The sequence below is a fragment of the Gigantopelta aegis genome, chromosome 8, assembly GCF_016097555.1.
Source record: "Gigantopelta aegis isolate Gae_Host chromosome 8, Gae_host_genome, whole genome shotgun sequence".
Taxonomy (NCBI): domain Eukaryota; kingdom Metazoa; phylum Mollusca; class Gastropoda; order Neomphalida; family Peltospiridae; genus Gigantopelta; species Gigantopelta aegis.
Genome location: NC_054706.1, coordinates 41,341,966 through 41,447,601, shown reverse-complemented (window position 1 = coordinate 41,447,601; position 105,636 = coordinate 41,341,966). Strand labels below are relative to the sequence as shown.

The following is a 105,636-nucleotide window of genomic DNA, read 5'->3' as shown; positions in this document are numbered from 1 at the left end:
CTACTACACTACACCGTACCAGACACACCACCACTACGACACTACACTATATCACACAAACCTCTACTACTACACTACACCGTACCAGACACACCACCACTACGACACTACACTATATCACACAAACCTCTACTACTACACTACACCGTACCAGACACACCACCACTATCACACTACACTATATCACACAAACCTCTACTACTACACTACACCGTGCCAGACACACCACCACTACGACACTACACTACACCGTACCACACACAACACCGCTACTACACTACACTATATCACACAAACCTCTACTACTACATTACACCCTACCAGACACACCACCACTACGACACTACACTATATCACACAAACCTCTACTACTACACTACACCTCTACCGCGTACCCAGTTTTTGATCTTGAACAGTCTGCTGTCCACACCCCATACCCAATCAGCTGTCTTGAACTGACCCTGTGTGCTGTCCACACACCAACTCTGTACCCAGTCAGAGCATTTGAATTGGCCCTGCACGCTGTCCACACGTGAACCCCGTACCCAATTGTCGCTTTTGAACTGGCAATGGCAGCTGTCTACACCCCAAACAAGTACCCACCGAGTGCGCTTGAACTGGCCCTGCCTGGGGTTCACACCCGAACCCCGCACCAATTGTCGCTCTTGAACCGGACCTGGCACCTGTCCACACAACAACCCTGTACCCAGTTTTCGCTATTGAACCAGCCTTGGCAGCTGTCACACACCCCAACCCCAGACCCAGTTAGTGGACTGGAACTGGCCCTGCCTGCTGTCCACACCCAATCACCATTCACAGTTTTCGCAGAAGAACTGGCTCTGCCTGCTGTCCATTCCACAACCCCGTATCCTGTTTTCGCTATTGAACCAGCCCTATAATCTGTAACACACCCCAACCGCATACCCAGTTAGAGGACTGTAACTGGCCCAGCCTGCTGTCCACACCACAACCCGGTACTCAGTTGGCACACTTGAACTGGCCCTGCCTGCTGTCCACGCCCCAACCCCGTACCCCGTTTTTGCTCTTGAACCGGCCCTGTCTGCTGTCCACACCCCAACCCCATACCCAATCAGCTGGCTTGAACTGGCCCAGTGTGCTGTCCACACACCAACACTGTACCCAGTCAGAGCATTTGAATTGACCCTGCACGCTGTCCACACACGAACCCCATACCCAATTGTCGCTTTTGAACTGGCAATGGCAGCTGTCCACTCCCCAACCCCGTCCGTACCCAGTTTTCGCTCTTGAACCAACCCTGGCAGCTATCATACACCCCAACCCCATACCCAGTTAAAGGACTGGAACTGGCCCTGCCTGCTGTCCACACCCAATCACCATTCACAGTTTTTGCAGAAGAACTGGCTCTGCCTGCTGTCCATTCCCCAACCCCGTATCCTGTTTTCGCTATTGAACCGGCCCTATAATCTGTAACACACCCCAACCCCATACCCAGTTAGAGGACTGTAACTGGTCCAGCCTGCTGTCCACACCACAACACGGTACCCAGTTGGCACGCTTTAACTGGCCCTGCCTGCTGTCCACGCCCCAACCCCGTACCCAGTTTTTGCTCTTGAACCAGCCCTGCCAGCTATCATATACGCCAACCCCATACCCAGTTAGAGGACTGGAACTGGCTCTGGCAGGTGTCCACAACCCAACCTCGTACCCAGTTAGCACATTGGAACAGTCCCTGCCTAATGTCAACACCACAAACCCGTACTCTATTGTCGCTCCTGAACATCCTAAGGCCATACCCAATTGTCACTCTTGAACTGGCCCTGGCAGCAGTCCGCACCCCAACCCTATACCCAGTGAGGGCACTTGACCTAGCCATGCCTGTTGTTCACACCCCAACCCCGTATTCAGTTTTTGCACTTGAACTGGCCCTGCCTGCTGTCCACTCTCCAACCCCGTACCCAGTGAGTAAGCATGAACTGGCCCTGACTGCTGTACAGGGATCACACCACTATTTCAGGCAATGAGCGACCTGTAGGCGACTAATTTAGTTCCATGAAAAAAAAAAAAGTACCTCTTTTCTTTATTTTATTATGTTGGTTTCTGAACACACTTGACAGTATGATTATGGAAATTTGGAAGGGCAACGTTGTCTCTTGATCTTGACATAACAAACTGACAGATGCATATCTGCTTAGCTACAGGCAAGACCATTCTTTAGGTTGGACTATACCAATTCAAATCCCATAGGCGACCATGTTAACGTTTGTGTTTAAAAACACTATATGCAATATATCAACCAAACTGTGACCCATAAATATCAGTACTACAACCCCTACCTCAAAGTATTAACTGCAGAAAATGGTACCTTTCATGGCTCATTTTCGGTATAACCAGATGTTTCTGCAACACCCCTAGTTTCGCACAAAATTTTAGTACTTTTTTTTACAGGTACCCCATACATGTTCCAAGCACAAGGCTACTTGACACGGTGGCACTACATCAAATAAAATTGCATACATTTTTAGCCCAGATGAAACTAATTTTTTTTACAACCAACACACTCACATTTATAACCAATCACAGGACTTGTGGTGTTAACTTCTCTATCAAAAGTTCGGTACACCTCGAACTTCGACCCAGCCGGAAATTAATTGGTATAGTGCAACCTTTACAGTGCCTGTGTTACATATTTTTAATGAGAGTTACCTCCCCTCCATTACTCACTGCCTCAAGGAGTCTAGATAATTGAAGTTGCAGATGGCGAAGTATCAATTTTATTTGCTTAAATCCTGTCACAGAGGCTGTTCTCTTGGTATAATATCCGCCCGGTCCCCTCCATTATTTTTAGTTAGGGTTGAGGGTTAGGGTTAGGGTTAGGGTTGGGGTTGGGGTTGGGGTTGGGGTTATGGCTGGGGTTATGGCTGGGGTTGGGGTTATGGCTGGGGTTAGGGCTAGGGTTGGGGTTAGGGTTGGAGTTAAGGTTAGGGTTAGGGTTAGGGAAGGGGGGACCGGGCGGATATTTTTCCGTTCTCTTCATATCAGGTACTACATAGCACCTACTGTTAATAATTTAGTCAGTGCTTGGCTTTATGTTTGTATTGTCACCAATGTATAATCAATAGTGGTGAGTAAAGTAAAGTTTGTTTTATTTAACGACGCCACTAGAGCACATTGATTTTTTATCTTATCATCGGCTATTGGACGTCAAACATATGATTTTTAGAGGAAACCCGCTGTCGCCACATAGGCTACTCTTTCACAACAGGCAGCAAGGGATCTTTTATTTGCGCTTCCCACAGGCAGGATAGCACAAACCATGGCCTTTGTTGAACCAGTTATGGATCACTGGTCGGTGCAAGTGGTTTACACCTACCCATTGAACCTTGCGGAGCACTCACTCAGGGTTTGGAGTCGGTATCTGGATTAAAAGTCCCATGCCTCGTCTGGGATCCGAACCCAGTACCTACCAGCCTGTAGACCGATGGCCTAACCATGACGCCACTGAGGCCGGTCAATAGTGGTGAGATACCTTCACACCCCAACCCTGTACACAGTTGTCACTTTTGAACTGGCCCTGCCAGCTGTCCACACCACAACCCCATTTCCAGTTTTTGCTCTTGAGCAGTCCCTGTCTGCTGTCCACACCCCAACCCCATACCCAATCAGCTGGCTCGAACTGGCCCTGCCTGCTGTCCACACCCCAAACCTGTACCCAGTGAGAGTATTTGAACCGGCCCTGCCTGCTATCCATACCCCATCACTGTATTCAGTTTATGCTCTTGAACTGACCCTGCATGCTGTCCACACTCTTGCTCTTGAACCGGGCCTGGCAGCTATCATACACCCCATCCCCATACCCAGTTAAAGGACTGGAACTGGCCCTGCCAGCTGTCCACACCACAACCCCGTACCCAGTTGTGGCTATTGAACCAGCCCTGGCAGCTGTCCACACACCCCAATATCATACCAAGTTAAAGCACTCAAACACCACCCCATTAAAAGAGCACGTATATTATAGCGATGGATCAGTTTTAACAGTAATATTGCATACATTTGCTAATTAAAATTACAACTTTTAAATAAAATAAAATCTCCACCCAGCCCTTACCATGACCCCCTTATTTCGACTAAGCTCAGCACAGATTATTTTCAATAAATTTCCCCTTAAGTATTACCATATAGTTTTACTATTAATGAATAATCGCTTTTGTTGGTCATGCTATAGATGCATAATTTAAATAGTCTGCTTCAGTGATTTAATCTTTGAAAAGTGAACAGTGATGTGCAACGTTGCCCGTTTTACCCAAGAAGTGTGTAATCACTGATAGTTTTCAACAGAAATGAATATATATATACATACATACATACTCTTGTGCTGTTTCTAAACCTACCAAACTTATTATATGCCACCGTCTCTTTAATTCAAGCCACTTCGTTTTGCATTTGGCTGGTTGTGGGGGTTTTTATTATTTCAGAATTTGTTTTCAGCCATTTTTGTTTATTTCATTTGTAACATTAGTGCTGTCTTTCGATAGTAGTAGCAGCCCCGTAGGAACAGGACACATGGGGTGTAGGAGCCGGAGGGTGGGGGCTGAGCTTCTAAACTGGAGTCCAGAACATTAACTTTTTTCTCCGAATATATTAACCCAAAATAAAATATGATGTGCTATCTCTCAACAATAGTGTGTAACCCCCCCCCCCCCCCCACACACACACACAGAATTCACATATCGTTACTACATGCCTGAGTAAAGTAATATTTTCAGCAAACATACAAACTATTGTGCATAAGGCCTATAAAAAAGGGCAGACTCTAAAACAAAGCCTAACTGACCATTCATTAAAGTTACAAGTATATCCTCTCTTCTTTTTTTTTTTATTCAATGAACTGTATTTGTGTTTTGTTTTTCGTTTGTTCGTTGGTTGGTAGTTGTTTTGGTGTGGTTTTTGTGTTTTTTTATGTGTTTTGTTTTTGTTTTTTTGGGAGGGGGGGGGGGGGGGGGTGAATACCACCACTAGGGCTCAATGGTTAATTAAAGGAACTGTGCTGAGTTTGCAGTCATTGCAATATGTTTCCGACTAACACAGTCATTTTGGCGACTAAAATTACATATTAAAGGGACATTCCTGAGTTTACTGCATGTTTCCGACTAATAAAAATACTTCTACAATTAAAGTTACATATTAAATACATTTTCTTGTTTAGAATATCAGTGTCTGTATATTCAATGTGTTTCTGGTTATCTCAATATTTGTAAGAAGCCCAAACTGGATTTTGTCTTCAAATAATTTCATACGTACGAAAAAATAATGTTTAGGAAATAAAATGAAATTTAACCTAGTATAAACATTAGAACGATCAGAAACACGTTTAATATACAGCCACTAATATTTTATGCAGAAAAATATATTTGATATGTAATTACAATCGTTAAAAATGTCTCTGTTAGTCGATAACATCTTTAAAATTGCAGCAAACTCAGGAATGTCCCTTTAAATACATTTTCTTGTTTAGAAAATACCAGAGTAATATCAGAGTAATCGGCTGCAAGCACACAGGCTTTCAAGTGTCCCTATTTCCCCCTACTTTTTCATTTGGCTCCTACTTTTCCCTACTTCTTTATCAAACTGCCCTACTATCCCTACTTTTTTTTAATTTGAGACATGCAAAAAAATAATAATAGATAAATAGATAATTATTGAAAATTGTTCAAGTATATTGTGATTTTGTAAAATTATGATGGATCTAGGCTGGACTGCTCTTGAATAGACTTGAGATTGAAATGTCATGGTGTTGTCTGTCTGCTTTGCTGCCTGCTGCTATCATTTTAGGTGGATGGCACCAGGGTGTGCACTTGGCACCAGAAACTTTAGGCTCAGCAACCTCAAATATTCTCTTTAAACATTCTAATTACAACAGAAGCTCATTTGGACATCCAGTTATTATTTACATCCTATAAATAAAGTTGTATTGCAGGATTCGCTGTGTAATTACACACTTTATAACTCTACCCCTATTTCCTCAACAGTTACATTTTTACAGAATTGCTAAAGGGTGACCATATTAAAAGCATTGTAAAATATTTGTCAGGGCATTTAGGAAAACAAAATTTGGGAGATAATGGATTGGAGAATTCAGATATATTACCAATATCGAAATCCTTTGAGGATTAGGGTCTCATATAACACTGTTTCTGTAATGTTACAATTCAGTTTTATTTTTCAGTAGACATTTAAACATAAAGTTTAGGCTCAGCACCTCAAATATTCTCTTTAAATGTTCTAATTAAAAGAGAAGCTCATTTGGACATCCAGTTATTATTTACATCCTATAAATAAAGTTTTATTGCAGGATTTGCTGTGTAATTACAAATTTTATAGCCCTACCCCTATTTCCTCAACAGTGATATTTTAATGGAATTGTTAAAAGTGACTAAATAAAACACATTATAAAATATTCATTAGGATGGGCAAGGCAAAATAAGAGAAGAGCACGTTAGTGGAATATGAAATTCAGAAATAAAAGCAATCGTGTCATCCCTAGAGACCCTAAGTCTCAAGTAACACGTTTATTTTTACATTACGTAGTGCAATTTCCACCATTTCTGAACAGTAATTTCACTTGAAATTTAGTTTGACATCCACAAATGTTCTGTTTCAGGGATTTTATTGCATACAAATCTATATTAGGCTGCTAAATAGTACTTAGGTCCTGCATGTAAAGTGAATTTGACGTTATATGTTGGTGAGATGCCATTAAAATGATCTCTCAGACTAAAACCGATTAAAAGTCTACGTTATTGATTGAAACCCCATATTGATAATGTATTTATTGTTATCTTTGTAATATAACCCTGACTACAAAGGTATTATTGTTTAAAATTGTATCTTTGTACAGAGTCCATGGAAGATACTAACATATCATAACATGGCCACACACAAATAGGACTACTGTTGAATCCACAACTTAAAAGATCAAAACAACACATTTTTGTTATAATCAAGTTTACCTATTTATTAATTGCATTAATACAGTTGTACACATTTCCTAAAATTTAACTGAATAAAAATGCATTACTACCTCCATAATTATGTTGAACTAATCCAGACATTGAAAATAACATGACAGGGTGTGTAATACTCCTTGCTGAAGACAAATGATACAGCTTTATGTCTCCTGAAACTAGAGGCTACCACAAGTTAGCACTTCAATATTGTTCAACCACCATTTAGCTTAATACAGACGAATCTATCTTGGGACAACATTGATTGACTGGAGGTGGCTCTCACTGGTGGAACAAATGTTTGAAATTTTATGTTTCAGTCACAGGTAATGGATCGTACCAATGATAAAACAAAACCCCAAACATTTAGCTAAAGTTGCTTGAAAACAAATAACCTCATTTGGAGGCTAGCAAGGCAGACAAACATAGATAAATGGAAAATCCAAAGTTCGGAATGAGTACCAGAGATTTCAATATGAACCATCTCAAAGATACCTGCCTACTATCAATACATTTTGTTCCAAGCCGATGATTGTATTTCAAATTGTGAACCAAAACCAGATTATTTCACAATAAAACTACCTTTACAAACCATTGCTGTACTGATGAATCAAACAGTTTGCAAAGACATAACGATGGCTATGTCATTATTATCTTAAGAATGGAATCATTCTTAATGCTATAGGCATCATATGATGGTGATTTCAAGGCTTGTACATAGGTATAGGGGTATATGATTGCTGTAGACGTAGTTAGTTGAGTCCTTGAAGTAAAGATGTACAACCATGTACAGGAATATCATGGAGCTCTAAAAGTATTATGAGACTAGCTTGGTCAGTTTACTATTTGGGCAAAACGCCAACCAAAGAAAAAACCCCAGCATGGTTAAAGACTTGTAGCAAATAAAATATGACAGCCTAGCAGTTTGCTCTAGAAAGATTTATTCAAATGTCTGTCCCACAGAAATGAAGAGTTTTCAGCATTTTTGATGCCCAACAGTTATATAGCTGCATTGCTTAGCCTTCTACGAGCATCTCATGTGGGAATTGCACTTTAGGGCTATTAAGTTAGTGAATCCATGGTGCTCTGCTTTGACAAGCTGTATTATGGCACATACACACAGACTTGTTAATCACAAAACCTATCTTCCACTTAAGCACCCTGATATGTTTGAAGCCTTTCAGATTGGCAGAATTTTTTTATCAGATGTATGACAACAATATTTGTGGATGCATTGCTAAAAACCACTAAGTTTAAGTGAACAAAGATGCCCGGACTCTTAGAGGTCAGAACAGGTTTAAGGCTAAATTCTGCTGCTAAAAAAATACAGCAGAGCATCAGTGTGTTACCATAAAGAGTTTCCAAAGCCAAACGTTTAAAGGGATTATGACTATATTCCATAGTACTGGTAGTAGGCCTCATTCAATGTTGATTAAATGCATTTTCTGAGAACATATGTACTGCTCAGGCAGTTTCAGTGAATACTGCCTTTGACATGATGAAGAACAATGTTATGTAGCCTTCAAGGGTGAACTACTATATATAACAATAAATCTTATGACAAAATCTGAACACGAAAAGCTGAAACGTTAGCCATTTGTAACAAAAAATTAATTGAAGACCAATCACTGTTTGCATGCATCATCGAGCTGGCACAAGGCATAATTTCCAGATATCCTTTAACTTTCATAATGGGTCTCGTTGCAGATGAATTTGACATGAGCAAATAGTCTAACAGAATTCTTTTTAACTATTGTTGATGGGACTGACTTTGTCCAGAAAGTAAACAGTGAATATGTTACGTTTTTAGAGGTGGTAAATCGATGTTGCATAAAGCATTATGAGGTGGAAGCCACACAAAACATGTTAATATTGTGGTTGGTATATATCATGGGACTTACTAAGAGCAACATTTTTTGCAAAACAAAGAACCTTTCGGAATCAGGTTACCAATATCACAAATTTAAATACATTCCTAGTCAAAGAACAAAGGAAGGCAGTATACACAAATACACTCCAAGGGAGTGTTTTGATAACAAATATTAAAACAATATCCAAAGTTGTATGCCATCCGGTGTTTTCAAGTTGACTGATGCTTGCTATTGCATGCAGCTCATGCTGTAATTGAGGGATACAATTAAGTTGTCTTTAGCTCAGAAGACAGAAACTATATTTTGTGCTTAGCATTCCAAGAGATCCCTGGAGTTCCATTGCTCTCACAAATGTGGTCCTGAAATTTGTGCAAGTATGGTTGAATCTGTATTGGCTATCAAAATGTTTGTAGAGTTGTATACACTGGGTGTTACACTGTCGGTGTACCTAGAAATCAGAACTGTGTGTCTAATTTGAAGCCTTTCCGAAACATTACAAAATGTACCAATAAATGTTCACTTCGCCTATTTGTATCACATTTCTTGAAAGGGAGAAATTCACTTCTACTTTTCCAATTCTAGATTAGAGCCTGCCAGGATATGTTTCTGTTCTGTGCAAAGAAGGGCAGAATCGAAAGTGTAACTATGCAGGGATTGTTTGATAAAACATACACAACATGCAATCAACCTCGAAATACATCAAGCGTAACTATGTCGGGATTGTTTGATAAAACATAGTATTTAAACAACATTCAATCAACCAGATTGTAATGTAGATTATGACCCAGTGACACCAAGTGCCATTGATACAGGCTGAAAACTAGGAACAGAAGAAGACTACTATAGTATAACAGCATCTATATAGACTGGTATAATGTTCATAATTAAAGATTTTGACAACCAGGTTGAAGACAGTGTAGCACAGAAATTTGGTATCTGCAAAATATGCATCTATCTTTATCATGGTACTTTTAATCTATCAAGGCAATGTATGCATTTCCAACTGATTTATTGTTTCGACTTAAGTCTTGTACAGCAATATGATTTTAAACAATAATATTTATTATCAACTGCATGTAACAATAAATATATGATCAAAGTACATTTTAAGTTGACAGGAACCTTTAATGGGTTTATATTAGGAACCTTTAATGGGGTTTTTTAAAAAGCCATGCTCATGTTAATAAATTTATCAGCAAATAGCTGAACAAATGATTTATACAGGAAGATCTAAATAATTTGTGGGAGTCCAACAAACATTCAGGTGCATTAAAGTCCTAAAAAAGTGTAAACCTAAACTTCAACTGGAATTAGTTGTAAAATGGCGAAAATTGCATTACCTAATAATCAAACAAAAAGTGTTATGTGAGGCCCTAACCTTCAAATGATGTAACTATTGCTTCTATTTCTCAGATTTATATCCTATCAACTTTGTCTACATTTAGGTTTGCCATGTATATCTTAATAAATATTGTCTGATGTTTTTATTTAGTTATCCTGTTAGCAATTCCTTTGAAATACTGCTTTTGAAGAAAGGGAGTAGGGTTATCAAAAGGATTGTTACACAAAAACACTTGCAAAAAAACTTTATATATAGGATGTAAATATTAACTAGATGTCAAAACAAGCTTCTGCTGCAATAAGATCCCCCCCCCCCCCCCCCCAAAAAAAAATATATATTTGAGGTGCTGAGCCTAAACTTTATGTTAAATTTCTACTAAAAAATAAAACTGTGAATTATATTTATCAGAAAAAGTGTTATATGAGACCCTAATCCTCAAAGGATTTCAATATTGGTAACATATCTGAATTCACCAATCCATTACCTCTCAATCCTCCAAGTGTTGCATTCCTAAAAGCCCTGACAAATATTTTACAATGCTAAAACAATAATAAAACCTGTTGTCACGTTTTTACAATTTTTTATTTTTTTTTAAATGAGATTATTGTCATACAAATAATTACATCACGTGTTCAAACAATGTAAACATCTGGACACAATGGGTACGCTACTTGGGCAATTCAGAATAGGTTTAATTGGAATGCCAAAAGAGCGACGCCTTCAGCTCGGACTGGATTCCAACACTGGAGGTGGCGGAATCAAAGATGGCAGATATTTGTTTATTATCCATATAGTAGTTATAATAATAATCATTCTCCGATTCAGGTTGCGTGCGCATCCCAACAAACCGCTTGGTGGCAGGCCACAGTTACTATGGGACCGGGTGAAAACAAACCGTTCATGGCAGCATTAGAGGAATATCGTTAATTACGGGACTTCTGTCCGCGCAAATCGAAAATGCCGAAAACCTGAGCAGCCTTTGACAGTACAAATAATATTATGATGACAGACAGCAAGTTAAACGTTTTCATATTTCCCGTAAACGAGGTTAAAGAACGTCTGTGGGCAAATGCTTGCAGAACGACAGGCGGAAAAGCATGGGCGCCACGATCCAAATTTACCTACCTCTGTAGTCAACAGAAAGAAAGAAATGCTTTATTTAACGACGCACCCAACACATTTTATTTACGGTTATATGGCTTCAGACATATGGTTAAGGACCACACAGATTGAGAGAGGAAACCCGCTGTCGCCACTTCATGGGCTACTCTTTTCGATTAGCAGCAAGGAATCTTTTATATGCACCATCCCAGACAGGGTAGTACATACCACGGCCTTTGATATACCAGTCGTGGTGCATTGGCTGGAACGAGAAATAGCCCAATGGGCCCACCGACGGGGATAGATCCCAGATCGACCGCTTGGTACATATCAAAGTGATATGTCCAATTAGAACATCAAGTGGGATGTAACACCTCAACATCACATGATTGGCTCATGCTATGACCTTGCTGGAACTATTTTTGCTTCACCTTTCATTCATCAGCTGTTTTCATTGACAGTTTTATATAACTGGGTCACAATACATTATGTACAAAATGACATCATATTTATTCCAGAGCACAGTACTCGATATATTTTTTTTAATAAACAGACCGGCCTCAGTGGCATTGTGGTTAGGCCATCGGTCTACAGGCTGGTAGGTACTGGGTTTGGATCCCAGTCGAGGCATGGGATTTTTAATCCAGATACCAACTCCAAACCCTGAGTGAATGCTCCGCAAGGCTCAATGGGTAGGTGTAAACCACTTGTACCGACCAGTGATCCATAACTGGTTCAACAAAGGCCATGGTTTGTGCTATCCTGCCTGTGGGAAGCACAAATAAAAGATCCCTTGCTGCTAATCGGAAAGAGTAGCCCATGTAGTGGCGATAGCGGGTTTCCTCTCAAAATCTGTGTGGTCCTTAACCATATGTCTGACGCCATATAACCATAAATAAAATGTGTCGAGTGCGTCGTTAAATAAAACATTTCTTTCAATAATAAACATGTAAGTTGTATCATGCAACCATTATAAATTGTTCTAGAGGTATTAGTTTATAATATATATAAATCAAATTAAATACAAAACTATCGTCCGCTAGATTTCGTTTGACAAGAAAACGGAAACAATGGCCACTTCTGTACTACAAACTTCGATAAAAATAAATTATTTGGTGAAGATAGATGGGATCTTACTTGACGTGTCATCAACATAATCAGACCACTAAATACGTACCACATATATGTGGTAAACACGGAAATTGATAAATTGTAAGTACCAAGGTTTAGGCTCAGAGTAATACCCGGTACCAGAAACTGTGACAAGTGTTCCCACTCCGCATACACATTCAGCTATCAACTTGCCAGACAAGGTTATTGATGATTTACTTGCAGATGACATGCTATTTGATAACATTCCGGAAAACGATAACGACAATGCAAGTAAAAATTGGATTGACAATATTGAACAGTTCATTTCTGTTAATGAAAACAAAAATACATCCCTAAAAACAAAATATGACAAGAAAATTCTGAACAATTTAATTTATTTGACAAAATCACTACAGGAAACCCGAAAAATAGAAAATATCCAACCAGAAGAACTAGACTGGATTTTATGTAATTTAATATGCATGTCCAAAAACCCAATGATGTTGAATATGAGCCAAGCAGTTTACATGTATGGTGTATTCGATCCAGCATTGATAGACATTTAAAACGGTGCAACTACACCCCATCAATAACGGCTGATACCCGTTTCTCGAAATCACACAAAGTACTCACTTGTAAACAAAGTATTTGAAACGTGAATGCAAAGACAACAAGCCATGTGAGGCTGAATCAGAATCTCCAAGTTGACAAACTGTGGGAATCCGGTCATCTTGGTGGGAATACCCCAAATACAATACTGCACACACTATGGTGGAACAATACACTATATTTTGGATTACAGTCTGTACTCCCACAGAGGCAGATGACAGGGGTCTAAAAACTGACACTGACAACAAAGTTCTGGAGTATAACGAACGTCACACCAAAACAAAACATGTACAGGTGCAAATCCCAGAGATGTCAGAAAAATACCCCGTCGTGTTTAGGCGATTCCATCTGAGCCAGACCGCTGTCAGATAGTACTGTATAAAAAGTACCATCAATGTTTAAGACAACCCAATTTTTCAGGTCGATAACACCCCTTTTATTACCCATATGGTTCAACATAACCGAGTTAATAATAATCATACGAAGCACACGTGTAATAACAAGTGTAATGACGTAATTTTGGGAAGCGACGTCATAAAATGACATTGCTTCTCAAGTCCTAGCTCAGACTGTGCATTCGAAATATGACGTCCTTTCTTAGTCTCCTTCTAGTTGTGGCTGAAACATTTTGATTGGGTCTTGTTATTCATAAAGAAAACAACAATAACATGGATAATAAAGAAATTATTACACTCGCGTGTGTGTCATACTAATTTTACGAAACTTGTGTCAGGATTTATGTATTACCCTCGCTCGTTTCATAAAATCAGTACAACACTACGACACACAAGCTCGTATAATAATCTCTATTTATTTAGCCAGCAACACCAGATTGTTTCCAAAAGAGGGTGAATTATGGTTCAAACGTCAGCCAGTGGGCACAAACAGAGTAATTTCATGAAAAAAATGGCACAAGCTGCTAACTTAACTGGGCACAAACAATTCACAAACCACAGTACACGAAAAACAATGCTGCAGACTTTAAATGTTAATAACCATGCTTCCACACATATCATGCAGCTTGTTAGGGCACAAAAATGTTGCATCGGTCAACGCATGTGCCAGAATATCAGATGAACAACACAAGGAAATCAGCAAAATACTTGTTTGCAAATCAAAATCTTCGACACGCCCACCCGTTTCCACACCTGAGCAAAATACAGTCGCTTCAACATTGCACAATTTCAAATGTTTGGTTCCACTAAATCATCCAGCTGTGATATATTGGGTACATTATTTGCAGAACCAAAATATGATGGCATTTTTAACATCAGTGTCCACACCGGACGTCAGTCGAATGAGCCCCACCATACACCATGTTCAAAACGTCATCACATCATAATATCAAGCGAATTGGAAACTTCTGATGAAAATTCACTTTATTGTGTTTTTTAAATTCATGTTAAAAGTTCTGATGTAATTTCTTGACACATCATTTCAAATGTTCACATAATTTCCCTTACAAAAAAGTTCAAATTCTAAGGACACACAAACGAGGCTTCGTTGACATTGTGAAAGACTGTCATTTGTTTACAAAGTTTTATAATTCTTTAATTTTGTTAAAATGTACATGTACCATGTTTAATGACAAAAAAACAACCACCGCAAAGTGGTCATAAAATGTTAAAACTGTTTCTCCATAATGTTTCTTTTCATTCAAAATGCATGATATTTTGTATTGAACGAATTGGGTGTTATACGTCTAAGCACTGATTATCTGTATTATTTTGCATAGTCTGTTTCCCCAAAAGGTAAATGTTAAGTGAAAATTATTTCACTTGGTACATAAACATGATACGAAATGGAAGCTTGTTTAATATCCTATAAAATCCAATACAGGGCTTCAAATATAAATGGTTTCAGATGCACAGTTCACTCTGGTACTATTTAAGATACAGGCAATGATCAATTATTTACAGTATAGATAAACTGATCTAGTTACATAAAATGTCTTCTTTGTTAACAAGTCAGTGATCTAATATATATTTTGTTAACAGGTCACTGAAATGGTGTTTACAAAAATTTAAAAAATCACAAATAGATCACATACATAATCTTCACTTTTTTATGTATCTACTACTACTGACACCCAACACCATTTAATCACTGTTATACTGGTGTTGGGCATGTGGGTAAAGGTTATCAGACAGGAAACCTACTTCGATTAGCAGCAAGGGATCTTTTATATGAACCATCACACAGACAGCTTAGTCCATACCACAGACTTTGTTAAGCCATTGTGGTGCACTGGTTGGAATAAGAAATGACAGGGATCAATCCTAGATTGATCATACATCAGCATATGCGTCGGAAGTTAGAAGGACCAGTGAGACTCTGATTAAGGTTATTTTTGTAAAATTATGGTAAATATTTTTTATTTTAAAATCACCAATATTTTTTGCTCTAGAGTATATTGTCTGGACCACAATGTTCAACTTTGTAGGAAATAAAACGAGCAAACAGACAAATACCTTCTTCCACTTGATAATAGTAATTTGGGGGGGGGGGGGGGGGAATACCTATTATTTTCATTGACAATTATTCAATATCTCAACCACTTTGTAGTTTGAATTGTACCTATGTACTCTACATGTAACTGACATCAACTATCCTCCATTTCAACCACTGGTATTTCTGAATCCTGTGACACTGGTTTCTCATAAGCAGGGTTAGGGATGTCCCTTCTGACTTCAAAGATCTGCAATAAACAGAAAAAAGTTCAAACTTGAGATGGATATATAACTGTTAAATGCTATAAGTACACAACCTGGTGTAGGCAGACCCACTAAACTTACACCTTAAGGCACCTGCATTCTCAACACTGTGACAAACAAATACATGTTTCTTACAATAGTTATTACACGAATACATTAGTTGCTGTTTGATTCTCTTTTTAAAATAAATTGATGTTAGGTTTGACCAAGGTCTCAAAGGAAATTAATTGTGTTTTAGGGAAGGTGCCACATTTTTTAAAGGTAGGTTTTGGGTTTTTGGGTTTTTTTCTTACTACATTCAACCCAATGGGTCCAGATAAAATGTTTTGTATGCACTCTCATTTTCATTACTTACCTTTGTTTGACACCCAATAGTTAATATGTTTGTTTTTGTCGGTTCTTTTTTTATTTATTTAGCTGGGGTTGTTGTTTTTTTGTGGCGGACTGTGTTGTCCCTAAACATCCATTCATACACTCTTGCACTCGTTTCAACTGACATAATACATTTTGATAAAAAATATACATATATACATATTAGTATACATAAATACTACAAACCTACATATCACAAGCAAGATGTTAAAAATTTGAAACTCTACTTTTCATATTTTACCATTACAGTTTACAAGTATTATTCTAACAAGCCAATAACAGCTAAATATATCGTACCATCATACAATTTCGATCGACATATGTTTTCAATACTTTGTTTATAAATGCATGTATTGGAAGATTATGCGATATATTATGTTTCTATCAGCCTGAACAGAAATAACAAAGTGTCTTTTTTCTCTCATTACTGAAAATGCTTCTAGTCAAGCTACCAACTTTATGTATTAATTATAATACCATAAATAATGTGCTTGTTATCAATTTTTGCCAATACAATATTTTGGTACTTAGGATCTTTTTGAAATGTCTCGCATAGCGAATTTCAGTTATCAGAAATACCTGGAAAGTTATCGTCTACTATGCAGACTTGCCAAAATTGGATGATATACCATGTGATCCTTACACTAGCAACAAAAGTATGGATGACTAGTTGGGTTACCTCTTATGTCATTCACAGCAGTTCTTTCAGTAATTTCTGGTGGGGGCTTGTTTACATGTACACTTATATTTAGTACAAATCAAGATAATTTGGTGGAGTTAAGATTTTTATGAAAATATATAATTCTGTACCTCTGTCAGAGTACTTAAGGTGGCAGTCTGAATTTCGGTTCCCTTGATACAAAGTACAAGAGGATTAGATGTTAATCTATGACAAGAACATAGTGTTAATATGTTTTCAGTTAAAACTGTTTATTATTCTGAAAATTATTGGATACTTTTTACAAGTTACAAACATTTTATTATTTTATTTTCAAAAGTAGAATTCTATTTAAATTATTGCATGGAGTATAGACCCTACAATGCCATAATAGATGGCCAATGAAACTTATTGTAAACATATGACGTTTGTCAAAATATAATGGAAACACCTGTATGTCTTATAGGTTGTTTTCTGGATGAAAACTTGGTGTTTATGGGACATTATCAATGGTTTTCACAATAAACTAATGTGACTTGAGAAAGGTAAAGTATTACTGTATGTATGAAGTATTGTTTTTATTATATTTAAATTTTTTCTTATCGTATCGAAAACATACAATGCCAGGATATAGCATTAGCAAGAAAAATGTACACCTCATATTTTAAACTTAATGCTGCTGAAAAGATTCATGAAATGAAACAATTTGAATGTTTAACTGTTAGAAATCATATATCTGTCGGCCAGGCTCCACCTGCACATAAAAAAGGTTGGAGGGACAAGGAAAGTTAGGATTGAGGGTGTGTGAAAAAGAAACCCAGCTTCAGTCATTTTTTAATAAATCAAAGTACCTACTGGTTATGAATACCATGACAGCTCACAAACAAGAATTAAAAATTAAGTTAAAATGCTAAGCATTGACACTGCCTTCATTCCAGTAGTCTAACTAAAATCCCAAAGCCACATGATCCGATTCTGAATCGAGTATTAAAGTTAAAGTGTTTGTACAATGAGAAAGTTAGATTTGTAAACTGCATAATAAAAGCGTGAGACAAAGTAGATAGCAAGATCATCTCAAAAGCTTTCCATGACTGATGTGCAAATTCCCGTTTCCATGTTTGTTGTCTTCAAACTGCTCGATTCAATTTTGACATACAACACTTTTATATTTGTTTTGTCTGAATGTTATTTACTTAAATTATGTGTAAAAATACGGTAACATTACTGAACTTTTCCTTTTATCGTATAGCCCATAGCTACAGATAAATTGCAGGGGGTAAATTTCACAGGCAATACACTAGAAATTATGGTAGATAATTAGCAAACAGTTGATTGAAACATATTTTATTGGTTTTTAAGAAAACACCCAGATGGATTATATAGGCACAAGTTATACAACTTACTAGGCCTTTTCCATTATGGAGAAGCAAACAGTTAATGTTTAGTAATTAGTATTAAAGTTAATGTTCTGATAAGAATCTCATATTGGTACACTGCTATAAGTCAAGTTTATATAACATTCTTGTTGTGAACTTAAAATAGTTGCTACCTTCCATTTTTAGTTCTTGATATATACATACAATTTTATTTATTTTCAATCAGTTTTGATGAAAAACTGTGATGTCCTAATCCCAAAAAACAAAGTAATTTAAAAAGAAAAATGATACCTGAATGTAACTTTCTGACAATGTAATCATCTGTGGTAGAATATCAGAAACATGCAGATCTTGCAATTCATACCATTTACCAGTGGCCTGAAAAACAGAAGTAAACACTGGTACAAATTTAAAATAACAGTTACTGTAAAACATAAAGTAAGAGATTTTTTTTATATTTGTAAGCTATACAATGCACAACCTTTAAAACCAAAATGGTAGCAAGAACCCATACTTACTGTAAATGAACACTTTACATCCACTTTCATATCCACACAAAAAATATCTTAATTAAAGCCATCCCAAATACAAATGAGTATTATTATATTACTTAACAATTGCCTGTTATTTCTTTTATGTTCATCGGGGTACGAAAAAACCCCAAAAATCATCCATCGGGGTACGAAAAAAACCCAAAAATCATCCACCAACTGTGTGAATTGGAGAACCTGAAATTTAAAACTTACGCACTAATAATAATGGTAAAAGTTCATATTTTATTGTGAATTATTTTTTGTTTCTAAAACATTAATGCTCAATGAGACAAAATACCAATATAAAGTGACGTCATCAAATGTGATGTACTTGAAAATGTAATTGTTACATCCACCGAGATATGAACAAACTTGCATTGCTACGGCTGGACTAATGAGATATATCAATTAAAAATTAACCGCAATTATTTTTTGGTTCATGCAAGTATGAACATAAAAATAATTGCGGTCAAATCTTACAATTAAATTTATATGCATAATTTAACAGTAAATGTCTCAATTTGTTGTTTTTTAGTTTTAAATATGCCTAAAGTATTGTTTGTGTAAAGTTCATTGATACTTATGTTGCAAAGGTTCATTCACTATCATTTGAATCAGATGATGGCCAAATGACGTCATTTGCTAAATGACATCATGTTTATAAGCGACACCATTTCCACTAGTTTTCGATGTTTGCATTTTGACGGCTGGTTTAGTTATGTTGGAAGGATTTATCCGATTTGTATTTAATTAATATTTCACGAATGTGAATGTGTCAAACATTTACACTGTTGGAGGAAACCATTTAATTTTCATCAACGTAGAACAACGCTTGAGTGTAAGCATCTCTCGACCAATCAGATTGCCATAAAGTATATAGGTGCAAAGAAAATTTTATTATTATAAAAAATATTTTAAGCAGATTATTTCAAATTTAAAACAGCACCACAGGCCGAGATGATAAGCAACATTATCAAGGCATATGACAGAAAAGAATAACTCTCATATCCATCTTTGCGGCAATTAGCATGGCTCATCATGTATTGCAAAAGGTAGTTTTAAAAGTACCGTCGCTTTTGACAATCAACAAAGTTCAAACAAAACAGATGACATGCAAAGAAATGTAGAGTAAACTGGCGAATCCAGTTTTGTATATTTTTAACCTGAAAGATTAACACATGGCTGATTATTGCATTGTCATTGCTGAGAAGCTGACACACGTTCTATTTATGCATTTTTGTGTTTATTGTTGAAACTAAATTGCATTAAAATTTGTGTAGTCTCGTAAAAATGTTATAAATGAGAAAAATTCATTATGGCTGACTTATGAAATGAAAATGGTTAACTTCTTCAAATGTGTACAACGAACTACTTCTATAACAAACTAATTATCATGGTCCCTTCCAGTTCGTTAAAAGAGTACTTTACTCAAATTATACTATGAAGTGTGTCAGCAAAACAAATCTTTAACATCAGTATTTATGTCAATTGCAAGAGCTGAGTGTAACATTTTAAAAATAGTGCTCTCAGTAAACTGTTAACTGTTAAAAACATACCTTGTGGAGAATATGTCCCCTGAACGTTCCTTTTCCGCAACCTGGTTCTCCATCATGGATGATGTTGGCCACAAGATCATATGTCGTGAACCGGTGTTTAGACCGTATCTCTGGAGACAGCATGTCGCCAAAGTCAATGTTTCTAAAACAAACACACTTAGGAAATTAGGTAACAACTATTATTATCCACATATATAGATATACAGGAAAAATAAATTTATGTTTCTTTAGTGTGGTCAAATTATTCATTAGAATGTTCTACAATATGTGTATATGACACCCAGATGTACTGCAAAATACATCTAAAAGCAACTTAATTTTGAAAAGTTTTTCTCGGTGGAGCATGCCCCAGAACCCCCCTAGCATTTTCACCCTCTATGGGGACTCAAGTCACATCACACCATTTTGCCAACCCTCTGAACTCAGATCCTGGGGGAAACACTGAAAATATAACCAGTATGACACACGTGTGTCATGTTTTCGCATGCACAACATATGACATAATTTTGGGAAGCAATGTCTTAAAGGTAGACTAAACTCCAATAAGAGCCTTATGTGTTGGAAAGATGCATACCCGGACCACCAACACATACTGACACCAGGGGTGGGGAAAAATAAAATTGTCAATCGGTCCCACTTGATGTCATCACTACCTGGAGGGGGGGGGGGGGGGGAGAGAGAGAGAGAGATAGGAGGAATTAAAAAAAAAACACATTTAAAAAACGATATTTGCCAAATAGTTTTTTTTTTAAATCAGTGATATTTGTATAGTTTTATCTTGAATCGTGAACGCGAAACGATAAACATGAAAACATTAAAAAATTAAAAATTAATCACATATGATCAGTGAAAAAACCCACAAATTGTATATATTTTACATAATAGAATAAATAATATAAAAAAGGAATATAAGTTATGAATTTTAATTCCCATATATGTATAAAAAGTACGAGTATTCAGTACTGTATCTTGAAAATTAATAAAAGATGACACCGTTGAAGCGTTTGACAGCCTGAGCTAGCACATGTTTAGACAAAGAGTAATAACGTCATCACTGATTGGATGAAATTTGACCTCTACTGGCTCTTGAGATAACAGTACATGTAGCTGTTCTGCTCACTCCCACTTGTTAAAAAAAAGTGGAAACCTTTTGTTAATTTTAAAATCCTTTATAATTATTGGATACACTACATTGAACAGTCAACAATAAATACATTTATAGAAAATGGTGAAAATGCCCCAAAAGTGTTTGGTCTACAAATTTCTAGGGAAATCACTAATGTGTGTGTGTGTGTGTATATATATATATGTGTGTGTGTGTGTGTGTGTGTGTGTGTATGTATGTATGTGTATATATATATATATATTGTATGTATGTATATGTATATGTATACGTCTATTCAGTTCGTCCCATAGATGTTCAATGGGGTTGAGATCTGGCTATCTTGATGGCCATGGCAGCACATTAATGTTCTCATTCTGTAGGAAATCCATTGTATGCGGCCTGGCATTGTCCTGCTGAAAGAGTTCTCTCTGTCAATCCAAAATGGGAAGCATGTGACAGCGAAGAATTTCATCCCGGTAGCGTACAGCTATCAGGTTGCCTTATACGAACACATGTTCACTTCTGCCGGTGTATGAGATGGTTCCCCACATCATGACACTCCCTCCACCGAATCTGTCAACTTGGGCGACGCAGTTGTTGGCAAAACATTCACTGCGGCGTCTGTAAACACGTTGTCGTCCATCACGTTGCTGTAGAAGGAAACGTGACTCGTCGCTGAACCATACTCGCCGCCAGTTTTCCAAGTTCCACCTCTGTACATTCGTGCACCAGCGAACACGTAAAGGTCGATGTTGACGTCGCAGGACGGGGCCAACATATGGTCTCCTAGCCCGTAAACCAGCTTCTCAAAGTCGGTTCCGAATGGTTTGTGCAGACACCCTTCTCAAACCAGGTATGCGTCCAGCAGTGTTCGTTGTTGTGGCAGTTGGAAGACGCAAGTGCAGTACCTGGATGTAGCGATCTTGTGCTGCAGTTGTTATGCGACGTCTTCCACTTCTGGGCCGGTCTTCAGCTGATTGAAACTGCTGGTACATGTCCCAGAGACGTAAAATGGTGATCTGATGGACGTTCATGTGGCGTGCGACTGCTGACTGCGATTCACCTAACTGGAGGCGGCCTATTGCAATGTTTCGATTCGGCAGGCTTAGTCTTGGCATCTTGTAACTCGTCTACGTCGAAATGGAAATGAGGCATCATTGCGAGCATTGCAGCTTTAAATACCCATCATACCCATCTTTTCCCCGAGTTTCACGTGCATCCGCCAAAATCTGACCATTTCACGCCGATTTCCTGCAATTGTTGCACAACGTGCATTAAATTTGTTTTAGGGTGCATTTGGGCATGCTGTCCCATTCCAGGAACATTAACAAACATGGTCATTCAGCAACATTGTACAAAAAAACTATATTTTGTAAAATCACACACTTTTTTTCTTTCCCTATCACCTATGCGTTTCTTTTTTGACAGAGTATATATATACACACACATACATATACATATATATATATATACACACACACATTAGTGATTTCCCTAGAAATTTGGCATATATATATATATATACTGAAACAAAGGCACACACACATTATTTACCCTATGCACCAAAGTAAATACTAAACACACGGAGAGAGGGGGGGGGGGGGGAACGACCTATATTTTCTTACTGCAGGCCTGCTACAGACACATTTGCAACACACAAAAAAAGTTTAAACAAGAATTTAGGCCTATATTATAATTATTATGTGTGTGTAATTTAGCAGTATAAACTTATTTTAAAATTAAAAAATAAATAAGATGTAGTAGCAAAATAAATACAAGTATAGATAATATCCAAGCAACTAAGATTAAACGAAAAATAAAGACCACACAAATTTAATGATAAAGGAATAATATCTTTATTCAATAACTGGATGCATCGTTTTGTTGGGGTTTTCATGGAAGACGGTGGAATTGTGTATTTTATTTACAGTATAATGTGGGATTTTTATTACTGCACATGCTTTAACCATTTTGTTTGCTAAATTAATCTCTGCTGGTGTCAACGAGCAACAACATTAAAGTCAACGTAGTCACATTCTGTGAGGGAAGCCATGGAATTCCATCAGGTTTGTCGTTTTAATGACCCTACCCACAAGCGGCGCCTAGTCTCTTCTTTTGGAAATTTGTAAAACGATATTTTTTTTAACATCATGTTATGGTTTATGCAGCCAACTGCACAACATGTGTTAGGCATTGTGACCGTTAACTGTTGTAAATGATCGACCAAAGTTGCCTCATTTCACTATCAAACCATACGTAACTAAGGAGAAGATTCAACACGTCACGTGATAAAAGGGCTTTTCGCCACCCCTGACTGACACTTTAACAAATGAAAAATGCATAATTTTAGATTTAATAAAAAAAAAATTATTATTCCTGCTAACTGAGGGCAGCCATTTTGTTTAGTTTTTGTGACGTCCGGTGGTATAGCTTGGGGCAAAGTGACGTCAGCTCCGTCTAACTTCTCTATTATGCACAGTGTAAACAAACGCTCTAATTTACGACAAAGTGCTTCGCTTTCATCAACCGGACTTGTAAAACAACACAAATGACTTGATAGTATAATAAACTATTTAACTAAATATATTTCAATTTGCATCAATATAACGAAATAGAGTTATAGTATTTTTTTCTTTGAAAAAATCCAAAGAAAAAATGCATATTATTAGGCCTATTGGTAGGATATGTTCTAGCAAAAACGACCACTCACGATACCCAAGTGATAATTTTCTTCGTAATTGGTCAAGTTTGTGATTTTAGATGGGAACGTCTACTTAATCAAGGGTTTTACAGAATTACTTACAGTAATAAAGCAGCAGGACGGCTGGTAAGGTCCATTATGATTTGAGGTTATCACACAATACCCTGTGATCTTAATAAAAAGAGGCATGTATTTTTAGTGTGTTTAGACACAGTGTCTGGGGACCGTCTAAATATACACCTGCCAATCAAGAGGTACAGGCCACGGAAAGAAAAGACCAATTAACCAAGAAAACACTCCGACTATTATTTCAGTATGTGTGTTAATTTATATACAAAACATAATGCAGTTATTTCAACACTTTGACAATGGTGGTTTATTTTGTATTGAAAAATAAACCACATATACACGATGCTATGTTACTGGGATGGATATTATTACAGAACATTGCGATGCATCCGTAAAAATCAGGTATGTTTTGTTTCTTCAGTTCGAAGACTAATTTCTGATGTGACATAACCACCAGCTCACCAGACGGCGTATTCACTGGGATGGTACAAAATTATATATAATAGCCGTCACATTTAACCATTTTATTAATTAACTATACGATTATACTTGTTGATATTAAGCAATAATGTGCATTATGTATCGTTGAATATGCATACCAGTCCAAAAGCCTTGCTTTAGCATTCCTTTAACATAATGTGGCTTTCCAGTGTTTCTGCCAGAAAGAAACTTTTGGGTATGGAGCTATGAAATTGAATACAACAAGTCAACAGGGGGTATGGGGGACCTCCACCAGAAAGAAATGGGTTAAGCAGTCCTTGTCTTTTAATAAATCATGACAAGTGAAAAATCACACACCTCAAAACACTTAGGCCAGTGAAAAATTGCATTCGTCAAAATGTTAAAGCGAATGAAAACCAAGCATTATTAATTTATGAAGTAATTGGTACATTGGTACAATGTAGAGACATATGTTGCCAAATTGAACCAATAAACCAATAATATTTTCTTTTAATTTTATGTTTTTTGGTTCATTAGTGTAGTCTGATTTCTTTTCCCTATCAGGAATGGAGTTATTACAAAATTTCAGGAGCAGTGCTATAGAAATATAATTATGACATACATTGATGGAGACAATTTGATTTTTTAATTACAATATGCACTTTTCAGATAATTTGATGCACACAATTATAGATACCTTTTCAGAGTTAGATGGTTTGATGTGTAGGAATCAACTTGTCTTGAATTTCATTCTTATGTGCAACGAACATGAATAGGATAGTTGGGATAGGAAAATCCACTGTTTCTGAGAAGTGGTTCAATTAGAACTATGACCCAAGCATCTTAGGTGTGCAGTAAAGATAATCTGACTCCGATAGCTCTGATTGGTCAAAATGCCACAGAATACTGCGCATCAAATCATGTTCCAGTCACATGGTTTGCGACTTCCTAACATACGTAATGAAACAAACAAAAATTAAATAGTCATCTATGATTACTGTTACTATAGTTTGTACATATATATACATATATAAATGACAGATGTACATTCATTAACCTCTGACTGAAATACAAATATTTAAATGAAGTTTTATTTGATTTTTTTTTTAAAAGATAAAGAAAGAAAAATATCAGACGAAAAAAAGAAAGGGTTTTTTTTTTTGTAAACAAGACCTACATGTGTAAGTCTATTTCTACATACCTATTATCATTTCTTTTCCTTCTTTTTATTATTCTGTCTACTTTTGAATTGTCTTTGTCTAAATTTCATTTTTTTTTTTTTTTAAAGTAGAAGTTACATGCTTGCCATTTTCAGAACCTCACACAAGCTTTACAGGCTAACAGTTATGAACTAATCGAGACAATTATACCGACTTCGCTGATTTCCTTAACGAGTTCATTTGTGTATGCTACAGAAGCCACTATTTAATTCAGTATAAAGAAGTTAGCCTTATCAGACGTTGATCTATTACCTTACAAAAGTGGATTGTTCCTAATTAATACTAAGTTAAATAAGCAAAGAAGTTCTGACTGGATTGGTACGTCTTCGAAGATGTCTATTAATAGGGACAGCGGACACTTTTTAAATATGACAAGAATGATATTGATTGTTTGTTATACTGAAGAAATACCTTTAAAAGAATTTTTTTAAATAATAATTTAAAAAAATTCAATTAGCCCTGACCCCCAAAATTAATTTTTTTTAATCAGGTTAGGTAACTCCGTTTTGAAAAAAAAAAAAAAAAAAAAAAAAAAAGTTTGGCACACTCAAAATTTTAGGAATGTATTCATTATTTTCAAATAAAATACCTTCAATACCATTAATATAATCAGTATAATCGACTAATTGGTCATTATAATACCCATCCACCCCCAAAAAGGGTTCAACATAATTAAACGGCCATTTTTATTGCAGAAGCATATATCATACAACATTTGGAATGTAATAAAACTCATGTGTGCATTACAAATGAACATTACCATCATCATCATGTGCTACATGTAGTAATCAGTAACTCCTCATTCATTACCCGCATTATCACAACATTCAATTGTACAGAGTAAAGAGCATCAATCGGCCATGGAAAAAGTGATATACAGGTCAATGGTCAATATGTAAGAGGAATAAATGTGTACCATTAATGTATCTGTCAAAATGTCAACTTGTGTGTGTTATATGAGATAGAGATAAATGATACAGAGACAGAGAGACAGTGACAGAGGAGGGAGAGAGGGAAAGAAGGACAGAGCAAGAGATAACAGATGTTAGGTTTTGGGAAATTGAGTTTCTTTATAATTACAAAAATTGAAATAATTAGAGAATGCTTGATTGTTGGTTGTATGGCTTATTAGCTAGCCTGTTTTGGTTTTTTAAAAATAAGTTAGTGGCATTAAAAAACAAAATTACATCACCCATGCTGTGTTATTGAGACAATTATATACACATTTAGTGCTGTCATTGTCAAAGGTGTGCAAACAGTCGTTTAATTGGTGAAACAAAAAGTTGTAGAATACATGTAGATAGGATTTTTTTGATTTTTTTTTACACATTAAGTATATAGTCAAAGTTGACATTTTTACCTGGGTACCATTTTAATAGATTATAGCCAATGCTCTACAACTGATGTAACAAAGGCTGTGGTGTGCACTATCCTGTCTGTGGGATGGTGCATATAAAAGATCCCTTGCTGCTAATCGAAAAGAGTAGCCCATGAAGTGGCAACAGCGGGTTTCCTCTCACAATATCTGTGTGGTTCTTAACCATATGTCTGATGCCATATAACCGTAAATAAAATGTGTCGAGTGCGTCGTTAAATAAAACATTTCCTTCCTTCCTTCCACTTTAATAGTTAATATTTTGACTTGACATTTTTTCCAGTGACATTTTGTCCTACATCCGTTAATTATAAAGATGTGGTTATAGGGATTAATTTTATGTGATTCCCTAACAACAAATGTGTCAGGGTCACAATAAATGTATTCATAACAAATTGAAAATGTAAACAAATATCCGCCATCTTGGATTGTAGTAAACACACAAACAGGAAGATGTTGTTAACGGGCGATCACAGTTATACAATAAATCAAAACATCTAAATTTTGTCATGTACTGCAAGAGTAATAAATTAAATATAATTACCTCACAAAAATAAATACTTGCAATAACGACAACACTATTTTTCAATAATTTAATGCAGTATCACTACTTTTTCACTTTGCTACTGCATAAAACGTAAAGTGGCAAGTAACGTGAGTTCTATATTTGTTATAAAGTTTTATCAATGTATTTTATACCTGTTACAAGTACTGGTATTCTTCTAATATTACACAATAAATGTTTTATAGACGTTAACTAACATGTGCTTTTCAAACCTTGCATTCGGCAATGGTGTAACAGATATGAGTGCGGTCTCTACTATTAAACCAGTGTTTTCAGATTTGTATAGCAAAGAAATACCAGTCATATATTAAAACCTTGCATGGACACTACCATTCTTGTCACATTTTTTATTTTCTGGTATTATTAAATGAGGCTTTCTATCAGGTATATAAGGTAAATAGTGGCAATATACAAACTTATTTTACATGTGCGGTTTCTTCAGTGTAACATGCGTAATTTTTCACTCTCGCCAAATTGAAATTACGTGCACTGTACGAGCGCAATCGCATTCGCACACCTTAAAAGACAAGGTCTGGTTACATTTAGGGTTACAATTAAGAAAATCATACAGTAATGATAAGAGTAATTAATTTTGTCAAAAAGTAAAAAAAAAAGAGAAGAAATCTGCCAAAACATTTGGGTATGGCGCCATACCTGTTTTACCTTCTGGCAGAAACCCTGCTTCCTCAGTCTTAGCTCTATATAATCCAGGGGTGCAAAAAGTGCTCACCCACTCGCCAAATGAGAGTACAAATTCTGACGGACTAATTAAAAAATGCAACTACCAGTCCGGTGAGCGATCTGCGTTTTTTTTCTGACAGAATTTTATTTATTAATTTGTTATTTTATTGTTTTTGCATTGAATCCGCGACTACCGGCCTCGGTGGCTTTGTGGTTAGGCCATCGGTCTACAGGCTGGTAGGTACTGGGTTTGGATCCCAGTCGAGGCATGGGATTTTTAATCCAGATACCGACTCCAAACCCTTAGTGAGTGCTCCGCAAGGCTCAATGGGTAGGTGTAAACCACTTGCACCGACCAGTGATCCATAACTGGTTCAACAAAGGCCATAATTTGTACTATCCTGCCTGTGGGAAGCGCAAATAAAAGATCCCTTGCTGCCTGTCATAAAAGAGTAGCCTATGTGGCAACAGCAGGTTTCCTCTAAAAAACAAATGTCAGAATGACCATATGTTTGATGTCCAATAGCCGATGATAAGATAAAAAATAAATTTGCTCTAGTGGCGTCGTTAAATAAAAAAAACTTTACTCTTTTTTTGAATCCGCGACTCCACGTCAGCCATGCCAGAATTCCAAACCATTAAAAAACACAGTTATGATACATGTACTGTATTACCAATAAACTACTTCGGAAATCCGAACTGCACATGCGCGATATTCCGGAAACTGGTTATAGAGAAAATGGAACCGTGCCAAAACGGCCCCAAACTAAAACAGAACCAAATTGGACAAAATGAAACCTAGCGTTGGTTCAAATGGCACTAATAAAATATATATGGCTATATGACTTAAAGGAAGAGACAATTAAGGCATTTGACCTGGTATGCATATTCAACGATATATATAATGCACATTATTGCTTAATATCACCAAGTATAATCGTATAGTTAATTAATAAAACGGTTAAATGTGACGGCTATTATATATAACAGGCGCAGCCATTTTGTACCATCCCAGTGAATATGCCCTCTGGTGAGCTGGTGGTTATGTAATACCTAACGTGTCACGTCAGGAATTAGTCTTCGCACTAAGAAACAAAACATACCTGATTTTTGTGGATGCATCGCAATATACTGTAATAATAGTCATCCCAGTAAGCCAGCAACAAGTATATATTATTTTTAATACAAAATAAACCACCAAAGTGTTTAAATAACTATTATGTTTTGAACATAAATTAACCCACGTACTGAAATAATAATCGGAGTGTTTTCTTAGTTAATTTGTCTTTTCTTTCTGTGGCCTGTACCTGTGGTTCCTGATTGGTAGGTGTATATTTAGACGGTCCCCAGACACTGTGTCTAGACAAGACGTGTCTCTTTTATTAAGATCACAGGGTATTGTGTGTTAACCACATAGATACCCATCTAATTGTCCTGCTTTACTACTGTAAGTAATTCTGTACAACCCTTGATTAAGTAGACTTTCCCATCTAAAATCACAAAACTGACCAATTACGTAGTCCCAAAGAAAACAAAATTATCACTTGGGTATCGTGAGTGGTCGTTTTTGCTCGAACGTAGCATATCAATAGGCCTAATAATATGCGCTTTTTTTCTTTGGCTTTTTTTTAAAAAGAAAAATACTATAACTCCATTTTGTTCTATTGATGCAAATTGAAATATATTTAGTTAAATAGTTTATTATACTATCAAGTCATTTATGTTGTTTTACAAGTCAGGTTGATGAAAGCGAAGCATCTTGTCGTAAATTAGAGCGTTTGATTACACTGTGCATAGAGGAAATGGACGGAGCTGACGTCACTTTTCCCCAAGCTATACCACCGGATGTCACAAAAAACGAAACAAAATGGCTGCCCCCAGTTAGCAGGAATAATCATGTTTTTTTATTAACTCTAAAATTATGCGTTTTTCATTTGTTAAAGTGTCAGTATGTGTTGGTGGTCCGGGTATGCATCTTACCAACACATAAGGCTCTTGTCTGAGTTGACCCTACCTTTAAACAAAAGCTCAAAATTAAATGTATGGCTAAAATGGCCTTATAAACATGCGTTGTTTTACATTATGCAACATTTAATAATGGATGTTCGTACCAAACATTTTCAGGTATTAACGCCCCAACACCATTTTCGCCAACTGATACACTGAAATGCCGTTACAGCTAAAAGCCACAACAAAAACTCTGACAAACCCCCCCCCCCCCCCCCCAAAAAAAGAGACAAAAATGGTTCCATTTTGATAATTTCGATTTAGCCTCATTCCTCGGAAACGGAGCCGGTCAAAGGTCAGTAGTTCCTTCAAATGATTTGCTTACGTTGAAAATATGTTACCGACGTGTTTTGAATAGATTCTTCTGTTAAATGCTTGTGGGATGTCACTTGAATTTTGTAAATCTACATGTATATGTATACGAAAGAAATGTGAAAAGCCTAGTCTTAACTAATAGCTTTCGTGTTTGATTTCGTTCGTTTGCCACGTGATCTTGATCATTTACTAAGTGTCCTTAATAATGTTTTGGTTATTAATACGTGTCTTTTTGTTCAGACGGTTGGTAAAATAATTGGGAGGTAAACTGAGCCCCCGAAGTTGGCAGAAATGCTAGGTGTAGGGGTGGATGTGAGGGTGGGTGTTGGGGGTTCAGGTGCATGCTATTATAAAGATATTGTTAAAAAAAATTTTTATTAATATATTGTTCTATAGGCTGGGACTAGTAGAAATTCTGGCAGGCTAGTAAATTTTAGTTGGTTCTGGTTCGGCGGGCTAGTGAAATATTTTCCATTTCTGTACCCCTGTAATCATTTCTAAAAATGACGTTTTGACATGGTCCTAGCTAGTTATTCATGAAAATAATATCATGGATAATATTACACTCGCATGTGAATCATACTGATTTTATGAAGCTCGTGTCAGGATTCTAGCAATACAATAATCCTCACACTTGTTTCATAAAATCAGTACGACACACAAGCTTGTATAATAATTTCTTTATAACACAAGTCTGTGAACATCTACTTTTTTATTTTTTATACCGAATAGAAGATCAGTAATATAACACTATGAAAACATTATTAATTTTATTAATTTTGTTTATAAACCAAATAGCACTAGAAACAATACTTTTATCAAATACTGCTTTACAGTAATCTTTCAAAACAACATATCTAAATTTGAACAAACCTGTTCAAACAAAGACATCTGTCAAAGAGCCACCTGACATAAGGGACTAATATGTGTGTAATGTTTTACTATTACTCCAAATCACACAAATTAACCTTTATTAATTACGAAGCAAACTGTCCCAAGAGGTCACATTTTGATACTGTCACAAGTAACAATAAACTACAAGATATCTAAAAATATCTTTTTTTCAGGTTTAACGTTTTCTCACAATCCTTGATCAGCGATTTTAACTGTTCTACTTTACCAGTCTGTTATTACAAATCTGAAATGGATTATGATGTTAGCATAGCATATCTAAAATATTACATTTGGCTAAGTCATAGTGACTTGACTAGTAGATTTCAATATTTACAGAATGGCATGTCTTAACTCCAACACTTTCCAGATTAACTAACTGAAAGTGCAACAAACAGCTTACTTGATAGGGAAGTTTACAATTGTTGGGTTCTTCTCATGAACAAAGTAGTTCTTGTTAAACCGCTGTAAAGAAAAAGAGACAAAACAAAACGATATTACAGCTGCTGAAGAAAACCAATTCAATATACCAGCCCTGGCAATTTGCTTCTGCATTCAGAAATGCTCATGTAAACGCTGAAGTAAAATTCATTCATATTAGATTTAACTTTTTTGTTGACACAATGTTTCAATCAAAACCTGGATATGGTCAAACAATTTGTAATAAAGCTTGTGTATCATTTTTAATAACAATAGACTATCACAGTAATGACATAGAGAGCAGTGCAATATGGTTGTATTGAGATAAAGCAAAAAAAAAAAAGAAGCTTTCAAAGCAAAGTGTATTTTAGCAGTAGCAAACTTTCGCCTCGGGATTTCTTTTTGCAGATGACACTAATGCACAACTCCGTTAATGGACAGTCAAGAAAGCCAATAGACATTGGTGTCCGATGTGGCGGTGCGGAAGCACTCTGAAGATAATATATTGCTTCTACTGAAAATCAAATGAATATATAACTGACTCCACCAGTTGCGGTCATCTTTGAGTTTGAATATATAACTTTTGAAACACTAAAGACAGTTTTAGAAATTATTTCCATTCATAAAACTATAAGTTAGGTGATAAAAATTGAAAACATTGGTTACTTTATGACAAACTGTTGTAAGAAGTTTTTCTTTTACCTTGATGTATATGATGATGTACGGAGGTAACCGCGTCAGTTCAAATTTCTTGTAGGTACTGTCTTTGTGTGTCTTATACTCCTTTTCAGTGATGCCATTGAATTTTGACAACAATGTCGCAAATGGCACCTGTGGGATGATGTTCTCGCGTAACTCATCAGGGTACAAAGGAGGTCGTGGAAGGTCACAGGTCAAATACAGCCATGGTATTTCTTCCAAAATCTCTGCAATAAAATGTAGTTAACCTGGTCATGTGATTAAATCTCCATGCAAACATGTATACTAAGACATAAAAATTGAATAATTTCTTATAGAAACAAATGAAATATTGGTGAGAACTGTCACTGATATTGTTTAAATCAGAAAAAAAGGAATAAAATGCATTTGAAGCAAAATACACAACAGTTACTTGGTGTTTATTACATATGAAAATCTTTTTGCATTTGTGTTGCCTACACTTGTCTCTGAATAAAAGCAACTGGTTTTTTTGTTTAGTTTTTTCTGTCTTTCTTCACTATGACAAGATAAATAATGCTGAAAAAAATGCTGTTGTTATTGCAGTTGACACCAATTTTGTTTTGTTTCAAATGCATTTTATTACATATGAGGAGTTCAGGCGCAAAACCTTGTAAACGCCACATCCATGAAAATTGAGATAACCGTTGGAGACAAACCTTCTCAGTCCCTAGTACCCGATGAGCAAATACATTTTGCTTCAAAAGCCCGTTAGTCCCATTCTAAATCCAAGCTAGAATACGATTTCTTTGCAGAACCTCGTAAACGCCATCTGAGTTTGTCTACAGAACCACGTAGTTTGTAGACCGCCAATCACATGTGCGCATCAGATCACATGACAAGCATTTTTGCACGCTGAATTCGTATAATTCCTTCAGATTTTGGCCAATTTATCCACGCTAGTTATGGAAACTTATGATGTAGTTGACGAACCTGTGATGTTATCACCAACAGGAAAGCGTAAACGATGTCGGCCACGAAGTTCGGCCCGTTCTATAGCCAAAACAGCTTGCTACAGTGGTGAAGGTTTGATTCCTCGTGTAAGATGCGCACATGTGACCAGGAATTATGTGGTGTGCCAGTTTGTTCAATACTGTGAAAAATTACTTTAACACTCACTAGCCCAATTTCAATAAATCAATGGATGTGTGTTTAAATTGGGGAGGGGGCGAGATGACTGATTGAACTTTCGTGTAATCTTTTGATGACTTCCAATGGGGAATGGAGTATGTTGTGCCACCAACTGGCATTATTTTCCAGTCATCTTTCCATAATTATAATTCTAGAGTGAGTATGTTACTGTCATTGTTATTACACTGGGATGGCACAATCGTTTTAAATAAGTGTCAGTTTTTAACGCTTTGTGAAGGCTAGGAACAATAGGCCAGCAACTGCCAAACTTTGGTATATCCATGGACAAGTAAAGTTCTTCTTTTGTAAATGTTTAATTCAACCTTCACTTTTAAGATGTTTCTAATTGTCTGTTGTTTGATTCTGCAACATTTCCATAAGACTAATCTCCAGAAATGGACTTGGAAATGGATTTTTAATAAAGGTTCATTTTTTACATTAATATTTTTTTGTTCATTGCTCCATAACCATTTCATGACACAAAAAGTGGAATTAGTGAGAATTAAAATTACCATCAGGTAAAAATCTACATTTTAAAATAAACGAAGTCAGATGGTCTTACTGGGTTTTACGCCTGAACTCCTCATATTTCCCCAATCTGAACAATATCTTTCAGTTACATTTGTTACTAATTATGTCATTTGTTCACAAGCTTAATATATATGATAAGACAAGCTGAGGTGGAAAAAAAAGAACACAACTCTATCAATACATACACTGTAACACAAACAATAACATCACAGTGAACTTAAAGGCATGCATATTTCACTAAAACTGGATTATCCACGTTGGATAGAAATCCATGTCAACCCTCCCTGTAATTTTTGCTTTTGAATCTTGGAACTTTACTAAGCTGAATATAGCAGACCATTCCAGCACAGAGGAGTGAGAATTTTCCTACAGGAATTTTTAACCTTACCCCCTCAGATTTGTCTGGAATTTTGTTTCTAGGGTGGTTTTGGCTGAAAAAGCTTAATTTTCAAAGATGAGCTCAATCGGACCAGTGATTTGGGTGCTACAGCCCAACCATTTTGGCATAAATTGCCAAAATTGGGCGGTGGGGCCCTATATTTGAATGTCCATAAATAAGTAACCACTGGTCCAATTTTGATGGGAATGACATCTCTTGAATGGAAATTGCCCAATGATTCCAAATTTGACCTTGTTGCCCTCGTGACCTTGAAATGAAAATTGGTCAGAATTATAGCCCAGCATGTTTTCTATAAAATATAACAGAACTAGAGGTGTACTATTTCTTTATAGTCCACAAAAGCAAATCAAAAACCATCTCCATGCAATTTAACTTCAATTTAGTTAGTACCCCGTTGAGGATAATCCCCACTGACTATGAGTAGACATTGAATGTTCTTGAAATTTGGCGCACACATACTACTGACCTTATGGAACAATAATTAATGAAAATTAAAACAGTTGACTGTCTCAGATGTTTGTAGAAGCCATGCCCATATTGACGATTTATGTCAAATTTGTCAATATTGCAAATATTGGAATGTTCTAAGTATATACCCCAAACATCAACTACATATATAGATGATATATCCATAATTATGAAATGTAGGCCCCTAACTGACCAGTTTCCATGTGTTATAATGAATTCATTCATTCTATGGAAACCTAGCCCATAGATACTATTCTGTGCTTTAGTACATATAAACATTAATTTAACATCAGGTGTGAACCCCTAACAAGCACATGTTCATCAAGTTAAAACAATGGGGAAAGTTCTGGGGTGTTTTTATTTCAAATTCACAACTTTCCGAGGCTGCTTCCAAAAATGTAAGTGTACATATATTATTCTAAAACACTTCTGATACTTTAGATTGTAACTTATACAATAAATCAAGCATTGATGTACTGTAATTAATTAAAACATTTTCAAGTTTGTTTGTGTCCTGTCATATTATTTATAAAAAACATTTTTGAAGGAGGATGGGACGGACTATAAACATTATACACCCATGGGTCAAAATGTGCCATTAATATGTAAAACAAAATATAATAATAAAAAAACACCCAAGAGAACCGGTGAGGTACATGATATGCCCATCAGGAGTTTGATGGAAAACCATGAATATGCTACGTGTATGATTCAATTCTAATTATGTGAATATAGACAAATTATTTGATTTATTTGTATCACAGTGACCTAGTAATTGTATGTGGCACATCACCATACCAAGTTGATCCTACATGTGAGGTTTGATGGTCCTGTATGCATCTGTATGCAAGATATGATCCGGACAAGGATTTAATGTTATGTGCAGCAGACTGAAAAGTAGGTCACAGTGACCAAGTAACAGTACCAGTAGACTGTGAAAAGTAGGTCACAGTGACCTAGTAATAGTATGCGAAACACCGCCATCCCAAGTAGTTTATACATGTGAGGTTTGATGGTCTTGTATCAAAGCCCCCTGAGTGTTTTCTGTCTAGTACACCAAAGAACTGTTAGCCCAATAGAGACAACATATGACGATATGCAGTGAAGGGTAAATGTTATCTAGACAAAAGTTCTGGCACCAGTGCATGAACCGTGCAAAAGAATGAAAGTCTAAGCAGTCCTCATCTGTTGATTCGATGGACATCTCGGTGTGCAGCCTAGAATCCAACAGGACGGCTAGTGTTCACCAAAGTCTGCGCAGCCACCACCAGACCCAGATGATGAAAGCCCTCAACATCTACTGTAGATACGTCCCTCGGGTAATAATTAGCAAAGATTCATGCAGATTGGAAGCTGAAGGTGCAGGCAAACCTTCCTTCTGGTATACAGGATCGTAGACCGGATCCAAGTAGCCACAGTATTCTTGGTGATATCTTCCAAGTGACTTTGGTGACAGGAAAGGAACAATCTCAAATGATGTTGGAGAAATTAGCGAGTTCTCTCGAAGTAGTGATGCAAAGCTTTCACCGGGCACAAAGATTAAGTCTTCCACATCGGCCGGACCCACAATAGATGATAAAGCTTGAACCACATATGCTCGAGGCACTTGATCAGGTAGTCGATTCTTGGCCACAAAGTTCATAAGGAGCCCCAGGGTAACAGAACTGCGCTCACGGTGAAACCGAATCAGGTCCACATCTAAGGCATGAATCTCTGAAACATGAGCTGCTGTAGCGAAACCCAGCAAGAAGACAGTTGTCCGTGTCAAAGCTTCTAAGGAGGACTCTTCTAGAGGCTCATATGGTGCCGAAGTCAAGCACCACAAGACCAGATTCAAATTCCATTTCGGTGGACGAAAACGATGGAATTGATCTTCCAGCTTAAAACCCTTGATCATTTTGTGTATCTCAGGGATGGTAGACAGCTTCGTACCAGTGGCTGGATCACAAACCGTAGCAATCACCGAAACGTAACCCGCAACAGTCGACCCCTTGAGCTTCAGAGATGTACGTAGATGCAACAGGAAGTCAGCAAGAAAAGGCACCGGAATAATCTGAGGTTTAATCTTCTGCCGGATGCACCATCGGTCGAAACACAGCCATCGAACATTATACGCCGCAGTGGTGGACGATCGATGAGCCTTCAGGATGGCCTCAGAAGTCTTGGAAGAAAAACCCTTCTTCTTCAAGCCTTTGGTGATAATGTTCATGCGTGTAGCTGGAACAAGCGGGGCTGCGGATGATGTAACCTTGATGTGGGAAGCCACAGCAGATGACCCAATCTAACAGAGGCAGTGGATGGGGATCAGCGAGCCTGATCAGGTCTGCAAACCACACTCTCATTGGCCACATTGGTGTGATCAACAGAAGATGACAATGGAATTGCTGGAACCTCTGCAGCATCCCGGGAAGCAGTATTGGAGGCGGAAATGTATAAGCGTCGATCTGGTCCCAAATGATTGCCAAGGCATCGAGATGTATGGCGTCTGGATCTGGTACTGGCGACACATAAACTCGAAGTTGATGGTTGAACCGTGTTGCAAACAAATCGATATTTGGTGTCCACAGACAGTTGCAAACCCATCGAAAGGCCTCCGGATGCAGCATCCATTCAGTGGACTGCGGAGCCGATGGACAAGAGAGACTGTCTGCGAGGACATTGGAGACCCCTGAAATATGTCGAGCACGTATTTGCAGAGGAATGCTGTCCACCAAGTCATACAGGTGAAACGTCGGTTGTAGAAGACTGCTGGAGTGAGGACCGCCCTGGCGATTGATATACGCCGCCACAGTAACACTGTCAGTGGCCACCATCAGAGACCCTCCAATCAACCTCGGACACCAGTGGAAGATTGTGTTGTAAACAGCCAAAATCTCCAGCAAATTGATGTGAAGATCGGCTTCTTCTGGAGACCACAGCCCTGGCATCGTCTGGTTGCTGAGATGGGCTCCCCAACCTTCTAGAGATACATCGGCGAAGAGATGGTGAGTCGCTTGGAAGAGCTTGGAAGTGTTGCCACCATCGAAGACTGGGCTGCAGGTTGTCTGGTAAACTGAGCTTCACGTGTGGGTTGTTGTACCGGATTTAAGGATTCAGAAACAACTGGATTCGATGAAGCTGGAGTCGACCTCTGAGCGTCAAGTCTTGCGCCAACGTCAAGAGACCCAAAAGACTCGGCCACTCTTGGAAGGACATCTGAGACGACAACACCCTGGTGATCATCAATTGAATCTTCATCCATCAGTCGAGAGGAACCAGAACAAGGCCCAAATCCCAACCGAGATGCTGGAGAAACTGCACAATGAAGGCATCTTGCAATGGCACTACAGGAAACAGTAGTGCAGTGCAGCAGGAACCGAGACATCAGAACAGTCATCCTGTTAGACAGTCAAGAACCACCGACGGCGTAGCGACCCGCTATGCTATATTCCCGATATACGTGGATGTGAAGCAACGCAAATATCAAAAGGCTAGTATCCACGACCAGCAGCAAAGACAATCTTCTCAGCATCAGACAAATTCTGGTGAAAACAACAATGAATGTCAGTGAGGTGATAAACCGCAATGGACCATAGTAAAACAGTCACGGTAAAAAAAAAAAACCTGCGTGATGGCGACTGGATAACTTCCAGAGTTAGCAGAAGTAGCAACTGACTGGCACAACTGGCTGCGTGGCGAAAACCGTGTAGCGAGGTGTACTGCAACTCATTGAGTTCATAATAAAGGTAACATCTGTCCACCCCAACAGCAACAGCGGCAAACTGACGATCGACAGTGTATCTGGAAAAACAGTTTGTCATCAGGCGGAATATCCTTAGCGAATATCAGAATGGGACATTTCGTCGAAGGTGTCAGAGAATGAGGAAACGATGGTAACATCTCATAACAGCAGCAAGGCAATCACTCATCGTCATATAAACTTCGGACTCCGTATCTTCAAGCACAGATGGGGCTGGAACATCATGTGGAAATTCTTCATAATGCAAGCACAAGCAAGATCATCGGAAGGAATGGCAGTCACTGGAGACCGAGACCGTGGACAGTTCCGTCGGGATCCATCAGAAACCTTGACGCTAACATCAGCCAAAGATCGGTGACAACAGTCCTTGGAACCTGAATAGAGACCGACTGTGTGCACGGCTCCGATGGTCACGAGAGGAGTATGAAGAATGCTAAAGCGGTGAATCCGCTGAAGTCCTTTCCACAGTAGCCGCAGGCGATGTAAATGGCAAAAGCAAAGCCGCAGGATGAACCGCATCCGGAATCATCAAGGCAGGCGAAGTCTGGATAGGGCTGGAAACAGGTGTCACTGGAACCTTCACTGGACCCTCCCTGAAACTGCAGGAACCATGGCGGCAACCATGGAAGCAATCGTCTTCTGCAACATGGTCGGTAGCACCGACTTGCAAAATACCGGCTGCCAGGGAACATCTGTAGCAATCATCGGTATCGGGCCCTTCTTAGAAGGCATTGGCAGATATGGAAGTGAAGGAAACATGTTGTAGACCACAGCCAGGAAATCCCTTATCGTCATGTGGTTCGCGGAATCCGTATCATCTATGACCGAAGCAGCCGGAGCCTCATCTGCGAAATCCCTCATAACTCGTGTACAGGCAAGGCGATCAGCAGCAGTGGAAGCCGCAGGTGAACAGGACCGTGGACGGTCCCGTCTGGAACCCTCAGAAACTTTGGAAGCTGCTTAAGCCGAAGATCGGCGACGATAGTCTGTGGTGCCCGTGGGAGGCCGGGAAAATCGTGGAGATCAGCTACGGCCACAGCTCCGAAGGGGCCGACACATCGTCCGGAAAGTCCCTCAGTACCCTGGCACAGGCAAGATGGTGCGATGTGCTTGCCGCAGTTGGAGACACGGACCATGGGCGGTCCCGTCAAGAGCCGATGGAAATCTTGGACCCCGCATCCACTGAGGACTGGTGTTAACGGTCTGCTGACTTCTTTCTTCTTTCTTGGAAGCGGTCTTCGCGGGCTGTTTACTGGAAACCGAACCACCAGACAGGTGTTTGGAGCAAGCCACAGGATGTGCTACCTGCACCACCAAAGATGTAGACTGCCCTGGACCGGAACCCGCCGTAACTGGATCCGCCCCTGAACCGGAACCCGCAAAAGACATGACAACCGCCATCGAAGCCATAGTCTCCTTCAACATCGCCGGTAACAGAGTATTCAAGCATCAGTGACAGAGTCCGCAATCGATGATGGAGCAGTGGAAACTGGAGCTGGTAACGACTCAGTCTTCCTAGCTCTCGTTGCGACAATCTTCAAATAGGCAGAGAACGCTTCCACTGACAGCCTAGAACACCTGTCACATCGGGTCCCCTCTTGACACGGAACATGACAGCCTGGGCATAACTTGTGTGGTTCATCCACCGACATGAACTTTCGACAGCGGGTACACGACATGTTGAATTAATGTCCAACATAATAAGTATTTTTCAATCTGTGAAAAAGAAAGAAAAACAACCATGAACTGCATAAAGCCGGTAAACAAAAACGCAAATAGCGACCGCACATTGTTACCCGGCACAACACAAGTAAATTTGGAATAAATAACACTTAAAACAAATGTAACACGAAAAAACACGAAAAGACGTCTGAACCCGACAGCAAAGAGAAAAAGAAGAAAGTTATAGTCACATGACTGGAACTACAGGGAGCATACAGTAGAAGAATTTTAGGCCATCCCATTGGCTGTTGAAAAGAAAATTATCTTCCCTAATTGCCAACATCCCTATCACAAGCAAGCGAGGTATTAAAATAGAAGACAATAGATAAATAATTTAGGTACTTAGTCCCCAGTATTGAAATCAGTTAAGAAGCCAACATGATTAACTATCTGTGGAGGACGGTATGGCATGCTACCTATCTGGACTTAAAACTAATAATTATTAGACAAAATATTTTAATTTATTACCTTGGTATTCCGGTGTTCGCATTAATGCCTCTTTCTCTTCTTCTTTCTATGGTAAAAGAAATGTCATTTTAAAATCATTTATTATAAAAATACTGCCTTCACCAATTATCTCCCCTAAAACTTGACTTTATTCATTAAAAAAAAAAAAAAAATTCAATATTGCTACAGCCTCTTAAAGTTTGTTCAAATGATTTTCTATTTCAATACTTACAACTTAGCCAAAGGTGCAGAAAGTACTCGCCGCTCATCAAATGAGACTAAAAATTCTGAAGGACAAGTGAAAAAATGCAACTACTAGTTCAACCGGCGATCAATCTTTCTGATTCACCATAATGTTTTATTTGTTTTCATCGAATTCGCGACTCCACATCAGACATGCCAGAATTCCTAAATATTCAAACAAAACATTCAGAAACGAAATACAAAACAATATATGTTCTGCACTGACAATAGAAGACTTCGGTGTTCTAAACTGTGCAAGCGCGACATTCCAAAAACAAAGATGGTCAAAGGTCAATACTTTTTACACTCGCCTGATGTGTGGTTGGTCTAGGATTGATCCCCGTCAGTGGGCCCATTGGGCTATTTCTTGTTCCAGCCAGTGCACCACATATATCAAAGGCCATGGTATGTGCTATCCTGTCTGTGAGATGGTGCATATCAAATATCCCTTGCTACTAATGGAAAAATGTAGCGGGTTTCCTCTCTTTGACTGTCAAAATTACCATATGTTTGACATCCAATAGCAGATGATTAATAAATCAATGTGCTCTAGTGGTGTCGTTAAACAAAACAAACTAACTTTTTTTACTTTTTAACATTGCCAGTGTATTTTTAATTCGACTAGATCGTTGTTAAATACTTGTATGATGTCACTTGAATTTTGTAAATCTATATTATTAAATTTTCTTTGCGTCTATACACTTTACAGCAATATGATTGGTCCAGAGGTGCTTACTTTGTTTCGTTCATACCTCGATGAACTGAAAAAATTTAAGCCACGCATAACCCCCCCCCCCCCCCCCACTAACTCGCACTACTTTTGTGCAACAAGCCAGATTATTCAGGCAACCATACTTAGATATTTTGAAGAAAATACATGTAAAAGCTACAACAGCAATTTTAAAAAATGTATACGATAAATTGATGGAAAATGTTATAGCAGAGTAGACATGTAGATCTATACGCATTGATTTAAAAAACAAAACAAAAAACAACTCTCTTTGCTAATCATGACATGATGATGATGATAACTAGTTTAACGTGCCCATATACCACTAGGGTTTTGAACACGCCCATCCTGAGTCTGACCTCCGATAAGATCGGTGGCCTGACTCGGGATGGAGGGGTGTGTGTGTGTGTGTGTGTGTTGTGTGTGAAAATGGGCAGAATTTTGAAAATAGCAATTAGTAAAAAAAGTTAATAGAATAAATAAAAAAAATAAAAAGGTTACAAGCCAAAAATAAAAAAAATTGACTGCTCGGCCGAATATTTATATAATTTGGAGCATTTTAGAAGGACAGTCTAAAATTAAATAAGAGAAAGAAGAGAGGATTGGACTATTTAATAATATTTAAAAAAAGAAGTAATTTTAAAGTCCAATCGATATGTCCACGCGAGTGGCCTCGTTAAGGCCGTTTGGGTGCACAGCTTAAAGGGACGAGATGGGTTGCATCCCGTCAAGAAAACCCCTAGATTGACAGTCGATAGACGTTGAAGGTGTAGTGCTGTGCTGAAATACAGATCTTGAGAAGCCGGATCCGTCTGAATGAGAGAGAGTATCAGACTAGGGTATAGTCCAGTCGTCATGGTTTGGTATAATGGTGCGGACGGGCCCGACTCCGGAGGATACGAGATGGTATCACTATAAAGCAAGGTAAAGTCTAAAAAAATAGTAGTAGGGGCCGACCCCGCTTCCTATTTCTTCCAGTGCTGCTAGGACAGGCTCGGACATGTAGAGACTAAACGCGAACAACCGTGGCGTCCTGCAGAATGGCCGTCATATGAGTCACGAAAAAACCCAAGTCGACAGTCAGACAGAGAAATGACGTGGAGGCAAGGAATCTCGCTAAAAAAGAATCCAACCTGGTGGTGCAGGCTGTCGAAACGAGAAGCGTTCCAGCGTTCAATCAGTTCCAATGGCCGCATACATCCCAATACAAAACTTCATTTCGCTGACAAAAACAACGAAATGAAGGACCCCCAAGTCGAGCACACAAAAGCATGTGCAGTGTGCACACGCGAAACCAACACGTCTTACCGCGTGGAGCTCCAGACTGGGAATGTGTCATAACATGAGACTCGGTTGGTGGCCAAAGTAATCATGTAGGAAACTTCACGTCTGTAACTTACTTGTAAGTATGTTCTACAGCTGTTGGCGAAAATTAAACGGTTCGATCGACTGCATAAATGTTAGACACGTTCCCTTCATTCACTTTCATAAAATATAAACTTAACACAAATAGGACAATTCCTTCTAATATAATGAAATGATCTGTAAAAATGCACAGCAGCTAGATAAAATGGCGTCACTTATCAAAATTGCATCATTTACAAAAATCACCTGATTCAAATAATAGTGAATGAACGTTTTCATTCTTACGCGACATACAATGTAAGTATTAATGAAGTTTACACAAACAATACTACAGGCGTATTTAAAGCTAAACAAAATAAATTCAGTTATGTATTGTTAAAGTATGCATATAAATTTAATTATAAGATTCGACCGCTATTATTTTTTGGTTCATGCAAGTATGAACCAAAAAAACAATGTGTACACTTTTGTATGTCCCACTACGCAAAGTCATACAGTGTGCACATTGTTTTTTATGTTCATACTTGCATGAACCAAAAAACAATTGCGGTCAATTCTTAAATGAATAAAATGTAAAAAAAACCATTGTCTTTTCCAGAATATTAATTTTTTTATTGTTTTGTCAATGAAGGTCTGCCATTTGCCATGTGATGTTGATCACTTAGCCTACCAAGTGTCCTGAATAATGTTTTTTGTCAAATATATATTTATCATTTGAAATGAAGACAGTATATATTTAATTTTAATATTGTTAAATAATAATATATTATTGGCAGACTAGTAGAAATTCTTGCAGGCTAGTAACTTTTAGTTGGTTCTGATCCGGCGGGCTAGTGAAATATTTTTCATTTCTGCACCCCTGTTAGCCCATCCTTTTAGCCCCAATGGCTTAGATTTGACTGGAGCAAAGACAAAAGACATCTGAACCAAAACAGTGAAAGAGAAAGAAAAAAGCTTTAGTCACGTGACCGAAACAGAAAGCAAAGGACTCATTGGAAGATTTTAACCATCCCATTGGCTGTTGAAATGTTCGGACCAGACTACTATCCTAAGGGAATATGCCATTGTTTGAGGTCAGCTTATGTAAAAAATAAAATACAGGGCTCGAAAAGGCCTATGGCCAGGTTGCTTAATGCGACCAAAGTCTCGTTTGGGAGACTTAAATATTAAAAAATAAGGGTGTTAATCGCCCAAATAATATTTCGGCAATCTTTTTTGTACAACATATGAGCCACTATTAATAACTGTATTGCATATATTTATTCCACATTAAAATCTTGCTCGTGGTTTGCAAAACTGAACGTATCGGCTTACTTTAACTTGCAAACATTCATTTATATCATAAACATTGATGTTACAGACCGGATGTAGTTAGGTATAGTCTTGACAAAACAAAGACTTCCTGATCCAGTTCATAGCCATGCATTTGGAACATGTTAGCCAAATACACGATTAAATCCAAACATTCACGAATGCCATCTTAGTTATTGTCATCTGCTTCGTTGTGTTCCAATATATGGGTTTTTTAATCTCGTTTTAATTGGGGATTTTCATTGGCCAGTTAATGTGGTGCCTATTGAATTGACTAATGAAATTACTTGTTACCATTTTCAAAGTAAAATCACGATCATGATGTCTTCTGCTGGGTGGAATTTTTATTAAACGCACACAACAATCAAATGAAAAAGCAAACATTCCGAGGAAGTTCATTTTGTTTTTCAATTCTGTCTAGTGCAAATGAAGTTAGGTTCTTTTAGAATAAGGAGTACCTTGCCCCCAGTTGGTTGTACATTACCATGCAATTTTGTGTTGATGTAAACAAAAAATTATTACTTTTACACAATTTGTAAAAAAAATAAGTAAATAATTTGCTTTAGCTTCAGTGTGCGATTTTGAGGAGAGTCCGGGAGCCCTGAGGCTCGCGAAAATCATACAGGACTCTAGCTTGGCTAGCATATGAGCCCGCATGGCTCGTAAACATTATTTGTACAAATTATATTCATTCTTCAAAATGACACAGTCAACATATATGGGCAAAATCAAGCAGTAACGGACAGACATTTTAACTACTTTTATACATAAATTTGTTCATACTGAATTAAGTTTCTGATATAACAACTTACTTTTGGATTGGTTTTATACGTGATAGGTTTCTTTACACTGCGGCATAAAAATATTTAATGATCAAACATTTCTATTTTAGTTCGCTGATATTATGTTCCTAACCTTAAATTACCTGCTCATTTTAATCAATAAATCATTTTCTTGGTAGCGGAAATGTACTTCAGTAATGTCCATACAAACATTGAACCAATGCCAGGGTTGAAAATTAGCAGTCGCCCGGTCGCCCAAGGCAACCTTTATTGGTTAAGGGCGACTAAGAATTTTACAAAGGTAGTCCGTTGGGCGACCATCGATTTTAGAGTCTAGCGAGTATGGTACTATCAGTTAAAAAATAAACGCACTGAAACTGAATCGAATGACCAATGTGACAAAACACACTGCGTCTCTGCTGGCGAGAACAACAAATCTGACAGGAGACAATATTGTAGAACATGTTCTATATTTTGACAGTGCCAAACTGACCAGACTCAGTCTCTATGATTTTGGTCTGGGGCTGAAAACACATATACATTGTAGCTCAAAACGTATTGCAGACACTTGAATTGTTTTGTTTGTTTGTTTGTTTTTTTAAAGTCGTTGGCTTATTGTAATGGACTGAATATGCCATGATTATCTAGTAGACCTACTTTTTGACATTATTAAATGTTATGGTACAAATTAATCCTACCGGTATTTAATTAGCTTACTATTATGTTATTCTGGGACAAAATCAAAATATATCTTGTAGTTTTAACTCACACTAACAATGAAATTGTTCATTACTAGAGGGATTATTCCAAAATTCAATTAATTGGCATGTAAATATAAAATTCATATAAAAAAAACATATTTTATTAAATTGTAATGTTAAACCCATACCATCTGAAATAGCTTTTTTTAGTGTAAATAATAATAAAAAATATTTATAAAACTGCGTAGGTTAAATCTTTTCTGATACAGGTTTTAAGGCAATTAATGGAACACCCAAGGTAATCTGTTCAACAAAACCATAATACAAGATCAGGGCCATATCTCGGCACAATGCAGAGTCGAATGAGTATTTGGCGAAATAGTGGATGATTCCATCAATCTTTATCTAGTGCCTTGTCTATAAGAGGACAGCCACTCCCGAGGAAATCCTTTACTGGAGAGTGCATCCCTCTTGCATCACCATAAAGAGGACTTCCACTCTGAGACTCCAACAACCGCAGTTCTACCTTTAAGGCTTTAGTATCTTTGTACTGCAATATCAATTACTTCAGAGACAACACAAGTGAACCTGCATAAATTGGTTGTTCTAACATTTTTCGTGACATTTGTATTAAAAACTATATTTAATCTGTATCATTTAAAGGGACGTTCCTGAGTTTGTTGCAATTTTTAAGATGTTATCAACTAGCATAGACTTCTTAACGATTGTAATTACATATCAAATATATTTTCCTACATAAAATATTAGTGGCTGTATATTAAATGTGTATTAGGATAAATTTCATTTTATTTAATAAAATATGTATTTTAGTACGTACCAAATTATTTGAAGACACAATCCAGTTTTGACTACTTACAAATATTAAGACAACCAGAAACACATTGAATATACAGACACTGTTATTCTAAACAAGAAAATATATTTAATATGTAAGTTGAATCGTAGAAATATTTTATTAGTCGGAAACATCTTACAATGCAAGAAACTCAGGAATGTCCCTTTAATGGTAATTTGTAAAGAAACATTTTTTACGGTATATATAATGGATTTATTTTTTTCAAAAATGTTATTTGGGTTGGTATGGGTTTAAAACTTAATAATATGTTTTAGATGAATTTTAACTTTATTCATTATGCAGGTGCATGCCAATTCATCGTTTTCCTTTTGACGTAAACGGACTATATACATGGTTATTATTATACATGGTTGTTATTCAACAAAGAAAATCCTAGTTTTGATTTTCGCTGTGCAGTTAAATTGGAGGGCTAGTTGAATTTGAGAAAGGCCAGTAAGATGTTTCTTCAACTGGCCCTGCTGGCAAGCATGGTTTTCATGTTAATTTTCAACCCTGCAATGTGCAAAATACATAGGCAAAAGTATCCCATGCACTGTTTACAAATAAGCAATCTTCGAAAAGTAACCTGGGCTGCATTCAGCCAAACCGGGCGGAAAAACGTCCGCGTGAGTGGTTTATGCACTTCACAGTAAACCAAATGGCCACATTGGGAACCAATCAAAATAGTTCGCGAATGTTAGCCAAACGTTTGCTGGCTGAACTTGGGGTTGGTGAAGACACCTAAAAAACAAAAAACTGACTAAAGAAAAAAATGGAACCAACAACTAAAAAACCTGTTAGTAAAAAAACCTTTTTTTTGCTTTAAAATTGGATACACTGTTACTGACAAATTGGTTATTCTTTCCAGTAAATAGTAAGGGTCGTTTTATATACACTAATCCATATAGAGTTAGTAGCATATGACACAGAATTCTATGTTGATAAAGTTCTTTGATGAAAATGTTCAGAATCAGAGGATGTAGCCCTGAATTGCAAAACAGACATTCCCTTTTCAGTTTCTGAATTCCTTTGAATAGATACCATATTTTTCCATGTATTATGTGCACTTTTCCCCCCCAAAATACAGGTTAAAAATGGGGGTGTGCATTATACATAACAATAGAATTTTTTTTATTTTAAAAATGTCCAGCGATCACTCATAAAAAATCGTTGATCGGTAGTTTAAGGTACTTTACAGGTTATTGACAGTGTTCATTACAATGAAACGCAAAAAAGACTCTTTAAAATCGCTTTTCACTTGTGATGGTTGTACTAAATGTAAAATAAATGTACAAAAGCATCCATACCTAGCCAAAAAGTACACAAAAATAGACCGTAAATATTTTTAATTTCCGTGAGATTTAATTCGGCCATTTCCGTCAAACCGGAAATATACAACACTACTATAAAATCACAAGCCAACAAGACCTGTGTACCTGAGCGTAACGTTTTCAAAGGTTTAGTTAAAATGTGTGACGTCAAACTAATTTGTGCTAATCATGATGACGTCATATTACCGATGGCGGTGACTTTATACTGTTTTCCTAAAAATTTCATTAAAATGTTATTTTAGAGAAGTGTTATAGGATAAATAGAATTCGCTACTCAAGTTTTTTAATATGTAAAATATCAACCTCGTCTAGTTAATTGGTATTTGTCTTGGCAGAGCGTCGACAAATACCAATTAACATAGACTCGGTTGATATTTAGCATACTGAAAAATACTTGTGATGAATCCTCTCTATATATATTTTTAACATTATGTTGCAGATTGGAAACTTTAAAGATATAAACATAAATTTGAAGAATTAATAATTAAAACACTCTAAATACCATATCAAGTGGAGGAACCTTTCTGGAGTAGACTTTCATTCGGCCACGGAACGTCTTGTTAATAACACTGCTGTTCAGTTTCTTTGTTCCATTCAGAGCAGAGTGCAGAGCATTCAACAACCAGGACAGAAAGTCTATTGGGTCACCTGCAAAAAGTTCACCAAATAACAGTTTTAAAGTTCTAGTGACAGAGCAGAAACCCACAACTGCTACATGGGAAAGGGTAACATAAACAAAAAAGCATTCCGAGAGTACTGCTAAAACGATACATGTCCCCTACCGAGCCCAACAAAGTTTCTTATCTCCTAAGTTCAAGGGCCACAACTCTTTGGAAAATTGGTAAATTGTCATAAAAGTCAAACTTGATCTATAACAGAACATGATAAAGCTATACAATACATGTCAACTCAATAACTTGTAGCATTGCAAAAAAAAGTCTGGAAAACTAATTGTTATTCAAGGGCCATAACTCTGTGAACCCTGTAAATTGCCATGAAAGTTAAACTTCATCTGTAACAGTACATGATAAAGCTATACACACAATTTCAAGGCATTGTTAGAAAAACACCTGGAAAACTATATGTAGGACAGACAGATGGATGGACAGACAGATGGAGATGAAACCTATAGTCCCCTTCAGTTGAACTGGTAAGGGGCTAATATTTATCTGGTATTTTTAACCCCCTCACTAATGTATAGTTTTTGTATATATTGCAACGCTTGCATTGTTATTCCACATCATGACCAGCCTAAATTGCTACAAGTTCCCTCATTTCTTTTTACTAGTATCAGTGAGATGTTAAGAAGCTGCTTTTTTTGACATGCAGATATAGATCAATAACTGGCTTTAGTTAAAATGTTAATAACTATAACAATATATTATGTAAAAATTAACCTAAATAATATGGCCAAAATGAATGTAATGTTGACATATTATGAAGATTATCTGATATACTTTATATAACATAATATTCTCACTTTCTTCCGCGCTAATTTAGTGAACAAGAACATTTTAAAGCATTTGATCTTTGTTGAGGGTATTCGTTTCTTATATAGAATATTAAACAATGAGCTGATATATAACCTGGTTAGTTACATGTAGTTTTCTTTTCAAGAATAAAGAGATTAACATTTGATTAATTTTATATTTATCTACATTAAATAGTTTAAAGTATTCTTCTGTAGGCCTAAATCTGTCAGCGTTATTATTCATGGTAATTGGAATAGCTAAAGAGAATATAGTTGATTTTATAGGATAAAAGACGATAGTAATAATTATGATATGTTAATTAATCTTATGTTTTTTTGTCTTTAGTAGGGTTTTTTTGTCATTAGTATTGAGATTTAGACGACACAAGTATGCTAATGAAAATCTGGCATTTACCTCCAGGTTTTAGTTTATGCTTTGCTTTTACGCCAAGATAGTTGATAAACTACATCAAAGTGCAGCTGACATTACTGCCTATATTTAGTTATAGTTATGTTTTAGCTAATCTCTGCCAGGGTTAGTTGTTGGCATGTACTGCCAGGGTCATGTTTTAGCTAGTCTCTGTCAGGGTTAGTTGTTGGTGTGTACTGCCAAGGTTAGTTGTTGGTGTATACTGCCAGGGTTAGTTGTTGGTGTGTACGGCCAGGGTTAGTTGTTGGTGTGTGCTGCCAGGGTTAGTTGTTGGTGTGTACTGCCAGGGTTAGTTGTTGGCATGTACTGCCAGGGTTAGTTGTTGGTGTGTACTGCCAGGGTTAGTTGTTGGTGTGTGCTGCCAGGGTTAGTTGTTGGTGTGTGCTGCCAGGGTTAGTTGTTGGTGTGTACTGCCAGGGTTAGTTGTTGGCATGTACTGCCAGGGTTAGTTGTTGGTGTGTACTGCCAGGGTTATACTTTAGCTAGTCTCTGTCAGGGTTAGTTGTTGGTGTGTACTGCCAGGGTTAGTTGTTGGCATGTACTGCCAGGGTTAGTTGTTGGTGTGTACTGCCAGGGTTATACTTTAGCTAGTCTCTGTCAGGGTTAGTTGTTGGTGTATACTGCCAGGGTTAGTTGGCATGTACTGCCAGGGTTAGTTGTTGGTGTGTACTGCCAGGGTTAGTTGTTGGTGTGTACTGCCAGGGTTATACTTTAGCTAGTCTCTGTCAGGGTTAGTTGTTGGTGTGTACTGCCAGGGTTAGTTGTTGGCATGTACTGCCTGGGTTAGTTGTTGGTGTGTACTGCCAGGGTTAGTTGTTGGTGTGTACTGCCAGGGTTAGTTGTTGGTGTGTACTGCCAGGGTTAGTTGTTGGCATGTACTGCCTGGGTTAGTTGTTGGTGTGTACTGCCAGGGTCATGTTTTAGCTAGTCTCTTCCAGGGTTAGTTGTTGAAGTGTACTGCCAGGGTTGTTTTAGCTAGTCTCTGCCAGGGTTAGTTGTTGGTGTGTACTGCCAGCGTTAGTTGTTGGCATGTACTGCCAGGGTTAGTTGTTGGTGTGTACTGCCAGGGTTATACTTTAGCTAGTTTCTGTCAGGGTTAGTTGTTGGTGTGTACTGCCAGGGTTTGTTGTTGGTGTGTACTGCCAGGGTTAGTTGTTGGCATGTACTGCCTGGGTTAGTTGTTGGTGTGTACTGCCAGGGTTAGTTGTTGGTGTGTACTGCCAGGGTTAGTTGTTGGCATGTACTGCCAGGGTTAGTTGTTGGTGTGTACTGCCAGGGTTAGTTGTTGGCATGTACTGCCTGGGTTAGTTGTTGGTGTGTACTGCCAGGGTTAGTTGTTGGTGTGTACTGCCAGGGTTAGTTGTTGGCATGTACTGCCAGGGTTAGTTGTTGGTGTGTACTGCCAGGGTTATACTTTAGCTAGTTTCTGTCAGGGTTAGTTGTTGGTGTGTACTGCCAGGGTTAGTTGTTGGTGTGTACTGCCAGGGTTAGTTGTTGGCATGTACTGCCTGGGTTAGTTGTTGGTGTGTACTGCCAGGGTTAGTTGTTGGTGTGTACTGCCAGGGTTAGTTGTTGGTGTGTACTGCCAGGGTTAGTTGTTGGCATGTACTGCCTGGGTTAGTTGTTGGTGTGTACTGCCAGGGTTATACTTTAGCTAGTCTGTCAGGGTTAGTTGTTGGTGTGTACTGCCAGGGTCATGTTTTAGCTAGTCTCTTCCAGGGTTAGTTGTTGAAGTGTACTGCCAGGGTTGTTTTAGCTAGTCTCTGCCAGGGTTAGTTGTTGGTGTGTACTGCCAGCGTTAGTTGTTGGCATGTACTGCCAGGGTTAGTTGTTGGTGTGTACTGCCAGGGTTAGTTGTTGGCATGTACTGCCTGGGTTAGTTGTTGGTGTGTACTGCCAGGGTTAGTTGTTGGTGTGTACTGCCAGGGTTAGTTGTTGGCATGTACTGCCAGGGTTAGTTGTTGGTGTGTACTGCCAGGGTTATACTTTAGCTAGTTTCTGTCAGGGTTAGTTGTTGGTGTGTACTGCCAGGGTTAGTTGTTGGTGTGTACTGCCAGGGTTAGTTGTTGGCATGTACTGCCTGGGTTAGTTGTTGGTGTGTACTGCCAGGGTTAGTTGTTGGTGTGTACTGCCAGGGTTAGTTGTTGGTGTGTACTGCCAGGGTTAGTTGTTGGCATGTACTGCCTGGGTTAGTTGTTGGTGTGTACTGCCAGGGTTATACTTTAGCTAGTCTGTCAGGGTTAGTTGTTGGTGTGTACTGCCAGGGTCATGTTTTAGCTAGTCTCTTCCAGGGTTAGTTGTTGAAGTGTACTGCCAGGGTTGTTTTAGCTAGTCTCTGCCAGGGTTAGTTGTTGGTGTGTACTGCCAGCGTTAGTTGTTGGCATGTACTGCCAGGGTTAGTTGTTGGTGTGTACTGCCAGGGTTATACTTTAGCTAGTTTCTGTCAGGGTTAGTTGTTGGTGTGTACTGCCAGGGTTTGTTGTTGGTGTGTACTGCCAGGGTTTGTTGTTGGTGTGTACTGCCAGGGTTAGTTGTTGGTGTGTACTGCCAGGGTTATACTTTAGCTAGTTTCTGTCAGGGTTAGTTGTTGGTGTGTACTGCCAGGGTTTGTTGGTGTGTACTGCCAGGGTTATGTTTTAGCTAGTCTCTTCCAGGGTTAGTTGTTGGCGTGTACTGCCAGGATTAGTTGTTGGCATGTACTGCCAGGGTTAGTTATTGGTGTGTACTGCCAGGGTTATATTTTAGCTAGTCTCTGCCAGGGTTAGTTGTTGGTGTGTACTGCCAGGGTCTTGTTTTAGCTAGTCTCTGCTAGGATTAGTTGTTGGTGTGTACTGCCAGGGTTAGTTGTTGGCGTGTCCTGCCAGGGTTAGTTGTTGGCGTGTACTGCCATGGTTTGTTGTTGGCGTGTACTGCCAGGGTTTGTTGTTGGCGTGTACTGCCAGGGTTAGTTGTTGGCATGTGCTGTCAGGGTTAGTTGTTGGTGTGTGCTGCCAGGGTTAGTTGTCGGTGTGTACTGCCAGGGTTAGTTGTTGGCATGTACTGCCAGGGTCATGTTTTAGCTAGTCTCTGTCAGGGTTAGTTGTTGGCATGTACTGCCAGGGTCATGTTTTAGCTAGTCTCTGCCAGGGTTAGTTGTTGGTGTGTACTGCCAGGGTCATGTTTTAGCTAGTCTCTGCCAGGGTTAGTTGTTGGCATGTACTGCCAGGGTCATGTTTTAGCTAGTCTCTGCCAGGGTTAGTTGTTGGTGTGTACTGCCAGGGTCATGTTTTAGCTAGTCTCTGCCAGGGTTAGTTGTTGGCATGTACTGCCAGGGTCATGTTTTAGCTAGTCTCTGTCAGGGTTAGTTGTTGGTGTGTACTGCCAGGGTCATGTTTTAGCTAGTCTCTGCCAGGGTTAGTTGTTGGCATGTACTGCCAGGGTCATGTTTTAGCTAGTCTCTGCCAGGGTTAGTTGTTGGCATGTACTGCCAGGATCATGTTTTAGCTAGTATCTGCCAGGGTTAGCTGTTTTAGTAATTTGTTTTTCATTTCTAGTTTGTTAAACTTATTTGTAAATCTGATGACTCAAGCAACCAAACAAATGAAATTTAAGTTTATTAATAAAATGTTTTGAATTATACCCATTTTCCAACTATAACTGAACAAGCCTTGTTGTGTAACAGTGGTACATGTTTAAGAGCATATGCAAACACTGAGCACTTTGTCTCTTTATGCGAGCGTGAGTAGAGACTAATGGAGAAGCCTCCAGCTCACTACAAGTGTGGCTTCTCTCTACAGTTGGTATTATTTCACAGAAGGCAGAGTAAACAATTTAAAAACATGCAAACCTTGCTCTGTGATCTGAAACCGCTTCTTGCTACACAGCACCACAGCCTGCAACATCTCATGGGGACTGACGTGAGCCTTGAAGTTGCGAGGGTTCCACAGTTTTCGCAACAGTTCCCCGAACCGCTGAACAAGAAGGAAGGCTTGGTCCCCAGGAGGCCGCTTAATACACTTGTAATTACTCTCTTGAAGAAAATAATCCCTTAGCGGCACCACATGTGATAAGGCCTTTAGTTTAAAAACACAAACAATGACTTATCAGTATTCACAGAATGCATGTACAAAACATATTTCTAACAAATATCTATAGTAGAGGTGTAACGATATACTCGAACACCATTCTAAGACATGTAGTCAAACATCTCATATGCATCCCAGCAACAAGTGTGCCAAGCGAGTACATATTCAGCACTGCTGGGGATATGGTAACAGCAGAGAGAGCTGCACTTTCCTGTGAAAAAGTGGAGATCTTAAGTGTTCCTTAAAAACAATGTGATTCTGGACAAGACAACTAGACAATAGACACACCCATGATTAATCAGTTTTACTTTAAAAAATACTGTGCTCTTCCTTTCTGCAAAACCTTTTCACTTTTGTTTTCATGGACATGAATATATATTTGTATTCGTCACCTCATGTTCGTGATATGTGTGGCATTCTCCACCATGTGTATTTGCTACACCTGTAATCTCAGGGGTGAGAATGACAAATTTCAAAATCCGTTGAAATGTTTGGGAGACATGTACACGAGGACGTAATTTCTATGCATTAGAATAACAAAACTGACATTTTAAGTTCACAAGGTAAGTCCAATAATTTAAAGATACTAACCGTGTAATTAAATATCTGTAAATTTCGTGAACATATTACAGTGTATATATATATATATATATGTCAAATAATTAACCCATTACTGGCACTAAAATATTTTGTCTGCCAATCATCATCTCTGCATTATAATTAAATGAATTCACATATCTTCACTTGTTCTATCATTAACATTGTCTGAGCCTGTCCAATACTCTTCTGTCAACAGAATAATAAACCATATAAATACACTTGTTTTAGCTAGCATCTGCTCACATCTGTGGGGACAGAGTAATTCAACCAAGCATCTTTTTCTTGTTGCTCATTTGATTTTTATTCCATTTTTCTTTTTTAAGCATTCCAGATATATATACAGAATTCCTATGGCTATATTCAGTAGCGACTCTTCACAAATGCCTCTCAATCTGTTTCTGCTTACATATTTAACCACTGCCCCTCATTTCCAAAGTTAAATTTCTAGCCAAGTTACATACTTTGTGCAGTAGGCTACCATACGCATGCTACAGAAATGATATAAATTTGGCAATTATGTTACCATTTCATTCAATAAAAATTAAACAATTTGAACCTAAGTTATCATTTATATTTATACTGGAGAAACTGCTACACATCAAACAAACAAAAAATCGGGTGAAAATGAAAATGAAATTAAAAATCAGGCATAATTTCGGTTATGGGCAGAGCCAGTTTTCATTTTACCCCCCAACCACCATATCATGGCACAAAAGTTTGGGCTGTCAGACAGAGTGCAAATGAGGTTAGGAAGGCCCCCCTTTATAATAAAGGGACCCGACCTCAAATGTATAGCATTAGGATAGATATAATTCATAAAACAAAATAAACACATCGTGTATACTTCTACCAACTTACTTGGGGTGCGGAAGCAACTAAATGTCAAGAATATGTTAATGAATGCGCTTGGGAATACATTTCTTGTACATGCTTTCAAATACGCCCCCACAATCGTAATCTACAACATACGTAAGAGATCGGAACAGCGAAATCTGCCGAAGTCTTCCGAATAGTATGCTGAATTAACCGAAAAATACCAAAATACTTTCTTCCTGTTGCACTGTACGAAGACGACTGCGTTCGAATTTTCTCGTGAAACCAAAGCAAAAAATTGTTATATGAATGAAATTAAATTAGTGACTTAATTACAAATTTGCTAACACATACCTCACCCCCCTTAGAAAAATCTTCTCAGATTTTCATCGATCTTAAAAGTGACCAATTTGGTCCCCAAAAACGCAGATTTCTGCGGATGTGCAGATCATTCTCACCCCTGTAAGGTATATTTAGTGTAACAAGAATTCCACACAATTATATAATGATGTAGTGTCAAAAAGAAGGGATATTCAATACACTACATACCTAAAGCATTTGAATTAATTTATTAAAAAGCAAATCGGCTCATTTGATTAAAGTTAACGAAGGAGAATGTCAGTAGTCAGAAGATGCCGGTAATGGGGGAGGAGGGAGGAAGGGGACAAACTTGAGCTATTTATTAATGTGAGATCATATGCTTCCAATATCTACAAAGTGACATGTGAAATAATGTGTTGGTTTTTTAAAAACCCCAGAAGTAATGATATTGCATTCTTATACTAAATGGAATTTCTAAAAACTCAAAACAATATGGCTTATCACTGATCTTTAAAAAAAATGTTTTGTTTAACAACACTATTAGAACACATTAACTTATTAATCCTCAGCTACTGAATATTAAACATGTGATAATTGTGAGATACAGTATTAGCGCAAACACACAACATTTTATCCATTAGCAGCAAAAAATCTTTTATATGCATGTTCCCACATACAGGCCAGCACATACCATGGTCTTTGATATACCAGTCGTGGGGTGCTTGCTGGGACAGAAAAAAATCCAGTCAGAGAATGGGTGCACCGAGGTTTAATCACATACGATGCAAACACATCAGGCGAGCACTTGATCGACTGAGCTAGGTGGGGGGTACATAGCCCAGTGATAAAACACTTGCTTAATGCACAGTCAGTTTGGGATCGATCCCCATTGGTGGGCCCATTGAGCCATTTCTCATTCCAGTCAGTGCACCACAACTGGTATACCAAAGGCCTTGATATGTGCTATCCTGTCTGTGATATGGTGCATATAAAAGACCCTTCCTACTAATTGAAGAATAGAGCTGCTTTCTTCTATATGACTACAGGACAAAATTAACAAATGTTTGACATCCAATAGTCTATGATTAATAAATCAACATGCTCTAGTGATATCATTAAACAAAACACACTAACTTTTTCTAGGTATAGATACTGTTCCCTCATGTTCCTGTGCATGATGAAAACTACATTTAGATGCAAATGCCAAGAAGACCTACACCCCTTCATGGCATAAATATTGGTATTACCATAATAATTTCTGATATAAACTTATCCCTTTTTATGGTGTTGGCACAGAGCCAAACTGTTGAATCATCATGAAATGTGACTCGTTATCTTAGCAACAACATGAGAATTACTTTAGGCATGATATTTAGATTTATGTAGCATGGTAAGAAATGATAGATATTTAAGACTTATATGTAAGTGTGATGACTACATTTATTTGATATTATACTTAGATTTTAAGCATAGTTAAATTAAGAAATTTTATGAATATGAGCCCAGAACCAGCAAACCAATTTAGGTTAGGCATATGTACCAGCTTGAGGCGAGTGTTGGCGAAGATTAATTTATGAACCACTGTCTGGCCACAGTATTTATATTTATCTTTTATTTTTTCCTAAGAGAAACTTTGATTTATCAATACTCTGAAATTGTGTAACGTTTATGATTTTATATATACTTTCTATAATTATAATGCTAGATTGGAATTTACAAAAAAAGAAAGACAACAAACTACGTTTTTATTGCTTTAAACAAATTTGATAAAATTTAAAAATTTTAATTGAGTGTACAAAACTGTTTTTAAAATCAGTACTGATTATGTAATAAATTGTAGCTCCCATGAAAGGCACTCAGTCACTGGTGGTTGACCTAATTTATGAATGAATGTTTAACGACACCCCAGCACGAAAAATACATTGGTTATTGCTATGGTAAATGCAAAAACAATATGATGATCAACATCAATATAAAAATTCAACAGTTAAATTAAAACACAGTGTAAAGAACTGTGCAAAATACAAATAACACAGATAGATAATATTAAAATTTACAATAAAAGTCCGTATCACGTAGAAACTGTAAAATAAGTTCTGGATGGAATCGAAAGGATTCCATCACATTTTGTGGTCCAAATATATCTTTTTGAGTTTCTTTAAGATGCTTACACTCCACCAAAATGTGGTGCACCATCAGAGTACACTGACAGTGCTCACACTGAGGTGGAGGATCTTTCTTTAAGATAAATGAATGGGTCAAATAGGTATGACCGATGTTGACCTAATTAATGACCCAACAAAGTATTATCTGAAAATATATACATTTGATTTATCCCTAAAAGTACTTTATTGAATTATCTACATAATCACCATATCACACTTATTATTGATATTTTATAAAAATAATTGAATTATGTCGACAGTCCATAATTCAGAGAAAAATAACGGCTATTTGGAGAGCAGATGTGTATTATTTTTGAGTCACGTGACGGGCATCCCCCGAATAACCGCAGTGTCAAAACGATTTACCAAGCTTTTATAACGAGAATGCTTTACTGTCCTCTGTAACGTAGGTTAAATAGAAAAAAACAACAATGAAAATAAGTTAATAAAAAGTTTTAAAAACATGTACTTGATGATAATAAGCTTATACATTAATTTATTTTAGTAACAGAAACATTTTAAACATCGACAATCCTGACTAGTTAGGCCTTTGCATCTATAGGTAAATATATCATTAGTCGTACGCAAAAAAATTTAAACATCTGGATCACAAACCCCTTCATTTTCCACCGTGTCAAATTCATTATTATGCAAAATATGCCATAACAGCTGGCTTAGGATAGGAATTGTTACATTTTTAAAGAATACTATGAACTGGACTGTGTTTATATATGATGTGGCTATATATATGACGGCCGTGCATATAGCCTCCGCTAACGAGGGCTGGCTATAAACACAGCAAAAATGTATAGGCGGTAAATAGGTATTTGACTGATCCATATTGCCAAACCATCTAAAACAGGAGGAATACATACTAAGTACTGTATGAACAGTGCATGGTCTGAACAGGGGAGGGATTGTAAATGTACCTAGCAGACCCTTTTGTGTAAGTTTTCCACAGACATATGAATAGTAATAATATAATAAAATAATAATAAATAAATAAATAAATAAATAAATAAAAATAACAAATTATCAGCTGCTGAGGCAAATTATCTGAAAGAGAAAACAACTATGGACAGTCCACAAACTAACAACAGGGCTTGAACTTTGAGGCTGCTTACGTACATTGTGAAAAGTGAATTTTTCCGCAAATAAATAGGACTAAAAAGTTATTTTGCTGTATGTAGTTATATTTCAAATGCGCAAAATTTCAAGTGGCAATAAAACTCTTTTTTTTTCTCTCATTTTTTTTATACCAGTAACACTGAGACCACTCCCGGGTCCCCATCTAAATTTATGTAATGTTTCTGTAACAACCGACCCAACCCCACTGTGTCATGATTTTACCGACATTATTATAATAATAATAATAATAAATAAAAAATTATATTATTATTATTATTAGCATACTACTACCTTATGGGTCTGGAGGGGGCGGTGTTTTATCTGGGGTTTTTGGCTATAAAAATGCAAGATTAACCTGTGTGCACACACACAAACAGCAGGCTGAACTTGCCACTGTGCGTAGAACTGGATTCAGCTGTGTTAAGTTATAATTAAGCCTACCTTTGGCGACAGTACACTGTTTTTTTGTATGCTATACAGTAAACCAAATGACCACTTTGCAAATCAGTCGAAATAATTTGCTAATGTTTAGCGACCGAGCACTATAGAGTTGTAACTGTCTAGACTCCTGCCCCTGCTAAATTTCATGCACAGGTGCCTGCAGTGGTACTGTGTACAGTAGCTCCGTGTTAAAAAAGAAAAAAGAAACAAATTCTTTTTTTTAAATCATAATAATAATTTTAAAAAATTGCAAGTTCATGTTCCGCCTGTTTATTATTTTATTTCATCATATTTGCCATTATTTTGTCATGAAATAATATATTTTTTTATTTGTTTATAGCTGGCCCTCATTTGTCAAGTATCTATAAACGGTGGTCGTTTATATAAAATTCAAGGATACATTACACGGCCATTGTATATATAGCCTCATAACTACAAGTCGTTTTGCCATACGTTTTATGACTTTTCACATCTAGAGTTACAAATTTTAAAAATGAAGCATGTCATGGAAGTCCTTCAATCGTGGTTCAATTAAAATGTTTTGGATGATAAAATAGCGAGGTTTGGTATTCCAGTTGAATGTAATCTCATTTATAATCCAATTCTAGAGAAACAAGGCCTTTAAACATTCTTCCACTCACCTGAAGCACCACATTGCAGTAATCATTTGCTTTGATGTTGTTCAAACCCACAATTCCTGAAATGATTTTTTTTTAAAAGAAGAAAAGATACACATAAAACATTCGATTTTGTATAAACTTTCCTTATACCTTTACAGGAATGAATGAATGAATGAATGAATGAATGAATGAATGAATGATTGTTTAACAACATCCTAAAACAAAAAAACATTGGCTAAATTGGGTAACAAACAAAGAAAATTATGAAAAATAATTACATTCTTTCAATGTTTTATTGATAGTGTCAGACTTTTTTGGAGGTGATGGTGGTGGGAGAGAGTACACGCAGATAGTCCAATGGTAAAGTGCTAGCCTGAGGTGCAGTCAGTCTGGGATTGATCTCTGTTGGTAGGCCCATTGAGCTATTTCTTGTTCCAGCCAGTGCACCACAACTGGTATATCAAAGGCCATGGCATACACTATCCTGTCTGTGGAATAGTTAATATAAAAGAGCCTTTGCTACTAATTGAAAAATGTAGGGGGTTTCCTCTATATGACTATAGGTCAAAATGTCCAAATGTTTGAATAGCCGATTATTAATAAATCAATGTGCTCTAGTGCAATCATTAAACAAAACGAACTAACTTTTTCTAAATACTGTTCCCTATGTTCCTATACATGATGAAAACTACATTTAGGTAGTATTAAACCAAATAACTTCCACCTGGGTAAAGTTTGAGGTGCACCAAACTTTTGATTGAGAAGTTAACACCACAAGTCCTGTGATTGGTGATAAATGTGAGTGTGTTGGTTGTGAAAAAAAACTAGTTTCATCTGGGCAAAAAATGTATGCAATTTTATTTCATCTAGCGCTCGCTTAATGCGCAGTCGGTTTGGGATCGATCCCCATCAGTGGGCCCCTTGGGTTATTTCTCGTTCCAGCCAGTGCACTACAACTGGTATATCTTAGGCCGTGGGATGGTGCATATAAAAGATACCTTGCTTCTAAAGTAGCAGGTTTTCTCTCGAAGACTATTATGTCAAAATTACCATGTTTGGCATCCAATAGCCGATTAATAATCAATGTGCTCTAGTGGTGTCGTTAAACAAAACAAACTCTAGTACTACTATGTCAAGTAGCACTGAGCTTGAAAGATGTATGGAGTACCTGTAAAAAAAAGTAATTAAATTTTGTGCAGAACTAGGATAGTCATACAGGTAGATGCTATTCGTTATTTCTGAAATGAGCTGATTCACTGTAGGTAGTACTCAACCAAATAACTTCCGGCTGGGTCAAAGTTCGAGGTGCACCCAACTTTTGATAGAGAAGTGAACACCACAAGTCCTGTGATTGGTTATAAATGTGAGTGTGTTGGTTGTAAAAAAAATTAGTTTCATCTGGGCTAACAATGTATGCAATTTTATTTCATCTAGTACCACTGTGTCAAGTAGCCTTGTGCTTGGAACATGCATGGGGTACCTGTAAAAAAAAAAGTACTCAAATTTTGTGCCGAACTAGGGTAGTCATAGACGCTACCTGTTATCTCAGAAATGAGCAGCTTGACACCCACTTTTTTGTGATTCACTTTAAGGGTGAGGGGTGGTAGTATTTATATCCATGGCGTCTATGTTGATTGATACGTTGCAGGTAGGAGTTTTAGCCACATATGCTACTATTGTCGTCTATGGGATTGGATTTGGTAGTATACACCCTGTAAGGGTGAGGTGTGGTAGTATTTATATCCGTCATGTTCATGTTGATTGATACGCTGCAGCCACATAAAAAACACCAAAATGAAAGAAGAAAAAGGGGAAAAAAAAGGGAAAGCTTTGTTACCATATATCTTGTGTGTTGGTCAACTTTGTGGAAATATGTATCTATCCCTTATTTTGTCCCTCAGTATCTGGTACTGAAAAGTTGCCTCATCTTTTATGTACTGTTAGTTAAAACGGACTTATTGTTAGTCTGACATTCACGGGTATTCATTTTGCTGAACCAATCAAAGTTTTAATATTATTATTTTAATAAAGATTTTAAAATATCTATAAAAAAAAGAAGATTTTTTTAAAGTGATCCCCTACTGTGGGACAACATTTTTCTTTTCTTTTTATTTCTATCTTCATAGAATGAATCAATTGCTTTGATATCACCAGCTGATAAAAAGTAGTTTTGTTTTTGTAAAGTATATATTATTTGGCATCCAAGATAAATGATTTTAATAATGAACACTACCACTTCCATTGTTTTTATAAGCAGTGATATCCCCCGAAAATGAAAAGTTTCTAATATTTTATAAAGAATTGCTGAATAAATAAATGACAGTAAGTAAAAATCATCTGTTATGACCAATTAAATCTGCAATTGAGGGTAAAATATCAGAGATGAGTTAGTCAACACAAAAGACAGAATGACTATTCTGATCACGACAAATTTGGCGCCAAATAAGTGGTTTTTCAGTTGGAGATTGCCGAAACGATAATAAAATATAACTTTTATTATATGTATTAATGGATACTGGTATGGGACACAACAGAGGCTGTTATCTCTGTTAGCCCACGGGTTCCTGCAAATGAATTTAGTGGCCCAAAGTAAACAACAACAAAATGGGGATGGTGTGGGGGACAGCGACACAAACATACTTTGTGAATAAGTTTCGAGCCCTGTACTGGGTTTGCATCCTGGAGTCCACTCTCTATTAGTAGTTTAATATAACAGCTCAGTGGGAAGATATAAGGCCACAACACTGGTTGTTCTGTCACCAACAGCTAACCATTTACCCACTGTCCTGACAGCATGCTTGTTCTGTCACCAAGAACTAACCACTTGCCCACTGTCCTGGCAGCATGCTTGTACTGTCAATAACAGCTAACCATTTACCCAGTCCTGGTAGCATGCTTGTTCTGTCACCAACAGCTAACCATTTACCCACTGTCCTGGCAGCATGCTTGTACTGTCAATAACAGCTAACCATTTACCCAATCCTGGCAGCATGCTTGTTCTGTCACCAACAGCTAACCATTTACCCACTGTCCTGGCAGCATGCTTGTTCTGTCACAAAGAACTAACCATTTACCCACTGTCCTGGCAGCATGCTTGTTCTGTCACCAACAGCTAACCATTTACCCACTGTCCTGGCAGCATGCTTGTTCGGTCACCAACAGCTAACCATTTACCCACTGTCCTGGCAGCATGCTTGTTCTGTCACCAACAGCTAACCATTTACCCACTGTCCTGGCAGCATGCTTGTTCTGTCACCAACAACTAACCATTTACCCACTGTCCTGGCAGCATGCTTATTCTGTCACCAACAGCTAACCATTTACCCACTGTTCTGGCAGCATGCTTGTACTGTCAATAACAGCTAACCATTTACCCAGTCCTGGCAGCATGCTTGTTCTGTCACCAACAGCTAACCATTTACCCACTGTCCTGGCAGCATGCTTGTTCTGTCATCAACAGCTAACCATTTACCCACTGTCCTGGCAGCATGCTTGTTCTGTCACCAACAGCTAACCATTTACCCACTGTCCTGGCAGCATGCTTGTTCTGTCACCAACAGCTAACCATTTACCCACTGTCCTGGCAGGATGCCTGTACCTCAAATGGATATAGACCTAAGCATGAAAATCAATTTCAACTGAACTTAAGTAAAGGACACACTGTAAAAATGAAGTCATCCAAACAAAACATTGTTCTCAAAAAATAAGGTTTTATATGCACATAGTACATGCCACCCACATTTGTGCAGACCTGTACAAAATAACCCAATTGAATCTACGAAGGGATATCACATTGTGAAATATCAGTGACATGACTGGCTAGGCTCACGCCAATTGACAGTCAATTCGCCATAGGCTAATGGAAATATCAGCTGGTGAACAAAATATTTCCCATATTACCAAATTGGCACAAACAAAATCTGACATCTGGAGATAAAGATACTCAAGTCAGTGTTTCTACAAACCCGACTGACGTGATATTTTGTCAAATAAAGTTTTTCGGATTTTTAAAAACTTTTTGTCAAATAATAGTTTTGTGACTTTCTGTCAAATAAAAAAAATTCCGATTTTATTTTCCATGCAGTTATGTTTACAGTGAGTTCAGGTCCAACTTCAGCCACACGTTCGTGTTGTTCGCTGTTCACTGAAAGTAGTCCTAACATCTTATTAATTAAAGACCTTTTCTATGGGCTTTTACACAATTTAGCACACAAGATGTAATTGTGACGAAGAACCTGACCACTTCTGCTGTGTGTATAATCAGTCAAATCCCAAACAAAATAATACTGAGAAGTTTAAATTACACAATGGGTATTTCATTGAATAATCTCTTATGTCAAATCATATATATTGAGTATGCAGTCAAATGACATAGCTTCTATTAGAAACATACTTATCTGCCCTTGATCTGCATGTGCGCTATGCTCCAGTCTCTTGCAACAAAGGCCTTTTGTTACTACTGAATCAGGGAGTAGTCGTTGACTTGTTCTTTAATTTTTTGACATTAATAAAGTTTTCTATTTCTATTATTGTTCGTCAGATTGTGCGCAATCTCCTTTTACAGAAGTGGAAATGTACAGTATTTTTTGTGCTCAACAGAAATACTTATGACGTCTTGGGGAGACCAAGAAAAAGGAGCTCATTGATGACTGACTCGTTAAAAGGGCATCTTAATAAGTTTTGATATTTGCAATTAATATGAATGTACAAACGGAAGTGTACACTAACTTGACTAAATGACTAGTTGCGATTTTCTGTACTGCTAGCTGTATTATTAACTATGACCTATGCAATAGTTAATGAAACTAATGATACAGAAATAAACATCCTCGCCATCACAATTTATGTATCGCGCCGTACGCATGCGGGTGATTTCTGAAATAATCATTCCCATCGCAACTGGTTAGGATACAACTTAACGATACAGTTTCTACTGTCCGACTACGTAATAAAAATAGTTTCGGGAGCAAGCATGACAAATCATACATTATTACATATATTTAATTTAATACTGACGAGTGGTGAAAATACGCAAACAAATTGGAACAGCAAGTCCAGTGTCACTGTCAGACAAGGTGTAACAGACATAGTATAATGGATACAATTTCATATGTAATTTAATAGTTACAATCGACTATCCACCTGCAGTTATTAATATTATGCACAACCATTAAGCATTCCATAGTGTGTGTATATCTGTCATAAATAGGTCTTTGTCTTTGCCATTTTGAAGTGCAAAATCATGGGCATGGCCACAAAACAACCTTCACTTGAAGACTTTGTTTCTAAAGAGGAAGAAACAAAAACATATATGGTAAATGTTAACAACACTGATGAAATCTTGCATTGTATAAAAAACATTGAAAGACGTCTTTCGTGTTTGGAACCTAATAATAATTCCGAACATATTACCGAAGTCCCGCTATCTGCTACAGACAATGGCCGGCATAACGAAAACTTGGGCGACATTCAGAGAGAGTACGAGAGTATTAAAGACTCACTCAGCAAAATTAAACTGCCTAGTGAACTGAGGTTGTTAGAGTCAAAAATGGGCATTAAACGGGTTGATCAACCTCATTTACAAATGCTCACGAAACGCGATATGCAGAGACATGTTTAAAACTCATTTCGTCATTTGATGATCACGTGCTTGTGCTTGTTGCACAGATAAACGTTTTGCAATCTGAATATGCAAGATTAGTGATAAAAGGCCAATTTGATCAAAATACTGCCACATTATTTAAGTGTCTGGAGAAAAATACATCATCTATAACTGGAGATAGCTTACAGAATTTGAAAACAGCAGCAGAAATTTCAGCTACACGTAACCGTCTTTTGGGGGAACAATATCCACCCAAACAGAATTATTCCCACAGACGTACCTCTTCATGGAGAAGCATTTCACGGGGAAGATTTTCTAGCTTCAATAGCCAGAACAGACCGGAACAAGATCGCTTTTTCCCTTACTCTCCACAAGTGTTGGATAAAGATGATCAGTAGTGTGGATACAATAATATGGATTTTCCAGAAACTAATTTACCAGCTTTGAAAGAAATACAGACTTCAGCAACTGTTCTAAATTGGCTTAGAAATGGTGTGGATATTCTATTTCACACTATTCCAAATCCGTTTAAGTACTCTAACCGACAGTTTTCAGTACAAGAACAACATTTTTTACAAAGTAAAATAAGAGTTGGAACATTTAAACATTATTAAACAAGACAATTCTATTCAATATATCTCACCAATTTTGTGTGTTCCGAAGCGAAATAAAAAACTCAAGACTAGTTTTTGATTTGAGACATTTGAATACTCATATTAATACAAAACAGTTCAAATATGAAGATATAAATTTTGTTCTGGACATTGTCGAACCCAAAGACAAAATTATAACCGTTGATATCAAAGGCAGTTTTTATCACATACCTATTTCAAAAAAATTTCAAAAGTATTTAGGTTTTCGTTTTCAGCATTATACGTGCTGCTGTTCGGGTTATCAGTAAGCCCATATTTTTTTGGCAAAACTCTTAAACCTATTGTTTATTATCTAAGAGGTACAGGGCTATGGATATCTGTGCATATAGATGACTTCATACTGGTTGCATCTGAACAAAACATCAGTGGTCAGAGAAATAGTCTGTTAACATTGTTACAAAAACTAGGCATTAGTGTGAATACTGCAAAGGTCGGATTTATCCCCCACATATTCAAAGGAATATATAGGATATATTATTTCTACCGACAACGAAAACGGAGTGTGCATTAAAATTCCAAATAAGCGAATTACTAAACTTAGACATGACATTTCTCTTGTGCTTAAAAACAGAAAAGTAAGTGCACGGAATTTAGCGAGAATAACTGGACAATGCGTGTCTATGGCAAAAGCTATTATACCAGCGAAATTACTTCTTTGAAACCTCTACACTCTTCTAAAGCAGCAATCATCTTGGAAAGACTGTCTTAAGCTATATTCAGTATGTATTTATGATTTGGAATGGTGCTTATCTGGTTTAAAATCATGGAATGGCCAAACAGTACAAAGGAAAGCAATAGATATTCAGGTGACTACAGATGCCTCAACTATAGGTTGGGGTGGACACATGCAAGGTATACAGTTCAAGAATTGTGGATGCCAGATATTCGTTACAAAAATTCAAATTACCGCGAGATGACGGCGGTATATCTAACTCTACGATCTTTCCAAGGTCATCTCAGGGGCAAACATGTTCAAATTTTGACAGACAATATCTCAACAGTAGCAAATATCAATTGTCAAAGGGATCCAAGTCGGGATCTCACGAAAATTGATTCTCTCATCTGGAAGGAAGCATTAAAAAATGATGTGATGTTGACAGCAAAGTATTTAGCACGCAAACAAAATGTCCAAGCCGACTTTCTATCCAGAAGGATAGTGCCGTCAGATTGGGAACTAAACCATGCAATCTTCCAATACTTAGATCAAATATGGGGTCCCTATACCATCGACAGATGTGCATCAGTATCCAATTGCCAGTTATCCATTTACAACAGTTGGTATTTCAACCCAACTACGTCAGGTGTAGATTGCCTAGCACAACAGAACTGGGCAGAGCACAACAACTACATCAATCCACCGTTCTGTATAATACCAAAGATACTCGAAGTGATAAAGAAACAAAAAGCTGTCGGTTTCTTATAACCATTTTTGCACCATATTAAAACAATCTCTGCTGACAGCAGGATACAAGTCGGATCAATACAGAAGCCATAGTTTTAGGATAGGTGCCGCTAGCACTGCGGCTAGTCAGGGGGTGTTGGAAGCGGACATACAGGCTATAGGCAGATGGCATTCGAATGCCTTTAAATGATAATACCTTCCTTCAAGCTACAATAAATCAAGAAGAAAATAATAGTAAGTAGGCAATGCTGGATGCATGGCATCTGCACACCTGAGGGTATAAAACGGGAAACATTTCCTAAAGTTTGCTTTGGGTGCATGGCATTCTTGCAAAATCAGGAGACAATAGCATCTGCTAAAATAGGATACGTAAGGCAAAATGTTAGTCAAGAAATGCATATACTGCGCTGAATGCATGGCATTTTAGTAGTGAATATTTAAGTAAAGATAAGGTTGACCGTGGGTGCATATTGTCAGTGTTGCTTACATTGGATGCATGGCATTCTTGCAGAATAACAAGACTGAGAATATGGATACTCGGATGATAACAAATCAATAAGGCAATAAGAACACACATAATACACTGAATGAAATGCAAAATTGTAGTTACGTAAATCAGACAAGATTGACAGATTAGGATACTTGCATTGGATGCATGGCATTCTTGCATTTAACAGGTTATAGAAGAAGTAATTCATGTAGGTAGGTTAACCCAGTGCTGTCATATAAACTAAATGACCCACGGTGCTCATGTTACATGATTTGTAACACTGTACAGACATTTACTTTGAGGACAGTTTTCAAAGACTAATGCAATACATAATGTTGTAGTGAGGATCTTATACCAGAAGATAATACATTTCATGCAGTCCTAGTCAAAATGCCGCGGGCGAGGGTTGCTAGTTTAGCTATTGCCGGCTGGCAATAGCTTTATCTAGCAAGGTGGCAGATTTTCCCCCACCTGGAATAGTCCATTTTAGTATAATGGATATGTTTTGTATAATACTTTTATTACCACCTATTTGTCAAGTGGTTATTATATATTATGCAATGTTTTATGATGTATAATTTTTTATATGAGACCACCTATGTACAATTTTTGATATGAGACCATCTGACACCTATGATTTAGTTACAAGTTTTCAGGAGATATACTGTCAAATACGGGTGTCAGGTGAATATTACTTATTGTAATAAATTTCGTATTTATGTCGTTTTAATAAAAACAGCCATTTCAAAACAATCTGCTGTTACTGGTTGTTATTTCTATAGATTAAGAACTGAAATTTGCTGGTAATAATCCGCACTTCATAAATATGTTTATACAAATATTTTGATGTAAATAAAACAAGTACTGTTACTAGGTAGATGTTTTTCGGTTAAATTATATATTTAGCTGTTATTACAGCAAAATTTACACTTTATAATGCAATGTATATAGGCCTAATTAATTTGCAGCAAACAAAATATTTAGTCAAACATGCATGCGTGCAGGAAATTGTGTAGAGGAAGTCTAGACTGGATAGTGGTAGGTAGGTAACTAGTTTAATGTGCTTATATACCACTAAGGTTTCGAACACGCCCATCCCGAGTCCAACCTCCTATAAGATCAGGGGCCCAACTCGGGACACTGGCTAGTGGTGTTTTTAGGGGAGGGGTCGGGTCATGTGTCCCTGGAAAATACATTTAAAAAACCATAATATAGCACATGGGGAAGGAGACTGTTCTGATCAGAATATTACATCCTCCTACAAAAATGTTGGGGTTTTTTGTAAATAATTTTAGTTTGGTTTGATGTAAAAATAAAAATAAAAGTGTTTTGGAAATAACAAAACTATACTATTTTTGTGTTTAATTTAGAAAACAATTGGCTCAGAAATAAATAACTTGCAGTAATTCCATAGTGTGAAAAAAAGCATTTTTATTTAACTACAACAACTGTGTTACTGTCACACACAATTCATTAAAACTATAGGTGTGTTTGTATGTTTAAATGAAATTATGATAATTAATGTGAGGCGAGATTGCAGCTTTAAAAAAACCCCACGAAAATTCCCATGCAAGAAAACCAAAACAATCAGAGTGGGTGACAGCTCACTAGATTCATCTCCTATATATGACATGTGGTCAATTATAACAAAACACAATTTCAGCAACTTAATTTTTACATGTATCATTCTTTATTTTTAAACCATAGGTAGGCATTTATGATGCCAGGGGTTGGCATGCATAAATCTGAGCTGAAGATTCACAAATAACTGTGGTCATCAGACATGCTTGCTGTTAGCGGAATCAGACCTGTCAACCTTTAGTCAAGAGAAAGCAGGAGGTGTGTGTTGAAAAAGCAGGAGATTTGGTCAAAAAGCAGGAGATTTTTTAAATTCACACAATTTAACCCAAAATCGCAAGATTTAAAAAAAACATTATTACAATAAGTTATATGAATACTTTATAATGTCATATATACTTCTTAACTTTAGATCTTGGCATTAAAAAAAAAAAAAAAAAATTATTATTATTATTATTTTATTTTTTTTAAGTTTAAATATTATTATGATTTAATACATATTTAAAAAAAAAAAAATATTTTATCCAAAAATGTTAAGAACATGAACAAGAAATAAATTTTTTAATTAGTACATTTACGGTATTACACTTACAGCCTTACAGGTTGCGTTACATTATCATTTGTGGTTAGTGTACCTAAGTACCAAAGACAAATTTATATAAATCTTATAAATTAATATTCAGTTTTTACCATAATGAGGAACGGTGGCGTGGTACTGATTTAAAATCATTATAATGATGCAATAAACATTGTATTTTCATTAATCATAAGTAAAACCTCATTACGGATCGTGTGAAATATACCGGAATAATACCCATTTCCGTGAGTAACTTTATGTCAATGTCAAACAACATTTTTTAATTGTACAAAAATAATTTCTTGAAGTGTACCCTTATAACCAACATTTTACCGCACAAACATACAAAATTAACTGACACAAGTATGTTTATACAGCTAATTGGTCTTTTCGTTGTCTTGCTGTGACATGTGATTTTAACATGCATCGTGTGTATCGCTGTCAACTCAGATTTGTCATAGTTGCATTATGTAATCCAGTGGGAAGACATTTTACAATTCAGAGGTGTTATTAAAAGTAAAGTTTGTTTTATTTAACGACGCCACTAGAGCACATTGATTTTTAATCTTATCATCGGCTATTGGAACTAAATTGGATAGTTTTTTTTTTTTATATGGCAACACTGAATGTCAATACACAGCCTGTTTAATTAGCGGCAACACGCTTCGTAGCCATTACGATGACAACAAACATTATAATAACACATCATTTTATAAACTCCATGTGCTTTTTTAACAATATAAATAGGCTATCCCACAATTCTCACTTCGGCAAAGGTTAAACAGTCGGGACAATTCGGCCTGTTACATTCTCGGAAACCGAAAGTAGTCGACATTTTCCGAATGAGAAAAAAAGGCAGTTACTTCCCTTCTGTTATTTTGACAAAAGAGGATCGATTTTTTTTTTATGCTTACAAAAATGTCATTTAACAGGAGAAACTGTCTCCCGCACAGGTGAAAGGAGATTTGATCAAATACCGGGAGACTCCCGCGGAATCCGGGAGGGTTGACAGGTCTGAGCGGAATGCGCCGGAACTGGAGAGTGGTTAGGGGACATAACTCTGCCCAATGTTTCTCGCTAGTTTCTAATAGAGGCTATATTGGTAACAATTGTTAGTGAAAGAGGATTTTGTTCAAATCAGGAAACAATGGAATAAAATGAGTTTTCAGCAAAAAGCATAACTTAGGTGTTCATTGCAACAAAACAGCATTGCATATGAAAATCGTTTTTGCATGTACACTGCCTGCTCTCATCTCCCTATAAGACAAACCGTTTTTAGTTTTTTCTGTCTTTGTTTTTATATTCTATGATAAGTAATGTTTAAAAAAATGCTGTTTTATTGCAAAAAAAACCAAAACAAGTTGAGTTTATTGTGGGAAAACACATTTTATTAAGTTTTTTTCCTGACTTGAACAATATCTTTTTTTCAGTTTTTCAGTTACCAATATGTCATTTGTCTCCATGCGAAATAACCATTGCGTTTTTTATTTGTTTCTTATAACAAGAATGAACAACTAATATTAATAAAAGATCACTACTAAAGGCTAGGAAGTTAGAATGAAAGGAACATAAACAACAAAAATAGTAAACACTGTTTCTTATCTTCAGGTTAATAAATTTTGGAATGGCTGTAGTCAAAGATTGCAAATACGATAGAAGGGTATGTTTTGGTTGAGCAAATTAAAATGGGGAAAACTTGGAGTGTTTTCTCTTTTATAGATACATCACCTATCCTCAAACTAGTGCATATTCCCCTAAGGATAGTAGTCTGGTTCAAACATTCCATCAGCCAATGAGATGGCCTAAGATTCTTCTGCTGCACACCCCTTCTTATGCCGGTCATGTGACTGTAACTTCCTTCTTTTCCCTGAACGGATCACAGAGAGAACTGGAAGCAGGGAGGCTCGAGTGGGAATAAATCCTTGAGGACAGGTGATGTATCTATAAAAGAGAAAACATTCCCAAGTTTTCTCTATTTCTTTTCAACATCACCTGACCCCAAACTAGTGCAGCATTCAACAGATGGTGGTGGGTTCCGTACTCCGAAGATGTACACATCTTCTCCCCATGGACCGGTAGGAATCCGACACAGTGGAAGAAAAAGGCCAGCCTTGGTTAGCCCATCCCCCATGGGATGCCCAGAACAGACCAAACCCGTGCTGTTAGTATTAACAGTGGTGATGGCAATGGTGGCATCTGTCAGTGGTGTGGAGGAATGAACCCGCATAGTATGTATGGACTTGCAATTTTGTCCTCCAACAAATGGGTTCTGACAGGGTGGGTAAGCGTAGCCACCAGGGTAGGACATCTCCCACGCCATTCATGTGTTAGAAACAACAACAACAATATTATGGATGCATCCATCAGAACATTGAACTAAAACATCCCCTAGTGGAAACACTTTGTCAGTGTGCAGTGCAGTAGAATGACTAGTGTTATCCTGACAAAAGTCCTGTCACCAACCAGTGCGTAAACTTCGGAATGGTGCAAAAACAAATTGTCAAAGTCAAGTCCTTAACTGTTGATTCGTTGGACATCTCGGGGTGCAGTCCGGAATGTGACAGATATCAGCAGCAACAAGGACAACCAGTGTTAACCAGAGCTTGTGCTGTGACCACAGGACCCAGATGATGGAATCCCTGGACATCTTCGTTGGATACATCTCGCAGATAGTAGGTGGCGAAAATGGAGTCAGTGAGCCAAAAACACCCTGTTAAGATACTGTTAACAGGATGTTGCAGTGCAGCGACATCATGACGGCAAGTGCACGTAGTTCATGTAGATTAAATGCAATGGTGTAGGGAATCCCTCAGCTTGGTAAAAGCACATGATCGTAGACCGAATCCAGGTAGACACTGTATTCTTAGTGATGTCTTTCATATGACTGGTTACATGAGATAAACAGACGCTTTCGACGTTGACAAAAAGACTTAGTTCTCTCAATGAAATGCTTGAGGGCTTGGACAGGATACAAAGACAAGTCCTCCACATCGTGTGGACCCACGAAGGAAGAGAGTGCTTGGATAGAATAGGTGCGAGCCTTGATCAGCAAGTTGACTCTTAGCCACAACGTTCTTCAGAAGGCCCAGTGTAACCGAAGTGATGTATCTGTGGAACCGCACCATGTCCAGGTCCAGGGCATGTATCTCTGGCATTCTTGCCGCTGTAGCGAACTCCAGCAGGAACACGGTCTTTCTTGTCAAAACTTCTAAGGACGTCTCAGTTATGGGCTCGTAAGGTGCTTTGGACAAGGCCCTCAGAACAAGATTCAGGTCCCATTTCGCTAGACGAAAATGTTGGACCTGGTCATCGTGTTTGAAACTCTTGATCATAGTGTGAATCTCAGGCACTGTTGCCAACTTGGTACCAGTTGCTGAGTCACGAACCATCGCAATGACCGAGACGTAGCCGGCTATGATGGAACCCTTGAGTTTCAATATTGACCGGAAATACAGCAAAAAGTATAATTTCTCCACACAAAATCGTCTGAAGTTTCAGTTTTTGCCTGTTTCCACTAAAATGTTTAAAGGGAGGGTAAATTCAAATAAGAGCCTTATGTGTTGGAAAGATGCATACCCAAACCACCCACACATACTGACACTTTAACAAATAAAAAACACGTAATTTTAGAATTAATAAAAAACCATAATTATTCCTTCTAACTGGGGGCAGCCATTTTGTTTTGTTTTTGTGACGTCCGGTGGTATAGCTTGGGGCGAAGTGATGTCAGCTCCGTCCAACCCCTCTTAAGCAGTGTAAACAAATGCTTTAATTTACGATAAGGCACTTCGCTTTCATCAACCTGACTTGTAAAACAACATAAATGACTTGATAGTATAATAAACTATTTAACTACATATATTTCAATTTGCATCAATAGAACGAAATGGAGTTATAGTATTTTTCTCTTTAAAAAAAAATCCAAAGAAAAAATGCTTAAAGTAGGGTGCATTCGAACAAAAACGACCACTCACGATACCCAAGTGATAATTTTCTTTTCTTTGGGACTACGTAATTTGTCAGTTTTGTGATTTTAGATGAGAAAGTCTACTTAATCAAGGGTTTTACAGAATTACTTACAGTAATAAAGTGATAATGTCCATTACAATTTGAGGGGTGTCTGCGCGACTAACAGACAATACCTTATGATCTTAATAAAAGAGGCACGTCTTTTTAGTGTGTCTAGACACAGTGTCTGGGGACCGTCTAAATATACACCTGCCAATCAGGAACCACAGGCATAGGCCACGGAAAGAAAAGACCAATTAACCAAGAACACACTCCGATTATTATTTCAGTACGTGGGTTAATTTATGTATATATATTATAATATTTTTCAATAAAAATAAGCCACCATTGTCAAAGTGTTGAAATAACTGTATTATGTTGCCGGCTTACTGTGATGGATATTAATACTGAACATCGCAATGCATTTGCAAAAAATCAGGTATGTTTTGCTTCTTCAGTTCGAAGACTAATTCCTGACGTGACACATTAGGTATTACGTAACCACCAGCTCGCCAGAGGGCGTATTCACTGGGATGGTACAAAATGGCTGCGCCCATTGTATATAATAGCCGTCACATTTAACCGTTTTATTAATTAACTATACTATTATACTTGTTGGTATTAAACAATAATGTGCGTTATATATCGTTGAATATGCAACAAAAATCAAGCCAAAAGAAGTGTGGTAGTGGGTTGAAAACAGTTAAGTGTTTGCCTTCAATCCATCAAATCATGTTGGGGGTTTTTGGGGGTTTTTTTGGGGTTGTTGGGGTTTTTTGGGGGGTTTTGGGGTTTTTTTTTTTTAAAACTTGTTTTAAAATAACCCATCAATTCCCCACCCCCAACAATTTCATAATTCGCGCCATGTTGGTGCTGTTGTTAAATGCGTCGTGTTAAATGCTTGTTGTGATTTCTGCTTGTGAAATACCTAAGCTAAGAATGCTGACTTCACAGTATGTTCATTTATGACAAAAAAAAAACAAAAAAAAATTAATAATAATAATAAAATAAAATTTTACGTTTTTTTAAAATCCAGCTAACTTATTAAATGTCACCTCACAGTTTTACAAATATATATCTAGCATTATCTAACAAATATGATTATTGTAAACTAATTCAGTGTACGTGTAACTGCAATTTGTCTAAATACTGCATGTTCATTTCCCGCGATCGCGATCTGCATGCGTGCTCACGACCATAGGTACAAAATTAACAAAGACAAAGGAAATAATCGAAACTGCAGTTAGGTATTCATTGATGCAAACAATTATTGCTTTTCTACAAATTTACATCAAGATTTACTTCTGTGTAATTGTATTGTTTAATGTCAGCTGAAGCGTAACGTATATTACGCCGAGAGCTTTCCTCAGTTCAGCCAACGAACGTTCTTCCTAACATTCACGAACTATTTTATTGGTGTCCATTTGGTTTAACATGAAGCGCACAAACCAGTGTAGCGAACGTTTTGTTTTCGCTCGGTCTGGCTGAACACAGCCCTTGGGATAGCCGACATGTCTTTTGGCCCTGAACTGGCATGTGTATTCAAATTGACATGCATTGTCGGTTTGTTTTTATTACTTTGGTTAAAAGACTTTACAAAATTAAAATAGCAAGTTACATATCTTCCAGACATTAAATCACCGTCACATTGCTGTCGTACATGTCGAATGCATGCCGTTAAAATTAATAACCTTGATTATTAAAATTAGCAAACATCATAAGGCATACGCGGTATTCTGGATAACACCGTTTCTCGTTACCGGTCGCGAGATCGCTATTATGCTAATTGAATATTTGGTATTATTATGTTTGAGGTGTCGAATAGATTATGTAACCGTTTGTTCACATCAGAAGATAGAAAATGGCTCAGCCCAAATTTTAGCCACTTGCAAATTTTATTAGCCATTTTTTTGTAAAAATAATTCTTAATTAGCTGATGGCTAAATTGGTTATCGACAACGCGAGCCCTGGATGTTTTCAGTATGTGTTTTGGGAAGGGGGTGTTAGGATAGAAATTACTGAATTAACTGTACTATTAAAAAGTGCTTCACCTATTGTTTATTGAGTTAAATAGTACAGTTGATTCTGTCAATGGGCATCTTCTTTGATCGGCCTTGAAGCTTGATTGCTCGGCACGGGAATCCCGTTACGTGTAAGCGCCTTCCTGACAGATTAGCCGTCCCAGTAGATGTGGTAAAATTACCAAACACCGATTGTTAGCAGACGACTGGTCCATTGTTAAGTAGTTAGGAAGTGTTTTACCTGTCATAGTAATTAGGTGTGCTTGGTATACTGGTACACAAGTTGTTTGCAAGAGGTAGTCGACTGCCACGCTCGTACTAACACGTAGCGGCAATTGATTTAAGGTGCTTCCACGCCGTCAAAGCACTTATTTTACAGACCAAGGCGTGTCGGGCCGCTATGCCTAATGGCCCTGGGGAAATCCCTGCATATACGAAATTAGTTTAGTGCAGACTTCACAGAACATAACCCGACGTCACGCCAGTTGACATACTGGAGAAAACTTAAGGTGTTTTCTCTTTTATGGATACATTGCTGGTAGTCTGGTCCGAACATCCCAACAGCTAATGGGATGGCCTAAATTATTCTATACTGCATGCTCCCTCTAGTACTGGTCACATGACTGTAACTTCCTTCTTTTTCCCTGAGCGCATCGAATGGAGAACAGGAATTGGGGAGGCTCCAGTGGGAATCGATCATTGAGGACAGGCAATGTATCCATAAAAGAGAAAACACCTCAAGTTTTCTCCATTTTTTTTCAACATTACCTGTCCTCAAACAAATGTAGCATTCAACAGACAGTGATGGGCTCCTTACTCCGAAGATGCACCTGTCTTCTCCCCAAGGACTGGAAAGAGTCTGACACAGTGGAAGAATAGGCCGACCATGGTAATCCCCCCTCCATGGGATGCCCGTCACAGACCAATCCAGGTGGTGTTAGTAACAACAACCATTATGGTGACATTCGTAAGTAATGGCATGCACGACCCTCAGGTACTGAAGCGGACCTGTGGCTGGTAAGCCATATCTCAAGCAGGTTCTGATAGGCTGGGAAGGCATAGCCACTAGGGAATGCAGGTGTTAGGTAACCTCCCAATACATTGGAGTGTTAATAAAAAATATCAACAACATTATGGGTGCATCCATCAGAACACTGAACTAAACAGGCCCCTGTATTTTCTTTCTAGTACGCCAAAGATCTGTTAGTTCAATTAAGGAAACATTACACCAATCTGCAGTGCAAAAGGGTAATGTTATCCGGACAATTGTCCTGTCACCAAACCAGTGCGTGAACTTCAGAATGGTGCAGTAACAATGTCAAGGCGAGTCCTTAGCTGGCAATTTGTTGGACATCTCGAGGTGCAGGCCATGAATCTGATAGAACAGGACAGCCAGTGTTAACCAGAGCTTGCGCTGCGCCAACAGAACCCAGATGATAGAATCCCTCAACATCTTCGTTGGATACATCTCGCAGATAGTAGTTGGCAAAGATCGAGTGACTGGCCTATAAACATCCTGTTCAGATACTAAAAACAGTATTGGTAACAGGTGTGTTGCCGTCCAGCGACATCGTGGCAGCAAGTGCACATAGGTCAGGTGGGTTAGCTGCTGACACTGAAGGTAATCCCTCAACATGGGAAGAGCACAGGATTGTAGACAGAATCCAGGTAGACACCATGTTCTTAGCGAGGTCATTCATGTGGCTCTGGTTGCATGAGAAGAACAGTCGCTTTCGACAGTGTCGAAAAGACCTCGTTCTCTCAATGTAGTGCTTGAGGGCTCAAACAGGACATAATGACAAGTCCTCGGCGCTTGATCAGGAGACTGGACTTGAACCGCACCGTGTCCATCTCCAGAGCATGAATCTCTGACACTCTCGCAGCCGTAGCGAAGCCCAGCAAGAACACTGTCTTCCTTGTCAAAACATCTAAGGATGCCTCAGCTATGGGGCTTGTAAGGTGCTTTGGACAAGGCCCTCAGAATAAGGATCAGGTCCCATTTCCGTGGACGAAAAGTTGGACCTGGTCAGCATGTTTTGAAACCCATGTCCATCGTGCGAAGCTCAGGCAGCGTTGCCAGCTTGGTACCAGTGGCTGAGTCACAAATCGTCAGCTATGGTGGAGGCCCTTGAGTTTCAACGATGACCAGAGCAAGAAGTCTGCGAACTTCTCCACTCGAATAGTCTGAGGTGAAAGCACAACCACCAGACATTCTATGCAGCAGCAATGGATGCCTGTAGCACCGCCATGGTCGTAGAAGTGAAATTGCATTTCAAACCCTCGGAAATAAGATCCATGCATGAAGTTTAACCTTCTGACTACTGCAGGCGAGATATCTCGCCCGATGCCACGCCAGTCGACATACTGTACACTGTACACAGTGCATTCCCCAATTCATATTTCCCGCTGTTTTGCACACAACACTCACCGGAAAGACTTGTATAACAGGAAACAGAAGACAACTCAGCTTCCTGTATCTTTCGGTTTTTGTTTTTGTTTTGAAAATAGCTTTTCAGCATGTATTTTCGCTTGACAACAATGGCGGCAAAAGGTGCAAAAAAATGGGGGGGGGGGGGGGGGGGGGGGGGCACATATATATATAAAAATACATGTATAAATATATAAAAAACATTGCTGCTCACACATGCCCCCCCCCCCCCCCCCCTGCATCCTACGCTAGTGGTTTAGAATAAAGTTACTGTACCTATTAAAAAAAGTATATAATTGTTTCTACTAAAACCACATAAGTTATAAAAAATAATCCATGTTACTAAGATATTACAACAATTAACAGCATTTATTTGCTTATGAATGGGAACTCCTCCCCCCATCCACCTCAAAAAACAAAAAGAGAAAAGAAACCAGAGCTCTTATTAGCATAATGTGTTTTGAAAATAGCTTTTCAGCATGTATTAAGGTTTAAGGTTTAGTGTTGTAGATTTTTAAAAATATAATTTAAAATTATTTAAGTGAATATATGGGAGTAACAATTATAAACTTGTACCTACTCAACGTGGTTTTTGTCAAAAAGTAATCCAGTAGTTTAAAGGTTAATTACACTAGATAAGCATCTTACTGAGAATCTTGATAAGTCTTATGTAAAGGTCTATAGTTAAGCTGCTAATTAAAAATAAATAAGAGTACCGGTGATGTACATGATACGCTCATCAAGAGTTTGATGGAAAACCATATCTATATTAAAGAATATGTTATGGGTATGATTAAAGTCTAATTATGTGAAATTTTTGCAATGGGATGGATGAGCAGTTTGTTTTGGACCAACCACCATTCCAAGTTGTTCCTACATGTGATTTGATGGTCCTGTATGCATCTGTATGCAAGATATGATCTTGACAAGGATTATGTGCAGTATACCATGAAACGTAGGTCACAGTAACCTAATAATAGTATGCGACACACCGCCATCCCAAGTTGTTCCTACATGTGAGGCCTGATGGTCCTGCATGCATCTGTAAGCAAGATATGGTCCGGACATGGATTTACTGTTATGTACAGTAGACCGTGAAAAGTAGATCACAGTGACCTAGCAATAGTACGCGACACACCGCCATCCCAAGTTGTTCCTACATGTGGGGTCTGATGGTCTTGTATGCATCTGTATTCAAGATATGGTCCGGCAAGAAAAGGTTAAAAGACGGACATATGGACGGATGGACAACGCCATACCATAATACTACCATAATACTTGATGGGCATATAATAAGAAAAAGTTAACAGACGGATGGACGGACAATGCCATACCATAATACAACCCATCATAGATGGGCGTATAATAAGAAAAAGTTAACAGATGGACGGACGGACAACACCATTCCATAATACGATCCATCATAGATGGGTGTATAAAAAGGGTTGTGAGGAAAAGCAGGAGGGCCAAAAAACAATGTTCAACCAATTTTCTTTGACATCCTCAAATAATTCCTTGTTTTTTTTAAGCCTGGAAAATGACATTTGTAACTTTCCACTTTAAATAATAGTATTCAGTATTTGTTGCGATCACTGTGGCTAAAACATTTGAAATTTGGCTAATTAAAAAAAAAGAGCTAGAATGAGCCCAGACTGGCTATTACCTGGTAGATAGGTTGCTCCATCATAAGCTCGAGACATTTTTGGGTTGGCATCAAGGGTCTTTATGTGGTCCTCAGTGAAGGTTGGATTCAGCACATACTAAAAAGTAAAGGAAAACAGTCAAAATGAGATTGATAATTTATATATAAGGTAAATTTGAATTGTTTTGCACTATACCATTTGAAATTGAGGGCAACATGATGTACAGGTACATGTTTTTGTATGTTTTTATAATTAAGCGGACATCCATAGCACCAAGCAAAATGTAGGACAAAAGTAGGAAACTAGAACGAAAGAGTAGGACAAAAGTAGGACGTAGTAACATTATTCATGCTCATACTGGGTAAACAAATGTGTTAAATCCAAAAAGTGGTATTACTGACAAAATATTTTAAAATGTTTTGACGTGGTGCTCAGTTTCATTTTGTACCTGTATTTTTATTATATCCAAAATAATAATTAATATGAATCTTATGTAATGTTCTGCAGTTAGTTGAATTGTTATACACTGTATTAATCCAAATACGATATGTACAGTAATGTTGATGCACCTTGCATCACACTAAATCAGATTTATTTAATTTCCCATAATATATTATAGAAGTGATGCATGTATACACATTGTACATTGTAATGGTAATCATTGGAAAAAAATGTTAGCTATTGAGTATTTGAAGCAATCATAAAAAGAACAATTTATAAATTATACTGAATTTGAAAATTGTTTCTAGCCCTTATTTTTCAGACATTAGTTATTACAGTTACACAAACTTAATACAAAATATCATTTAACTACAAATTTGACTAAAACAGAAAGAATATTAATGCAAAATACCTAAAATAATGTAAACAGCTGGAAGTAGTGCTATCTTGTATGGCAGCAAATTAGCAATGTAACATTCATGATAACATCATGACTGACTGCAGTGCTACAAAGACTTTGTTCACTATAGGTTAAAATAATGTTTCACAGCACCACATTTTGTCCCGGTCTTTTAATGTAAAATGAGGTGGAAAATTATAAATATTGTGAAATTATAAAGAATGATGTGGACATTTTGCGGATCAAATTAATGTTGAAGTGTTAAAGACTGTCAAAAACGACATAGAAAATTACTAAATTTTATTAGTGATGTGTGAGGCAAAAATACACAAAAACTATTCAAAACTGGGTCAATGTAGTAATACAGCTCCATCTCAGTACTAAAGGAGCACACTACTTAGACATGGCAAAAGTAACATTTGAGTGCCAAAAATAAGAAAAAATAGGACAAAGACCAAAAAGTAGGAAAAAGTCGGAAAAGTAGGATCATTGAACAGCCTGCCATCCCAAGGGGAATATGCCATTGTTTGAGGTCGGGTTAAGTAAAAAAAGCAATTAATTCTAGCTGGTTTTATAATTCTGTTTTTAATAATAAGTTATCAAAAGGGAATCCCAATAAAACAAAATTAAATCAGCCTCTATATAATTTTCAAACTGATTTGGAATTCATATCAACAATAAACTTAAAAATGTATAACTTGAAAAACGTGCTAAGTTTTCTTTGCTTTTCCACCATTATGCAACAGGCAGATGTTTTGGCTGCTTGACCGATTGATGACATCACCGATTCCAAGTGTGTTGTCATGCCTAAAAGTATAAATTTAGGTGCATGTCCCGGTCCAACAAAACATGTCGTAATTTGTACGTACAACTAACAGATTTCGGAGCTCAAGACTGAGGTCATTTATTTGTTGCATATTTGTTCTAGTCATACATTGCAACTTTATCGAGAACTTTGAGCTCTGTGATATCAACATATTTGTTAGGTTACAGGTCAAATGTAAGTTAAAACAATTGTATACTATGTAAATTATATAAACTGGTATACTATGATGTCTTCGAGTGAGGAGTCCATAATCTCGTAGTTATCAGGCAGACAGTAGAACTTCTGAGTTTGCAGGTTGAGAAACACATGGTGTCCCTCGAACACACTGTGTGTGTAAGCATGGGTGTTAGGTCCTCGGCCTGCAAAATAATCAAAATTATAATCGGACAACAACAACAACAAAAATAATATTAATATTAATAACCAACTTAAAATATAATATTTTTATGATGTACAGGCTTTTTGCAATATAAACACTTTTCTCAATAACAACTACACATAATTCTAAGTCAAATTAAAGTCTATTAAAGGTTTTTTTTCTTTTAACTGGTTGCAGAAATTCTAAATAAGAAACACAGCGATTCTACATTTTTTATAAAATCAACTAGCCATGGGATCAGTCATTTTTAATGTTTACAAACCACAATTAAAAATCCACTAGCCCTACTTTACTTTAAGTAAATACAGTTTTACTAATAGTAATAATCAGATGTCACCTAAAGAGGGAGATAGAGCTTAAAACACTAAGATTGGGGGTGGGATGTGGGTGGGTGGGAGTGTGGGCAGGATATTCATATTTACAAAACAGACTTAAATGCAGCCAGCATTTGACAACTTTTTTTTCACTAGCTTTTGGGCATGGTAATAGTAGCTACATGTATTTACTAGCCTAACATTGAAATCACTAGCCAAGGGAGTGGTGCTACCATAATCTAGAAGCCCTGTTTAACGGTATCAGGGCATTCCCCCCTCACCCGGTCATTTCCCCTCAGTCATTATCCCACTATTATTAGTGGTAAAATTAAGTTCTCCATGATGTGTGTATCTAGAACATAATATTTTTACACTAATTGCTTAGGGTGATTTTACAATTTAGCATCCTTGATGGTTTCTTTAATGTAGTTCCTTACTTGTTAAACAAATTAAAAGGATTAACAAGTAACATATCGCAACTTTAAACATCGCTTTTTAGTAGATATTATCAAAAGTGCTAATCTAATCTTGTTCAATGTAATTCATTTCAACTTATTTTCGTGCTTATATCCAATTAATGTTCAAGCATGCTGTCCTGGGCACACACCTCAGCTATCTGGGCTGTCTGTCCAGGACAGTGTGTTAGTTGTTAGTTGTTTAGTAAGAGAAGAAGGTGTAGTGGTCTTACACCTACCCATTCAACCCTTAAGAACTCACTCTGGGATGGAGCCAGTACCAGGCTGCGAACCCTGTACCTACCAGCCTGTAGTCTGATGGCTTAACCACGACGCCACCAAGGCCGCTAGTGTAATTCAGCTGAATTCCTTAACTGGCAATTGTATTTTAAGAGGTTTAGAAAGTAACTTTTCTACTTCAAAGGTTCTCTATTACTGTATTACTACTTCAATTTTTGTATTAACATTGAGCTATACGGCTCATCTGTATAAACAAGATTACAAATACAATACATGTACAGGAAAAACAAAACACAAGCAAACAATACATAAACATACATATAAAAGTGACTGCTGCTGCATATAACAATAGTAGGCCTTTATATATTGTTTTCTTAAATTGGAATATAAAGGACATTTTAAAATATAATGAAATTCATCATATATCAAAACTGGGTGGGGGGGGGGGATTTACTGGGGGGTATACTAGGGGGAAAATAGTAGGGAGGAAATTCCCTTGAATCCTGTTTAACATGTACCAGATATTTAATATGTAAATTTCAGTGTTTACAATCAGTTAACTAAATGATTTAATTGTAGATGTATATATGAGTATAGTTAAACTGTAGCTTCATGGTATAAGATACATCTTACCTTGGAAGTATTTCCCACAAACAAGACACGCATATACATTGATATGTGATAGAGATACTGAACACAGCTTTTCAAAATCAAAGTCCAAGACAGATCTGTTAACAAATATAAACAATGTAGATGGATTTATATGAACATATTTGTACCCTTTCTGAAGTATCTAGATATGAACTTGTCTTAACAATAAACAAATAAGATTCATTTTTTTAACCACATCTCATCAGCCAGTATATATACTGAACTCCTCTGGCAATGCACCTGCCAATTTTGAGATGTTATTGCTATCACATGTGTGATAAAACACATCATAACCCTAACCCATGAATACAATTTTGGGGTTACCAGAATCAATTAAATCCAAAAATCAGTCAAATGTATTATTATTACAAATCTCACTGGTGTGACTTCAGTGGAGTTCTGTATATAGACAAACAGGTTATTATTAGAAAGGTAAAACATCACAAACTTTCAAGTAACTTATTACCAACTTTTTTTTTTACCTTATAAGTTCTACCTCGCTCTCCTGCCAAAAAAAAATATATACCATACACATACAGAGCTCATGCGAACATATTTTTCATCAAACAAAACTGTTTTGAAATTCATTCATTCTTTCTGCAGTAAAATTATGGAACACTACAAATGTACATTGAATTTTTTTTTTTTTTAAGAATTAAAAATAACTTTCCTACCCAGCTAGTATTAATATACTTAACAAGTTGATCTAAGCTTGACCTAGATGTGACAGTGCCATCTGGTGGATAATTTTCAAACTAATCAATTTTTTTGTCCTTTTTGTAGATAATATAACGGTAAAGACAATAAAATGAAAAATAATGTTCTACCTCGTTCTCCTGCAAAAAAAAAATATATATATATACCATACACATACAGAGGTCCTGCAAACATATTTTTATCAAACAAAACTGTTTTGAAATTCATTCATTCTTTCTGCAGTAAAATTATGGAACACTACAAATGTACATGTCTGATGTTAAGACATTCTTTGAATTGCAAAAATATATATAGTGTTTAAACCAAAAAGTTTGCCTTTCTGGTATTATTCAAGGAAAGATAATAAACACAAATACATGTCTATTAGAATATTGCTATAAGGGATATTTTCACAAGAAGGGGTAAATAATGGTAAAGACTTTTTAAAAATATAAAATGTTGTCTTTCATGTTGTTAATAGTAAAATCTAAAGCAGATATGTTCGGTGGTGCATAGTTTGAAGCAGCAAAACGAGATGTATAAAATTTTTTAATACATGTACATAAAAATATTTTTATGCTTCTGTTTTTACCTTTCATCTAAAGCATAATAGTAAACAAATGTCTTTACCATTATGTCTTGACTGTTAATTTATTAATAGCAAAGAAAATTAATAATGGTAAATACATTTATAAATGTATATAGCTATCTATCATTGTTACTATTACAGGCATATGTGAGATGTAATGCTAGAATGGATGATTGTAAAAAAGTGTCAAATCTGTCTTTTCCATTATTCAACATAGATAATGGTAAAGACAAAAATTATAACGGTAAAGACACATGACATGGTATTTGTGCCACCTGCAATGTACTTCAGTAATGCAATCATGCAAATGGCTTTTAAAAACAGACTGACTTAATGAAAAAATATAAATGATGGGTTTCTCATGCTTCTATATTTTATTAAAGGTCTACATTTATCAAAATCGTAATTTACTATTGTTTGGCATCAACGTATACCTTTTACAATATATATGAAGTATCAATAAAATAAATTTTAAAAAATTTACCAGTTTTTAATATATTCGCAATAAAAAGTCGCATTTTCCCCCATCACTTGCCAAAAAGCTTCTGAACTCTGAGAGTTCAGTCACGTGACCTCGTGACGCAAAAACAGGCATAACATTAAAGGCGATTCGCAGCCTTTCAGACATTTTACATGGAAGTGGAACACGTGCATTTTTAAAACGTGAAAATCTTATTCTATTTAATTGAATTGTATGTTTGGAATATTATTTTGAAGATATCTTTCAAATGTGAAACATGGTAAACCATTGTTCGGTGTATGGATGTACAAAAGCTGCAGTTAAAGGCAAAAGATGTTTGCATATTTTTCCGAAAGACAAACCGACATTGTTTGCACGGAAGCAGTTCTTAAAACGAACACGTGCGTATTGCAAAGGACTGTCAAGATGGGATTCGATTTGCAATGACCACTTCACACCTGGGGATTACGACAATTATCTAAGATGGTCGATGGGAATGGCACCAAAACGTTTGTTAAAGAACTTGTTTGTTCCATGCCTGTATCCCCCTTATTCAACATGATGCATTTATATATGTTAAAAAAATAAATGTAGGAAAAATATTTTTTTGAAAAAAATATCTAATTTTTCATGTTCGGGCTGTACATAACGATATCCCGAACATCACCCAAAGACAAAAACATATAGGCCTACCGAATGTTGATGCTATTTTTTCTAAAAAATATTTTTCCTACATTTATTGTTTTAACATATACAGTCAGACCTCGTTACAACGACCGTCATTACTGTGACATTTACACCATCCGACCACAAATTGTCGGGAACAAAAGTACATCAGTGTTATTCTGTTCATTAAAACGGAATTCACACCTTCCGACACCGACAGAGCAAATTAGGAACAAACGTGCATCCGACGTCTAAAAACACCTCTTTACAATGACATTACATAATCAGATACCATAGCATATTGGCAGTACACACACAACAACTTAGATTCCTTGATCTCGTAGTGTCTGCGAAATCTGTAGACATGTATTGCTTTTGTAAATAAGCCTTTAGTTAACCAATTAAAAGATTAAATTAGAACAATAAAATCTTCTATTTTCGTATTTTGTAAACAAAACAGGTACCAATCGTAGATGTCTGTAACCAAGTAATGATTAGACTGACGATGAATGCGCCTTGTTTAATATATTTAATTATGGTTTTTTAAAACATATTTAATGTATGTATGCATATTTGTTGTTTTTAATAATAATTGCAATACATTAATTATTTAAATGCTATCCAGTCATCAGTTAATATTAATTAGTACTAGTAAAAAAATATTTTTCCTACATTTATTTTTTTAACATATATAAATGCATCGTGTTGAGGTGTATCTTTGTGCCAAATAGGAACAATGTACACCTCGGCATTAACATTCTGGGTTTGTTTTTGTCACCGGGCGACGTCCGGGCTCCGGGCTGCAAATAGGCTGATCGCATTTGGCTCGACAGATCATCTTCGGTGTACTACGGTTCAAACTGAAAGGGAAGTACCCATAGCGGATTTTCTCCTTCTTCCTCACCAGTCGAGGTAGCATTAGAACAAATAGATAAATGCGACAAGTCCTAAATGTCCAAACTAACGTCTGATAAGAATGAGCTATTTTCCAAAGAATCATTACATGCTGTCGCCATGCTAACCTACTAATGAATGAGTGGAATTCACCTGATGTGACATCACAGGTCAGATGCGGGTCAAATCGACTGGGTCAGTGTTTTTTTCCCCCCCGAGCGTTTTACAAAAAAATCGCTTTATTAATAATTGGGGTGGTATTTTTGCTTTTTATGTTTAATAATGTAATCTTTATGCATTTCTTATATATACTGTGTATTAATAATGTGCCATGATTGTGGACCTTTAAACTAATGGTAAATAAGTGTGACATTGAAAAAAGTTTTTTTAAGAACTAAAAATAACTTTCCTACCCACTAGTATGCATGTACTTAACAAGTTAATCTAAGCTTGACCTAGATGTGACAGTGCCATCTGGCCCCGTGCTTATAAACCTTAAAGTCTAGACTTAATAAAGTCCAGACTTTAACGTCATGGCGGCAACACCATTTAAATAGCATTACGTTCAAGCCTGGACGTTATTAAAGTCTAGACTTTAAGTTTTATAAGCACGGGCCCTGGTGGATAATTTTCAAACTAATCAAATTTTGGGTCCTTTTTGTACATAATATAACAGTAAAGACAATAAAATGAAAAAATAAAAGGTCTATCTTAAAGTTGTATGCAGTGTAGTTTTATTTTAATATTTTAAATTGAAATTTAAAAAAACTTATGTATTTGTGAGTGGTTTACTTACATTTTGCAGTTTTATATGCTGTTATGTGGAAAATATTGGAGCTGCCATGACTTTACCGTTATTTGCCCCTTTTTGTGAAAATAGCCCATAAATATATTATGCCATGTAGTAAATTCTATTACAGTAGTAATGATAATTCTGCTAAAAAATACTTGTACATCACCTGTTAATTTTGTCAAGATATGGGCAAGATTTGCTCCGGTCAATTTTTGGATCTTTCACAGGCACTGAAAAAGAGATATAAATAAAATCAAGTGTTCTAAATACATTCAGCATTTATGTACATCAGATGTATCATTAAATAGAAACATTTAAACTGTATCTTCCCATTATTTTCTTATGGCAGTGACTTTGACAGTTTGTTAACTGGATAATATTTGATCATCCATGAATTTGCATTGTCACTTAAAGCGAGTTTTAACGACTCAATGCAAAGCAGTGCTTTATATTTACTTGCCAACTGGCTAGTGAATGAAAAAACCACTAGCCAACTCAAGATTGTTACTCACCAGGCAACATATCAAGTACATGTATGTATTAGTATGGATAATATATATATATATATATACAGTTTCGATCGTCAGTATATGTGTCGTCCAACTAATACAGTAAAGTAAAATGTGTTACAGTGACAGCTGGATTCTGCAAATTTAAATCACCATAACAGAATTTCACTCGCATGAGCGAGTGTTTCACTCGCAGTATTGCCCCCTCCAATGGGTAGGTGTAAGACCACTACATCTTCTTCTCATCTCACAAATCACTAACACACTGTCCTGGACAGACAGCCCAAATAGCCGAGGTGTGTGACAGTGACAGTATACTTGAACTTTAATTGCATATAAGCACAAAAATAAGTTTCAAATTTTTTTTTTTAAAGAAAAGCCCAGGTCTTTAACTTTTCCTTTTGTATCCACGTCCTGCCCTACATATATGGACAAGTGGAAATATTGGTATACTTGTCCGGAGTTACCCACATTGGCGGACAAGAAGATTTTTTGGTATATACTGGTGGCACCTAAGACTGCGCACCTAAGCATTTGTGTTATGTTTCAAAGTTAAAATCTTTTTTTTTAAATATTCGTTTCACTGCCGTGCCAAGTGGAATTTTCATGCCGGGCAAGTGATTATGTTAACTGCATATGCCCGATGACAAGTGACTAATGTAACACCTAACATTTATTTTAATTTTTTTTACAAATCTTGGTAAATCCTTTGGAAAGAGTTCCGATTGTTTGAGCCCTAAGGAGAACTATGGTAATCCTAACCCTAAATGCTGGAACGATTGCCAATGCGTTAAAACACCAAAACAGATAATAACTTAAAGAGTTTTTCCCCTTTTACTATCGACTGAGATCGGTAATTTCTGCCACTGAATGTTTGATTGAATTCGTACAGGTAATCATTTCGATGATCTTCAAACTTGGAAATAGCATCCAATACACATTACAGCTTATATAAAAATAAAGTATATATGTCTTGTGTGTGCAATCAAAATGTTTAATTGTTGCATACATGGTGTATGAGATGGGATACAGTTTAAAATTGTCATATTAAAATTAAATTAAATGTTAACATGGTTCCGAAATCTGCTCTTTGAAAATGAACAGGGACGTAAAGCAAGTGCTACTAATGAGTTTATAATTTCTGAGTTCACTCGAACAAAGCAAAACTATTATGAACTGTATTCTTAAAAAGGTTGTAAGATATTTTAGTTTAGATGTAATAAACCTTGTAGCAGAACATACAGGTTTAGTGTTTTTCAGTTCTTTGCAAATGTAAATCTACATTTGTGTAAAATGAACGTCTAAGATGAATTAAGATTTCATTAGCCCAACGCCATAATCCACGGCCATACAAGTGGTCACTAAGACATACATTGACAGAATAATTATATTTGGATGAACAAGTAGACGATTGTAGGAAAGAAAGAAAACAGGAAAGAAAGAAACGGAAAAAAAGTAACAGGAAAAAAAGACACGGAAAGAAAGAAACACTTTTTATTTATATATAATATTTCCCAATTAACGTACCCAATTGAGTTTTAATTGTCATTGAGTCCTTGACCTATCCAATGGGTTCTTTAAATGTCTCAATTATCATTGTCTTTAAGAAGCCCTTTAAGAAGCCATTCTCTAATTGACCCATTCAAAGGATAATCACTTCTCTTTATGTCCTCAGATCTATCCCTTTATCTTATCCCATATATGGCCTCCCAGATGGCTTCCAACTTAATTACCCATGATATCAATATAAAAGATGTGAGGGAGCACCATTCCTCAGAATCATTAGTGCCATCATTAGAATAAATAGCACAAATATATGAAAAAAACTACAAAGGTGAAAGAAAGGTGGATCAAAAATTTGTTATCATGGCCACACGTATACCAAGTTAGCTACTAGGAAGAACAAGATTTGGTGGAAGTGCTCCAAGAAAGTCCATTCCTGAGTTTTTGCATGGAGTCGGACACAACATTCGCATTACCAAGTGCTTATGACCTAAATTATACAAATTCTTTTTTTCCTGTTTCTTTCTTTCCGTTTACCAAGTAGACACTACTAAACAAATAATAAAGTTTAAATCAACATATGGACACTATTTAAAACAAAGTTTAAATCAACAAGTAGAGAAGACAGACAAAAATACAATAAACAGTGGATACTACTTAACAAACATATGAAATTAGTACTTCCTGGATAAGTGTTGTCTAACCTATTGCCAAAGTTGCCATTATTGAGCACTGTATTAAATTAAATACAGTAACGGAATTGGCTACCGTAAGAAGAATGGGCAAGTGGAAAAATATATGGGGCAAGTGCATATCTGATTGGCACTTGCCCTAGTGGCAAGTAATTTTTTTTTTAACCCCTGCCACAGTACAATGGAACAATAAATGTGTTACTACTTAAAGTTATTTCAATTATTATTTTTTTAAAATGTAATGAGTGCATTTTTAGTGGCACCCCCTGTATTTACTGGCCTGCATGATGGCACATAAGTCTGTGCAGCAAACATTAAAACAACCACTTCTGTCGCTAATGTTCACAGAAACAACAACAGGTAATCGATCAGACTTTTCCTAAGTTCTAGACAACAAACACTTCCTATTACAGTCTGTTTCAGAAAAATTCAGATTATGCAAATGAGATAAATATAAATGGTGTTCCATGCTCCTTAGTTTGAATAACACAAAATGACAATATTAAAAAAGGCCAATGTCGAAATTTATGATCATTATTCAACAAAAGCAGTCTGTTATTAAAGGTCTACATTTATCAAAAACATAATTCACTATTGTTTGGTATCTACATATACCTTTTACAATATATATGAAGTATCAACAAAATAAATTTTTTAAATTTACCTCGTTTTTAATATATTCGCAATAAAAAGTTGCATTTTTCCCATCGCTTGCCAAAAAGAATCTGAACTCCAAGAGTTAAGTCACGTGACCCCGTGATGCGCTAACCGGCATAACATGAAAGTGTGATTCGCAGCCTTTCAGACATTTTACATGGAAGTGGAACATGTGTATTTTTAAAATGCGAAAATGTTATTCTATTTAATTGAATTGTATGTGTGGAATAATATTTTGAAGATATCTTTCAAATGTGAAACATGGTGAACCATTGTTCGGTGTATGGATGTACAACAGCTGCAGTTAAAGGCAAAAGATGTTTGCATATTTTTCCGAAAGACAAACTGACATTGTTTGCATGGAAGCGGTTCTTAAACCGAACATGTGCATATTGGAAAGGACCGTCAAGATGGGATACAATTTGCAGTGACCACTTCACACCTGGGGATTACGACAATTATCTAAGATGGTCGATAGGAATGGCACCAAAACTTCTGTTAAAGAACTTGTCTGTTCCAAGCCTGTATCTCCCTGGTTCAGCTTATTTGTAGCCCGGAGCCCGAACGTCACCCGGAGACAAAAACAAAGCCCGAATGTTAAAGCTGAGGTGTACATTGTTCATATTTGGCACAAAGGTACACCTCAACATGATGCATTTATATATGTTAAAAAAATAAATGTAGGAAAAATATTTTTTAGAAAACAAATCTCATTTTTCATGTTCGGGTTGTACATAACGAAATCAAGAACATCGCCTGAAGACAAAAACATATATGCCTATCGAATGTTAATGCGATTTCTTCTAAAAAATATTTTTCCTACATTAATTTTTTTAACATATATAAATGCATCGTGTTGAGGTGTATCTTTGTGCCAAATTGAACAATGTACACCTCGGCATTAACATTTGGGCTGTTTTTGGCTCCGGGCAACGTTCGGGCTCCTGGCTGCAAATAGGCTGACCACAGTTGGTTCGCTGGATCACCGTCAGTGTACTCTGGTTCATACTGATAGGGAAGTACCCCTAATGGATTTTCACCTTCTTCCTCACCAATCAAGGTAACATTAGAATAAATAGACAAATGCGACAAGTCCTAAATGTCCAAACTAACGTCCGATAAGAATGAGCTATTTTCCAAAGAATCATTACATGCTGTCGCCATGCTAACCTACTAATGAATGAGTGGAATTCACTGGATGTTAAGTCGCAGGTCAGATGCGGGCTAAATCAACTGGATCAGTGTTTTCCCCTGAGCGTTTTACAAAAAGTCGCTTTATTAATAATTGGGGTGGTATTTTTGTTTTTTATGTTTAATACAATAATCATAAACTGGGTACATGACATTTCCGTTTGAAGAATGCTGGAAAAATTCAAATGCAAAATTTCTATTGAAACTTTTTTGTTTTAAGTTACATTCTTGGAAACCCGCTACATTTTTTTTTAGCAAGGGATCGTTTATATGTACCATCCCACAGACAGGATATCACATACCATGGTCTTTTTGTATACCCGCCGATGGGGATCGATCCTAGACTGACCGCACATTTCCAAAAAACACCTTTTTAGGTCTAAGTAATGAATAAAAATAACATATAGTCTTGAAAAATGTTACGTAAATCAAACACAGTACCCTCTTCCTCTACCCCTAGAGCGTTACGTAATTAGTAACACCCCCTTACATGTAACGCGTATGCCAACAGCTGGCCACTGTCAAAATTTCAAGGTAAATCCCCCACTCACCGACCCCTGGAAAGGCATTGTACCATACCTCTATGGATATAAATATGTTTTGAAGATATGAGACGACCCCTCAATCAAGATATTTAAATTTGTTCAAAAATTGCGAAATCTCACATGATCTCTTGTTGGGGAATTCTATACTTGTGATAAGCCAATGAAAACCAAGATCGGTACGAGCCTGTCAAAAGTGTCCCACTTTCAAAATACTGGCTTTGTTTTTGACCTGGATAAGCCAGCGTAGTGAAACCAATGCAGAGTGCGGTGTCATATATGCACCAAACGTAATTGGATTTTCTGTTCTATATGCTTAAATAATAAAAATATTCCAGGGAATGTAGTTTGAACATTACTAATGCACCTGAATATGTTTGAAAAAAATCTTGTGATTTTTTTTTTTTTTACCTTTTACGAAATATGGATTTCAAGTGAAATTACGGTAAGATATTCTATACTCATTGTGTACGAAGCAAAAACAAGGGTGCAAAAAGTGACTGCCGTCAATCTTAGGTGAACATATTTTTGAATGTCGATGGTATAGGAAGGAAATGTTTTTATTTAATGACAAACTCAACACATTTTTTTTACGGTTATATGGCATCAGACATACATGTATGGTTAAGGACCACACAGATATTGAGAAAGGAAACCGGCTGTCGCCACTTCATGAGCTATTCTTTTTGATTAACAGCAAGGGATCTTTTATATGCACCATCACACAGACAGGATAGTACATACCACGGCCTTTGTTACAAGGGCAATTCTGTGGTCAGGTAAACCAATGGGTCATTTTTTAAAACTCATTCAAGTAAAATAACTTTTGGTATCATTTGAAAAGTTAGTATTTCTAGTGTCAAATATTACATCAATCCTTTTTCAGTAGATGTGTTTTAGTCACTTATAATGCAATTAAGGCATCAACTGCACGGGTGCAGAAGGGCCATTCCATGGTAATGATTTAAGCCAGGACGTGACATTCTGACTCTTACGATCTCCTTAACTAAAAGTCCTTTTTAAATGGAAATGCAGTTTTATCATTTATAGGCTCATTACATATAGTAGTATTAGCATGTCAGGCCTAATTTTCTTTTTTTGTAAAAATAATTTGACTTATAAAGTGAAAAGTAAAATGTGCCAGGATGTGACAAAAATGGACATGGCTTGTTTAACACAGCAGTCAATTCCAAAACTCTGCACTCCTAGTAGAATGTTTGATTATTGAAACACACTGTTTAACACAATATGCAGTCTATTTCTAAATGCCATATAGCAATTTACTAAAAAGATATTCTTTATGATGTAACATTTACTTTTAAAAATTTCAGTACAAGCCAGGACTTGACTTTTTGTCCAGTTCACTTATACAACTAATAAATGATATGTATTTCAAATACTACAAATGAAACACTGTTAGTTTATGAAACCAATGATATTTTATGAAACCAATGATATTTACTGGTTTTAAGTATTTTTATCATCAAAATAAGTACATAAAATCCTAATTAATTGAACTGTCATTGTGCAAAAAAAAAAGTTCTCATACAATATTCATATAATGCACTTTTATAACCAGTAACCATATCATTTGTCAACAAGATTGCTTATCCTGATGTTTCTAAGTCTGGTGATTTTTGTCCTACCTGTACAATACATGTACAAACTAAAAAGATAAAGTATCTAGGTGTTACTTTTTAGTTAGCTGTGGCATCACTTTTGCATTTAGCTCAACATTGATTGTACAAATGTAGCTTCATTTCTCATAAATTACATGTCTTGCATCAGTAAAGTTTCATTTATAGTTATAGTTTATAGTTTGATTTTTTTTTAAATGTTTTAAAAACATTTTTAACATGCACTGAGATGGATATCTACAGATGCACTATCAATGTCACTGAATATGTTTATGGTAGGCAAGACATTTAATTCTGAAGAATTCTTGTTTGCAATTTACCATATGTTTTAGAATTAAAATATATTATATTTTGCCTTTTGCTGGTATTTTTATGGAATTTAAAATATGAACACCAGTCAGTATAGAAATTAGTTTTTGGACAGTTTCTTCTTTCTGTTTATCATTATCTGATAGGCAAAACTGTCAACAATGTATATTACTGTCAACAATGTATATTAATATAAACTGTTGATGGTTGACAATAGAAAAAATCTCAGTGACACAATTGATTTGAATTCCTCCAACCCAAGTTTTATAATCAACATGTATCTTTACCAATTACTGGAGGAATGTTGGTTTATATATTCTAATTCATGTTTGGATACCCGTATCTGCCAAGGAATAAACTTAAGATTTTCGCAGAACATTCTATTTGAACAATTCTTTGACACAATATTTACTGTTTGGATTCACAAAATGGAACATTTGGTATAAATACAATATTCCTTAAATTGGTAGTTCTCAATCATTCACTGTTTGGTCAAAACATAGAAGCACAGAATTAATTGATAATAGTATTTTTTTTTATCTACATAAATCCACGTTAAATATTCGAACATGCTCCCCCGAAAGTCCACTTTCTGTTTCCGATTCTTAATGGTGAAGGCAAAAATATTGAAAATAAAAGTAATTTCTTTTAGGTACATGTGCATTATCTAGTCAGTTTTGCCAATTTCTTTATATAGAGAGATTTAATACATTTTTAATCTTTACTCAATTTAACCTGCCATTTTGAATATCACGTCCTGGCTCAAAGTTTGAGGTGGTTATTTTAATCATTTAATACAACCAGTCATCATTATACTATTTATTTATACTTGGAACATTGAGAAGGAGGAGGATTTAAAAGGATTTTTATTTCTGAAAAATAGTTTTTAAATAAAACAAACTTTTATATGTCAAATCAGCCAGGACGTGACATTATATATTTTGAAAAATAATTTAATATACTAATTATGATATGAAAGAAGGGAAAGTAGTATTTTCATATGCAGTATGTTTTAGATATGATGTCCTGATACCTAATTTTTAAATGTGACATAACAGTAATGAAATATTACCAAAAAACAAATGTCACGTCCTGGCTTACAAAACAAAAAAATCCAAATAAAAACGTCATTATTACCCATAATACAAAAGTAAATTGGCAATAAAAGTATATTTGTATGTGCTTAAGGGTGTTAAAGGCTCTCAGTCACGGATTTAGTGGGCTTTATTTCTCTAAATATGGATTATAAATGGAAATTACATTCATTTGGCATACCAAACCTCTTTATTGTATCATCCAACACATTTTAATTGAACCACGATCGAGGGAATTCCATGACATGCTTCATTTTAAAATTTTGGAACTCTTTTTGTGAAAAGTCATAAAACGTACAGCAAAACCTACTCGTAATGATAAGGCTATATATACGACAGCTGTGTATGGTATCCTTGACATGACAAAATAACAGCGAATACACTGAAATAAAATAATAAACAGTCGGAACATGAACTCACAATTTTTTTAATTATTAAAGGAGAGGACAATTAAGGCATTTGGCCTGGTATGCATATTCAACGATATATAATGCACATTATTGCTTAATATCAACACGTATAATCGTATAGTTAATTAATAAAACGGTTAAATGTGACGACTATTATATATAACGGGCGCAGCCATTTTGTACTATCTCAGTGAGTACGCCCTCTGGCGAGCTGGTGGTTACGTAATACTTAACGCGTCACGTCAGGAATGAGCCTTAGAACTAGAGAAACACAATCTACCTGGTTTTTGCGGGATCATAAATAGTCATACATTGCAATGTTCTGTAATAATACACATCCCAGTAAACCAACAGTAAGTATATCCAGCACTATATATATTATTTTTCAATACAAAATAAAATACCATTGTCAAAGTTGCTACACAACAAGTCAAAACAATTAACAATGTTTTGCCCATGATTTAACCTACGTACTGAAATGATACACGGAGTGTTTTCTTAGTTAATTGGTCTATGCTGATAGTTGCTTCTACCTTTGATTCCTGATTGGCAGGTGTGTATTTGATTGGTAACAAGACGAGCCAATTAATTGACGCTGTCTAGACACAAAAATACATACCAGTATTGTGGAATATTACCTGTCGCCCCTAAAATTGTAATGGACATGGTTTATTACTGTAAATAGTTCTGTAAAACTATTGATTAAGTAGATTTTTCCATCTAAAAACACAGAACTGACCAATTACGTAGTCCCAAAGAAAAGAAAATTACCACTTGGGTATTGTGGGTTGTCGTTTTTGCTCCAACGTAGCATATCAATAGGCTTTGGATTATTAAACAGAGAAAAACACTATAACCCCTTTTTTTTCCCCGTTAATGCAACTTGAAATATATTTAGTTAAACAGTTTATTATATTATTACGTCATTTATGCTGTTTTACAAGTCAGGTTGATCAAAGAGAAGCGCCTTGTCGAAAATTACTGCTTTTGTTTACACTGTACATACAGGAGATGGTCAGGAGCTGACGTCACTTCGCCCCAAGCTATCCCACCGGACGTCACAAAAACGAAACAAAATGGCTGCCCCCAGTTAGCAGGAATCATCATGGTTTTTTATTAACTTTAAAATTACGCGTTTTTCATTTGCTAAAGTGTCAGTATGTGTTGGTGGTCCGGGTATGCATCTTTCCAACACATAAGGCTCTTGTTGGAGTTGACCCTACCTTTAATATGATTTTAAAAAAATAAACAAATTGTGTCTTTTGTTTTGTTTTGTTATGGAGCTACCGTACACAGTACCACTGCAGGTGCGTGTGCATGGAATTTAGTAGGGACGGGAGTCTAGACGGTCCTCAGTTCGAAAACAGGTAACATGTTTTCCAGCGTCGCCAATGTCCAGTAGTTTTTCGCTAAATGTTTGCAAATTATTTTGACTGATTCGCAAAATGGTCATTCGGTTAATGTATAGTGTTAAACACCCAGTGTACTGTTGCATGTTTAGCCGCCCAGTTGAATCCAGCTCTATGTGCAGGGGAAAGTTCAGCCTGTTATTTGTATGTGTGCACACACGTTAATATTACATTTTTATAGCAACAAAAAAACCCCAGATAAAACCCAGCTCCCTCCACCCCAAAAAGGTAGTAGTAGGCTGCTGCTAATAATAATAATAATAATAATAATAATAATATATTATTATGATTATTATTGCTATTATAATGTTGGTAAAATCATGTATCAGTGGAGTGGGTGGGGACATCACATAAATTTAGAGGGGGACCCGGAACTGGTATAAAATATTATGTATATTTTGAGTTTTATTGCCCCTTGCAATTTTGTGCATTTGAAATATGACCACATACAGAAAAATAACTGTACTTTAAGTCCTATTTATTTGCGGTAAGATTCACTTTTTAAAAAAGGTGAAAAATTATTAAGTTCAAAGCCTGTTTTTAGTTTGTGTACTCTCCATACCGGGTAGTTAGTTTCTCTTCCAGATAACCTACCTCAGAAGCTGATAATTTGCAGTTTGTAATTTTTATTTTCATTTATTTATTTATTTATTTATTTATTATTTTATTATCATTTTTAGTTTTTTTTAGTACAACAAGGGCAATATTATGCTATTCATATGTCTATGGAAAATGCACACAAAAGGGTTCGCTAGATTCATATACAGCTGAAGCAGTTTTTTAATGCATGTGGTCACTCATGTATTGTTTAAAAGCACTGCATTTGCCTCTTCATAGCCACCAAATCTCTGGATTAGTGTTTTTATGTGACTAATTGCATAGTCATCTGCATTTCCATAATTTTTTTGCGAGTCAAACAAGCTGAAAGCCTCCATGATATTATTGTCGGTAAATCAATTTTTAATGTTTGTAATGATTTTGTCAAGAAAGACAGTCTTCACATGTTTGCCAAAGTCACACTTTGGCAAGATAATGATGGATTTTTTTTCAACTGAGCATAGCAATTTGGGCGTGAACGTAGCAGTGTAGTAAACGTCAACTAAGCGTAGCAAACTACGCACAAAGCGTAGCAGTTTGCAGCTCTGCGGGATTGTCGATGTTTAACATGCTTCAGTTACTAAAATAAATTAATGTATAAGCTTATTATCATCCGGTACATGTTTTTATTAATTTTTAATAACCTGTTTCACTGTTGTTGTTTTTCTTTTTACCCTACGTCTTAGAGGACGGTCAAGCGTTCTCGTTACACGAGCTTGGTAAATCGTTTTGATACTGCGGTTATTCGAGGGATGCCCGCCACGTGACTCAAAAATAATAAGTCACACCTTTGCTCTCCAAATAGCCATTATTTTTCTTTGAATTATGGCTTCCATTCAAGGGAGGTTAACACGATATTGCGGTAAATTGCAAACGTTACAATATGGTGGACCGCAAGGGTAAAAAAATGTCTCTTTTTGTAAATACATTTGTAGTAATGTATAGTAAGCATTTACATGTGGATCTAACAGCAGCCAGTTGGAGTTCATGTCCACTAATCAAAACCTTACTTGCAGAATCATGCCAGTGATTTAAAAATAATTTGAAAACATTCCGAATTATCCTGAGGGTATACGACATGTTTCAACAGTTATATAATCAATATTTATCGAGTGAAACCAAGAATAGAACATATTAAAAGTTATCTGTTTTGTTTAAATTGCCAATAAGGCATGGCCCTTAAATGTTTCCATACTTTTCTAGAGGTCGCGCGTTCTAAATATAGTAACAATGTGACCATGTATAGCCTCGTTTTGATTGTCAACAACCAGACAACAGTCCGATAGTTGTCAGAGCAGAATTGTATGGTGTATGTTAGGTACTGGGGCTATTTATAAGCATGGGGGCGTTAGTAAAATCACTGTTATTTTATGACCAAACAGTAAAACTATCAAGATTTACCCAACATTTTGACATTTTTTCAAATTTGTTATCAGGCAAAACAATGTGTTGTCTGTCATCACATTTCTAATAATAAACGTGCCACCAGGGGGCGTTGCGCGTGCTAAACCGCAAAAATGTAAATGCCGCGATATCGTGGAAACCGCGATATCATGAGCAATGAGTTCAGTGTTCTCGCTGCTCCATTTAAGCGGGGCGGCCCGCCCTGCTACTGCATTTTGCCGCCCTCCTTTCACGTTCTCCGCCCCTCTTTATTTTCCAGCACCTATCTCCGCTATTTCCAAATGCACACTTTTTTCCACACATAAAAAAAATACAACGATCAGTCTGCCCACTGGACATCAAAGAAAACAAGCTGCGTTGTGTACGGAAAAGCAACTGACGAAAGATTTACGACGATTACCGTAACATAATTTAATAGTATTTTTAACAGCCTCTATTTTGTCCTATACCTGTATCCATTTGTATGTTTAATACAAACAATAAAAGTTATATTTTATTTGAGCAATGAAAACATTTTAATTTTTTATGGATTCGGCAATCTCCGACTGGAAAACCCCCACTTATTTGGCGCCAAATTTGTCACGTGATCAGAATGGTCACTCTATCTTTTGTTTCCACTAACTGTAGTCTGATATTTTGTCCTCAGTTACAGATATAATTGATTGTAACTAACGATTTTTTTCTTTCTGTCATTTCTGTCATTCTGTTTATTCAGCAGTTCTTATAACATATTGTAAACTTTTCATTTTTGGGGGATCTCACCGCTTATAAAATCAACAGAAGTAGTAGTGTTTGGCATTAAAATCATTCATCTTGGGTGCCAAATAATATATACACCACCACTACAAAAACGAAACTACTTTTTATCAGTTGGCGATAATATGTTATCACAGCGATCGATTCATTCGATGGAGATGAGAATAACAAAAAATGTTTTCGACATTAAGGGATCACACAAATGTCTTTTTTGTTTTTCGTATATCTTGAAATCTTTATTAAAATAATAATATTAAAACTTTGATCGGTTCAGCAAAACTGGAACTGCCAGTGAATATCAGACCGATAACATCTTCGGTTCAGTTAAAAGATGAGTCTGCTTGTATTTCGTATAAACTTTTTGTAATCAAAATAAGGAGTATGTCTTTCTACAAAGTCTATCAACACACAACAACATGGTAACCACCAAGCTACCCCCCCCCCCCCCCAGCGAAATCGATACAACCATGGAATTAATTACTTCGTGGTGAAATATGAGATGTACCAATAAATATAAACACTTACTGTATAAAGAAAACTTCCCGAGTCACGTTTTACGCATAAATAGACAGTTTGTCCAAATAGTAATCCTGCATTAATCCAATTTTCAGTTACGAACAAAATCTCGAATATTCCCACCGGACATTATGAGCATATTTAAAATGTGACTGAAAACTGTTGGCGGAATCGGATTATTTTTTATTATTATTCGTCTCGGGTTCACGAGTTTCTTCCACAATATTTAATGGAATATCACGTTTAATAATAATAATAAATAAATAAACTTAATTAATAAATAATAAATAAATTATTAATAACAATTAAATAATATAATAAAAAAATAATTAATACTTAATAAATAATAATATAATAATAAATTACTGAATAATGTTAGTAATTATAATAAATAAATAACATAATAAATAAATTATTGATTTAATAATAATAATGATAATAAATAAACAGGGTTTTTTCATTTATAAATGTTTCCGTTACACACACACAGAGAGACACTTATATACACACAACACAGAGGGGGGTTGGGGATACAGACACGGGGTGGCAAGATATCACGCATTTGCTTGTTTCTTGTTTTCTTGTTAATGTGCATTATTCGTAATTTAGTGTGCTTACCCATGTTTAACACACATTGGTACGAGGCAGTTGTCTCAAGCAGCAGTTGTCACCAAGTCACACTTATGAATTAATTACATTCAACAACACAGTTAATGTTCAAATGGTTAAGTAGGAATCAAAGTACACTTCGGTTTAGCCAATGTGCAGACAGGTACAAGGCAGTTATCACAAGCAGCAGTTGTCACCAAGTCACAGTTATACATTAATTATTACAATAAATGTTCATATGGTTGCGAGGCAATCCTCAACAACACATTTAATGTTAAATTAGGTAAGTAGGAATGAATTATCACTAACAGCAGTTGTCATCAACAGCAGTGTTCGAGATTAACGGTATCCCGATATCCCGGGGATACCAGAATTTAATTTTGGATACCAGACTTCAAGAACCCGGTATCCCACCGGGATGCCATATAATACTAAATTCTCAGGTGGGATACCAGATTTTGAAATGTTAGTATCCAACTGGGATACTGGCCAAAAGTTTTAATCTCGAACACTGAACAGTATGGATGAAACACATCACTGCAATACAACTTCACATGGTTGCGAGGCTATGGCAGCAACTATTAACATTTTCCACACCTATTATTGAAAGGTGCAAGACACATATCACAGGTGACATTTACTAGCTACCACATATCCATAATGTAATTTACAAATTTAGAAATTTTTGAATTCCAAATTTAATTTTATCTTGGCAGGGACATTGAGCAATGCAGGTAGAACAACATTAGCATCTAGCGCATTTGCAAATAGCATTTGTATCACATTGTCCACATTGTGTGTCACCACCATCACTGGTGATACCTTCAGATTTATTCATCACATTTGCACAAATAGGCTACAAACGTGATTTGCATTCCGAACAAGCTCTGCCAAATCTTTTTCTGTGGTTTTTAAGGACAGAGTAAAATGGTCGTATACGGTCATGGCATAACCTTACCTTCCATCTCGTGCACATCTGCCAACTTCTTGCCAGTAGGACAACACCGAAATTGGGGTACCAACATGGACGACAATGTCTACGTCAGGTATATCAAGGCCCATGCCTAGGGCAACTGTCGCTATGAGGCATCTGATGTTACTATTTTCAGACTTGAATGTGTCAGTGAAAATCATTATAACATTTTACATTTACATGTATAAAATATTTTCAACAGCCAGTTTAACTTTCATATTGTCTGTTTCCCCATTCTTTGTGTGTCTGTTCACCTTTCCCCATGATTTTTTAGGTTGTGGAGTTGGGGGTTGTGCAGGTTAATTATAAGGAATTTATAAATAAAATAAAAAAATTAAATTGAATAAAAACCCTAAAATAACTAATAACCAGTAATTATAGCTAAAAAAAAAGTTAATAATAAAACAAAAAAGAAGAGTAAAAATTAATAATAAATAATTAAATAAACCCCTTAAAATAACTAATGACCTGCAATGATAATTAAACTAAGATTTTTTTAAGAAAAAAAGAAGAGAAAAACCTTTGAAATGCATGTAAGTAATGGCCTGTAATAATAATATTTAAAAAAAAATACTAAGGGAAATAATAATTTTTTAAAAAGTAAATAAATGAAGGCCTTAAAATAAGTAATGACCTGTACTGACAATCATTATTTTTTTAATAATAATAAAAAATAATAATACACCCCAAAACTTTAATGTAATATTAATAATGCATATAAAGCAACCCACACAAAGCACATATATAGAAACACAAATAACAAAATAAATAATCAATTCCATTCAGTTCCGCAATATTTCTTTTTATTGGGTGTACGTAAAATGCTTGATACGAATAATTCTCGTTCCGCAAAATTTTCATTCCGCATTTTCGATGTGCCAGGATAAAAATAGCTTTCAAATGTAAAAATGTGTCATCTTCAAACATCTAATCCTGGAAAGGTTACCAAAGGTATTGTACTTAATATTTTTTTCTAAAATTTATTAAAATATCTTGTTGTACGTGTTGAAGCTCTTAAATAAAGCAAATATGCCTGATTTTATTAAATGATGATTGCAAATGGAAAATTTTATCCAATGGATAAACGTTATGGCACAGCAATAAACATCACAATAATAAATATCGTGCCAGAGACGTTTATCTTGATGAACTAAAGGGTGTGGTGCTGCACGGTTGCCCTTCTTTAATTTTCGCCCAGCGAGAACACTGGACATCTGACACCAAGCATGTTTGTCTCAATTTTTTTAGTGTGTGATAAAAACACCATCATGACCACGCTTTGGTATAATATCCGCCCGGTCCCCTCCATTATTATTTTTAGTTAGGGTTTAGGGGTTAGGGGTTAGGGGTTAGGGTTTGGGGTTTGGGGTTGGGTTTGGGGTTAGGGTTGGGTTTAAGGTTAGGGTTAGGGTTAGGGGAGGGGGGGACCAGGCAGATATTTTTCCGAGATTTAGACATAACCATGTGTAGGTGGAAAATTGCAGTTTGTGTGCATACGTCCGACACCATGCATATTAAATATTTTACCCTTGATAATGATTAGAATTTAGAGTTGAGGCCCTTTGCTTGCTCGTCGATTGCACACCGTCGGACCAAGTGATAAATTCTTCTCAACTATGGGGAATATTTAAAATATTTGCAAATCAAATATACCTATTTCCTGATAATCTTCGGGTTGTTCCTTCCGCTTGTGTGCTTTTCTTGGAGTGCTTTTTTTAGCGCTCGATTTCGAAGACTTAGAAGATCGTTTATCTTTAGCGTCGTTCACCATTGTCATTCTTCTGGTGTATATTTTCCCATTGGCTAGAGAACCAACCAAAAACGATTGTCCTCACACTCATGTCTATGTATACTCTTCAAAAGAAGAAACGCAAAACCACATTGTCGTAACATTTGGAGAATTGATTTAATTATTGAATGGCGAGTCCGATAATTACCAAATGTTGCAGGATTGTTCACAATTCACTCTAGTCCATTGTGAGTAAGTGATAGGACACACCACCACGGTCAAGGTCATCTGGAGTCAATACCGGGAGTAGACTCCGCGTGTGTTGACAACTGCCTGGCACCGCCTGCCCATTGAAGCAACCAGAATACG

General features: G+C 36.6%; 1 protein-coding gene across 1 annotated transcript; it reads right to left on the bottom strand.

The window, feature by feature from the left end:
• Window positions 1-12,767: 12,767 nt before the first annotated feature.
• LOC121379664 (U4/U6.U5 tri-snRNP-associated protein 2-like) lies at window positions 12,768-105,315 on the bottom strand. Its single transcript, XM_041508314.1, has 14 exons — window positions 105,192-105,315; window positions 88,897-88,960; window positions 84,615-84,709; window positions 82,816-82,952; window positions 80,947-81,043; window positions 60,546-60,601; window positions 54,199-54,424; window positions 48,974-49,119; window positions 41,174-41,219; window positions 32,700-32,923; window positions 31,981-32,042; window positions 20,208-20,349; window positions 18,410-18,496; window positions 12,768-15,696 (listed from the first exon to the last, which is right to left on the bottom strand). Exons 1-14 carry the CDS (start codon window positions 105,313-105,315, stop codon window positions 15,601-15,603), a joined length of 1,602 nt encoding a protein of 533 aa, XP_041364248.1. The 3' UTR covers window positions 12,768-15,600.
• Between the last annotated feature and the right edge of the window lie 321 nt (window positions 105,316-105,636).

Coding starts and splice junctions, on each gene's coding strand:
- LOC121379664 (XM_041508314.1), bottom strand. CDS start 105,315: ATGACAATGGTGAACGACGCTAAAGATAAACGATCTTCTAAGTCTTCG. Junction 32,924..41,173: donor GCGAACACCGGAATACCAAG/GTAATAAATTAA, acceptor ATTTTATTGCAG/AGATTTTGGAAGAAATACCA. Junction 20,350..31,980: donor ATTGTAAACTTCCCTATCAA/GTAAGCTGTTTG, acceptor TGTTTGTTTTAG/AAACATTGACTTTGGCGACA.